Here is a 133752-nt window from a genome sequence, read left to right on the forward strand (position 1 = left end):
TTCACGCAGATAGACATCTTGCCACTGTAGAGATGAAGATGGTTCTTCACAGCCACAAATAGCAGAATGTGAGATGATTGGCAGGATTCCAGGGTTCCTACACACTTTCCGTTTTAAAACTCCATATATTTCCAGGCAGATCCTGTGTTCTATGTTCTTGACTGGATGTAATTTTGGAGGTATTTGATCAAAAATGCTGACAGTGGCTGGGTCATAAGAGCATCTCTCTATCTGAACATTATTCTTCACATCAACAAAAGCTGGGGACTCAAAGTGGCTCGACAACAACATAAAGGCTAGAATTATGTGTATATTGGACCAGAACCACAACATTTCCATACTTTTCCAGACATTCTTTCAAATTCACGTTTTTTAACTACTTTTCCAGACCTGCGTATGAACCCTGAATTTAGCATAAAATAACTTGATTCTCTAAACATAATCAAAATGATGGTTGTTACCTGCAAGCAGCTCATACAAAAACTTATCAACTGCAGCCAAAATGTGCAACGGTGATGATCGGTGTGATTTGCCTGCCTGGTTACAGCAGGCGATCAGCATCAACTACAAATCAGAAACAAACAACACGGTTTTCTTCAACATTAAATAATTTATTTGTGGCTTCTGTACAGAAACAGCAGAATGTTTCACATTAAGATATAGAGAGGTGAGGAGGGGAGGAGGAAGGAGCGCAGCGAGGCGAGGAATGTGTTCGTTCAGATCTTCCCCGCAAAGTTCCCAGACTCGATCTGCTCATCCCATTTCTGCACCTGTAGGAGAGAGAGAGAGAGAGAGAGAAAGAGAGAGATAAGAGAGAGACAAAGTGAATGAGTGAGAGGATGAGAGCAAGCAAGACAAAGGACAAAATGAAATCAGGCAGATGGCAGCTTAGTGCTGTGAAAAAATATATTTTCTCTTGTTTTTCCCAGCGCCTGTCTTTTTAAGAGATTGGCAACGCCCCTTGTATCAAGTTTGTCTAAGTGGCGTTGGTGGTGGAAGAGAGCGAATTTGAAAGAATGGTCGAATAGTTCCCAGCTAATTTCAAATAGTATTTTTTTTGCTAGAAACACCCATCCCCACAATATATCAGTAAAAGTCTCTTCAGATTGGGACGCAGTGTTTCTCTGTGGGTCCCCTGGTGTGGAGAGGCAGTGGAGATACCCAGCTGATGGGGCAGAGGCTCTTGTAGACCCTCTGGTACCACTGACAGGGGGACGTGTCCTGGTCTTTGGCTGACAGGGCCGTGTTACATCTGTGGGAGTCTGAACACAGAGAGGAGAGGAGCTGTGAGTGACAACATGAACACAGAGAGTAGATGAACTGAGTGACAACTTTAAAATAACAGATAGATAACATGCATGTTTGTTCATCAAATGCCCCGTCACTGACATACACTCCACAATTCCAAACCGGCACCTTGCCTTAGGAAAAACATTACGTTATCAACCAATGTAAAACATGTCCGTACACAAAACACTAACACATTTGAAGCTGAAGAATTATTCCTAGTAATGCTGAGTCCCAAACTCCTCTTTCAAAATGTATATTTGGCATTTTGGAATTAAACGGGTGTTAACATTTGATTTTCTTGAATAGCTAATTCAGCAATAGTTTGGTTGTGCAGCCTGTCATAGAACTGCCCTCTAAAATTTTAGAGCATATATGACAGGGCGTGTAGTTCCACTGTGCCAGTAAAAAACTCTCGTAACGGACAAGCCCGTCTTTTATTGTCACACGAACACCACAATACATGCATGCGGCCACAACACACTCATGCTGACGGTGGCCGGTGAAAAGTGTCCTCTGCATTTAACCCATCCAGGCATGTCCTTTCCTCCGATGGGCAGGCCAGGAGCAGTGGTCGCTTTCTCGTACAGCGCCCGGGGACCAACTTCGGATGTTGTCGTCACTGGTCGGATGACGATGACGATCTGATCTTCTGCATGTTTTTAGTGGGGGGGTTATATACGGAGGAACCCCCTGGGGGGTACGGGGAGAACATGCAAACTCCACATAGAGAGAAAGACCCTTACGACGAGATAACCCACCTGGGCAGTAGGCACTGTAGGCACAGTACGTAGGCACAGTGCGTGCAACTAGCAGGAGTACTATATTATTTTATTACCTTTTATTTTATTTATTGATTTTTTACAGTGGGATAATGTCCATGTAAAAAATGTCCATGTAAGATGGAGGCCAAGACTAGTTTCCCTGCCCCGGACACTAAATGATCTGATCTTTGTTGTTATTGTGGAGGAGCAGGTTTACAGCTACTGTCACTGTGAGACTGAGCAGGATGCAGGAAGCAACAGCCATCAGTCAGTTTAAAGAGGGTTGGACAAACTGCTGCTCCATCAGAGTGACAGATGGCAGCAGAGCAGCTGACATGTGATGTTGGCTCTCAGATAAATAACAAAGAAGTGGAGCAGAGCCACGAGCAGCTGCAGGGAAGAGTTATGGAAGACACTCGGGTCAGAATGAAGACCTGACATTAAAATATAAGTATAGAAAGTGGATCTGGCAAAAGGCCCAGACTGTGAACGGCGCATCATCACTCCAACATAAACCGTCTGGATTGGTCAGTTCACTCGGCTGCTTCACCAAACGCCTGCCAGGGAATGTGGTTACTCTTTTAGCAGTTCTTCTGATTCAAAAAATCCAAGACTTTTTCAACACCATTCATTTCACAACTAGATTTGAATAATGTTTGTCAGCGTTCAATATGATTTGTGATTATTGCTCAGTCATTTTTAGCAACACAATATCACACTATAGATATATTTGTTAATCTTATAACAAAAATATACACAGTCGTCTGTATAAAATATATACAGATGACAGAGGTGAAAACCTGTACAGCGGTTATATGTATATTGGGACTAGATGTCATTTTTTTAAAATACTTTTCAAACATTTTTGTGCAATTTCCAAACTTTCTAAGACCTGCAAATCTTTCCAGATCTGTATGGGAACCTAGGTAGTCTAACCAAGCCTGAATCTAGATACAAAAATAACTATGTAAAACTTTGTAAGGCTCATCGTTTGCATGCTGTAAAACCCTGTGTCTTTTTTCTTTGCTAGACCTGTGACACTGTCACCATTTAAAGTAAACCAGGTGAAGCACGTGTTTCTGTCTCTCACCCAGGTAGTTCTGGAAGCAGTTGCGTGTCTGGTTGGTGTTGGGGAAGCGGGCGTCGAACGGAGCCGTCCGGTAGTTATTGATCTTCTCCTCCATCACGTCAGACATCTTCAGATCCTGGTGGGCTGGAAAGGAAATGCACATCACAATACAATAAAGATGTGCTTGAATTGGAATAAACAAAATAAGAGAATATACAATATAATAGAATGAGAATCAGAGTTTTCCATGCATCTTTTTTCACTGGTCACTATCTCTTTACAGGCCAACATCAACTTGCTTATTCACTGCCAGCTGGGTTTATATGGAGACACTGCCACTTAGAGGACTAAATACATGTTGCTCAGTGTGGCTGATGCAGTGAGGACATGCACTCTTTATTAGGAGTTGTGATGGATTTAGATGGTCATAAAGCAACACTTTTCAGATAGAAAGTCATGTTATAGACCGGGGGGGGGGGGGTTTCCAACCTACTGTCAGTGCTAACAGTTACCGGTAAATCTGTTCATAAATGCTAGCCATCACTAATACTACTCCCATATCCAAATGTTGGAGTGTTTAACTGCGGTGGCATTATAATGGCTTGAACACATACGGACCAAATGTCTCAAACAGGCTAGGTAGCCAATATACAGTATTTTGTGACAGAGACTGAGAGACAGCTTACCTTTGAAACAGAAACACCGCTATAGTCTCAACCTCACCTCAGCCGACCTCTCACCTTGCCCTTTGAAGGGCTGTGTGCATGCAAAGCATGATAGGAAACACGAGTTAGAAAGATAATTACTGCCACCTGCTGGAGGGACGAGGAGGTGCAACTACACACTGAACTGTGTAGCCTACAACTCCTCATTTTTCGTCTCACTACCTTTATTGAAAATTCCGTCAAATAAGCAAACCGTGCAGACATGTGCCCAGCATAGTGGTGAACAAAGAAAAAAAAAATCATAATGAATAAATAAATAATAAATAATAAATAAATAAAAGACTGGGGTCCCACCCATAGACAGGGTCACGATCCTCCCCCATTATATCACTTAAAGGACTTTTACTGGACATTTTACATGGACATTATCCCACGGATAGTATCCTACCCCCCCTAGGTCAAGGGCTCACTCTAGAGCGAGTTGGGAAGTATCTGTATCACCCAGGGGAGGGTAGTAGCACCTGACTTAGGTTTAGGCATTGGGTAGGTGGTCTTTAGGTTTAGGCACTGTGGGTGTGGTTAGGGTCAGTTTAGTGTGTCTCCAGGGGAGACCACCAACCCCTTGGCAGTACTACTGTATTACTCGCCCTGGATGACGAGCCAGAGGGCATGCTTGACCTTTGCCTGAACCCACAGCTATGGAGTGCTTTTTAACGGTCCGCCCGTGCTTCGTTCCATAAAACGCTCCAGGCTTCGTGGAGTGTTAAGGAGGTCACCAGAGACGCTTGCTAAAGTGGGGCGCTGAGACGAGTTCGGAGTGAGAACGGGCTGTTGATTACGGATTGCGGAGTCATCAATTACACAAAAGGCATATCATTTCATGTAAAGACGTCTATTGACCATAAATTACAATAGGAAGTGTACACATTGTGGTAATGGTTGTGTAACCCTGGTTAAATTCACAGACATAATTGCAGCTGCTCCCTAAACTGATCTCAGATCTTTTTGTAATCAATTCAGCCCAGTGAAAATCAATGGGGCACAGCTAAGCCAATCTGCAGCATTAGAACAGCAGGGCAGGCCTCATCATGAACATGTTTTATGGCAGCTTCAATTAAACATAGAACAGATTCAACCTTGTCAGTTTACATCAAAGCATACTGTGCAAAGAAGCTGTGCATTTCAATGCATGTAATAACTAAGCCCTTTATTGTTGTTATTAACCTGTGGTTTATGGTGACCATCTGCACTGGCTTGATATTAGTTTCTGTTATGAATCCTAAAAGATGTATTGAACATTGTTTTCTGCCTTTTTATGTAATGTGATGTAAAGTAATGACTAATGAGTAACATAACGTAAAGTAATGACTAATGAGTAACATAACGTAACGTAACGACAGTAACGTAACGTAACGTAACGTAACGTAACGTAACGTAACGTAACGTTTACTCAAAGCAATGGACTATTAGGAATTGCCCTCAGTCACATTTCAAACTGACAGCAGACCAGCTGACAGAACAAATCATTAATTTCCTGATTCCTCTCTCTCTCTCTCTCTCTCTCTCTCTCTCTCTCTCTCTCTCTCTCTCGCTCTCTCTACCCCCAGGGTTCATCATTTCCTTGTTCAGTGTGGCGCAGATTATTTTCCCTCTCCCATCTCTCTCTTGCAGATTATTCTCTCCAGCTAAAGGTATTGTAACAGCAGTTTACTGACAATTTTATTCTACTGACTCTTTAATGAGATTGTTAGCACTTAGCCTATCATTATCTTATTTTTAGCTGTTAAAGTTTTGTATGTGTGAAAACCCCAGATTCAAAACAACTTGACACTCTTTTCCAATATGTTAGTTTTAGTGGTGTTGATGTTCAAATCGTCTAAAAGTAGAAATAGTTAGTAATTAGTTAATTGTGTTGCTTTCTGGCTGCAGATTTGAGGGGAAAACTGTAACAATTTCCTTCAGGAGCATAGAGGCCTACAACTAGGATGCTTTTGACAATTTATGATCAAAAACACAAGTTCAACATTAAAGATGCTTCATCAACAATAATTAATAATTAATGTAATATATTTAGTTACTTAACCAGGTTTCACTGGCTTCCTGTTTTCAGCTAGGATGCTTTCTCACTGGCGCCCCGGTACCATTCCCGAGCACACTTGTCCCCGCGCAACAGGGAACCATGACAGGCTCCACTTGAAAAGGTGGTCTGGGGAACGCTTTAAAGTGCCCGGGCACAGAACACTTGCGAGTGTGAAAGCCAACCGTTCCGAACCTCATAGACAACACACGGAGCAAGGATACACTGCAGGCATAGTTGATGATGCAAGTGCACTCTGTTCCATTTCTGCTGACCAGCGGGGGAGAGGGGAGGGGGGCAATCGTTCCTTTTTGCGAGTAGAAGTAACATGTAATCTCAGTCTAAATTTCAAAAATCGGCCTATTTAGATCATAGATTAGAAATATAGGGCCCTATACCTCCCCCCTGGCCTTAGGCGCTAAACTGGCGTTAAACGCAAAAAAAAAACACGGTTTGCGCCTGACTCGGGAAGCTAGCATCATGTTTTTAGAGGCATCTATTATTTGTGTGTAAATGTTATATTATTACTCTGTTGTTAAAATGTATGAGCACACTTGTTTAGGACTCGAAATAAAAGTTTAGGACTTGGACTTGACTCGGGACTTGCCTGTCATGACTTGGGACTTGACTTGGGACTTGAGTGCAAAGACTTGAGACTGACTTGTGACTTGCAAAACAATGACTTGTTCCCACCTCTGCTGTCTTCTCAGTAGCCCATTTTACACAGCCTGTGAAAGCCGCGATCGTTGTGGGATTATTACGCCTCGCCTTTCTGTGCAAAAGTCAGAGGGACGGAATGGCGAGTCATTTTCTTATCCCTTTCGTTCTGGCAATGGAGTTAGTGTCAGCGCCGAATCGTCTGTTTAAAAGGGTACGACGCAGGAAGACGGGAATCTCAGCTCAGTCATTAAAAAAATTACACGAGGACTGAGGGAAAACCACCTCCAGATCTACTATCAGAAATAAGTTAACCAAAGCGTATCTGCAGTCTGTCTCTCCTATTATGCGTTCCCTTATGAAAAACTACTAACGTTAGTTAGTACTATTCACACTTTGCTCCTACTGTAGCCTATAGGCCTAACCCAACTCTGTGGTGAGTAGGCATGCACATCATAAAACATCAACAACTCACCCCAGAGCCGTGGTGTGTGGCAAAATATAGTCCCTTTAACTTTTGGAAGCATTTGTGGTCAACAAAGTTGAGTGGAAGCGTCTTGCGCAGTCATCGCCATTATGCATTATCTTGTGTGGCCTCACAACACGTGACTGGTTTGTTTACATCCGGGCATTATAGGAGGGGGGCTACAGTCTACACGCCTCATTTCAATCCGGGAGGGGTGGATGCTATCTAAAAGCACACTACAGCACGGAAATATAGCGGGGCTGCTTGGTTCGGTCTAAAAGTGCAGATGTGGCCTAATGGTGGATCTTCTTTAAACCTCTTTACACCAATATTGCGGGATTTCTGTGTAAAAAGGGTCTCTTCTTCTCTCTCTCCAGATGAAGGCAGAAAGTCTCTTGTGACTTGATCCTGTGAATTCACCAGGAAAACAACATCCAAGGTAATGGTAAATACATGGGTTTACTGATTGTTTGTTGTTGTTAGTATTCAGACTCTAAAGGCAGAGACAGAGGCTAGATGTCAAGTTCACAAGTTTGCACTTTATTTGAATGGAGTTTGGTCCAGCAGGCCGAAGGAAAGCTGAGGACCGACAGGCGGAGATCCAGGCAGGTATAGGCGGAGAACAGACAGACGGAGATCCAGGCAGGCACAGACAGGGGACAGACAGACAGCATGTGCAGGTTGGAGCAGGCGGCAGGAGTCCGGGCAGGAGGAGCCTGAACAGGAGACAGAGGTCAGGCTTTGTATTCCACAAGGAAAAAAGGTTTAGGCTAGGCAGGCGCATTAGCTGGCGATAAACTGACATGCTGTGAGTTTACATTATGGTGCTATCTTGGACTCTGGGCCATATGAAGAGCAGATAATTGGTGATGTGATGAGTGGCAGCTGTGGTAGCTGGGGCCCAGCCCAGCTCCCACACACCTGGCTCCAATCCTATAATCAAAAACACAAAGGGAGGGGGAAGAGACACTAGGAGGCAGAGGATGGAGCAGATGGGCAAATATATTTGCCTTATAACATCTAGGGACAAACATTGCAAACTAGCTTAGGCTATAAATGTCAGGATATATAACAAAGACTGTTTCCTGTGAATGCTCTATGTTTATGTATCTGTCCCTATAGAAATAAACTTTTCAATCAATCAATCAATGTTGAGGGCCTGACAGTTGTCTGGCAACGTCTGAATGAACTGCTGTGTTTATATCTGTTCTGTTGTTACCTTAAATAAAGGGAAACAAATACACGATTAGATGAATACACTAGCTGGCATCATGTTTTATTACTGTATTGTTGACTTTTGCAAGACGAGCTGCTAAAGTCTTTCAAATCATGAACCTGCTATTTGCAGATGGTGTTCATAGTGTCATAATATCCAACATTTGTTCTCTTAGTGGCCATAAAGAACATTGTTTTATTTGTGACTTTTAGTGGAAGCCTGATAAACTCTAGTTAGGTTGTAATCTCAGTTCTCTGCATTGGTGAAATATGCAGGACGTGTCAGAACTAGTCTGTAACCTCAGATACATGTTGTGTTTCTGTTGATACACTGTGAACAAAACACATCAGAATTACATCACCTGATCTGTCATTTCTCTGCCTCGGGCCTATGTGCTCAGACCTGATTTCTGTGACCAGGTTAGACCGGTTTGCTGTCAGAAAATAGATTTTGTGAAGTTATGAGGACATGGCCGCACCCTCATATCAAATGTTTACACCAAGAACTGACAAAGGAGAATAAGCAGCGTCTTCTCTGTCTCTCTCTCTACAACTGAAGGGAGGTCTCTGTGAGTTGATCTGGATGCTTTGAATTCACCAGGCAAACATCTTCCAAGGTAAATAAAAAAAAAAAAATCTGAGGAAAAACAAACAGAAAAACAGAAAACAAAACAAAAACCTGGTGTATTCCAAGTCTCCACAAAGCCTGAGATGCCAAGATGAGTTGAAAATACATCATTTACCCTGTTTTTAGCTGAACTCTTCACTGTAGCCATGTGCGCAAAGAAGGAGACTGCTAAAGTGACGATTTCAGCTAGAAACAGTGTGTAGCATAAATGACGTCTTTTCAAGTCGACTTGGCATCTCAGGGTTTGTGGAGACTTGGATTATGCCAGGTGAGCACTGTGGAAGCTTTTTTGGGGGGGAGGGGGTAGGCTAGCCAGTACCATTGACTACCATTCATTGTGCTGAGTTAACTAGCTGTAGTTGTTCTTCTACTACACACACAAAGGAAAGAAATGCATCTATCTTCTCATCTTACTATCGGCATGATGGCAAATAGGTGAACTCCCAAAATGTTGGTTTGTTCCTTTAAGACATTTTAAAGCCAGAGCAGAAAGGTCAGTGTATATTAGTCATTTCACAGTGAGGAGTGATCCCTCCCCACAGCAGAAGTGATCTATACTGTAAGAAAAGCTTGTAGTCATGACTGAGTCCAGCTAACAGCATGTTGGTGTGTTTGTGTCAAGGTGTTGGCTCCACTATGAGTCAGTGTGAGGAGAGAGAGGAGGAGCTCTCTCTGTCTGGAGAACATGACAGCCGGACCAAAGCTAAGAGGTAAGATGATGATCTCTACCTGTCCATGTTCTCCATGTCACAGCTCAGTAGCATTATTGTCCATAATGACACAGTTATCTTCACTGTGTTCTAATGTTTCTATCAGGATCCAGCAGCAGAGAGCAGACTCCCCTGTACCCAGCTGTGTGTCCATGAAGAGTGACTGGTCTATGGGTCCACCTCTTAACTTCAAAGATGGACCGCCCGCTGCTGAGCCAAGGTAAGAGTTTAAAACTGATGAGTTTGATGTTATCTAGCTGTCCTGAAAATAAGTAAGAAGACCAGTAAGAAATCCAGTCTATGAATCCACCAATTTATATTAAAAGACAACCTTCTTCTAAAGTCAACATAATAATGTTACTATATACTGTTAAAAGTAACAAAGCATTTTAATGAGCAAATTCTACCTGAAGATGCCCAAGATATTAACAATAATACATTACATTGTTCTTGTTTTTATTCATAATTTTTTTGTATGTTTTGCAGCAACAGCAGAGAACGTTACTCATTAAATCTCCTCACAGATTTTCTATCTGGTTCCTGAATTTGAACTGGTGACATTCTGGTCCAAATGCAGATTTTCTTGAAGTTCAAACTGCTCTTCCTTTGTCAATCCTATAACTATCAGGATCCAGCAGCAGAGAGCAGACTCCCCTGTACCCAGCTGTTTGTCTATGAAGAGTGACCAGTCTATGGGTCTACCTCTTAACTTCAAAGATGGACAGCCCTCTGCTGAGCCAAGGTAAGATTTTAAAACAGATGAGCATGAGTAAAAGTTCAAGTGGGATCCTTGTCGAGGTATAAAAAAAGACAGGAAGTCATGAGATATAGAATTGGTCCGATACTTTATATTCTGTTGATTTAGTTTCCTTTTTATTTAATAATTAATTAATAATGAATCCACATACAAAAACATTTCAGCAAAATACCCAAAAGCAGATTGCCAACATTGTCTCCCCCCTTACTCATCAGAAGTATTTGCATGCATAACACATTTGTTGAGACAAAATGTGATGAGCAACAACAAGAAATCAATCCACAAGCTATTAATGCTAGGCTGTGAAAAATGCTACCTTATCTGTAAAGGGGAGACTTGCAAAACTTTTACCTACATTTCGAGCATTATTTAGCCCCCTTCCCGACAGGCTAGCATATTCTGCTTGGTACCAATGGATGTCTTAGGTCTTCTAATTTCTTCTGATAACAGGATCTCCACTGTAGATTTAGAAATGACCCTGCTACAGCCATTTGATTGCCCACGAAAATCGGGAGTGTTGGCAGACCAATCTGCAGTACCTCCAAGACAGATTGTCGTTCCCTCAGCCACTTTTTAACAGAGGATTTAAAGCCTTTAAAAGTACTGCAGCCTTTAAAGTCGAGGTGAACCCGTTCGTCACGTGCATCCGAGTCCGTTTCAGACAGAAAAAAAATTGAGAGGCGGACCATATACTGTGTCGATGATTTGATTTGACAATTCTGTCGACTGGCTTTGGCATTGGCCAATTCTGGCGTGTTCCACCCCCAAATTGGGTGGGATTCAGCGTGTTGTCGTGATACGCGAGTGGGATCCGCGGAGTACCAGGCAGCCACCGGCTTCGTGCGGAGCGAGCGGACAATCAGTGTGCGAACTACGGGGGAGCTGGGGGGGCGTTGGCTCCCCTAAAAAAAAAAAGAGACCCCCTGAAAACATGACTTGTGAAACTTTGGGGGGTCTCTAAAATATTGACTATATATATATTTTCCCTTTGTATTTTCGATGTTTTTCCTGTACCTTATCATGGATTCTGCATAAAATTACGCGATTTTGATATGATTCCGAGTGTGCTTAATCACTGTCGAATTCACAGTAAGGATATACCAAAATGCATGTTATTCTCGCCCTCACCACATCGAGCGTGGCGGCGCTGCCAGCACTGTAGGTGCAAATCAAACGTCACTCACGCAGGCAGGTGGAGTCAGGCAAATGAGATGAGGAAATCAAAACAATTAATTGCGCGGCACTAACTTGAATTCGCAACTTAAGCATGTCAAAAAGAAAACAAGGGAGCCTTACAAGCTTTGGGTTCACTAAGAAGAACAAAAATGAGGAACTGCAACAACAACAACAACAACCAGTTCCTCCAAATGTGGATAAAGAAGTTAGCGATTTTACACCACCGTCGGCTGATGTTGTGGGGACTGTGAGCAGCAGCACGGGGACGACAACTCGAGACAAGCCGCCGACCAGAGATGGGCGGTATTTTAAATACATGTATTTAAAATACGTATTTCAAATACATTTGTGTATTTTGTAATTTGTATTTGGCTGGACCGACACAAATAAGATGTAATTTGTATCAAGATAGTTTCAGACCTTGTATTTTGTGTATTTTAAATACATAAAATACTTTTTTCTTCAATTTTATCTTATTTTATTCTCAAATTGACACATTATTACCATTGACACAGGTTTAAACTGTGGAGATTTTTTTTTTTTTTACATGTTACTTCTACTCTACCTCTGATTGGCTTAGCCTCAGAACAAACTCAATCACAAATCAGAGGCAGAGTAGGATGGGTCTTGAGTCAGACTTCACATCACTTCTTCGTCTAGTATGAAGCCTTGTATTGGTGGAAATTCCAACAGAGATAAATTACTAATATAAATTGATGATTAGATATTGCATGCACTGGCCTATCTTCAAAATAAACGGTTTACAGCATATTCAAACCAGTGTATCATATTAGAAAGACACAACTACTTATCTTCTTAATTAAAATTGGCGCAGTGGGTGGCAGTGTTTGTGGCGGCAGTGTGGGTCATGATTGTGATGTCATCAGTGATGTCACTCGATCAATTGTGATGTCATCAGTGATGTCACTCGAGCCACTGATTGCTCAACTGTGATGTCACTCAGGCAGTTGTGATGTCATCAGTGATGTAATTCGAGCAACTCTGATGTAGTATGAGCCGATGGCGCACATTTGCACGATGGCACCAAGGTGGGTGGGCGGGGTCTGTCTGTCTGTCAGTCATGATTTTGGGAGCCCGTGGAGCCGGCGATTTCCATAACTGCAGCCATGGCACCAGGGGCGGTTCTGGGCCTTTTTTGGGTGGGCTTTAGCCCACCCAAAAATAGTCTCAGCCCACCCAAAAAAATAGAGGCATTTTTTTTTTTTTTTTTTTCCCTCTCCAAATCCATGGTGGTCACATTAGTAGCAGTTTCTGACTACACTCAATGCGCTGTGTGCGTGTTCCCCCCCCCCCCCCCTCTATGTTCTTAGGGTGGGCTGAGACAAAAATTTAGGGGGGTTCAGCCCACCCGAAAAGTTTCTAGAACTGCAGCTGCGCAGGCGCTCCCTTCTCCATCTATCTGCCTAATCCCACATCACTTCACACAGGTCACACACACAGTACAGCAGCGAAGTGGTCCTCCACAGTCCACACAATCGTTCTCCCCACTCATGATCAATGAAACTGTGAGGTGAGCATTGAGCAGTCAGAGTCGTTAGTAGTTACTTAATTAGCGCATATTGATATGCAAATTAGCACGTAACGTTGTTTCGTAGGCTAAACAAAAGAACTTGTCGCTGTGCCTGCCAGACAAACAGGTGGACTGGAGGAAGGTAGGTAGGCTACCATGGCACCAGCCAGCCATGTCATGCTAGCTCGCAGTAAAGCGGGTGTAAATGGATGCAATGTTTTTTGAGAAACATGGGCATAAGTGACAAACATATTTTCAAACGGGTCCCTTGTTATCTGAATGAAATTAAGCCCTTCAGAATCGAAACTCCTGCTTTAGTGCTTACAGTATATTATTATCTTGTCGGAATATTATTCCAACCAATAAGTTAGGAAGTTCCCTTTTGATTTAATTTTACTTTTGTTTTGCCTACAAAGCAAAATGTTACTTTACTTGAAACTCCCCTGAAGTGATTTTGGTATTATTTATGCAAGCATAATTCTACCATATAGTAACCTTTATACAGAATATATATAGTATATATAGGGAAACAATTATTTTTTCATCGCTGTAAAACCACAGAACGGTAAAGAAGATATTGATGTGTGTAGTTCTTCATAGATCTAGTCTCTTCATTTTGATCTCAAAGTGCGCCAGTTTGATCCATTTTTACTTGAAACTGTACAAAATTTTCTTCCGGGGGGGCATGCCCCCGGACCCCCCTAGGGGTTCAGTGGTCCATGACCTTTGGGGGGGCTGAGCCCACCCAAAGCTCTGATGCTATAACCGCCCCTGCATGGCACATCATCTCCAGGGATACTGTTATGTCAGATATCTAGGGCTAACATGGTCAAAGTTCCAAAGCTTGAGGTTAACATGTAGAAATGCTGCCTGTAAGTCAAAAGCCCTCACAGAAGGTGATTAACAGCTGAAGTGAGGGAGAAATTAGCTGTGCTGAAAAACAGCTAAAACTGCAATGAAAGAACTGTAATGTGTTGAGGGTAGACAAAGGAGAATACTGTCACAGAGGACTAAGAGATGATTTACCATCTAAGGAAATCAGAAAATGTCACATTTGAGAAGCTGGAATCAGAAAATTAGGTCATTTCCCTCATAGAAATGGCTCAAAATGATGAATAGATGATCAAAATAGGCAATTAATGTAATATTTGGCAATGAATTGATGGATTGACTAATTGTTGCAGCTCTTTATCAGATTTTATAAAATGTATTTTTATGTATTTTCAAAATACGAAATACGTATTTGTATCTCAAATACATTTTTCAGACCAGTATTTTGTATTTGTATTGTGATACATTTTTTGAGCAAGTATTTGTAATTTGTATCAAAATACTTTATGATGTATTTTCGCCCATCTCTGCCGCCGACACAGACAGGAGAAGAAGCCGCAGGTGAAGGTGACACTGCCGGTGCAGCAGGTGGTGATGATGCCGCTGCTGATCCGGCCAGGCCAACACAAGACAACCCGCCGCAAGCGCCGACGACACAGACGGGAGAAGCAGCAGGTGTTGATGCTGCTGAACCAGGACCTGACCCAACCGCCGGCGCCGGCTGCCCCTCTTTCGGCCCGCCTAACTGGACGAGTCAGCAGTGGAGAGAGTGGAAGTCCCGCTGCCCATGGCTGGACGTTAAAGAGGGAGGAGGCTTGGGATGTACGGTATGCAGAGACGCAAAACCCTTCTTATTTCTGAAAGTGCAAGTGACATGACTGGCATCCATTTATTGCAAGAGTGGATTAACGGGGATGTCACTAGCAATGCACAGAACAAATTGCACAAAAAAATCTACAAGCATCGGGATAGCCTAGTACATAAATGGGCCGTGGAAATCTCAATAATCAAACAAAAGGAGATTCTCACAAACAATGTAATTGAGATCCATTCTAAGTATACAGAAGAAACTGCAACTGCATTCAAATCTGCCTACATGGTAGCCAAGGAAAGGCTGTCTTTTAAGAAGCTCCCTCCTGCAACTTCAACAACTCAATGGTGTAAAAGCACATAAATCAGATAAATCGTGTGCTGCAATTATATGCCATATTGCAAAGCAAATGAGGAAATAGAGATCATACTGTGATTTTGCTTTTTAGAGCTGCATGCGGTGTGGAGGTTTGATGTGGTTTGGTCATTAGTACTGCTTATGATACTGTAGCCTGTATCGGATGTGCTGACTGAATCAGACTGTGAAGAGAGGCAGTCCTCTCTGAAAAAGCGCAGCAGCTGTCCGCACCGAGGCGCGCACGCGTCCGGTTGCACCACCCCCCCCCCCGACAACGTGAATAAGTGGGCTCCCCCGAAAGTCACGGTATAGTTCGCAAACTGCGGACAATGGGTGCTGCCCGCCCGCCTGCAATCTCCGAGAGACGACCCCTGACGAGGCTGTCAGGCTCGGAGGCGCGCGCCATTATCGTTATAAATGTAAATAATATTCCTGGAATGCGTGTTTTAACGAGCCAGTTACATTTCTTTGCATTCTTAGACATTACCGTTTGATTTAGTTTGCATAATTGCTCAAGTTAGTAGTTAGTTTATGGGCTAGAAACTCTGCCAGATGACAGGCACTAGGTGCCATTTTCCCCTTCATTTGGAAGAGAAAATTATCCTGAAATGAAGATTTGATTGACAGCTGCATGTCGTGAAATGATTGGTTGAAATGGGGTAGAAATTTGATAGTACTAGGTGACGTCAGCAAACTGTAAATTACTGTTATCAATGAAATCTTGAAAAATGAACTTTTGATGTGAAAAAGTGTGAAAAACTAAAGAAATTAGATTTTTCTGATTTGTTCGCATACATTATTAAATAGGTGCACTGCATACCCAGGTATTTGAACTAAAAGAAAAGAAAAGTTATTTTTGGGTTCAGCTCGACTTTAACACTTTGAGTGCCACGGCCCTTGGGCAAAAGGTTGCTGTACTGTGCCACATAGGCCGCAATGCATTTTAATATAGCCATATCATTTTTTGTGTTCCTCTTATATGGACAACCAATAGCCTCAATGAAACTTTGAACCCTTCTGTTTCATTTAAAAAAAAACTGTGTTTATAAACCGTTCCATTTTGGAAATACACCCCTCTGAAAAGAGTGTTTTCGACCGAAAAGAGCATGCTGAAATTAGTTTCTGAGATAATCACATCTTTATGTTAGAAAGGCGACAGAATGAATTCTGCTTTGAGTTGAACAAAATGCTATAGCTGAAATGAAAGGTTAGAATGTCTAGTTTACCTGCGGGAAAAAGTATGTCAAAAGAAACTACACATTGAAAGCTTTCATTTGATGTGTAACATAATAACAATATTCAAAACACAACATGTCCTGCACTGTTTTATCACCCCTTGTTTTATCATTCAAGCACATCATTGACTCTGAAGCTAATATTTTCTGATATAATGACACCTCAAAAATAATTTCCTTCAATAAAAGAGTGAAAACAAAGGAATTTTGTTTGGCCAAATAATATGTTTTAGCTGCACCAGCAGCGCTGGCCCCTGCGTGCGCAGACCCTACACCTTCTTGCTGGTCTTGATTTACTGCTGGTGGGCATCAGATAGCCTATTCTAGCTTGTTTGCTCTCTATGCATCGAGCCTGCTGCCTGGGTGTGTGTGTACTGTCAATGGTTGTATGCTGTAGTGCTCTGCGTGCCCAGTGTTGCCAGATGGCAAATGTTGAATTATCGTACCAGAGGGTCAAAATTATCGTTTTTGGAGTGAAATTATCGTACGCCCCCTCCCCAGCGCGGGGGACTGCGGCTGATCACAGGCTACTTTTTGGACTTGGCATGATCTTTCAACACTGTGATCTCAGCCTGCGTTGCAACAACAACAAAACACCCTGCACGTATTGGCTGCAAATATGTTGTTTGAAGAGATGATTGTATAAACAGATAGAGTGATAGACGTAGGATTCGTCTAAGTGTCACAAAATGATGAAATTATCGTACATTTGGGGGATTTGGGGATTATTGATCGTACATCGTACAGAGGTCGAAATTATCGTACAAATACGATAATTATCGTACGTCTGGCAACGCTGTGCGTGCCCCACCCCCCTCCTCCTCCTCCTCCGTGGTGGGAGGAGTCGAGTGTCTCTGCTGCGGTTTGCTCTGAGTTTGATCTGCACTGAAAAGTCCGCTGCCTGCATCCCCCCGCTTTTTTACAGCGTGTCCTCGGCTCCCAGCTGAGAATAATGTAACTTTTCAGAAAGACGCTGGTGTCGCCGTGTCGGCAACTAAATCATATGGATGGACTATCGCAGCCGACACGGATGGGGCTCAATTGTGGCAGCAGATGACTGCTTTTCACAGGCACAGCTAACGTTATGCTTCAAGCATATCGATGCGATTTCCGCGTTTCCTCATGACTTCTTCTCTCTTTTCTCCTGGCCTTTGTCTAATCGGGAGGGCACTGTCGCCACCTAAGGGTTCTGTAAAATAGGTTAGACACATTCAATAGCTCCCATATTGTAAGAGGCGATGTAAGAGGCTTAGATCGACATCCCCCCGTCAAAATATGAATTTGGAGTTATTGACGCCATTTGGCGTCGCTGGCAGCCTACGGTAAATTTCTCTTGACGCCATATGGCGTCGCTGGCACTCAATGTGTTAATAACAGCTGGCATAGATTCAAGATTCAAGATTCAAGATTGTTATTGTCACTCCGTAGTACAAGCATCACGTGTGAAATTCTTGTGCTGTAGACTCCGTTACAACATAGTGCAAAAAAAAGAAAAAAAAAAAAGAAACAAGAGGCAACAAGCAATAAAGCAGTAGACCCGCCACAGACAGTGGCGTATTCACTGCACATATGTGCAAATGGCATGAACATACTTTAAACATAATTAAACATAATAACATTCTGTTAGGTGCAAGTAGCATATACCTAATTAAACATACTGTTGAACATTAGTCATACATGATGGTAGCAGCTGCAGTGCGGTACAGTACGGCTACTACACTATTTGTATATGTTAAGGAGTCTCGTGGCCTGCGAGAAGAAACTGTCCCTCAAGCGATTTGTGCGTGCTCTTGGGACCCTGTATCTCCTCCCTGAGGGTAGCAGGGAGAACAGACTGTTGTGGGGGTGGTTTGTGTCTTTGATGATCTTCAGGGACCTCCTGAGGCACCGCTGGTTGTACAGATCTTGCAGTTCTGGCAGCTCATATCCTGTTACGTGCTGGGCCGCGCGCCTCACCCTTCTTAGCGCCCTGCGGTCCATGGTGGTGCAGTTCCCGTACCAGGTGGTGAAGCGCCTGAGTCCGCCTGAATCCTGAGCCTGAGTCTGTGTAGTCGCTGTTGGGCCTTTTTGACAACAGTGGCGGTGTGGTTGGCCCATGTCAGGTCCTGGTGGATATTGACTCCCAGGTACTTGAAGCTGTCCACCCTCTCCACCACTGTGCCGTTGATGGTGATTGCGGGGTGTGTGCCCCCCCCCCCTTCTGTAGTCTACAATGATCTCCTTTGTCTTGGAGACGTTCAGAAAGAGGTGGTTGTCCTGGCACCATTGTTCCAGGGTCTCCACCTCCTTTCTGTAGGCCGTCTCGTCGCTCCTGGAGATCAGCCCCACGACCGCTGTGTCGTCTGCAAACTTCACGATGGTGTTCGAAGTTTGAGTCGCCACGCAGTCGTGGGTGTAGAGGTCATACCAGAAGGGGCTGGAGACGCACCCCTGTGGCGCTCCTATATGCTGATGGTCAGTGGGGAGGAGGTGAGGTTGCCCACTCTCACCACCCGGCGGCGGTCTGTTAGGAAGTCCAGGATCCAGTCACACATTGCTGTGCTTAGTCCCAGATCCTTGAGTTTGCTTACCAGCCTGGAGGGTACTATGGTGTTGAATGCTGAGCTGTAGTCCACAAACAGCATTCTCACATAGGTGTCCTTCCCCTCCAGGTGGGAGAGGGCGGTGTGGAGCACGTGTGCTACTGCATCCGCTGTGCTCCTGTTGGGGCGGTATGCGAATTGTAGCGGGTCATGGTCCGGGGGGAGTGTGGGGCGGATCTGTGATATAACCAGCTTTTTGAAGCAATTGCTGGCTATGGGCGTGAGGGCTATTGGGCGCCAGTCGTTGAGGCTGGTCACTTTCTGCTGTTTGGGAATGGGGATGATTGTTGCTGTTTTGAAGCAGGAGGGAACTTGCCGGAGGAGGAGGGACTGGTTAAAAATGTCTGTGAATACGCCTGCCAGCTGGTGTGCGCAGGCCTTGAGGACACGCCCAGGGATGCCGTCCGGGCCGGCCTGGGGGGGTGAGCGCTCTGGCAGAGGGGTCGAACCTAGCGTAGAACGCGTTGAGTTCGTCCGGCAGGGTGGGTGACGTGCTGGGGTTCTGCTGTTTCACCCCTTTGAAGTCTGTGGCAGCATGGAGTCCACTCCACAGGTGTCTGGGGTTGTTAGCGTCCAGTTTAGACTCCAGCTGCTTTCCATAATCTCTCCGTGCTTTTTTTATTGTGGTTCGGAAGGCATATTGTGCCTGCTTGTATTGTTCTGGTGAACCAGAATTGAAGGCGGTGGTCCGGGCGTGAAGGGCAGCCCGGACATCACTGTTGACCCAGGACTTCTGATTTGGCATTATTTCGATTATTTTTGTTGGGACTACGTCCTCGGTGCATTTTTTTATGAAGCATGACACCGTCTCTGCATATTCGCCCAGGTCTCCTGCAGCCTTGAACTCCTCCCATACTACTTGGCCAAAGCAATCCCTCAGGATGTCGTCTGATTGGTCTGGCCAGCAGTGGGCGGTACGGAATGCTGGGGGCTGTTTTTTGAGTTTTTGTTGATACCTGGGTATGAGCAGGATGGAGGCGTGGTCCGATTTGCCGAAGGGGGGGGGGGGGGGGGGGGGGGGGGTGTGTGGCCTTGTAACAATGGCGGATGTTTGTGTAACATTGATCCAGTGTGTTTTTGCCTCGAGTGTGGAAGTGGATGTGCTGGTGAAGCGTGGGCATTCTCCTTCTCAGGTTTGCCCTGTTAAAGTCTCCAGCCACTACCAGAGCCATTTCTGGCTGTTTCGCCTCTTGTGCGCTAATCGCACATTGCAGCTCCTTTAGTGCGTTGGTGATATTTGCCTGAGGTGGTATGTACACAGCAATGAGGGCGACTGACGTGAATTCCCTCGGGCTGTAGTGCGGTACGCACTGCAGCATGACATACTCCAGGTCTGCTGAGCAGTACTTCCCAATGTTAGTGATGTTCACACACCAGTTTTGATTTATCATTAGACAAACGCCTCCTCCTTTTGTCTTACCGGATCGTTCTGCATCCCTGTCTCCCCTGTGGACGCTGAAACCGGGTATTGTGATGGCATGGTCCGCTGTATCAGGTGTGAGCCAGGTTTCAGTCAGACACAGAACGTTACAGCGCGCTATGTCTTTTTGGAATAGTGCCCGTGCTCTCAGCTCGCACATTTTATTCTCTAGCATAGTGTTCCACAGCCCTGCTGCCTTGACTGAGGAAGCTGGCACCTCAATGGTGGAACGAGCTGCACCTTCGGTCAGGAAAGCTGAATCACTGCCGATCTTTCGGAAAAGACTAAAGACACACCTTTTCAGGCTCCATCTGGGCCCTTCTTGATCTAACTTCTTTCTCTATCTTTCTAAAAAACAACAAAAAAAACAACCCTAAACTAAACTTGTACCACAATAGACTGTGTTGCATAGTTGATTGCTCTATTGCTGACAAAAATGTGTTATTGTAAGTCGCTTTGGATAAAAGCGTCTGCCAAATGACGTAATGTAATGTAATGTAATGAAGCTGTCTGGCCAGAATTTGTGGATCAGAATTGGACACAACACGACCATGATGTACAAACCAATTTTCCTAACGGACAAATAAAATACTTCATTCATTCATTCAACACTCCCCTCTAGTGGAGGCTCTTGTAGTTCTACTACCAGTATCATTTGCCACAAAGTGATTAAATGGAGGTGGACCAAGGCTGTGAAAGATTCTATACAATAAACAGACATTAGCCATGAACAGAAAGTTTTCAAAAGACTTCTTGATAATGCTGCAATGGTGCAATCACATATTTTCTAACAAAGTAAAAACAGGGACCTATGCATTTCAGCTCAGCAGAGCCTTCATCAGGGTAGAGGCCCAACACATGAATGCATGTATATAGACGGTTTTCACCAGAGCGCAACCCCACAGCACTTCCTTTTTCTCAGCATTCGGCAAACTGCAGAGATATTCACTTGACATCGTTACTTTTGTTTTCGCCGCTCAGCTGTATAGACGGTTTTCACGGAATGGTCAGTCCTGCACTTGAATGTTTTTTTTTCTTTTATGTCCATAGCAAACACTGCAACAGGAAGTGAGCGGGGGTTCAATTTAGAATGTTTTTGTTGTCAACTTAAAACCGTCTATAGTGACATCACTCAGCATCAGCAATCAGTGATTAGACCTCCCAGACACACCTGTGTCTCACAGAGAACCTGCATCAACAATCATTGTGAACAATAATGCATACATACATAATGGATGTTATACAAAGTAAAGAAGATCCATAATAAAGTTTAAAAACAAAAATTAGGTACCCAAAAAAAGAGAAAGAGAGAGACACAGAATGCAGTAAATGCACTGCAAGTGGGACCAGTGCTGAAAGCAATACCCACAGACTAGAGGTAGTAGGAGGAATCGCAATCCCAACCTGACAGGGAGAACTATATACAATCAACAATTATACAGCCTACAAGGGTGAGGCAATAGAGGCCCTTACAAGGAGCCACAAATTGAAAAGTCGTCTAACCAGCCCAACACGCAGCGCTTCCTCATCCCCTCTTTAAAACAATGAGTAAACTTTGATGTTATCTAGTTGTTCTGAACATAAGTAAGAAGACCAGTAAGAAATCCAGTCTATGAAACCACCAATTTAATCCACCAATTTATTTTAAAATATACCCTTCTTCTGAAACAACGTCAACATAATGTGACTATAATGTTAAAAGTAACAGCATTTTAATGAACGAATTCCATCTGAAGATGACCAAGATTTTAACAATAATACATAACATTGTTCTTGTTTTTATTCATCATTTTTCGTATGTTTTGCAGCAACAGCAGAGAATGTTACTCATTAACTCTCCACACAGATCTGGTTCCTGAATTTGAACCAGTGACCTTCTGGTCCAAATGCAGATTTTCTTGAAGTTCAAACTGCTCTTCCTTTGTCAATCCTATTTCTATCAGGATCCAGCAGCAGAGGGCAGACTCCCCTGTACCCAGCTGTGTGTCTATGAAGAGTGACCAGTCTATGGGTCACCCTTTTACCTTCAAAGATGGACAGCCCTCTGCTGAGCCAAGGTAAGAACTTAAAACGTTGAGTTTGTTGTTATCCAGCTCTCCTGAGAAGACAGGAAGTCATGAGATATAGAATTGGTCCGATACTTTATATTCTGTTGATTTAGTTTCCTTTTTATTTAATAATTAATTAATAATTAATCCACATACAAAAACATTTCAGCAAAATACCCAAAAGCAGATTGCCAACATTTTATCCCCCCTTACTCATCAGAAGTATTTGCATGCATAACACATTTGTTGAGACAAAATGTGATGAGCAACAACAAGAAATCAATCCACAAGCTATTAATGCTAAGCTGTGAAAAATGCTACCTTATCTGTAAAGGGGAGACTTGCAAAACTTTTACCTACATTTCGAGCATTATTTACCCCCCTTCCCGACAGGCTAGCATATTATGCTTGGTATTATGCTTGGCCTTAGGTCTTCTAGTTTCTTCTGATAACAGGATCTCCACAGTAGCTTTAGAAATGACCCTGCTACAGGCAGCCATGTAGAGTGTTGGCAGACCACTTGCGGTCCACCTGCAGTACCTCCACGGCCCACCTGCAGTACCTCCACGGCCCACCTGCAGTACCTCCATGGCCCACCTGCAGTACCTCCACGACAGACTGACGTTCCCTCAGCCACTTTTTAACAGAGGATTTAAAGCCTTTAAAACTTAAATAACTCATTGGTTTTGGATTTATTTAGCTTCAAGACTGCATTTTTGTTCGTGTGACCCTCAACACAGGCTTTGATCATCCCGGGACACTTACCGATAACCCACTCATATTCTGATTTATTTCAAGAAAAACATTTCAGCTAGTCGAAATTCTAATTGGCTGGTAACTTTAAAATCTAGCAGCCATATTGGCAGGTGGTCAAAAAAGTTAATTTCAAGCCCTGAGAGCAGGTGGTGACATAGGAGTGAGTGAGAAAAGGATCAAATATTGGTGGTTAAGACTGAATAATGACATCACAACTGTTAATTTAAAATGAGTTATTCCTCTAAACCTGGCTTCAAATGCACCAAATCTTTTGCGCTGGCGCCGTTCGGCCCTCAGCAAAACCTGGTAGCGAGGACATTTTTTGTGGCCCTCTCTATCATCAAAGTTACCCATCCATGGGTTACGGCATGACAATATTTGTTCGGCCCCCGGCAACAATCTGGGTTTCTCATGTGGCCCCCCATGAAAAATAATTGCCCACCCCTGATATACAGTGTCGATGATTTGATTTGACAATTCTGTCGACTGGCTTTGGCATCGGCCAATCCTGGCGTGTTCCACCCCATAATTGGGTGGGATTCAGTGTGTTGTCGTGCTACGCGAGTGGGATCCGCGGAGTACCAGGCAGCCACCGGCTTCGTGCGGAGCGAGCGGACAATGGGTGCTGCCCGCCCGCCTGCAATCTCCGAGAGACGACCCCTGACAGCCAGGGAGGTTGTCAGGCTCGGAGGCGCGCGCCATTATCGTTATAAATGTAAATAATATTCCTGGAATGCTTGTTTTAATGAGCCAGTTACATTTCTTTGCATTCTTAGACATTACCGTTTGATTTAGTTTGCATAATTGCTCAAGTTAGTAGTTAGTTTATGGGCTAGAAACTCATTTGGGCTAGGCACCATTTTCCCCTTCATTTGAAAGAGAAAATTATCCTAAAATGAAGATTTGATTGACAGCTGCATGTCATGAAATGATTGGTTGAAATGGGGTAGAAATTTGATAGTACTAGGTGACGTCAGCAAACTGTAAATTACTGTTATCAATGAAATCTTGAAAAATGAACTTTTGATGTGGAAAAGTGTGAAAAACTAAAGAAATTAGATTTTTGTGATTTGTTCGCATACATTATTAAATAGGTGCACTGCATACCCAGATATTTGAACTAAAAGAAAATAAAAGTTATTTTTGGGTTCAGCTCGACTTTAATGACAGCTGGCATAGTGTTCCACAGCCCTGCTCCTTGACTGAGGAAGCTGTCTGGCCAGAATTTGTGGATCAGAATTGGACACAACACGACCATGATGTACAAACCAATTTTCCTAACGGACAAATAAAATACTTCATTCATTCATTCAACACTCCCCTCTAGTGGAGGCTGTTGTAGTTCTACTACCAGTATCATTTGCCACAAAGTGATTAAATGGCGGTGGACCAAGGCTGTGAAAGATTCTATACAATAAATTAGCCATGAACAGAAAGTTTTCAAAATACTTATTGATAATGCTGCAATGGTGCAATCACATATTTTCTAACTCTAGAGATGTATACCTTGACAAAAATCAATATAAGCATTATTCCCAACCATTCATGGCTCATGGTCTAATATGTAGATAGATTTTTTTTTTGCAAGATTTTGAGCGTAAATTATATATATTTTTCATACTTTTTTCGGTTCACTATACCAAACCTGTTAAAATTGTGAAACCAAACCCTCTCAATCAATTTCTCATGCCAAAATCATACAGAAAAGTGCTGTCATTTGTTTTATGATGTATAGTTCAAAAGTTATGACACTTATCCATTTTCATCAGACATCGCAATATGCCCATAAAGATGGCTGCCAAACAGACCCATGGGACACTCTTTCAATGGGGTAACAACAAAATGTGTTTATTAGACACCTTGAGGAGTACAAAAATCTAGTTTAGAAAAGTATATCTTTCGGGTGCATGGGGACCCCCGTTCCTACTAGACTATGGTAGGTGTTAGGTTTTACTTCGTTTCGAACTCAAGCTCTCACTAGTGCCTAGTTCGCTGCGTACGCAGCATTATGGAAGACTGTCATTTTTGCTCCAAAAATTACTTTACATTAAAACCTGACCACGCCCCTTTAGGTGACGTGGTGCCGCCCTGGGGCTGACTGGGCCAACCCACCTCGCCCCCGTGACTACGTCACGGCCAGTCAGCCCAGGGTCCGCCACTCTTCGCTTCTTCCAGCCAGTGTGAGGACGTCGTTTTCTTAAGCTCCGCGGTTAGCTCTAAAGTTAGCGCTCTTCATAGCTTGGACAAATAGACTCGCTCCGGTTGATTTGCCCACCTCGAGAGGTTCGCGTGGACGAGATAAATCAGGATTCGGGGACCCATTCCTGTGCTCTTCACCAGCGGCGCCGGATCAAGCCATCCAAAGCTAAGGGTGTCTTCTTAAAGTTAACTGTTGTTTAGCTGCCGCCGTGCAGCTCATGTGAACGTTCCCCGGCTGGGGTAACGTTGCTAGGCTTGAGCGCTGACTCAGGTCTGCACTCATAACTTTTAGCTAGGTTGCACACGTGCAGAATAGCTTGTACCGTTAGCACTAGAACAACAGGCTAATTAGCACAGTTGTCACAGTTAGCTAGCTTGCATCTGTGCGGTTGCTTCTGTTTGCTAGGTACTTTAGGCGCCAGCTACTAGCGTTAGAGCGCGCACGTTTCTCCGGCTGGAGTAACGTTAGATAGATAGCTAGCTAGTTGTCTCGTGCAGCTAGCAGCTAGCTTGTAGCACTCCAGCATCTTCACCGTTGCAAGCGACTGTAGACAGTCAGCTTACACGGTTAACTCCCGCTAATTCTGGTACAGTCGGCGGGGCTTGTTGGCGCGTTAGCTTGCTTACTCGCACAATGAACCGGGCGGCTGACATGAGACAGAGGGAGACAGCCAAGAGCTGTGTTAGCTGTGAGGCTACATTGGCGATCCAGGACCGCCACAGCGAGTGTGTGTTTTGCCTCGGGCACAACCATGCTAGCGACGCCCTGTTGAAATCAGATTTCTGCCGGGCATGCGAAGGCTTTACCCTGGCCGTTTTACGGGAGAGAGCTATGCTCTTTATCCAGGTGGGCCCGCGGCTTAGCCATGCACCTCCCGAGGGAGGCGCGTGCGGTGGGTCTGACCGCTCGGAGGAAGAGGAGTTACCTGACGAGCAGGGCTCCCCGGTCCTACCCGAACGGCAGATTTTGAACTGGGGGGACGAGCCCATCGACCCTGTGATACAACAGGGGGGGGTTTTCCCCTACGACCCCATCATTCCCCCCCAGGACGCCCCCCAAGAGGAGTTGTCTGGCGGGGAGGAATGGGACCGCGCTACCGCGGTCACCTCTCTGTTAGGGACCCGTTCGGAGGCTAGCCTCAACGAGCCCTATCAGAAGCAGTTTCTGGGGGTAATGTCTAGGGCTGCAGCTAAGCTTGGCATCGCTCGGGCCGAACCACCTCCGCCCCTCGAATCAGTGCTGCGGGGTTGCTATTACCAGCCACTCCAGGCACCACAGGCACCCCGCCCGAAGCCCCGGCTGCCGGTCTGTATAGACGTGGTTCGCGCGGTGCAGTCAGGATGGGAAAGGCCTCAGGAGGCCAAGCCGCTCTGCGCGGGCATGGCTCCGTGGTCGGCCTTAGAGGGGGCGGATAAACTCGCGTTAACCGCGATGCCTCCTCTCGAGGATATGGTGGCCAGACACCTGGCCCCTAACTCCGCGAGGCCTGCTTTGCCCTCTAAAGCGTGCCAACTTACAGCCAAGTTGGCCGAAAAGGCGTACTTGGCGGCGGGGCAGTCCGCCGCCATGACCAACAACCTGGCCATTCTGCAGGGCTACCAGGCGGTGCTCCTGCGGGACATGCAAGGTGACCCTGCCCCCGAGCTGTTTACAGAGCTCAGGATGGCCACGGATTACGCCATGCGTATGGTAGACTGCCTGGCGCAGAACAGTGGGAAGGTCATGGCCTTCTCCGTTCTCACCCACCGCCACCTGTGGCTAAATCTTACCCAGCTCCCTGAGCAGGATAAGAGGAGGCTGCTGGGGGCTCAGATCTCCCCGGGGGGCCTGTTCGGCTCCTCCGTGGAAGACTTGGCCCAGCGGTTGGAGACGCGTCAGAGGGACTCGGCGGCGGTCAGCACCTTCATGCCCAAGCGGGCGAAGGGGGAGGACCGCGGTTCCAAGTCCAAGCGCGCGCGCAGAGTCGTCCTCCGGGGCCTCCGCCGCCGCGGACCGCCCCGCGTCAGCGGTTACGAGTCTCACCGGCTAGGGCGCCCCCAGTGGATGCGCCCCACCCAGCCGCGGTGGGCCCATCATTCGTCCCACGGCAGGCCAGGGTACGCGGCCCCCGCCCCCCAAAACGAGGAGGTGCGCTTGGAGCGGGTAACCAGTCCCGTACTTAGTCACCTCCCTGGGGAAGAGGGGGGGGCTATGAGCCCACCGTCGTTGGAGCTCAGCGCTCAACTTCGGTCTGGGACTCAGCAGGGGCCTACCCAACCCAGCTCGCCGGGGCTTGGCTTCAGGGCCAGCCTTCGGCTTGTAGCTTTAGGGACAAGCCCACCGTCCTCGGTGCCCAGCGCCCGAGTCCGGTCGGGAGCTCTCCCTGGATCGCTTATCCGCCGTCAGGAGGCCCCCGGGACAAGCCCACCATCGATGGTGCCATGGGCCCATCGTTGGTCGGGAGCTCTCCTGGGGACCGCGCGAGCGGACGAGTCCGCATCCGGCGGTCAAAAGAGAGGCTTGCCTCCTTAATCCCCCCAGCCGGTGAAAGCCGCACAGCTGGGGGGTTTCGCCGGTTCAACACGCTCACAGGGCACTCAGCATCAGCAATCAGTGATTAGACCTCCCAGACACACCTGTGTCTCACAGAGAACCTGCATCAACAATCATTGTGAACAATAATGCATACATACATAATGGATGTTATACAAAGTAAAGAAGATCCATAATAAAGTTTAAAAACAAAAATTGGGTACCCAAAAAAAGAGAAAGAGAGAGACACAGAATGCAGTAAATGCACTGCAAGTGGGACCAGTGCTGAAAGCAATACCCACAGACTAGAGGTAGTAGGAGGAATCGCAATCCCAACCTGACAGGGAGAACTATATACAATCAACAATTATACAGCCTACAAGGGTGAGGCAATAGAGGCCCTCACAAGGAGCCACAAATTGAAAAGTCGTCTAACCAGCCCAACACGCAACGCTTCCTCATCCCCTCTTTAAAACAATGAGTAAACTTTGATGTTATCTAGTTGTTCTGAACATAAGTAAGAAGACCAGTAAGAAATCCAGTCTATGAAACCACCAATTTAATCCACCAATTTATTTTAAAATATACCCTTCTTCTGAAACAACGTCAACATAATGTGACTATAATGTTAAAAGTAACAGCATTTTAATGAACGAATTCCATCTGAAGATGACCAAGATTTTAACAATAATACATAACATTGTTCTTGTTTTTATTCATCATTTTTCGTATGTTTTGCAGCAACAGCAGAGAATGTTACTCATTAACTCTCCACACAGATTTTCTATCTGGTTCCTGAATTTGAACCAGTGACCTTCTGGTCCAAATGCAGATTTTCTTGAAGTTCAAACTGCTCTTCCTTTGTCAATCCTATTCCTATCAGGATCCAGCAGCAGAGGGCAGACTCCCCTGTACCCAGCTGTGTGTCTATGAAGAGTGACCAGTCTATGGGTCACCCTTTTACCTTCAAAGATGGACAGCCCTCTGCTGAGCCAAGGTAAGAACTTAAAACGTTGAGTTTGTTGTTATCCAGCTCTCCTGAGAAGACAGGAAGTCATGAGATATAGAATTGGTCCGATACTTTATATTCTGTTGATTTAGTTTCCTTTTTATTTAATAATTAATTAATAATTAATCCACATACAAAAACATTTCAGCAAAATACCCAAAAGCAGATTGCCAACATTTTATCCCCCCTTACTCATCAGAAGTATTTGCATGCATAACACATTTGTTGAGACAAAATGTGATGAGCAACAACAAGAAATCAATCCACAAGCTATTAATGCTAAGCTGTGAAAAATGCTACCTTATCTGTAAAGGGGAGACTTGCAAAACTTTTACCTACATTTCGAGCATTATTTACCCCCCTTCCCGACAGGCTAGCATATTATGCTTGGTATTATGCTTGGCCTTAGGTCTTCTAGTTTCTTCTGATAACAGGATCTCCACAGTAGCTTTAGAAATGACCCTGCTACAGGCAGCCATGTAGAGTGTTGGCAGACCACTTGCGGTCCACCTGCAGTACCTCCACGGCCCACCTGCAGTACCTCCACGGCCCACCTGCAGTACCTCCATGGCCCACCTGCAGTACCTCCACGACAGACTGACGTTCCCTCAGCCACTTTTTAACAGAGGATTTAAAGCCTTTAAAACTTAAATAACTCATTGGTTTTGGATTTATTTAGCTTCAAGACTGCATTTTTGTTCGTGTGACCCTCAACACAGGCTTTGATCATCCCGGGACACTTACCGATAACCCACTCATATTCTGATTTATTTCAAGAAAAACATTTCAGCTAGTCGAAATTCTAATTGGCTGGTAACTTTAAAATCTAGCAGCCATATTGGCAGGTGGTCAAAAAAGTTAATTTCAAGCCCTGAGAGCAGGTGGTGACATAGGAGTGAGTGAGAAAAGGATCAAATATTGGTGGTTAAGACTGAATAATGACATCACAACTGTTAATTTAAAATGAGTTATTCCTCTAAACCTGGCTTCAAATGCACCAAATCTTTTGCGCTGGCGCCGTTCGGCCCTCAGCAAAACCTGGTAGCGAGGACATTTTTTGTGGCCCTCTCTATCATCAAAGTTACCCATCCATGGGTTACGGCATGACAATATTTGTTCGGCCCCCGGCAACAATCTGGGTTTCTCATGTGGCCCCCCATGAAAAATAATTGCCCATCCCTGATATACAGTGTCGATGATTTGATTTGACAATTCTGTCGACTGGCTTTGGCATCGGCCAATCCTGGCGTGTTCCACCCCAAAATTGGGTGGGATTCAGTGTGTTGTCGTGCTACGCGAGTGGGATCCGCGGAGTACCAGGCAGCCACCGGCTTCGTGCGGAGCGAGCGGACAATGGGTGCTGCCCGCCCGCCTGCAATCTCCGAGAGACGACCCCTGACAGCCAGGGAGGTTGTCAGGCTCGGAGGCGCGCGCCATTATCGTTATAAATGTAAATAATATTCCTGGAATGCTTGTTTTAACAAGCCAGTTACATTTCTTTGCATTCTTAGACATTACCGTTTGATTTAGTTTGCATAATTGCTCAAGTTAGTAGTTAGTTTATGGGCTAGAAACTCATTTGGGCTAGGCACCATTTTCCCCTTCATTTGAAAGAGAAAATTATCCTAAAATGAAGATTTGATTGACAGCTGCATGTCATGAAATGATTGGTTGAAATGGGGTAGAAATTTGATAGTACTAGGTGATGTCAGCAAACTGTAAATTACTGTTATCAATGAAATCTTGAAAAATGAACTTTTGATGTGGAAAAGTGTGAAAAACTAAAGAAATTAGATTTTTGTGATTTGTTCGCATACATTATTGAATAGGTGCACTGCATACCCAGATATTTGAACTAAAAGAAAAGAAAAGTTATTTTTGGGTTCAGCTCGACTTTAATGACAGCTAGTGTTCCACAGCCCTGCTCCTTGACTGAGGAAGCTGTCTGGCCAGAATTTGTGGATCAGAATTGGACACAACACGACCATGATGTACAAACCAATTTTCCTAACGGACAAATAAAATACTTCATTCATTCATTCAACACTCCCCTCTAGTGGAGGCTGTTGTAGTTCTACTACCAGTATCATTTGCCACAAAGTGATTAAATGGCGGTGGACCAAGGCTGTGAAAGATTCTATACAATAAATTAGCCATGAACAGAAAGTTTTCAAAATACTTATTGATAATGCTGCAATGGTGCAATCACATATTTTCTAACTCTAGAGATGTATACCTTGACAAAAATCAATATAAGCATTATTCCCAACCATTCTGGCTCATGGTCTAATATGTAGATAGATTTTTTTTTGCAAGATTTTGAGCGTAAATTATATATATTTTTCATACTTTTTTCGGTTCACTATACCAAACCTGTTAAAATTGTGAAACCAAACCCTCTCAATCAATTTCTCATGCCAAAATCATACAGAAAAGTGCTGTCATTTGTTTTATGATGTATAGTTCAAAAGTTATGACACTTATCCATTTTCATCAGACATCGCAATATGCCCATAAAGATGGCTGCCAAACAGACCCATGGGACACTCTTTCAATGGGGTAACAACAAAATGTGTTTATTAGACACCTTGAGGAGTACAAAAATCTAGTTTAGAAAAGTATATCTTTCGGGTGCATGGGGACCCCCGTTCCTACTAGACTATGGTAGGTGTTAGGTTTTACTTCGTTTCGAACTCAAGCTCTCACTAGTGCCTAGTTCGCTGCGTACGCAGCATTATGGAAGACTGTCATTTTTTCTCCAAAAATTACTTTACATTAAAACCTGACCACGCCCCTTTAGGTGACGTGGTGCCGCCCTGGGGCTGACTGGGCCAACCCACCTCGCCCCCGTGACTACGTAACGGCCAGTCAGCCCAGGGTCCGCCACTCTTCGCTTCTTCCAGCCAGTGTGAGGACGTCGTTTTCTTAAGCTCCGCGGTTAGCTCTAAAGTTAGCGCTCTTCATAGCTTGGACAAATAGACTCGCTCCGGTTGATTTGCCCACCTCGAGAGGTTCGCGTGGACGAGATAAATCAGGATTCGGGGACCCGTTCCTGTGCTCTTCACCAGCGGCGCCGGATCAAGCCATCCAAAGCTAAGGGTGTCTTCTTAAAGTTAACTGTTGTTTAGCTGCCGCCGTGCAGCTCATGTGAACGTTCCCCGGCTGGGGTAACGTTGCTAGGCTTGAGCGCTGACTCAGGTCTGCACTCATAACTTTTAGCTAGGTTGCACACGTGCAGAATAGCTTGTACCGTTAGCACTAGAACAACAGGCTAATTAGCACAGTTGTCACAGTTAGCTAGCTTGCATCCATGCGGTTGCTTCTGTTTGCTAGGTACTTTAGGCGCCAGCTACTAGCGTTAGAGCGCGCACGTTTCTCCGGCTGGAGTAACGTTAGATAGATAGCTAGCTAGTTGTCTCGTGCAGCTAGCAGCTAGCTTGTAGCACTCCAGCATCTTCACCGTTGCAAGCGACTGTAGACAGTCAGCTTACACGGTTAACTCCCGCTAATTCTGGTACAGTCGGCGGGGCTTGTTGGCGGGTTAGCTTGCTTACTCGCACAATGAACCGGGCGGCTGACATGAGACAGAGGGAGACAGCCAAGAGCTGTGTTAGCTGTGAGGCTACATTGGCGATCCAGGACCGCCACAGCGAGTGTGTGTTTTGCCTCGGGCACAACCATGCTAGCGACGCCCTGTTGAAATCAGATTTCTGCCGGGCATGCGAAGGCTTTACCCTGGCCGTTTTACGGGAGAGAGCGATGCTCTTTATCCAGGTGGGCCCGCGGCTTAGCCATGCACCTCCCGAGGGAGGCGCGTGCGGTGGGTCTGACCGCTCGGAGGAAGAGGAGTTACCTGACGAGCAGGGCTCCCCGGTCCTACCCGAACGGCAGATTTTGAACTGGGGGGACGAGCCCATCGACCCTGTGATACAACAGGGGGGGTTTTTCCCCTACGACCCCATCATTCCCCCCCAGGACGCCCCCCAAGAGGAGTTGTCTGGCGGGGAGGAATGGGACCGCGCTACCGCGGTCACCTCTCTGTTAGGGACCCGTTCGGGGGCTAGCCTCAACGAGCCCTATCAGAAGCAGTTTCTGGGGGTAATGTCTAGGGCTGCAGCTAAGCTTGGCATCGCTCGGGCCGAACCACCTCCGCCCCTCGAATCAGTGCTGCGGGGTTGCTATTACCAGCCACTCCAGGCACCACAGGCACCCCGCCCGAAGCCCCGGCTGCCGGTCTGTATAGACGTGGTTCGCGCGGTGCAGTCAGGATGGGAAAGGCCTCAGGAGGCCAAGCCGCTCTGCGCGGGCATGGCTCCGTGGTCGGCCTTAGAGGGGGCGGATAAACTCGCGTTAACCGCGATGCCTCCTCTCGAGGATATGGTGGCCAGACACCTGGCCCCTAACTCCGCGAGGCCTGCTTTGCCCTCTAAAGCGTGCCAACTTACAGCCAAGTTGGCCGAAAAGGCGTACTTGGCGGCGGGGCAGTCCGCCGCCATGACCAACAACCTGGCCATTCTGCAGGGCTACCAGGCGGTGCTCCTGCGGGACATGCAAGGTGACCCTGCCCCCGAGCTGTTTACAGAGCTCAGGATGGCCACGGATTAGGCCATCAGAATCAGAATCAGAATCAGAATCAGAATCAGAATCAGAAAGACTTTAATGATCCCCGGGGGGAAATTGGGACAAGTTACAGTAGCTCGCTCACAGAACACACATAGCATAAATAAAATAAAAATAAAAATAAAAATAAAATAAACCGTAGTAATGCAATATTAAGCAGTAAGCAGAAAAACACAACATAGCATAGAATAACTAGTAATGCGATAGAAGCAAAAGCACAAATAAGTAGAATGTCTAAGTAGCGAAATACCAATACGTAGAGTAAGTATATACATTCCGTGTCAATTAACAATATTGCCTGTGACATATTGCACATATTGCACGTGATTTATATTAAGTCGGCTTGCCCTATACGTTACACGTGGCTCAGCCAGGCACAGTTAACCTATCGGCTGGCTCAGTCTCAGGGAGACTGAGCGTCTCCGAGGTGCTCTTTTAAGAGAGGCATTAAATAGACCAATGGCCACAGGCAGGAATGATTTCCTGTGCCTCTCCGTCTTGCATCTAGGTGGAATCAGTCTTTCACTGAACGTGCTCCTGTGTTTGACTAGCACGTCATGGAGTGGATGCGAGTCATTGTTCATGATGGAGCGTAGCCTGGACAACGTTCTCTTCTCTGACACCGCAGTCAGAGAGCCCAGATCCAGCCCCACAATGTCCCTGGCCTTACGGATCAGTTTGTTGAGTCTGTTGGCATCTGCTGCCTTCAGCCTGCTGCCCCAGCACACAATAGCATACAGGAAGGCACTAGCCACTACCGACTCGTAGAACATCCTCAGCATGGTCCGGCAGACGTTGAAGGACCTCAGCCGTCTCAGGAAGTAGAGACGGCTTTGCCCCTTCTTGTAAAGTGCATCAGAGTTCTTAGCCCAGTCTAGTTTATTGTCAATGTACACTCCAAGGTACTTGTAATCCTCAACTATGTCAACACTGACCCCGTGGATTGAGACAGGGGTCACCGGAGCCTTGACCCTCCTCAGGTCCACCACCAGCTCCTTTGTCTTTGACACGTTGAGCTGCAGGTGGTTCAGCTCACACCAAGTGACAAAGTTGGCCACCACATCCCGATACTCATCATCGTCACCATCTTTGATACATCCCACTATTGCAGAGTCATCAGAGAACTTCTGAAGGTGGCAAGACTCCGTCTGGTAGGTGAAGTCCGTGGTGTAGATGGTGAAGAAGAAGGGAGAGAAGACCGTCCCCTGTGGTGCACCCGTATTGCTGACCACTCTGTCTGACACACAGTTCTTCAGGCGCACATACTGTGGTCTGCCCGACAGGTAGTCCACAATCCAGGCCACCAGGGGGGCATCCACTCGCATCGCTGTCAGCTTCTCACCCAGTAGAGCCGGCCTGATGGTGTTGAAAGCACTGGAGAAGTCAAAGAACATGACTCTCACAGTGCTGGCCGGGTTGTCAAGGTGGGCGTAGGCGCGGTTGGTAAGGTAGATGACCGCATCCTCTACTCCCAGTCGGGGCTGGTAGGCGAACTGGAGGGGGTCAAGGGAAGGTTTGACCATAGGCCTGAGGTGCTCCAGGACGAGTTTCTCCAGGGTCTTCATGATGTGGGACGTCAAAGCTACCGGCCTGTAGTCATTGGAGCCACTGGGTCTTGGCTTTTTCGGTACCGGAACTATACAGGACATTTTCCACATCACGGGGACCTTTTGGAGACTCAGGCTCTTGTTGAAGATCAGCTGTAGTACATCACACAGCTGGGGGGCACAGGCTTTGAGCACCATGGGACTGACGCCATCCGGGCCGGCTGCTTTCCTTGTGTGTAGTCTCAACAGCTGATTCTTCACCTGGTCAGCTGTGATGGTCAACGTGGGTGGGGGGGGGGTGGCATCATCAGCTCTGAGGCCCATCGGGGGGGGGAGGGGGGGGGGGGTGTGACCTCGTCACTGGGAGACGGGGTATGGCCTGGAGGATGAGGGGGGGGGGGGAGGTGGGCCATTAGCCGGGGCCAGAGGGAGAGAGGGGGGGGGGGGAGCAGTGTGGCGGGGGCTGCTGTTTGTATACTGCAGTCAGGGGAGTCAGGGGAGGGGGCCCCCGGGCCAGCCGCATCAAATCTATTGAAAAATAGATTCAATTCGTTGGCCCGCTCAACGCCCCCCTCCACCCCCCCACCCCCCGCTTGGTTAAATCCAGTAATAGCTTTCACACCCCTCCACACTTCCCTCATGCTGTTTTGCTGGAGCTTTGCTTCAAGCTTCGACCTGTAGCATTCTTTAGCCACTTTAATGCTCGCTTTCAGCTCCCCCTGGATGGCTCGGATCCTATCTCTGTCCCCCGACCTAAACGCTCTTTTCTTGGCGTTCAGAATGGCCTTGATGTCTTTAGTAATCCAAGGCTTATTATTCGGGAAACATTTTATTTCCTTTGTGGGTATGTTGCAATCCACACAAAAGTTAATGTAGTCCGTAATGCACTCAGTGATCCCGTCGATATTTTCACCATGTGGGTCACAGAGTGCCTGCCAGTCAGTTATCTCAAAACAGGCTCTGAGAGCCTCCGTTCCTTCCTCAGACCATACCCTCACTGTCTTAGAGGTCACAGGCAGTGTTTTCACCCTCGGGGTATATCTGGATCTGAGGGAGACTAGATTGTGGTCAGAGCGGCCAAGCGGGGGGAGGGGTGACGAGGAGTAAGCATCCTTCACGTTTGCATACATCAAGTCTATTGTTCTGTCGCCCCTGGTGCTACAGCTCACATACTGTCTGAAGTTAGGCGGTGTCTTTGTCATTGTCACGTGATTAAAATCCCCTGAAATCAGTATCACTGCGCTCGGATGCTTGGTCTGTAAACCAGCAATGGCGTTGTGGATATTGTCACACGCTGCTGTCGGATTAGCTGAAGGGGGGATATATATTGCCACAACAATTACATGAGAATGTTCCCGTGGCAGATAATATGGCCGTAGACCTACAGCTAACAGCTCAGTGTCTGGTGAGCACAAGCGTTCTTTAATGCAGATATGAGCCGGGTTACACCATCTGTTATTTACTAGAATGGCCAGCCCACCTCCTTTCTTCTTACCGCACAGGGTGCTGTCCCGATCTGCTCGTATCGTTTGGAATCAGTCAATTGATGCATTAAAGTCCGGGATATCTTTGTTTAGCCAGGATTCCGTGAAGCACATTAAGCTGCACTCCCGAAATTCTCTCTGTGTCCTCGCCAGACCTGTTAGTTCCTCCATCTTATTCGCTAACGATCTTACGTTGCCCATAATCATAGAGGGGAGAGTTGGCTTGAATCTCCTACGTTCCTTTCTTGCCTCGTTTTTTCTCTGCCTCGTTCTTCTGCCCCTTCCCCTCCTTCCACACCGTGCGTTTCTTGTTAATTCCTCTGGGATCAGCGGCACCGATGCCACCTCGCCGGCCGGCGAGCTTAGCGCCATCAGCTGTTCCCTGCTGTAAACAATAGCCCCATGTGTAGGCTCCAGCTGATGTCCCCGTGCGAAACATTCCGCGAGCAGTAAACAGGTCAAAAATACGGTAAAAATTCCTCTGAACCACATGGTTACTGACGGATACACTATTTACACAATATATACACACTTTAAGTGTTAGAAAAAGAGCGATCTTAATAATATAAATACAAAGAGCACGAAACGAGCGAGCTAACTGCAACAAGCGACCTTCCTGGTCGACGCCTGCGCACTGAAACCCATGCGTATGGTAGACTGCCTGGCGCAGAACAGTGGGAAGGTCATGGCCTTCTCCGTTCTCACCCACCGCCACCTGTGGCTAAATCTTACCCAGCTCCCTGAGCAGGATAAGAGGAGGCTGCTGGGGGCTCAGATCTCCCCGGGGGGCCTGTTCGGCTCCTCCGTGGAAGACTTGGCCCAGCGGTTGGAGACGCGTCAGAGGGACTCGGCGGCGGTCAGCACCTTCATGCCCAAGCGGGCGAAGGGGGAGGACCGCCGGTTCCAAGTCCAAGCGCGCGCGCAGAGTCGCCGCGGACCGCCCCGCGTCAGCGGTTACGAGTCTCACCGGCTAGGGCGCCCCCAGTGGATGCGCCCCACCCAGCCGCGGTGGGCCCATCATTCGTCCCACGGCAGGCCAGGGTACGCGGCCCCCGCCCCCCAAAACGAGGAGGTGCGCGGGGAGCGGGTAACCAGTCCCGTACTTAGTCACCTCCCTGGGGAAGGGGGGGGGGGGGCTATGAGCCCACCGTCGTTGGAGCTCAGCGCTCAACTTCGGTCTGGGACTCAGCAGGGGCCTACCCAACCCAGCTCGCCGGGGCTTGGCTTCAGGGCCAGCCTTCGGCTTGTAGCTTTAGGGACAAGCCCACCGTCCTCGGTGGCCAGCGCCCGAGTCGGGTCGGGAGCTCTCCCTGGATCGCTTATCCGCCGTCAGGAGGCCCCCGGGACAAGCCCACCATCGATGGTGCCATGGGCCCATCGTTGGTCGGGAGCTCTCCTGGGGACCGCGCGAGCGGACGAGTCCGCATCCGGCGGTCAAAAGAGAGGCTTGCCTCCTTACTCCCCCCAGCCGGTGAAAGCTGCACGGCTGGGGGGTTTCGCCGGTTCAACACGCTCACAGGGCACGTCAGTAGGCGGAGCCCGCGTAAGAAACCGGCAGGGGGGCTTAGCCTCGTTTGTCCCGCCCCCCCCTTTTTCTTCCCCAACCAAAGCACCGGGTCCCCCGGTGCCCAACAATATACTAAACAGACCATCGTTGCCCGACAGGCTCGAGGCCTGGGAGCGTCTGTGTTCCCCGTCCCCGTGGCTGCGGCGCACCCTTCGGAAGGGTTACGCCATGCAATTTGCCAGGGCCCCACCCAGGTTCGACGGGACCCACGATACGGTCGTGGAGGGGGAGTCCATAGACATACTCCACAAGGAGGTCATTTCGCTCCTCGCCAAGGGGGCGATCCGCTCGGTCCCCAAGGCAGAGGTGCGCTCGGGTTTCTACCACAGGTACTTCGTCGTGCCCAAAAAGGACGGCTCCATGCGTCCAATTCTGGACCTCCGGCGCCTCAACAAGACGCTGAGGAAGTTCCCGTTCCGAATGCTCTCTTTTCCCCACCTCTTCAACGCGTTGAGACAGGGGGATTTCTTTACTTCCGTGGACCTGAAAGATGCGTTCTTCCATGTCCACGTGGTCAAGAGACACAGGAAATACCTGAGGTTCTCCTTCCTGGGGAAGGCTTACGAGTTCTGTGTCTTGCCTTTCGGCATGTCATTGAGCCCGCGAACCTTCACGGCTTGCGTGGAGACGGCCTTGGCCCCCCTCCGCGCGAGAGGGGTTCGCATCTTCCTTTACCTCGACGACGCTCTTATTGTGGCCGGCTTGAGGATCGATGCCATGAAACATACCAAGGTGGTGACCGATCACCTACAAACCTTAGGGTTTCTGGTGAACTGGAAAAAGAGCTGCCTCGCCCCAGAACAGACGGCGATCTTCCTGGGGCTCGAGTTGAACTCCCGGGCTATGCGAGCCCGCCTTTCGCGGGAGCGACAGGCGCGCACGGTGCGGACAGCGAGGACATTAAGTCGATGCTCCTCGGTGTCAGTGCTTCATTGCACAGTCATGTTGGGCCTGATGGCCTCGGCACTGCATGTGCTCCCCCTGGGGAGGCTACACATGCGTCCGTTCCAGATCTGGTTCCTTGCGTTGCGCTTGGATCCAGCCAGGGACCGTCATCGCAGGGTGCCTATGTCAGGTCAGGCCCGCATGTGCTGATTCGCTCGGACAATATGGCGGCGATCGCCCACCTGAACAAACAGGGCGGTGTGCGGTCGAAGACTTTGAACCGGTTAGCGGCGGAGATTCACCTGTGGGCGTATCCCCATCTCCTGTCAGTGTCGGCGGTCTATCTGCCGGGACGGCTGAATTACGGCGCCGACCTGCTGTCTCGAGGCTACCCCCGTCACACGGAGTGGTGCCTCCACCCTCAGGTGGTGGAACAGATTTGGGCCAGGTTCGGTCGTGCCCGCGTCGATCTCTTCGCATCGCGGCGCGCGACGCACTGCCCATTGTGGTTCTCGATCCAGGAGGAACAGCCCCCCGTTCGGACACGACGCGTTGGCGAACGCGTGGCCACGGGAGGGGCTCTATGCGTTTCCACCGATCCCCCTGATCCGTCAGGTGCTGGACAGGGTGAGGGAACAGCGTCTCCGGCTCGTTCTAGTGGCCCCGTTCTGGCCCAGGCAGACGTGGTTTGCGGACCTGGTCTCCCTGGCGCAGGGCCCGCCGTGGGCATTGCCGGTGCGGGCCGATCTCCTGTCCCAGGCGGAGGGGGAGGTGTTCCACCCCTCCCCAGGCAGGTGGAAGCTAGCAGTCTGGCTCCTGAACGGGACCAGTTGCTAGCACAGGGCTTGCCTGACAATGTGGTGCGCACTATTCAGAGTGCTAGGGCCGCTTCGACCCGCACTCAGTATGCGTACAAATGGCGGGTTTTTTCGCGATGGTGCACAAGTAAGGGTGTGGATCCAGTGAACTGCAGCGTGCGTCCAGTTCTTTGTTTCCTTCAAAGCTTGCTTGACGCGGGGCAGTCCCCGCAGTCGCTTAAGGTGTACGTAGCCGTGATTTCGGCTTGCCACATGGGGATTGAAGGGACCCCCGTGGGGGTGTGCCCTTTGGTCTCGCGCTTCATGAAGGGGGCGTGTAAACTGCGCCCGCCGTTGCGGTGCGTTTTTCCCAAATGGGACCTGGTTACGGTGCTGGACGGGCTAACGGGTCATCCGTTTGAGCCCTTGGACTCCGCCGATTTAAAGGTTCTGTCCTTAAAGACCGCGCTGCTGCTGGCCTTATCGTCAGGGAAGAGAGTCGGTGACCTGATTGCCCTCTCGGTACAGCAGGCCTGTATGGTTTTTGGGGACGATGGGCGCAGGGTTACGTTGCGACCTAACCCGGCGTACCAGCCCAAGAATATTAATGCCAGCTATAGGTCTATGGTAATAGACTTATCGGCATTCTGTCCCCCGCCATTCAGTTTGGGTGAGGAGAGACGTTTGCACATGCTGTGCCCCGTACGGGCGCTCTCGGCCTATGTGGCCAGGACGCGTTCATTACGCATTACAGATCAGCTGTTGGTTTGCTTTGGGCAAAGGGCCCAGGGCGGACCCCTTTCCAAGGATCGCTTATCACACTGGATAGTGGAGGCGATCGCGTTGGCATACTCTGCCGTGGGCAAGGTTCCCCCGGAGGGTATCAAGGCGCATTCTACGCGAGGTGTTGCAACATCCTCTGCGTTGTTGCGTGGTGTGTCGGTGGAGGACATGTGTGCCGCGGCCTCATGGTCCTCTCATCACACTTTTGTCAGGTACTACAGTCTCGACGTGTCCGCTTCGCAGTTCGCGCACGCGGTGCTGTCGGTGGCAAGAAAGTAGTATCGTTGCCACTCTAATATGTCAGACGGTTAGGCATAAACGTTGCCATATGGCCGTGGTTCACCGGTGCCTTTCGGGTCGCCCTGTGGGGTGCTCCCGGCAGCAAGGTCGGTTGAATGGAGGCACTAGTGAGAGCTTGAGTTCGAAACGAAGTAAAACATTAGGGTTGTGCTACAACCCAGGTTTTACGAGTGAGAACGAGAGCTCTCACTACCCAGCCTTGCTGCGTCGATGCGTCTCTGGGTGCGTCGGATCTCAGCTGGCTGGAAGAAATGAGTGGCGGACCCTGGGCTGACTGGCCGTGACGTAGTCACGGGGGCGAGGTGGGTTGGCCCAGTCAGCCCCAGGGGGGCACCACGTCACCTAAAGGGGCGTGGTCAGGTTTTAATGTAAAGTAATTTTTGGAGCAAAAATTACAGTCTTCCATAATGCTGCGTACGCAGCGAACTAGGCACTAGTGAGAGCTCTCGTTCTCACTCGTAAAACCTGGGTTGTAGCACAACCCTAATGTTTTTATGCCTCCGCCGGCGATAGCCAGGCCCAGGGCCGATTCCAGAACAAGATGACTAGGGATGCATCCTAGATAGGAAGGGGTGCACATGCACGGGCCGACCCGGGTGGCCGGCCGAAGGTGCTTTTACACCCCTGTAAAACCGGGCCGGGCCAGGCCGGAGGCATTATGGATTCGGGTTGTCCATCCGTCCGTCCGCCCGTCCGATGTTCGAGGAACAGGATATCTAAGGAACGCCTTGCCGGAATTTCATCAAATTTGTGTCAAACGTCAACTTGGACTCAAGGATGAACTGATTACATTTTGGTGATCAAAGGTCAAGGTCACTGTGACCTCTCAAACGCCATTTTACTTTACTTTACTTTACTTTATTGTTTAGTTGGAGAGGACAGTGCACATTAATAAAACAGTTTACACATATAGAATCATCCATACATGTCAACAGTAAATGTGCCGGGATTAGCCGAAGCTAGTTTTCACCCGCAGTCCTCGGGACATAAAGAACTAAAAACTACAAGGTAACTACAGGAATAAAAACAATACGGGAATAAAAAGCAATACGGGAATAGAAGCAATATAATAAAATAAAAATGCACAAGGGATAACAATACATACACAGGATAAAAACAATACACACAAACAAGATAAAAACAATACAGTTAAAGTGCACGGAGACAAGATCAGTACAATAAAGTGCTGATACAGTACAATAAAGTGCAAAATCAAGGAAATTATGAGAGGGCTATTGGTTATTGGTTATGGGTGCAGTGTTGGTTAGTTTTGAGCCATTCCTTAAGTTTAGCTTTGAAGGTGGGGTATGTGGGGCATTCCCTTACTGCGGCCGGGAGACCGTTCCATACCCTACCGCCCACGGGTCATATTCTTCCGTCCGACCTCTCAATAGTTTGACCACTCATGAGTTAGACTACCCAAAGATCCGCCCTATTATTTTAATCTCATAAATCCGACCTCCGAAAAATCTGACCGCAGTAAATTAGACAGTTGCGTGGGACTCCAGAGAGAGAGAGAGAGAGAGAGACTCTCTCTCTCTCTCTCTCTCTCTCTCTCTCACACACACACACACACACACACACACACACACACACACACACACACACACCCTCCATCTCTCTCTCGTTCCGAAGCAAATGCACAGCGGGTCGTGCACGCCATGCACAATTACGGCGTTTTCACAGTTCATACGGTTATTTCGGTGCCTCGTAAGACCAGACACAAAAATGATAGTTTGTTTTGTTTTCCAGAAATTCCAACTTGTTTGGTTCGGTTTCAAACCAGCCAAAAAGCACCGACCAAAGTTGCCAAGTGCCAACGCTCAGATTGGCAGGAGACTTGACTGTGCCGCTGCGCTCCATCTATCTGCCTCCCACATCACTTCACACAGGTCACACACACAGTACAGCAACGAAGTGGTCCTCCACAGTCCACACAATCGTTCTCCCCAGTCCCCACTCATGATCAATGAAACTGTGAGGTGAACATTGAGCAGTCAGAGTCATTAGTAGTGTAATGTATAATGTTAGGAATATTGATGTGTGTAGTTAAGGAACAGACAGACAGCGTGGCGTGTCGTTAGCTTGTCTCAGTTTACTTAATCTTCTTCTACGTTGTTGTTACAGGTCACTTCACAAGTAGGTAACTTAACAGCGCCCCTCAGGCTAAACATAAGTACAACATCACATCTCCTTTCTTTTAAGCAGAACATCAGGATACAGTATACCATTGGATATAACCAACCAATTAAATTGCAGGTCCTCTATTATCTTTAAATTTGCTTTGTTCTGAAATTAGCTTCTTTCAATTAACTTTTTTTTTTTTTTTTTTTTTTACTTAAACATTTATGCAATGCTGCTTTCAACTCAGAATAAACATTAACCAAGAGAATGCTACCTGTAATGTAACAACGCTAACTCAACTTGACATTTCCACACTTTGTGTCATCTACAGCAAATAACGTTTCGGGGGTTTAATCTGTCTACCAAAGCGTGATGTCTTTAGTGGAACTGCTGTAGTCACTAGAGGTGTTACAGTTTCTTTCACAGGGGATGGAACAGGTGTTGGCATCCCTCCGGTGTCTGCTGGTTCCCAACTAGATGCCGTGACATTTTCCTGTTCCTGCTCTATACTGTCCGGTTCTGGAAAACTGTCCTCTCTGCTCTTCAGCAGGTGTCGCCGGTTCCTCCGAAATGTACTGCCTTCAGGTGTTTGGACCACAAAAGACCGTGGCTGAACATGGCTATGTTTCACAACAGCTGGCTGCCATGTTTTGCCAACTCTCTAACAGTCTCTCCTTCCTGTAGCGTAGGCAGGTCTCTCGCACCGCGATCAAAGTAGTGTTTCTGTTTCGACTGTCTTGTCTTCATGCGCTCCTGCACTTTCTTGTAGAGCTGAGGCTTTAACAGTAGTGTAGTCACTGGCAGTTTTGTTTTCAGTCGTCGACCCATCAACAGTTGGGCAGGCGACAGTTTCACTCCATCCAAAGGTGCATTTCTGTACTCAAGAAGAGCAAGATATGGGTCTCCTCGGCTCTCTCGTGCTTTCTTGAGCAGGTTTTTTATCGTTTGGATCGCTCTTTCGCTTTGGCCGTTTGATTGTGGGAATCCTGGGCTTGATGTAGTGTGCTTAAATTCCCACTCTTCTGCAAACTGTCTGAATTCTTCACTCACAAACTGCGGTCCATTGTCCGACATGACTTCATCTGGAATTCCATGTCTGGCAAACATGGATTTAAGAGCTATTATGACATGCTTGCTTGTTGTCTGGGGGAGTTTGGCAATTTCCGGATACTTTGAGTAGTAATCTACACAGAGTAGATATTCACTTTGATCAAAATGGAAAATATCCACACCCAGTTTTGCCCATGATCTGTCTGGAATGTCATGGCACAGAAGTGGCTCTTTCACATTGCTCTTTTTGAAAGTGTTACAGACAGCACACTTCAACACCATGTCCTCAATTTGTTTAGACATGCCGGGCCGAAACAACACATCTCTTGGTCTCTCTTTGCATTTGACGATCCCAAGATGGGCTTCATGGATTTTCTTAAGCATTTCTGCTCTCAGTGTTTGAGGGACAACGAGTCTGGAGTTCTTAAACACAAGTCCTTCTGAGCAGCTGAGTTCATCTCTGAATGTCCAGTATTTCTTTATTTCAGCTGGAACTTGGTTAACGTGGTCTGGCCACCCCGACTGAACCGCTTTTATCACCAACTGCAGTTCATCATCCTCTGCTGTCGCAGTTTTGAACTGACTCAGTTTCTCTTCTGAGATTGGAAGGTGTTCTGATAGAAGATTAACTTCTATTTCCTCCTCTAGTAGTCCTTCAGCCTGTTCATGTAGATACGCTCTGCTGAGTGCGTCTGCTATGTGCAAGTCTTTTCCAGGTTTGTAGGCTACTTGCAAATCAAAAGACTGCAGTCTCATCAGCATCCGCTGCAGTCTGGGAGGTGCTTTTTGTAGTCCCTTTTTGAACACTGACTCCAGTGGTTTATGGTCACTCTCGACCTGTACCCGTTTTCCATACAGATACTGTTTGAACTTTTCACATCCATACACAATGGCTAGGAGCTCTTTTTCTATCTGCGCATATCTTTTCTGTGTGTCAGTAAGAGACCTTGAGCCATATGCCACTGGTTGTCCTTCCTGCATTATCACAGCTCCCAGTCCTTCAGAGCTTGCATCTACTGACAGCGTGACTTCCTTGTTTACATCATAGAATTTTAGCACTGGGGTGTCGCTTACCAGTTTCTTCAACTGTTCAAAGCTGTGTTGTTGCTGTGCATCCCAATGCCATGCAACATCCCCTTCCAAAAGCACTCTCAGCGGCGCACTTACATCAGACAGGTTCGGGATGAACTTTGAGAGGTACTGCAACATGCCTAAGAATCTCAGCAGTGCAGCTTTGTCATCTGGTTGTGGCATGTTCACTATTGCTCTGATTTTTTCTTTGTCTGGCTTGAGGCCCTCTGCACTCAGAATGTGTCCAATATATTTGATCTCAGTCAATCCAATTTTGCATTTATCTTTGTTGAGCTTGAGATTGATACATCTTATTCTGTCAAGTAGCTGCCTCAGCCTTTTGTCATGTTGTTCCTTGTCTGCGCCCCACACCAGTATGTCATCCATGACGTTCACGACTCCTTCCAGGTCCTCCAGTCTCTGAGCAATGGACTTCTGAAAGACCTCTGGAGCTGACGAGATGCCAAACGGAAGCTGTTTGAACCGGTACCTACCGAATGGTGTGTTAAAGGTACATAACTTTGAACTGTCCTCATCTAGCTGGATTTGCCAGAACCCATGGTTTGCGTCCAAAACCGAAAAGAACTTTGCATTTGGCATCTCTGCCACAACCTCCTCTACTGTCAGTAGGGGGTAGTGTTCTCTCTTTATGGAGTTGTTGAGATCCTTGGGGTCAATGCAGAGTCTTATCTTTTTGTTTGGCTTTCTGACAGTGACCATGCTGTTAACCCAGTCAGTTGGTTCCGTTTGTTTTTCAACCACACCGAGTTTCTCCATCCTATCCAGTTCACTTTTTATGTCGTCTTTCAGTGCTAGAGGTACCTTTCTGGGTGGGTGTATGACTGGCGCTATTTCTGGATTAACCTGAATGTGATGCTGTCCAGGTACACACCCCAACCCCGTGAACACGTCTTTGTATTCCCTCAGGATGTCTGTTTCCACTTCCTTGTCCACCTTATAGAGTCTTTTTATTAGTCCCATCTGTGTGCTGGAATCTCCTCCTAAGATAGCTGGGAAGTCGGGTTCTATTATCTGGAATTCCAACTCATGCACTTCAGTTTTGTACTCACACTTCAGCTTTGCCTTGCCCAGTGGCACCACCTTGTGGTGGGAATATGCCACCAACTTGGTGCTGGACTCTAATAATGGCACATCCTTTCCAGCCACTTGTTGAAAGGTTGTTATAGGCAACACGTTGCAGTCTGCGCCCGTGTCTAATCTGAATGTGAGCTTTTGGCCATTCACTTTAATTACTTCAGTCCACTTTTTCTGTTTTGTCTCTGTGCGAGTCATTTTTTTCTTTCCTCGCTTCTTTGACTCAAGAGCTCCAATGAACATTTCACTTTCTTCTTGTTCAATGTCATTAACACTCCTCTCCTTTTTCCAATAGCTTTCATTTGGCTTATTCGCTCTGCACATGCGACCAAAGTGATTTTTTCTTGAACACACTTTACATTTTTGGCCATAGGCAGGACATTTGCGAGGCTCATGCTTGTATCCGCATTTATTGCATTCAATCTTATCATTGACACTGCTGTCCTTGGCCCTTTTCGTTAGCTTCATTTTACTTAGCTTGTTCACCGTCACTTCACTCTCTTCATGTAAAGCTTTCAGGTGGCTTTGTGTAGCTTCATTAGCTCTGCAGATATCAACAGCTTTACTCAATGACAAGTCGGCTTCTCTGAGCAGCCTGGCTCTCACCTGATCATTTGTGACTCCACACATGATGCGGTCTCTTATCAGCGACTCTGTGAGCTGCCCAAACTCGCAGTCCTTTGCTTTATTTTTCAGGTCAGTCACGTATGCGTCGATTGACTCACTCTTCGCTTGGACCCGTGTGAAAAAAATGTGCCTCAGGTACGTTATGTTCCTCCTTGGTTCACAGTACTGCCGAAACTTATCCTTCAGTATGTCCAAGTCATCCACATCATCATCAAAATCCATGGTATTAAATACCTTTATAGCTTCGTCTCCAGCTACATGTAGAAAGGTTGCGCATTTCACCTTCTCCGTTTTCTCCGAGATGCCGCTAGCCACCAGGTACAACTCAAACTTCTGGATCCACGAACGCCAGTTTTCTGCCAAGTTTCCCTCCAGGCACAAACTGTTCGGCGGGTTTAGTTGCTCCATAGTTTAATTCTGACACCATGTAATGTATAATGTTAGGAATATTGATGTGTGTAGTTAAGGATCAGACAGACAGCGTGGCGTGTCGTTAGCTTGTCTCAGTTTACTTAATCTTCTTCTACGTTGTTGTTACAGGTCACTTCACAAGTAGGTAACTTAACAGCGCCCCTCAGGCTAAACATAAGTACAACATCACAAGTAGTTACTTAATTAGCGCATATTGATATGCAAATTAGCGCATAACGTTGTTTCGTAGGCTAAACAAAATAACTTGTCGCTGTGCCTGCCAGACAAACAGGTGGACTGGAGGAAGGTAGGTAGGCTACCAGCCAGCCATGTCATGCCCAGAGCGCACAGAGAAATGCACAGACTGCTTTTGTTGGAAGTGCTGTATATAGGCGGATTTACGCGAGGTTGAACTACTGGGTATGAAATCCGACAGTCGGAATAATGGCGTTAAAATAGTCGGATTAATGGAGGGTCGACATTATGAGACTACAATGATAAAACTCGCCGTAGAGACATCAATGGTCGGATTAGCGGGTGGTCGGAGTTATGTGTAGTCTGACCTATGGGGTGTCGTACTAACGCGTGGACCCCACCGCCCACGATGGACAAAACGTTTTTCCCAAATGCAGTGCATCTGTGGCCCAACTCACAGTCTCCTCTTTGACATGCCCTGGTGGTCATGCCCTCCACGGACCTCCGCTTAAAAAACTCTCCCAGAGGGGGTGGGGCAAGTCCGTGGAGACACTTAAAAACAAAGCAGGCCTGTCTGAAGGGTTTAAAATGGTCAAAATCAAAGAAATTATGCTTCTTTAAAATGCTACAGATATGAGCGGAGATGGGTTTTTTGTCGAAGATCTTTAGGGCTTTCTTAAAGAGAGATTCAATCGGCTCAAGAGCTGTTTTACAAGCCAAAGACCAGCTCGTTAGGCAGTAGTCGATGTGGGAAAAGATCATAGAGTGTAAGAACATCAAGGCAGCATCGTCAGTCAGGAAATTTCTGATTTGTCTGAAGTTCGCCAGATTGTATTTAACTGAGTTGGTCACTTTCTTAATGTGTTTCTGAAAGGTGAGGGTTGAGTCCAGGGTGACTCCGAGATATTTTAACTCGTTTACTAGAGCGAGTTCCTCATCTTTCAGTAACACACCTGAGTGAGTGACAGTTTTGTTATTTCTTTTTGCGAACATCATATGCACATATGAACAACATTTTCACGCTCGTTAACGCAATATCTCAGGAACACCTTGATGGAATTTCTTCAAATTTGCCTCAAATGTCCAATTGGCCTCAAGGATTAACTGATTAGATTTTTGTGGTCAACGTGACTGTGACCTCATGAACGCCATTTTCAAGCTTTCAAGTAATGCCAAATCTCAGTAACACCTTGACGGAATTTCTTCACATTGTGCTCAAACGTCAAAGTCTGAACAGACATGGATGTCGACTGCTCACTTGTTGGCGGAGGCATATAACCGCGGTGCGGTCGTTCTGGTTTATCCAGTACCTTCAATGCTTGTTTAAATAGTTTGTGGAGTGGCTGCATGGCTGTTTTATTAGGCTGGCAATTTGTGGCACAGTAAAATAAATGAAATAAAATCAAAGAATACTATACAATTTCGCTGCATCTCTACTCAGCTGATTTTGAATTCACATCAAATAAGGCACGTCAATTAATGTCCCAAATGCACACAAAGTGTTAATTGACGCGCCTCATTTTATGCCCGTCAATTTCTGCTCAAATACCAATAGCACAGAACCATGTTTTATTTTGGGGGAAAGGTCAATAATTTATATGTAGGCAGGAACAATGACTGATGAATAAAAAGTTGTTATACCATAGTTTTGAGTCCCTGTCAGTCGAGGCTGTAATCGTCCTAACTGTCTGTCATGCAGAGTGTTCAAGTTCAAGTTCAAGTTCAAGTTTATTCATATTTCCCAGAAGGGCACTTTGGGTTGCAGCAGAGCAAAAACAAAACAGTCATAAAATCACACAAGACTCAAAATAAAAACATGAAAACAAAGTGCAGACACAAATAGACCGTAAAACCATAAAAACCATAAAAAGACCATAAAACCATAAAAACAAAATGGAGACACAATAGACCACGACGTAGTGCAAAGTAGCAGTTCAGTTCAAAAGTGCCAGTGTAGTTTAAAGTGCATTAGAGGCCATGGCACTTATCGGAGTGGAGGGGGAAAAAGCAGCACTGCTTTTCATAACAACTGTGGGGGTGTCATTTTTATATAACTCGGCCGTTTGGAGTAAAATAGATGATAGAAAAGGGGGTGATTGACAGATCGCCTGTCCAGTGATCGCGCAGCTTGCTGATCATGGACCAATAGCAGGCGGAGCTGCGGCTCTGGGAAACTCCCATCTCACGTGAGGTGCGGAAGGACTCAACCCATCACTCTGCTGATGAAAAATCATGATGGTGACAGCCAACATTTGAACTCCGCCAAGGAGAAGAAATATAATGAGATACCTACATCCATAGTATTTATGTCTATGAGTTTGACGCGCGTCAGAACGCTCTTGGTGCGCGTCCGGCCGTTTAAAACAACGGGTGGACGCGAGCGTCAGATGCTCCCAGTGCGTTTGGGGCATGACACTGGTGTGCATTTGGGGCATAGGAATCTTGCACGCATTCCTAGGATGGAGACTCTGGACTGACACACAGAAAGATAGACACCACCTACCCACCTAGGCACCATCATGAAACTGTGGGCCATTGGCAGTGGTGGCCCAATGGTTAGAGAAGCGAGCTTGTGACCGGAAGGTCGTCGGTTCAATCCCCGGGACTGGCAGGGTAAATCTGGGTGGAGAAAGTGAAAAGGCAGCGCTTGCCCCTCCCTCATTACCACCACTGAGGTGCCCTTGAGCAAGGCCCTTATCCCCAACCGCTCCAGTGGAGCTGATCAGTGGCCAGCAGATCAGACTGTGGTTGTACTGTAGCCTGGGTAAACCCAGCCCCCACGTGACCTGCTCTCAGACCTGCTCTCAGTCACTAGGGTCTGGCGAACGAGCCATTCAAACCGGTTTCTGCCGTCGGGGAGGGGCGGGTGTACCTCCCTTGATAGACCACTCCATCAGCCAACCAGGTTAGCACACAGAGCACATGCGCAGTGCAACAGATGGCGTCATCACTCTGCGACCTTTGTTGTTACCACAGGAGCTAACACTTTTCATTTCAGTACTGCTAGTAACAACCAATTTGCCCATGCAGCCCCTCCGCCCGAAATGTAAACAGACTCAGAGCTGGCCTACGGATCGATGTGTGATTTCCAGGTAAGAATATGTTATTCACAGGTATATGCCACACTATATATTATCTCAGAAACTAGCGTAATTGTGTTTGGTAAGAAAGACATTCGATAAATGACTGACTTTTCCTCATCTGCTGTAGTGGGTTAGCGAGGTAACGTTAGCTAGATTACGGGAGCATTTAACGATCTAATGAATTCTAGAAAAACATGTCAGAAGCTAGCTAACGTTAGCCACGTGTAACATACAGTAACTACTACGTTTTATATTATTAGAGCTTCCAAGAAGAGAGAACATCGCCTCTGCCAATGACTCCTGTGACGGTGGTCAGGGAATGATCGAGGAACAGGACAACTGTCTACACGGACCCAAACCTCGATCCCTGCTGCAGATGGCTTATATTTGTGGCTGTGAAGAACAGTCATCATCTATACAGTGATATGATCTAGTTATCAGGGACACGCTGTCTTATCTGCATAAACCATATTGAATAGTACCAGACAAAACCTTCAAAACAAATCAAGCTCTGGAATTTTTTCAATTGGAGATGTGTAGGGACCCTGACTATGGATCACCTGGACATATCATTAAATTTTATAAAACTGCAATTGTGCAACAATTAGATTTTATGTACAGTACTTGTTAGTATAGTTTAATGTTTGGTTTTACCTGTAATAAATGGGGACATTTATATCTGTGCCTTTTATTTACCATCACAGCATAAATGACAATGCATAACCCCTCCTAATGTGATGTCAGAAAATCTAAGTAATTATGCATGACATTACATTTCAGGACATGTGGTATAGAATCTTTTTTTATTCCAAAATAACAAAACAGATGTGGGACACTCTTAAAGAACAATCAATGAACTGTTATAGTGTAACCTTTACGCTTTGCGCTTTTGAAAACCAGGCCTATTCAGTGCGCTGGTTGTGCGGAGCACTCCTCTGGCTCTCCTCTGTCACCCTTCTCTGTGTCACTCCCTCTCTCTCCTCAGTCTGACAGGCACAATACGACTCTCTCTCTCTCTGACTCCCTCGCTCAGACAGACACAACACACGGCCCATAGGAAAAATAAGTTGTAAGTTCACTGCCTGGCTTGTCCCAGCATGCATTGTGCTACTCCATTTCGCTACTAAATAGCAACCAAATGAGCCGAAATAGATATGAAGGTAGATCTCAATTTTGTGTAATGGTAACACAACCTGCAATTGTAGAACATTTCAATATTGGACCAAATAAAACATTGAAATGAAAACACCACCCTATGTGAAACATATATGTAATCCTGGACCTATATATATCCCTCGTCGATTTAACGTGATTTAGATAAGTGACAGCGTAACGCGCTTCTACTGTCATGTCCTACTGTGATGTCCGCTCCAATAAATTGGCTCTACTTCACATTTTAGTTTTACAATAAAAACACATTTATGCAATGACTTTACATAATGTAGGCTATATTTATGTGCATCATCCTACCTGCAGCAGGAGAGAGAAAACGATATCTTTCTGGACAAACTTTCACCAATCTAATTAATCTCATCATATAGGGATAGGCTATATTTTTCTAGCTGATGCATTTAGAACATTCTTTTCACTTTGATCTTTCGATCATCTCAAAAACTAAAGCAGATAGCAGCCTTCGGCCCGTCACCTAAAACTACGAACCGAAGATTGGAGCAGAGGACATGACAGAGAAACTTAACCGACCAACAGTCTGCTTCAATCAATGAATGCTTTATATTTATTGAAATTAAATATGGTGATATCTGGTGGTCTGAAATTACTCTCTCTAGCTACAGTAGGGTAACTGGCTCCTATTGTGTCTTATTATTGTAACATTTGAATCAGCATTTCATAACTTTATAATAGCCTAACATTACTGTATAGCCTGGATGACGTTAGCTAATGCTACCCAGCCTTACATTGGCATATGCTGCATTTAGCTTGTGGTATTATGTAGGCTACAGTAATATTGTATAGCTGGCTAGACAGACGAGTTTATCTGGAATCAGTGTGACAAGATCCCTGCTGCTAGCTTGTCTGCCTTTCTGTGTCAGAGTATCTAGCTACAGTATCTTAACAGACTGCATTACATGCTACACCATGCAAATATATTTCAATATAATTCAAACAATTAGCCCACCGTACCACTGGACTGTACAGTATTGCTGTGAAAAAGTTACATTTGATTGTGTCAAGTGTTACATTGTGGAAGTGCGGGAGAAAGACTCAAAACCAAAGTTGTATCCGACTGGATTTATTTTCTCACACTTCAACTGCGATCATACAGGTAAAAGTGGGCTGCTAAACATGTTGCTTTGTAGGCTACTCCCCAAACCATCGTGCCACCTACCTGAACCCCCCGCCCCTGTTAAAGGGGCCCCTACCATCAGGTGAATGTCTTTCCCCATTGTCTCTGCTGTGGTACCCCACACACGCCCCCCCAGAATTCACCCAAACCCCACTCCTAATAACGGCGCGGAGGCCGGATCAGCCGACCGTAACGGCTCTGCTTCACAGGCACACTGTCAGAGTCCTGAACAGCAGACCCTCGGGACCGAGGGGTGGCGGGGGACCTGCAGGTCCAGGGGAAAAGAGTCAGCAGGGGGCAGCACAGCAAGGGGAAGGGGGACCACAAGCTTGTTGGGAGGTCGCCCACGCCGTGGGGGAAGCGCCACCTCCACCGACTTGCCCAAATCTAAATGGGCGGGCTTCAGGCAGTCCACAGAAACGTGCTCCTTCCTCCCCCCTATGTCCAGCACAAAATACTTGGTCCCTGCTTCCAGAACGCGAAAGGGGCCGTCATAGGGGGGCTGCAGCGGCGACCGGTGCGCGTCATGCCGCACGAAGACATAACCCGCCGAGATCAGATCCGGCGGCATGTGCACCTCCGGCACGTCGTGTCTCGAAGTGGGGACAGGGGCAAAATCCTTGGCCACGTCCAGGAGCGCCGCCCGCTGACGAGCGGCCGACCAGGGAGCGTCGACCCCTGGAATGAACTCTCCCGGCACTCGCAATGGCTGGCCATACACCAACTCAGCAGATGAAGACTGCAGGTCCTCTTTGGGGGCCGTCCGCAGGCCCAGCATGACCCACGGAAGCCTGTCCACCCAGCCACCATCCACGAGGCTAGCCTGGAGAGCGGCTTTCATAGAATGGTGAAACCTCTTGCACAGTCCATTCGCCGGCGGATGGTAGGCTGTGGTGTGGTGAAGCTTCGTGCCCAGCCCCTCTGCCATAGCACCCCAGAGCTCCGACGTGAACTGTGGACCACGGTCCGAAGTGAGGTCAGCCGGCGCGCCGAACCTGGCGACCCACGACCCGATGAAGGCCCTAGCCACCTCTGCAGTTGTGGTCGACGACAACGGCACCGCCTCCGGCCACCGGGTGGTCCTGTCCACCATCGTGAGGAGGTGAGTGAGGAGGTGAGTGAACTCCCGCATCGTTGGCCTGATCCGCGGCCATGCCGGCGTAGTCGAGCCCCAGGTGCACAGCGCCCGCCATCACCCGGGAGAGGCAGTCTGCCACAAAGTTGTGCTTTCCCGCCACGTGCTGGATGTCTGTAGTGTACTCTGAGATCTCAGCCAGTTGACGCTGCTGGCGTCCGGTCCTGGGTGGCTCCGCCTTGGACATAGCGGACTTATGATCCACGTACGCAGTGAACCGACGCCCCTCCAGCAGGAACCTGAAGTGCCGGACCGCCAGGAACAAACCCAGGAGTTCACGATCGAAAGTGCTATACTTCCTCTCATTGTCCCGTAACTTCTGCTAAAGAAAGCCAACGGCTGCCAGGCACCACTCACCCACTGCTCATAAACCGCCCCCACCGCGTAGTCCGATGCGTCGGTGGTGAGGGCGACTGGGGCCGTAAGCGACGGGTGTGCCAGCAAGGCAGCGTCGGCCAGCACGTCCTTAGCGTCCTGGAACGCTTTGTCCCACTCCGAAGACCAGTCCACCGCGGCCTTGGGGTCGCGACCCCGCAGTGTGTCGTACAGGGACCGCATGTGATGTGCCGCCCGAGGGATGAACCTGTTGTAAAAATTCACCATCCCCAAGAACTCCTGCAGTGCTTTCACAGTCCGGGGGCGTGGGAACGTGGCCACGGCGTCCACCTTGGCGGGCAGAGGAACAGAGTCCTCCGCGGTGACTCTGTGTCCCAGGAAGTCGATGACCGCCACGCCGAACCGACACTTTATGATGAGCCCGTGCTCCCCGAGCCGCACAAACAACTGTCGAAGGTGGGCCATGTGCTGCTCCGGCGACGCACTAGCCACCAGGATATCGTCCAAGTACACGAACAAAAACGGCATGCTCCGCAACACAGAGTCCATCAGCCGTTGAAAAGTCTGCGCTGCCCCCTTGAGGCCAAAGGGCATACGCAGAAACTCGAACAGTCCGAATGGAGTTATTACCGCTGTCTTAGGCACATCCTGCGGGCGCACCGGGACCTGATGATAGCCCCGCACTAGATCCACCTTAGAAAAAATTGTTGCCCCCGCCAAGTGGGCCGAGAAGTCTTGTATGTGCGGGACTGGATAGCGGTCAGGCGTCGTGGCGTTGTTGAGGCGGTGGTAGTCCCCGCACGGGCGCCACCCGCCATTGGCCTTCGTCACCATATGCAGCGGGGAAGCCCACGGGCTGTCGGAGCGACGAACGATCCCCAGGCGCTCCATAGCTGCAAACTCCTCCCTGGCGATGGCGAGCTTGGCTGGATCCAGGCGGCGCGCGCGCGCGTAGACCGGGGGGCCAGTGCTGGTGATGTAATGTTCGACTCCATGCTTAGCCACCACCGCTGAGAAAGTGGGGGTGGTGAGAACTGGGAACTCACTGAAGAGGTGCTGGTACTCGTCACCGGTGGCGAGCACATTGGACAGCCCGATCGTCCCCACGTCGCCCCGTGAACACAGGTAGGAACAGAATGAAGTGGCCTCAATCAGGCGGCAGTTCTTAACGTCCACTAATAATCTGAATGCACACAGAAACTCCGCACCGAGCAGGGGTAGCGACACCCTTGCCCTGACAAAATCCCAGCCAAAACGGCGACCGGCAAAACACACCTACCTTGTGCGAAAAGTACGTATGGGCGTGCCATTTGCAGCGACCAGGGCGGGGCCTGCCACCCCAGCCATGTCCTCCATTGCAGACGCGGGCAAAATACTATGCTGAGCGCCAGAGTCCACCAGCAATCGCCTGCCTGAAACAGTGTCTCTGATAAACAGCAGCTTGCCAGCCTCACCAACGCTCATCGCTGCTGCTGAACGCTGGCTCTCCCGTTTCCCTGGGTGCCAAACTTGCAGGGCGGTCGGCACTGCTTTGCCTTAGCTCCAAACCTCCTGTGGAAATAACACAGCCTGTCGTCCTCCCTGCGGTGGCCGCCTGCTGCCGCCACTGCGTACGCCGCGTCCTCCGGTGGCACCGTCCAGACTGGCGCGGGATGCAGCGCGTGCACGTGCAGCTGACGAGTGGCGAGGAAAATCCTGTCCGCCTCGGCCGCCAATGCACGGTAGTCCCTGGAGGCAGAAAGCGGGGACCCTGCCAGGACAGCACGCACAGAGCTTTGCAGCTGCCGCAGGAATATATGCGTGAGCAGGAAAGCCAGATCCGACGAGCCCAGCGTGGCCAAAATCTTATCCATTAACTCAGACAGCTTGCTGTCGCCAAGTCCATTCAGAGACAGAATCCGCTCCGCCTTCTCCACCTCTGACAGTTCAAATGTTCTCAACAGCAAAGCCTTAATGGCCTCGGACTTGCCAATGGGAGGGGGGTCGTCAAGCAGCTCCAACACTCGGCCGGTTACCGAATTGTCCAACGCGGCCACCACGTAATACTACCTTGTGGTGTCGTCTACAATCCGCTTGAGTCCAAACTGCGCCTCAATGTGGCGAAACCACGAGCGCGGACTGGCATGCCAGAACGGTGGAAGTTTCACGGAGCCCGTGCCAACATTAGCGGCCAACCCGGCACTGCTGCCCGGGCTGTCGGAGACGTCCTCATCGCCGCTTACGTCAGGCCCAGGGCTGAATCCCTTCCTGGGCTTATTTTTCTTCGGCATCGTTCAATCAATAACGTTGCTCAATCGGAGCACCGTCCAGGGTCACCAATGTGGAAGTGCGGGAGAAAGACTCAAAACCAAAGTTGTATCCGACTGGATTTATTTTCTCACACTTCAACTGCGATCATACAGGTAAAAGTGGGCTGCTAACATGTTGCTTTGTAGGCTACTCCCCAAACCATCGTGCCACCTACCTGAACCCCCCGCCCCTGTTAAAGGGGCCCCTACCATCAGGTGAATGTCTTTCCCCATTGTCTCTGCTGTGGTACGCCACAACATGTTATATTTTTAACTGAGCTTTGCGGAATTACCTCAACACAATTGTGTTGTGTATCAGCTTTAAATATCCAATATATACAGCATTAAACAAACGACCAGCAGCATTCAAATGTGCAAAAACGTTATATTTATTGAAATGTGGTGATCTCATGTCACATTACATAACGTTATGCCCAAATGGTCTACTGCCCAGAAGCCTCACTTTACATGTTTGGTAGGGAATTATTTTTATTATTTTAAACGAGCGTTTATCTTCCATAATGCATTAAATCATAATCACAATGCTATGAAGACATTAGCTGATCACCACAGAGCTGCACAGACAAGTTTATCAGATAATTTTGCCGTAAAATGTCCAGGTGATCAGCTCTGAAGCCCCGGCTTGTATGGTCCGCTAAAATCCGATTTCGATATAGGTGTTATTTTGATCAACAGACCTCATAACGGGGATCTATACTATTACGTGTGCTAAATAAACAAGCACAGGTCTAGCATCACATTATTAAGGATCCTTATGTGGAAACATTTTGAGAACCACTGTTTTGAAGTACTATTACTATAGCTGTTTTCATTCTCACATGACAATACAACAGAATAGAGTATCAAACAAAAACATTTTTATTCGGTTCCATTCAAAAAAGTACAATTTGAGTATGAACAGTACAACAGTACAGTATGGAAACAATATGAAGTTCTGTTGGCTGCCATTAACCTCACAAATCAATCATTGCAACCGGACTGGTCATTTGGCTGAAGCCGCTGCAGCTGTTACACGTCATTGACAAAGACGCACTCTCTGATTGGCCGATCACGGCAGGACTGATGTTGGCAGTCACGCCGTCACTCATTGGCTGCGATTCTTGAGGGTCTGCGCCTCGTCCCAGAAACCGGTTTGAATGGCTCGTTCGCCAGACCCTAGTGACTGAGAGCAGGTCTGAGAGCAGGTAACGTGGGGGGTGGGGTTTACCCAGGCTAGTTGTACTGGTCAGCTTCCAGGTATGAATGTGTGTGTGAATGTGAACAGGGCACTCCTGAAAAAGAGAGCATTGCTCTCAGTGAGACTCCCCCTGTATAAATAAAGGTAAAAAGAAAAGAAAAATGGCTCTACTTGTTCTTCTGTGGTGTTTTATGGCATTGGCATCCTTTATGTTGCATCCGTAAGTCACTCTGACGATCGCGCGAGCAAGGGGGGGCAGCACGGGATCCGGAACTGGGGGTAATTCAAAACAATGAGCGCGGATGTGAATTTTGTCAATAATCATTCCATTTTAACTGACATTTTTGTTTTGTTTTTGTTACAAACAGCATAACCAGTAACCCAGAAGTTGCATTGCTGCAGTTGCATTTTTCATCATCATTATCATCATCATCATCATCATCATCATCATCGTCATCATCATTATTATTATTATTATGCATTTGGTTCTTCACACTTTTATGTAAATATTAGGGCTGTGAAACTTCACTGGCCTCATGATTCAATTTGATTCTGATTAACCTGTCAACGATTCGATTCGATTCGATTCCACGATGCATCACGATGCATCTCGATACAGCTCAAATTATTACAGCTCCAAGTATCACATCCTCAATTCTCTATATTATTACTGCACATTGCTACTTTTTCATCAATTAATACAAACATATCATACAAAAATATCAACTCTTTTCTTTTACTTAGAATGTGCTTGAACCTCCTGAGTCCCCTGGGGTTCCTGCGAGGACATCACATGTTGACTTTTCTATACTATAATACTTATTTCTGCTGAACTCAGACCTCTTGTCCTCACGTGGGGACACCTAAGCTACAATTTTGTCGTAGTAGAAGAAGAAAAATCTACGTCCTGTCAATACAAGATGGCTAGCAAATCAACCAAATCCTTCTACCAGCACTCCCGAGACAAATGTGGCCAAGGTAATAAACCTGATCAAATTGTATGGATGAAACTTGTTGGTTTATGCTTAGGACCCTTTGAAGTTTGTAAAGACATGCAGGTTTGAATTTCTTTGCATTATTAACAATGTACAGTGTTGCTAAAGTTGAAGCACTTGTACGAGGACAGTGAATCTTTCCTAAATTGAAGCACTTGTGCGAGGACAGTGGGTTAACAAAGACAGTCTCACATACAATTGTAAAATAGCAACGTTTTGGACCAACGTTGCTATGTTACAATTTCGGCTCCAAAATTGTAAAATGGTAACGTTCTGAGATTTTAGGTTTAGAGTTAGGGGAGGGGGAGGGGTTAGAAACAGGAAAATCTCCAGAAACCACGCCCACCCATGTATAAACCAACCCGATCTCCCAAAAAATTGTAAAATAGCAACGTTTGTGGACCAACGTTGCTATTTTACAATTTCGGCTCAGAAATTGTAAAATGGTAACGTATGTGTCTACAGCGGTGGGCGTGGTTTGGGCGTGGTTTACGGAGATTTTCTGTTTCTAACCCCTCCCCCTACCCTAACCCTAACCCTAAGATCTCAGAACGTTACCATTTTACAATTTTCTAGCCGAAATTGTAACATAGCAACGTTGCTCCAAAACGTTGCTATTATACAATTTTCTGTGAGACTGTGTTGGTATAAACGTACGTTAGTATTTTACCATTTCGGAGCCGAAATTGTAACATAGCAACATTGGTCAAAAAACTTTGCTATTTTACAATTTTTTTGGAGATGGTGAAGATGTAATGAGAAAACATTATTTGGGGAGATAAGGGAAGACACTATACTAGTTTACAAGAGTCTAAATAGTTATTGGGTGTGGTATACAATATAAATAGGAACGTACAAAAAGGTGTGGACCAAAGCAACTCAGCAGGCAACTATAATAACAAAGCGAAAAAATTAGCTGCTTAGAGTTTAAAGATAAATAAATTTAATAAGAAGTAATTTGTACCTGCGTACTTCACAGTTAACAAACAGTGTACATCTTCACATAGTTGATACGGGCATCAACACAAAACTTTCGTCAGGCTGTATGGAAGGGCATCGGCCGCCGCACCTGTATAAATAGAGAACATAGCCTACGTGGCACAGGTAACGTGGAGTGACATGGAGGGGGCAGAGCCCTGACGTCAGAGGAAAAGGTATGCTCTACTAGGATAGACAGAACTAGCAGAGGTCCATAAATGATGATGTATTACAAAAATAGGCTACAAGTCACATCAATAATGCTGTAGGAAAATACAGGTAGCCTACTGTCATGTTGATGTTAATGCAAAGCATATCAGCAAAATAGACGCAAGGATATGATGCAAGAATCGCACAGAGCAATACATATAATTAACTCATTGAGTGCCAGCCACATTTGGAGAACGGACGCTCCCAGTGCCAGAGTTTCAGAGCGTTTTCAGTGATTTCTCGAGGCCCACAGAATATTGTGTGATATTACTATGTAAACACCGAACAGGCACAAAGAACGATGAGACTTTCTTCTATCATCTGCAAAAAAAAGTTTATTGATATCATTTTCCGTTCTTTAGTTATCAGCCGGAGAAGATAGGTTGATTTCAGCAAAAACACACGTTTCAATTTAGAATCTGAGATATTCAGCCTTTTGTGAAAGGAAGCATTTCAAGCACATCATTGACTCTGAAGCTAATATTTTCTGATGTAATGACACCTCAAAAATAATTTCCTTCAATAAAACAGTGAGAACAAAGGAATTTTGTTTGGCCAAATAATATTTTTTAGCTGCAACCAGCAGCGCTGGCCCCTGCGTGCGCAGACCCTACACCTTCTTGCTGGTCTTGATTTACTGCTGGTGGGCATCCGATATTCTAGCTTGTTTGCCTGTCTCTGTGCATCGAGCCTGCTGTCTGGGTCTGTGTTTACTGTCAATGGTTGTATGCTGTAGTGCCCTGCGTGCCCCACCCCCCTCCTCCTCCTCCGTGGGAGTGTCTGGTGGCTCTGCTGCGTTTGCTGTGCGTTTGCTCTGCACTGAAAAGTGCGCTGCACCCCGCTTTTTCACAGCCTGTCGCCGGCTCCCAGCTGAGAATAATGTAACTTTTCAGAAAGACGCTGGTGTCGGCAACTAAATCATATGGAGGGGCTATCGCAGCGGAGACGGAGGGGCTCAATTGTGGCAGCAGATTGACTGATGTTCACAGGCACAGCTAACGTTATGCTTCATGCATATCGATGCATACCGATGCCGTTTCCGTTTCCATAACGACTTCTTCTCTCTTTTTTCCTCGCCTTTCTCTAATCTGGAGAGCACTGTCGCCACCTAATGGGTCCCTAAAATAGCTTTTACACATTCAACATCCACCATACTTTCACAGGAGATGGATCTGGCTTTGATCCACGTCCCACCGTCAAAAAACGCAATTGACGAACATACTCGTCCTTGGCACTCTACGTTACTAAACGAATTGACGAACATACTCGTCCTTGGCAATGAGTTAATAAATGTGACAGTAGACATTCCAGTAATGCAGACTTCATGATCTAACTGAATAAAGCATGCAAGGTCCAGCTCCTCATTGAGACCATTAGGAGCGGAGGTATCCAGCCTGTGGATCCAGTGCGCTTCACGCTGGAGAAGCGTCCTGTCTGGGTCGCCACAGAAAGATTGCACCAGTGACCTTATGCGAGGACATCGTTTTTTTACTATTTTCTACTTACTTTTGAACTCTCATGGGTCTGGCGTTGAGACTACTGCTAAAGTGACTTACTTGGGGCCCTATCGTCGTACAGGCGCTATCGCTTGCGCACTGGTTTGCACGCCTCTTATGCTATCTTCCCTGCGTCTTATGCTATCGTCTTCCTCCTGCAAGTGTCATTTTGCACTTTGGCCACGATACCATCCATTTTTGCGCCGGGATCTGAGCACAGACACAGGTGTGCGTGGCCCATGCCAAACCAGGCGTGTCCCCTCTTCAGCATGCTGCAAATTCTTTGCGTGCATGCAATTTTAAGAGCACATTAAAGCAGCTGTTAAACAGCTCTTAGCCAGACATACCCCGCTGCGCTTGAGCGCACCATTATTCCCCGTGCAGCACAGTGCAGTGAGGGGAATTCCTTTTGGATACGTCATTACGCACAATGTCCCATTAAAATACAAACGCCAAGACATCAAATTCTGCTGCTAAAATTGGGTAACAGCAGATTATTCAGTGAAGCAATCAACTATTATTCACTGAAAAACTTTGATCACCTGTAAAGAGCCACAAACATGCTGCCTACTTGCATTATTGTTAATCAAATGTCCGTTTCCCCATTGCAAACACCTTTACATTTTCTAGTCAACAAAATAACCTGAATTGCATCAAATCACAGATTTTTTTATGATGCAATGGTTGTTGTGAGATCTCCAAATTACGCATGGAGAGAATTACAGCATGCATCCCGCAAGGGAATGTGAGACGGGGATCTGATTGGTTTGATTGATGTAATGCCCAGGCATTGCCAGGCCACACCTGTGAATAATTCTGGTGGTTAAGACCACCTAAATCCCATTTGCGCCCGGCGCAAGTGCTAAATTACCGCATTTGCCACGATAGGGCCCTTTGTCTGTCTGTGGGCGAGATGTGTGTGGCAAGATGTGTGTGCAGCGAGATTTGGGGGGGGACTGGCTCGAGTGTGTGTGGCGAGATAACATACACAGTGTCAGAGAGAGTTGGAGATCCAACGCAGGACCTATGCTCCTGTAGGCTCTCCCTCTACAACATCTGCAAAATCCGTCCCTTTCTCACGAGGGAAGCGACACAACTCCTGGTCCAATCTCTGGTATCATCTTCCGCCTGGACTACTGCAACGTGCTCCTGGCCGGCCTACCTGCCGCTGACATCCGACCACTTCAGCTCATTCAGAACGCTGCAGCCCGTCTGGTATTCAACCAACCCAAATTCTCTCATGTCACTCCCCTCTTCCGGGACCTTCTCCGCATCTCGGCACACATCAAATTCAAGACAGTGGTACTGGCCTACAGGGCAGTACACCAGACAGCTCCTCTGTACCTGCTATATGGTCAGGTTCCAAACCTCTCACCACTCCCTCCGCTCCTCCACCAGTGCAGGACGCCTCGCCCCTCCTTCGCTACGGGGGCTCAAAAGTCGCTCATCCCGATTGTGACTCTTTTCGTCCCTGGCACCGCAATGGTGGAATGAGCTCCCTCCTATGGTCAGGACGGCCGCTTCACTGCCAATCTTTTGGCAAAAACTTTAAACACACCTTTTCAGGCTCCATCTGGGCCCTTCTTGAACTAACATCTCTCTATCTCTCTCTCTCTCTATTTTTTTTTTTTTACAAAACTAACTAAACTAAACTTTACCACTATTCCTTCGGAAGCTGTAGCTGTCATAGACTGTGTTGTAGAGATGCGCGGATGAGCTTTTATGCCATCCTAATCCGCGTGTATGCATGAACCAACCACCCGCCATAAATCCGCGTAGATTATTTCATACTATTTATAGATCCGCGCCCGCCATGCACCCGACATTTAACAACGCTATAAAAGCAGCAAACTTACGGTTTCTGCTGCCGTTGGTGTGATCGCTGCAGTCCAGGACTCCAAATAAACTTCCATGCTGTATTATGTCCAGTCCACCACTTGCCCTCATGTAGCTTACTCGGCTAACGCTATAGCTTTAAGTTTAGTTTACTGGATTGCCTCATTGTATGGGAAAATACTAACGCTGTGGCTCGCGCATCACTAATGTGTTGCATAGTTGATTGCTCTATTGCTGACAAAAATGTGTTATTGTAAGTCGCTTTGGATAAAAGCGCCAAATGACATAATGTAATATAATGTAATGTAATGGATGGATCTTTGCAACGAGTTTTGAAGTGCGTGTTTTAACATTCCGACCCAGTGATCCTTTGTATCGACATTAAAGGAAGATATATTCACAAAGTTTGGTCACTTTTGCTATTTTGCGACTATTTTAACATAGACGGCATGAGCGGCTCGAAAACGCATGCATGCGGGCGCTCTCACGCACGCACACTGCCAGAGAGAGGGGAGAGGGGCGTGGAGGTGAAGGGTGGGACCTGCTGCAAACCTTGGACTTGCTGCACTTTTATTCACACATACTGTAGCTGCATCTAGACTCATTTTTTTAAACCAGTTAAACCGGTCACTGTTCCTGAAATGGAACTGTACACCTGTGAAGTCAGGCCCATCCAAGAGATGTCACAAGAGGATAACGCCCATTTAGAATTCCACCTCTTTCTCCACATTTCCTTTTCCACCATATGACCTGGGGGTCTCTTTTTGGGGTATATCCTTAAAGGAAGGCTTTCCCGTGGGGAATATGAAGATGTATTAAATCTCACGCCCCTAAGGAGTTTGAATCCGTTGAAATTTTTGAAATTGGTTGTTCACAGCCTGAGCTATCAACCAAAATCCACTCTGTGTGTGTGTGGGGGGTGGGGGGGGGGGCTGGTGGAGGGGAGGGGCGGGTGCGGGGACCCGAAATCCTACACTTCCCACAATGCACTGTGGCCTTCAAGTCCACGCCCACCCCTCAGGCATTTGGCTGATATCAAACTCCAGTAGGTGGCGGTAATGCACATATATGCTTGCCAACCGCCATAAGAGTCAAAGAAGAAGAAGAAGAAGGCTTCGACATAAAAATATTAGTAGAACAAGAATAAAAAAAAAACGGTATTATAATTTAACACATTCACTGCCAGCCGTTTTTCAATACTGTAGTTAGCTTCTGCCAAGGTTTTTTTTTGAGGATTCTGGCTCATCTTTCAAGAGCTGAGGATTCTTTTCTGTTAGGATTTTGCGAACACACAATATCTCAAAAGAACTAATAGAATGTGTGCTTTCTCTGTCTAAAAGAGTTAGTTTGTAGAGTTAGTAGTTATGTAAGCATTAGCAGTTGAACAGAGGTGTAGTGCTATCTAGAGAAGTGGGGGAACACACCTATATGGGGAGCACCTGCACACGCACAGGTCCCAACAAAGCCCCCCCCCCCCCCCCCCCCCCGCACACACGCTAACGTTCACGCAGCCTATTCATTAATTAATCGTTCGGGGCGGGCAATCGCTTATATCAACGAATTAAACGAGCAAACTCACGGATTCCTCAAGTGCTGCAAACCACTGTCACTGACACACGACTAACTTGTGTCCTCTATAAACACTGCAGAAGCCCGTGACATTTGCAGCTCTGAAACTAAAATACGTATATGGGCACAGCAGAGCAGAGTCAGTTATCAACACAAACAGCTAAACCATCTCTCAACCAGCGATCACACAAGTTGCACAAGGCAACTGGCATCTGGCGATGCAAATTGCAATGGGGTGATTAACGCTAACTTTTGATTCAACCGCGTTGAAAAGAAACACGCTTTTAACATTGTTTCTTCATGCTTATAAACGTACCTTTTTAGCAGCTGGTCCGAAAAATGAAAGGATGTTTGGCTGCCTTTTTCATCTTTACTTGTTATAGTGAGGTACTGGTGGAAAATATATATTTTGATGCTGAAAAAGCCAGTATGTTTCAGTATAGCTTTTATTAAACTGAGGTTTCCCCCGCGCTGTAGCTAGTTAAGGTGGAATGTTTCCTTTTCCTTCAAGCCACGAGTTGATGCTGTGTGAATCATTCAGCCCACCTTAAATATAGTTAAGGTGGAATGTTTCTTTCTTTCTTCAAGCCGCGAGTTGATGCTGTGTGAATAATTCAGCCCACCTTAAATATAGGATGAATGACAACGTTGTCAAGTTTCACTCGTTTTATTGGCTCGACATGCACACACACACTGACACACACAAAACACCCCTTGGAGAAGTATGGGAACGCCGTTCCCACGCGTTACACCGGGACTACACCACTGCAGTTGAATACAGCATGGTTTCAGCGTCTGAAAATTTATTCAGAGATAACTGGCTTTTTGTGAAATTCGATAGAACAGTCACTTTAACCATTCATTTTTGGCATCAGTAAGACGTCAGACATCTAAACAATAGTTTTGAACAGTAATTTCCTCCATAACAGCAGGAAACACCCCTCTCTTTCAAACTCCTCCCTCCGTGTGTGTCTTCTTGGCTGCAGCGGCCGTGTCACAAGCTCGTTTCTGCTGCTGCGGAACCTCGTGTCACCAGTCTCACTGCTTTGCTGCTGCTGTGCCTGTCTGCTGGCGGGGCCGCTCTTTGAGGAAGTCTGGATGGGCTCGCTCGCTTTGGTTGAGAGCTTTGATGAAGCTTTTGCGATTCTGGTCTTATTTATGCTGCGTGTTTCAAAGTGTGTTCCACCCGTAATCTATTATGCAAATTTGCAATCCCTCACCGCCAGCAATCAGCGCGAAAGCGAAAGCGTTTTCGCCAATCCATTTTCATGAGAATGGCTTCGAGGAAGCACACTGCTTTTTGCTTGCCTTCCTCTAGTCAGGAGAGCACTGTCGCCACTTAGTGGGTCGGTGGAATGGGTTGTACACGTTGGGTGGCTCCAATAATTTTATAGGAGACCTGGGGGGCGTTGATCCACGTCCCACCGTCAAATTTTTTTTTTTTTTTTTTAAGACGAGATATCTCGTCTTTGGCAGTCAACGGTTGGATTCTGTAAGCCGAGATATCTCGTCATTGGCAGTCAACGTGTTAAACGGTAGTATATATGTCGGGAGATGTCTTCATAAATTTTTTTTCATGCATTTTAAGGCATTTTCCTAGGAGTTACGCGCATCTGATGTTGTAACTATTTCATGTAAAAAAATCAAAAATCAAAATCAATGCTCAGCGTTGATTTCGTAACTTCAACGCACCTTCTACTAGATGTAAAATTCGACGAGCTTTCCAATGCCGCCAGTCCCGTGTCTGGAGGTGCTTCCGTTCCCGAGATATGGTTCTTTGCAAGGAGCTATGGGGAGCTAACAATAGCTAGCCTAGTCTATGCGGTGAAAAAAGATGGCTGTCTTTTGTTTTGGTACAAGAGTTGTGAAGGGGCGTGGAGGACCTCTAGAGGCGGGACCATGGCGGCACAGCCCCACAACACTTGTAGTTCATAGGTGCTCGACTTCCGCAAGGCGGACTTGGCCCATCTGACGTAAAACGCGCCGGCTGGGCAAAAAAAGTATGTGAGAGATGGTTGATAGCTCATGGCTGTGAACAACCAATTTCAAAAATGTCAACGGATTCGAAAACCTTAGGGGCGTGAGATTTTATATATATTCATATTCCCTACGGGAAAGCCGTCCTTTAACGAGCCCAATTCGGTAGCGATATCAAAACGTGACAATATGTATCATTGAGATGAAATCTCATATCACGAGAAAAATAAGCTGAACATGGTGGCACTGATCTGCATCTGATTGCATGCTCGCTCTCCTTTTCATTGCTTTGTTTGAACAGACAAGGGACGTTACAGACACGGAGGACGAAAATGGTGAAATTAATCAAATTAGCGTGCGGGATGCCCCCTCAACTTACAAATCGATCGCAAAAAAACATTGTTAAAATATCGTATCGTATCGTTATCATGAACCCAATATCGTGTATCGTATCGTGAACTGAGTGTATCGTGACACCCCTCAAATTCGGTGTGTGCGTATCTGGAGACCTACTGTAATAGTTAATTGTTTTCTCCACAGAGTCCACCAGGAGAAGTCAGAGGTTCCCAGTGGTCAGTCTGTCCAGGAGCTTCAAACAGACCTGGACTCCATATTTGTGGTATGTAGATCTACAACAACACACTTTTACTTTACATTTTACTGCAGCTACAAATGAAAGACAAAACAACCACTCTGGTCTTAACAGTCTTCAAGCTGCACTCTTTAGACCAGTGGGCTTTCAGTCTATGCCAGATGGAACTGATATTTTTCACGTTGTTTTTTTGGTAATTTACTTTTTGTTTTCTTTTGAATTACACCAACACGTTCTCACTCCGAACTCATCTCAGAGCCAGACTTTGTCAAGCACCTTTAACTCATTGAGTGCCATGGACGTCTTTCGACGTCCAATTAAATAGTGACGTAGAGTGCCAAGGACGTCTTTCGACGTCCAATGCGTTTTTTGACGGTGGGACGTGCATCAAAGCCAGATCTATCTCCTGTGAAAGTATGGTGGCTGTTGAATGTGTAAAAGCTATTTTAGGGACCCATTAGGTGGCGACAGTGCTCTCCAGATTAGAGAACGGCCAGGAGAAAAGAGAGAAGAAGTCTTGAGGAAACGGAAATCGCATCGATATGCATGAAGCGTGCATAACGTTAGCTGTGCCTGTGAACAGCAGTCATCTGCTGCCACAATTGAGCCCCATCCGTGTGCGCTGCGATAGCCCATCCATATGATTTAGTTGCCGACACGGCAACACCAGCGTCTTTCTGAAAAGTTACATTATTCTCAGCTGGCGACACGCTGTAAAAAAGCGGGGGGATGCAGGCAGCGGACTTTTCAGTGCAGATCAAACTCAGAGCAAACCGCAGCAGAGACACTCCTCCCACCATGGAGGGGGAGGAGGAGGGGGGTGGGGCACGCAGGGCACTACAGCGGCACAGCATACAACCATTGACAGTACACACACACCCAGGCAGCAGGCTCGATGCATAGAGAGCAAACAAGCTAGAATAGGCTATATCTGATGCCCACCAGCAGTAAATCAAGACCAGCAAGAAGGTGTAGGGTCTGCGCACGCAGGGGCCAGCGCTGCTGGTTGCAGCTAAAACATATTATTTGGCCAAACAAAATTCCTTTGTTTTCACTCTTTTATTGAAGGAAATTATTTTTGAGGTGTCATTATATCAGAAAATATTAGCTTCAGAGTCAATGATGTGCTTGAAATGTTTAATTTCACAAAAGGCTGATTATCTCAGCTTCTAGAAAAAAATTGCTGTTTTTCGTTAAATCAAGCTATCTTCTCCGGCTCATAACTAAAGAACGGAAAATGGGATCAATAAACTTTTTTTTGCAGATGATAGAAGAGAGTCTCCTCGTTCTTTGTGCGTGTTCGGTGTTTACATCGAGAAATAACTGAAAACGCTCTGAAAACTCTGGCACTGGGAGCGTCCGTTCTCCAAAAGTGGCTGGCACTCAATGAGTTAACAACGTCCTTAATGCTTTGGGAAGTCTATCTCATTTTATGGAACACGCTCAGCGGAGCGCTCCACAACTGTGGATTCAGACAAAGGTCAAGCCCTCACTCATCCTCCAGCACGATTTGGGGAATACGGTATCACACAGGGGACGATAGTACCACCCATGGGGGTGGGGTAGTTTTAGGCATTGATGAGGTGGAAGTCAGATATTTTAGGCTTTCTTGAAAAGGTGGGATTTGAGTTGGTTTTTAAAAGAAGTGAGCGTGTCAGAGTTTCAGATGTTGGGGGGCAGGGAATTCCAGAGGTTTGGGGCAGCGATGGCAAGGTGCGGTACTTGGTCTTGGTCATGGGGGTGAGAAGGTTGGCATCGGCAGATTTGAGGTGGCGAGTGGGGGAGTGGTGATGGAGGAGATCTATCAGGTATGAGGGGGTGAGATTATTGAGAGCTTTGTAAGTGATGAGGATTTTGAAATGGATTTGGTGCTGTATTGGAAGCTAGAGAAGGTGTTGGAGGATGGGGGTGATGTGTTCTCTGGAGCGGGAGTGGGTGAGCAAACAGGCAGCTAAGTTTTGAACATATTTCAGTTTTTGGAGGACAGTGGAAGGGAGGCCATAAGGAATGCTGTTGCAGTAGTCTAATCTGGAGGTGATGAAGGCATGGATGAGTTGTGCAATGTTATGGAGGTGGAAGAAGGACGTTTTGGTGATGTTATTGATGTGTGACTTGAAGGACAGGGTGGGATCCATGATAATGCCAAGGTTATGGACCAGGGGGGAGGGTGTGGCTGTCTGTCCATCGATGCAGAGTGAGAAGTTCTGGGAGGAGGGATTTGGGGCTGATGATGATGATTTCCGATTTATTGCAGTTGAGTTTGAGGAAGTTGTTGTTCATCCAGGTTTTTATTTCAGTTAGGCAGTCTGTGACCGTGGAGAGAATAGCAGGAGTGATGGTTTTGGTAAAGCTGGGTGTCATCGGCGTAGCAGTGGAATTGTAGTCCATGGTGGCGAATGATGTGACCTATGGGGAGCATAGAGGATGAAGAGGAGGGGACCAAGCACAGAGCCTTGAGGGACTCCATGTGAAACGGGGTGGTATGGCATTGGTCTGTTGGTGGGAGAGGTGCAGGGTCCGGGTCGGGGGTGATGGCAGAGGATTTGGCTAGCTGGTTGTGGATGTTTTAAATTTTGGAGTGGAAGAATCTTTCCGGGGGTGAATGAGGGTGAGATATTGTCCAGAGGTTTGAGGAGCTTGTTTATGGTAGAAAACAGGGTGCGGGGGTTGGAGGATCCAGAGTGTATGATGCCGGAGTAGAAGGTGGAGCAGGCTTTGTTGAGTGCAGACTTGAACTGGTGAATGTGCTCTTTGTAGGCCAGGGCCTGTACGGTGAGTCCGGTTTTCTTATATAAGCGTTCTAGCTGTCTCAGTTTTTGTCTTTTTAGTTTATGTAGTTTGGGGGAGAGTGAGTGAATGTGACAGTTTTTGTTTTTATGGGGGCAAGCTGGTTGAGGGAGGTGTGTGGTTGTAGAGGTTGACAAGGTCCATGGGAGCTGGGTTAACAGGGAGGGTGAAGTCAGATATGGTGTTGGATATACAGGTGGAGAGGGAGATAGGACAGATGGACTCGAGATTGCAGAAGGTTATTGCTGGCCTGAACAAGACGTTCGCTCAGTCAAGTAATGCTAATGTTATTTAGAGGAGAAAGACAGCTGTTAGCTAGCTACTTAGTGATGTTATCTAGCTTGGTAAACCAGTCGGTCACGTGAACTCACATTTAATTTCGTTCTCCACTTCCATCTGGCCCCAAGCTTTCACATGCTGTCTGCAGTGCACGGAAGCGTTCTCCTTCAGCCAATCAGCGTTTGATCCAGTCAAACCTAAATAGGGATGGCTATCATTTGGATTTTATCGATTCCGGTATCGGTACTGGTTATCGATATTCTTATCGATACTAATCTCCATAATTTGGTGCAAAAAAATAAAGACATGACATGTAAAGATGCAAATCGATTCAACAGTTATTTTGTTATTACTTATTACAAGTAAAATTCCTGAGGCGGCCTATTTCACCGCTGTTAATATGATGATTTATTTTATTTATTAAACCTATGTGGCAGAAATATGCAATTATTATTTTTTAATTGGAGCCCTTTGAACAGAGAAAACAGCTGTAGTTTTCCCCATGTAACTCTTAAGGGGGAATCACAACACCCAGAATGCATTGCGCACGTCAAATGAGACTCTACACTCAAAGTTGCCTGCAATACATCCCTTTACTGGGGCACATTTTCATTTACAAAATGTTTTCTTCACTGAGTCTGGATAAATCACATCCGTTTTCAAAGGATTATGAAACAAACCAACGCGATGGAGTGATGTTTTTACGTGGAGTTTGTGGACCAACTTTATCTGAACGGATGGCTCAGTCTGGATGTAGCATTAGCTGCAAGCTAACTTAACGTTACAGGTAAAGTGAACACCGTCGCTGTTTGTTGCTCTTCAGAGTTGGCAAAGTAAAGTCCACATAATATTCTGTGACTGTCAGAAAATGGGTCATTCAGCAAAGCACCGTGACATTTGTGCAACACGTCCTGATAAATATATATATTATATATATTTAGATATATAATATATATATAATATATATATATATACCGTACTTCTTCCAATAAGCGCCTGTACTCTAATTGCCGCCGGGTCTTCCCTTTACCGCCGGGTCCAAATTGATTTAGCATAATAAGCGCCTGACTCATTTTCCCGCCGGGGCGTTTTTTAGAATAAATAAGTTTTTTTGTACTGTATGTTTGTGTGTTGACTAAATTCAGTCACTTACGGTAATGACGTTGTTTTGGAGGAAGTCAGACAGTTTTATATTTTATTTATACATGCTGTAACCGACATGTAGGCAACGTGCTGGAGATGCTGTCTAACCGAGAGCGGTGGGCAACTTAGGCTAACGTAGCATAATGCTACAGTTGTGCCTTGTAAAAGTGCATTTCTCTCAGCGAAACAGCGATCATAAATGCAGTATGGATTATACCCATTATACTGGACATGTATTGGAAACTTGGCGTCTACCTACCAGTATTTGGTAAGTCTACTTGTTTTGTCTAGTGCTGCAGTGCTGTTTGTTTGGTTGGCATTAGCTTGGTAGCTACGTTAGCGTGCCTTCTATGTTGCTTTGCTGGGAGTATCTGGCAAGCGAGACTAATAACGTTGCTATGACTTCTTTCCAATGAAACGCAAACAACTGAATGTGTGAGCGGTAGGCTAATGCTACTTGTTTAAATGGTATGGCTGTTTGGCAGAGGGAGAAGAGGAGAGCATACTGAACTGATACCGTAAGGTAGTTGGATGATGATGATGAAGATGAAGGCTATCAGTTGTTTTCGTTCATCCCAGTCCGTTGTACAAGGCATGTTCAAAACTGCTTGTACCTAGCCTCTTGTGCATACATGGGCAAACTACGGCCCGCGGGCCGGATGCGGCCCGTGGGCGCCACCTGTGTGGCCCGCGATGGAATTGCAAAAAAAAAAAAAAAAAAAAAAAAATTTACACAGTGCACCTGAACGCAACATGCAAGATACCCGCTGAATAGGTGTCCAAATGTTCATGTCATTCTGGCCAATACTCCACTTCTGTTATAGCATTTCAGTCTGGAATATGGAATATCTTTCAATAATCTTTATGACTAAAAGGCTACATTGAATTAGAAATTTAAATAATTAACTCATTGGTTTTGGATTTATTTTGCTTCAAGACTGCATTTTTCTTTGTGTGACCCTCAACACAGGCTTTGATCATCCCGGGCCACTTACTGATACTTATGCTTAAATTAACCCACTCATATTCTGATTTATTTCAAGAAAAACATTTTGGCTAGTGGAAATTCTAATTGGCTGGTAACTTTAAAATCTAGCAGCCATATTGGCAGGTGGTCAAAAAAGTTACTTTCAAGCCCTGAGAGCAGGTGGTGACATAGGAGTGAGTGAGAAAAGGATGAAATATTGGTGGTTAAGACTGAATAATGACATCACAACTGTTAAATTAAAAAGGGTTATTCCTCTAAACGTGGCTTCAAATGCACCAAATTCTTCACGCTGGCGCCGTTCGGCCCTCAGCAAAACCTGGTAGCGAGGACATTTTTTGTGGCCCTCTCTATCATCAAAGTTACCCATCCATGGGTTACGGCATAACAATATTTGTTCGGCCCCCGGCAACAATCTGGGTTTCTCATGTGGCCCCCCATGAAAAATAATTGCCCACCCCTGCTCTTGTGTGTACTAAGTACTATCTCACTGGTTTAAATAAGAAATTTGATACTTTCCATTTTTGCTGAGCAGGCATTTCTGTTCAAAAAATAATAATCGCCTGGCTCAATTATGCCAAAATGAAAATAACCGCCTGACTCTAATTACCGCCTGTCTTCCTTTTACCGCCCAGGTCCAAATTGATTTAGCATAATAAGTGCCCGGGCTCTTATTGGCAGAATTACAGTATTATATATATTATATATGTATTATATATATATATTATATATATATATATTATATATTATATATGTTATATATATCCTGATATAAATCACAAAAGGAGGTGATTTCTTTGGATTTCCATAAAGAAAAGGGAGAGTCTAAAGAAGCGGGAAATAAATGGTTAGAGGTTATAGGACCTAAAGTTGAGGCAGAAGAGAAATTGAAATGACATCGGAATTGATACCATATTTTAAGAGAGGACAACTGGGTTTTTTGTACAGTATAATGAGAGAGAGAAATTGGATAGGAGGAGCATAAAAGGGCAGAAAGACATAGATAAAAAGCGCATGATTTGGCCTCAATTGAGCACCAGGGCGTGTTAGGTGATTGGAAACAAAATGATAAATTAGCTGCCCAATAGTAGTATAAGAAGTTTGGAAGTGCAAGGCCACCAGCCAATTTGCATTCCTGTAGAACAGATCTACTAATTATTGGATGTTTACCAGACCAGATAAAAGTAGAAATCAACTTATTTAAACAATAGACCCTTTTACTGTTTGTAAACAGCAAGACGTATCTCGTGGGCGTAGCCAAATTCGTCGCAGAAAGTTACAACTTTACAACTAAATATGAAAGATCCCGACGCCTCCTCCACATATTTTAAAGCTTCGCCAGCAACAGACAGGTTACCTTACACAAATAAGCGAACTCTTTCAATGGTGTGAGGTTTCTTGACTTGTAGGCTACTCACTGTCAGGATGGGTCTAAGAGCCAATGCATCGCCAAAGTTGCAGTGCCGCACATCGTCATAGTGGGAATGTCCAGCATCTATACGCATACGGCACAAGACGTCTTTTTCCTGTATTCTGGGGATCTCCCTCGTTTCGGCTTGAGTTCCGCCGAGTTGTGCATACCGCGATCCGCGCGCAACTACCCCTGTGACGTCGCTGTGAAAGGGTCGATGGAATTGATTGGAATAGGTATACATAAACTTTGGTAAAATGGTCATTTTGATACTGTTCTGGGTTGTCAGAGGCAAACTGTTCCATCTCTGAAAGTCAGATTTGGTTTGAGACATTAGGGGGGTGAAATTAGCACATAGAAGCGCAGAAAAAGACCGAGTGATGTTTACCCCAAGATATTTGTACCAGACCTGTAACCAAGGGCGGGCTTTGAGGGGCCGGGCCCGCCCACTGAATCAGCTGTGCCCGCCCTGATGAAAAGCTGTTATTTATTTATTCTTTCCATGAGACATTGTACTGTTGTACTGTTGTACTGTCTCTTTAAATCTCTGTTATGACGGAATGACCTGACCAATCCCAACTAAGGAAGGCAACGTATTAGCCAATCACAGGCATAGTAGGAAATGACGAAATAGGGATGAATTGAAGATGGTTATCAGAAGATAAACATAACACCGGCAGAGCAGCACATGGCGTAGCATCGTCATCGAGCAGCGGAGCAGCAACGAGCAGCGTCACTCTGGAGCTAAAAACGTGAGCAGCACTGATGTAAATAACAATACCACTGAAGCTAGCAATGCTATGCTATACTGGGGCATTTTAGGTACACCGCCAAGTGATCTTGGCACAGAGAAGCCCACCAGAGTGATCCTCAAGATCTTTACATGCATTTTTCTCTGGTTAGATAGATACTGTAGTTAGATAGATGGATAGATACTGTAGATAGATAGATAGATAGATAGATAGATAGATAGATAGATAAAGTACATAGATAGATACAGTAGATAGACAGCTAGATAGATACAGTAGATATAGATACAGTAGATGGATAGATAGATATATAGAGTAGATACTGTATATACAGTAGATAGATAGATACATTAGATAGATAGATAGAGTAGATAGACACAGTAGATATATAGATACAGTAGATAGATGGATAGAGTAAATGGATACAGTAGATAGATGGATAGATAGAGTAAATGGATACAGTAGATAGATAGATAGATAGATATAGATAGATAGAGTAGATACTGTATATACAGTAGATAGATAGATACATTAGATAGATAGAGTAGATAGATACAGTAGATATATAGATACAGTAGATAGACCACAGAGATGTCTTTTAGGCAATTTATTGGAGATATCAGGCAGAAATATCAGGCAGAAGCAACATACAGAGTAGCTAGCAGATAGATAGCTTGCAGAGACAGAGAACCTTGTGTATCAGGTGCAGAGGGAGAACAGGACCTCGTGTATCATGTGCAGAGAGAGAACAGGACCTCGTGCATCATGTGCAGAGAGAGAACAGGACCTAATTAAATATGATAGAACAACACTTTTATACCTGCCACATTCAAGGTATGACATAATTGGTGATGTCACAACGTCCCGGGAGGTATGACATCATCGATGACCTCACAAAGTCACGTCTGCCATCACACAGTCTGGAGACAGCCTAGACCGTCTGACATCACTGATCACCTCACAGGGGAAACTCTGACATCACAGATGACCTCACAAGGTGAACTCTGACATCATCATCGATGATGTCACGGTGGTGACATCATCATTGCATCGTGGGCTCCTTGGTTCGTGGGCGTCAATTGCCCCAAGAACAGGCCTGATGGTGGGCCATTACGGAGCATTTTCTACATATATAGATAGATACAGTAGATAGATAGATACAGTAGATTGATACAGATACATAGATACAGTAGATAGATATATACAGTAGATAGATAGATACAGTAGATAGATAGATAGTGTATGTGGCAAAGATTGGCTTGTTATTTTTCTCATACTTTTCCTATCTATTGAAATTTAGAATATTAAAAGTAAGCAAATTATTATTAATAAGTATGTATTTTCCTTAAATGTAACTTCAAGTTACATATTGTATGTTTAGAATAGGCTTTTTCATTTATTCTGACAATCGTGTAATGTCACTTTAACAGAATTGCAACTGCACCCAGCTAAGTTGTTGTTCAGTTCAGTTGAGGCAGAGACTAGCTGTAGAGACACACGGTTTTTATACCATGTCTTTTTGACTAGTTTGAAATTATCCGGCAAAAGAAAGAACAGTGGATGTAACCTAGCTGTGACACTTGGATGTGGAATAAAAGTTGTTTGTGTTTTTTCCAACCTTACAACAGACTTTGGAGTGGGATCATTAAAAACTATCAGCTTGAACACGTGTATGCCGTGACTAGCAGCTAAGTGGGATTGTTGCTGTTACAGATAGATACAGTACATACAGTAGATAGATACAATAGATAGATAGATAGATACAGTAGATATATAGATACAGTATACAGTAGATAGATACAGTAGATAGATAGATAGATAGATATATAGATAGATACAGTAGATAGATACATAGAGTAGATATATACAGTAGATAGATACATAGATACAGTAGATATATATATATATATATATATATATATATATATATATATATATATATATATATATATACAGTAGATAGATATACAGTACATACAGTAGATATAGATAGATACAATAGATAGATAGAGTAGATAGAGTAGATAGAGTAGATAGATAGATAGAGTAGATAGGTAGATACAGTAGATATATACAGTAGATACAGTAGATAGATACAGTAGATAGATACAGTAGATACATAGATACAGTAGATAGATAGATACAGTAGATATATAGATACAGTAGATAGATAGATACAGTAGATAGATCCATAGATGGATAGATAGATACAGTAGATAGATAGACCTTTAACCAGCCCTTTATTGGCACAACTTACAAAGCATATCCACTTAGGGATCAGCAATGAGACATGTCAAAGAGTAAAAAGTGTAAAAAAAAACAAAGTCACGCCTACATAAAATATACCCCCCCTGCCTCCACAGTTCTTCCACATGACATTACATCATCAAAACACGGAACGGCAAAGCAGCATCATGAATACATGCATACATCAACACTTAAAAACAACAGCAATACCTTTGTATCACCATTAACCTTCCCTCAGAAAGACAAAACCAGAGAATCATGGACCACACTGCACAGCACATTACCCAATCCACAATTTAACACAAACTCATCCAAATTGGAGACCATTTTGTAATATGCAAACTCAATTTTTAAACGAGCTGCTACAAGTCTCCTGGCCAGGAGGTCGGGATCGACAGTCCCCGTTCCTTTTATTGGATTCCTTCTTGTGACCCAGACACTCATCTTAGCCTGACCCAACAGAAAGTTAAGGAGGCTAACCTTTCTGCGTTGTGGAGCACTATACTTGGGGCCAAAAATAAAGCTAGTTTCACATAGCACCTCTCCAAACCCAGTAAACCACTGCTGTACAGAAGAAAACAGCTGAGCATCTCAGCCAAAGGTGCTCTAATGTCTCCTCATCCTGACAGAAAGGACAGCTACTCCCAACCCCTGGATCAATACGTGCCACGTGTCTGTTAGTAGCCACGGCCCCATGCACAATTCTCCATTGGAGATCCGCTGTGCGTTTCTGGGAGGCTTGTACAGAGTGTGTGTGGCCCGCGATGGAATTGCATTTTTTTCTTTTACAATGCACCTGAACGCAACATGCAAGATACCCGCTGAATAAGTTTCCAAATGTTCATGTCATTCTGGCCAATAATCCACTTCTGTTATATGTTATATCGTCTGTCCAGAAAAAAAAAGTCACTTAAGCAACATCAGCCTTTCAGCCAACACAGTGGCAGAGCGGATTACTGAGCTGTCAAGTGACATTTATGATCAGTTCTAATTCTAGCTGGAGTTCCAAGGGACAGTTGAAAATTAACACTGCCTAATTTAGTAATGTGCATTGTCCCTAAATAAAGAAAACAAAGTCCCTAAAATAAACAAATAAATTGTTAATGTAAAAAATAATTGTCCCTCAAATAAATGAATAAATTGTTAATGTTGAGAATTCGAACGGTTGCATTTTTCTCTTTTTTTTTTAAATACATGAAGTGGCCCCCTTGTGACAAGACTGGACACTCAGCGGCCCCCAGGTAATTTGAGTTTGAGACCCCTGGTCTAGGAGATGAGCCAGCTGCACACACCCCTGACCACCTCGACTCTGGCAGACCGGCTAAAGAGTTCCTGTTCAAAACCTTGACACTGACGATGTAAAGTTCCTTTTTAGACAGATCAGAAAAGTTCTGCAGCTCAGGTATTCGAAAAGACAGCAGAGCACCAATCTCCTCCTCCAGCTCCTCCTCTCCTGCAGCAGAAACAGGGAGCTGAGGAAAGTCCAGTCGTCCCTCAGCCTGTCCTACAGCCGTCTCTCTCCCCAAGGCCTCTCTGAACATGCCTGGGAGTGAGCCCCAGACCTCATCCAGCAGCCTCTGCAGAACACGGATTGACTTGAAACCAGTCTCTTCACTTAGTGTAGTGGCAGTCTTCCACTGACCCCCCACTCTTAGGTTAGCCAGTTTAGTGAGTCCAGTTCTTATGAAGACTCTCTGCACACTGGCGGAGCTCAAAACCCTAGACTGCACACAGGGGTTATAGAACAACGGTTCTTCCCCAACGTGAGCATACATAGCTGAGAGTTGCAGTGATGGGCAAGCTACTTGGAAAATGTAGTAAGCTAAGCTATCAGTTACTCTCAATTAAATATAGCTAAACTACATTGAAGCTATCCCCAGAGAAATGTAGCTAAGCTACGAGCAACATGGCAAAAGCAGCTTGCTACATCAAAGCTACTTTTTTCTCACATTGAATTAACTTCATGTAGAACAACTTTCAACCAAACAAATAGGCAGGTAAAAGAAAATATCATTTTGATTGTTTATTATATTATAAAACACACTGAAACTCTCACTGGCACAATATTCAAAAACAGACAATAAAACCTGAAAGTCTTCTTCATCACTGCCAGTGGCTCCCTCTGGCTCTGCCATCTTTCAAAGTTCGTTGCTGATGTGACTTCGCCAGCACATGACATATTTTGCCCTACCCTTAACCAATCGTCAGTCTTCATTGCCTAAACCCAACCCAGTCAGAGGCAGAGTAGTGCCGGGTCTTGCTGCAAGAGAGGCAAGGATGCTAAAAAGCAAGGATGAAACAACAACACTGTCTTGTTGTCTGTCATAATGGAACTGGAAGTGCTTTATTGGCTACACAGGCACACTTGACATTATGCAATGTCTCCTCCTGTTTAATCCAAACCGCAGCAGAAATCTCCACTGCGTGCTTTGCTCATGGATTTTCTCTGGCGAGTAGCTTGTAGCTTTTGTGGGAAGCTACAAGCTACTTGGGTCTATAAATAGCTTAGCTACTGAAAAAGCTACTTGGTTCAAAAGTAGTGAAGCTACCACCAAGCTACTGAGAAATGTAGTTAAGCTATGTAGCTTAACTACTTGTAGCAAGCTACTGCCCAACACTGGAGAGTTGTCTCTTAGCCTTAGACTGTACTCCATGCACGTAGAACAGACTGATAGAACAGAGTAGTATCCGACCAGTCCATGCCCTCCACCTTGAGGAGAAAAAGGTGCCTGTCATAATCCATCTTCCTCACTTTGCGTAGTAGTAGACATGCCATGTCGGTCCACACCTGCTCCTTGTGGTAGAGCAGACGCTGCACCATTTGCAGACGGAACCCTGCAATACGGCTACGAAGGTCCCTGGCCTCCCTCTGCCACAGATAGGTACAGGACAGCGGGTCTAGTCCAATGGTACCCAGACCAGAAAAATAGACCATTCTCTTCTGTAACTCCTTCACCAAGTCAACCGGAGGCTCTAGAACAGTAAACCGGTGCCAGAGCATAGAAGCAGTCAGGTTGTTCACCACCAAGACCCTCCCCCTATATGACAACTGGGGCAGGACCCAAGTCCAGCGAGACAACCGAGCACCTACTTTCTCCACTAATCCCTCCCAGTTCTTGTCCTGGAAAAGGCTGCTTCCCAAGAACACCCCCAAACACTTAAAGCCCTCCCTACTCCAACTCAGGCCTATGGGTAGTATTGGTAGTTGTTGATTTGTCCACTGCCCTAGAGCAAACCCCTCACATTTGGCCCAATTAACCTTGGCAGAAGATGCCTTTTCATATAATGCCAGGTTCTGTATGAGTACCTGGACATCCTCCTGACCTCTAATGAAGACTGTTACATCATCAGCATATGCTGACAAGCCCAAAGAGCCCCGATCTATATTTGTCAGGAAGGACAGCCCTGTCAACCCCCTCCTGAGCTTAACTCATTGAGTGCTAGCCACTTTTGGAGAACGGCTTTTTCCAGCTGTTTTCGGGACCTTTCTGTAATCTGGAGAGGACTGTCGCCACCTAATGAGTCCGTAAAATAGGTTATAGACCTCCAATAGCTACAATATTTGTACTGGCTCCCAGTGCCAGAGTTTTCAGAGCGTTTTCAGTGATTTCTCGAGGCACACAGAATATTGTGTGATATTACTATGTAAACACCGAACACGCACAAAGAACGAGCTGGCTCTATTGTATCATCAGCAAAAAAAAGTGTATTGATACCATTTTCCGTTCTTTAGTTATGAGCCGGAGAAGATAGGTCATTTTGAGCAAATACAGGCGTTTCAAATTATTAGCTGAGATATTCCGCCTTTTGTGAAATGAAGCATTTCAGCACATTCACGGACTCTGAAGATAATATTTTCTGATGTAGTGACGTGGTGTAGTTGTGTGATGCCCTGCGTGCCCCACCCCCCTCTCCCCCCTCCCCCCCTCAACTGCAAACTCCTCCCTCCCCACACTAACACACAGCCACTCTATTTTCGGAGCGCTCCGTGCCTCCGTTTTTGTTCCCAGCGCACACGGAAATGCCAAACGAGACTGCAGGGAAAGGTTTCGCCCTTCGGCGTCGGGTGCTGCCTTTCTGGCGGCTAATCGTGTGGATAAACTATGCAGACAGACAGACAGAGGCAGAGGGGCTCAGTTGTGTGCGCGGATTGACTTCTGTTCGCAGCCAACGTCAGCTCCCGACAGAGCAATCTATATGGCTCTGGCTGCAGCATGCATCGGTTTCTCTTTGATCACGGCTTTTTCCAGCTGTTTTCGGGACCTTTCTGTAATCTGGAGAGCACTGTCGCCACCTAATGAGTCCGTAAAATAGGTTATAGACCTCCAATAGCTACAATATTTGTACAGGAGATGCAGAAGGCTTTGATCGACGTCCCACCGTCAAAAAACGCATTGGACGTCGAAAGACGTCCTTGGCACTCTACGTCACTATTTAATTGGACGTCGAAAGACGTCCTTGGCACTCAATGAAAGGCTCTATGGCCAGGGTGTAGAACAGCCCTGAAAGAGGGCAACCTTGCCTGATCCCCCTATGCACTTTGACGGGACGGCTAAGGCCGCCGCCTACCTTTAGCATAACAGAGGCTCCAGAATACAACAACTTAATCCATGAAATAAAATTTTTGCCAATACCAAAAGCTTTGAGGGTTCCAAACAAATACCTGTGATCCACTCTATCAAAAGCTTTTTCTTGGTCGATGGATAAAATACCCACATCCAATTCCTGCAGTTTCGACAAATCAATAATATCACAAATTAAAAATAAATTGTCCATTATTGTACGACCAGGCACACAGTATGTTTGGCTACAGTGCACAATACTGTCCACGCACTGTTTGAGTCTGTTTGAGAGACATTTGGCCATGATCTTATAGTCCAAGCAAAGCAATGAGACAGGCCACCAGTTCTTTAGACCAAGGTTCTCTTTTTTTGGCAGCAGCGTCAGCACTGCCCTCGTGCAACTCAAAGGCAAAGTTCCTCGATTCAAACACAGATTAAAAACTTCATGCATATCTGCTCCCAGTAGACCCCAGAAGCACCGATAGAACTCGGCAGGAAGTCCATCAATTCCAGGAGCACGACCGCAAGTCAGCTGCTGAACCGCCTCTGACATTTCATCAAAGGAGATGCTGGAGTCCAGTGAAGCTGTCTCTGCTTCACTCAGTTTAGGAAGTCCTTCCAACATCTCCTCAACACAGTCCGAGTCACAGTTCACATCACTGTACAGTTCAGCATAAAAATCCATCGCTAGCTTCCGCATTTCTGCTGGATTGTTTGTAACTGCTCCAGGAAGCTTCAGGTGCATCATCAAGTTCTGTTCCCTTACTTTGCGTTCCAGCTTAAAAAAGAATGATGTTGGGGCATCCATGTCCTTCAAGGTGGCTATAAGACCTTTAATCAGCGCACCCTTTGCTGGAGAAACCAACCCAAAGCCTTCCTCTTGTCAGCTAAATTGTCACCACTACTCCCATCATTCCCACATATAATTTCATTCTCTATTACAGCAATTTATTTTTCCAGATTTTCTTGTCTTGTACTAGCCTAACATTGAAGCACCAAAACGAGCTGCGTGGGGGACCCGTTAATAGGAAAAAATCTACTGTCACTAAATGATGGTCTGAGAAGCCAACAGGTGTTATTGCAGCCCTACTTAACCTGTTACCTGTGTGGACCAGTTCCAGTCTCCACCTAAAACTAACAGGGAACTACTGTCAAACTGTTTGAGGGTGTCATCTAATTTCTTAAAAAGCCTACAACGGTCCGCCCCTGTATTAGGCGTATACATTAATAAATATAAAAGACGTATCTCTAATCGTTGCCTGTACTACTTGAAATTTCCCTTTCTCTACCTCACACACATATACATTAGTTATGTTAATACACTGGGAGAACACAATTTCCACCACAGCACTAAGGTTACTACCATGACTAAGAAAGAGCTGCCCATCCCAACTCATTCCCCAGTCCACCTCATTATCTGGAGTACTATGTGTCTCCTGTAAGAGAACTTTTGAGCAGAACTAAGAATGTCTTAGTTCTGCTCAGCTCATTCAGCAAAGCCCTCCTGTCCCTGTCTCTTCCTCCATTGATATTTAAAGTGCCTACTCTCAGGACAGCCATCAAGAGGAAAAGGAGAAGACAGAAAGTGGAGACAGTGATAGCTTTCCAGCAAGAAAAAGATACCTTTAGTGCTCCCCCCATTTTTATTATCATGGTTTTGTAAACTTTTTACCCCTTAAAACTGATGTTATAATTGGAATAGAAATGACAGGGTTTGACACATAAAGTAAAAGGTAATCTGCATACAAAGATATAAGATGTTCTATTCCCTCACGGTGAATATCTTGAAATAAGGGGGCATAGCGTAGAGCGATCGAAAGAGGTTCAATTGCAAGAGCAAACAGGAAAAATTATAAAACATTTAGTTAAAGCCCCATTCAGTAAGTTTTCCAAGTTTTGCTATTGGAGAAAATGCGCCCTCTGGGTGCAATAGTATCGATAACGATATCGCCGTTCAAAGTCAACAAAACACAGCGCCAGAAAGCTCTATGTACATGTTGTGACATCGGGTACTCACCACGTGATGAAATAATAATCCATAGTTCCGTGAAACATCATTTTCGTAGCAAATCCGAATCGAGTTACTTCCTTGTTTTCATGAAGACAGCGCTTCCGCTGTACAGTCTGACACGGGACGTGGCAGTCAACTTGCTTAGTCCCAGGGCTGGCCAATGGAGGGCGGTGTGGGATAAATAAAGTCGAGAGTCTCCCTATTACAAGTCAATCTCCCCATGTCCTCTGACTAAAAAGCTCTTATATTACAGTAAAAAATTTCAAAAATCTTACTGATTCGGGCTTTAAGTGGTTTTCACCAGAGACGATATGCTACATTAATAACTCTATACATAACAGCCTTCTTTGCATTTTTGTCCATAACTTTTTAACCGTAGCTTCTACAATCAAAACTCTTTTTTCTCTGCTTTTACTTCGTTTCGAACTTCGGATTCTCACACTATGCCAAGCTGCTTCCCAGCCGCGCACCTACTGGATAATGTCTATTTTCTCAAAATTGACCCCTATAAACCATCCATTGTGCCTGAATGGCACCATGGCTTTGGCTATGGCACGGCCACCCGCTCCGCCCCCGTGAGCGCCACGTCACGTCCGTGCCATGAGCCAAGACCGTCACTCTTGCTTTATCCAGCAATCTGCTCAGACGTCCTTCTCTTGACCCATTGCTAGCAAACTTAGCTAGTAGCGGATATCCGTCCCCTTGAGTTCCACAAACCACAAGGGGGCGGCGGACGAGCGCTGCGGGAGGTTTTTCATCGACCCGGTTCTCTTCACCAGGAACGGAAGAGTATTTATCTCATTGGTTTAACTGCTGGCCCCGGCAGTCTCTCTTGCTAACCAGCCTCATGGCTCAGTTGTAGCTAGTTGAGTTACGCTAACCTTAGCTAGCTTTATTGCTAAATTCCCCGGGTGGGGATTGTGTTGTTAGCTGCTAGGTAACTTAGCGAGCTTGCCTGCTGTCACCTAGCTTCCCCTGTCAGGGTAGAATTGTTATGCTAGCCTCATTGTAACTGTTGCTGTGCACCGTTAGCTGTGGTTAGCTAGCTATTCGCTAGGTTGCTAACTGTTGCTTAGCCGCCTCGTTGGTGGCTTTTCTTCTTTCTTCGTCCCTGTGCTAGTCAGGCTGTGTCTTCGGACCCGCCTTGCCCAGCTATGGACAAGAACATGCCCTTCCATCAGTGTGGTTGGTGCCGTGCTGAGATGGCTTCAGTTCTGTCTGGGGCCGGAGCACGCCGAGCGCGCTTTGGCGGACCCACACTTCTGTCAGCGCGCCGCCATCAGGCCGCTGCCATCCATGGGGAGATGCGTCCTAGTGGCATGCCCACTGCAGGCCGAGCCTTCGCTCATGTTGCCTCCCAGGGCTTGCTGCAGTCTCGCCCACCAATGTGAGGCGACTCCCCGGTGCCAGACGAGGGTGACACAGGCATTACATATATGATCGTGGGAACCTCGTCGTACAGGTCCAGTTGAGTGACGAGGAGGCCCAGGAGGACATGTGGGAGTCGGAGCCCACTCTGGCCGAAGCGGCTGAGGAGGAGGCCCACACCTCTGCTGATGAGCCCTTCCAGAGGCAGTTCAGAGAGGTGCTGGCCAGGGCCGTGGAGAAGTTGGGCATCGCCTGAGCTTTTTCCAGCCCCATCGTCACATGCCCCTGTGCCGGGGGTTTGCCGCGTGGTCTGTGTTGGACGGTGAGCCCGAACTGGGCTATGCAACCATGCCACCGCTGGAGGATACGGTAGCGGCCCACCTATCCCCGTCCTCCACCAGGCCTCAGCTCCCCTCCATGGCCTGCCAGATGACTGCCAAGCTGGCCGGAAAGTCGTATCTGGCATCCAGCCAGGTGGCAGCGATGGCCAACAACCTGGCCATCATCCAGGGCTATCAGGCAGCCCTCCTAGCAAACCTGCAGGGCACCGCCACTTCGGAGACCTATACGGAGCTACGTATGGTCACAAACTATGCCCTGCGTATAATGGAATGCGTGGCGCTGTACGCCGGGAAGGTCATGGCCTTCTCGGTCATCACCCACCGCCACTAAACCTCACTCAGTTCAACTTGGCCTCTTCGGGCCGTCGGTAGAGAACATGGCCCAGCAGTTGGAGAGACAGCGGCAAGACTCGGCGGCCGTGAGATCCCTCATGCCACGTAGGCAGTGGTCTCCACCCTCCTGGCCAAGTGGGCGATATGCCTGGTACCAGAGGCGGAGAAGCGTGCGGGGTATTTTGCCGTTCCCAAGAAGGACGGATCTATGCGGCCCATGGACCTTCAGCTTCTGAACAAGATGCTGAATCAATCAATCAATATCCTTTATTTAACCAGGTAAAAAACTCATTGAGATTAAAACTGCTTTTCCAAGAGCGACCTGGCCAAAACGGCAGCATAAAGACAGTTTCATCAATACACACAAACACAAAATAAACAGATAAAATACAGTCAGTCACACACTCAGGAAACAATAGTTAGGTTACACTGCAGGGCAATCACAAGAGCCAAGAGAACTAATTTCTCTGTCTCTTAAAATTGACCTGAAATCCCCCAGAGGGTAACACTTTATAATAACGTTCAGTCATAAGTCATTTATAAGCCTTTAGTTAATGATGAACTAACCATTTACAAAACATGAATATACATTTGTAGATGATTAATACATGTTATGTTAACATATACAAATGTGTTGTAAGTCATCTATAAACCTTTAGTAAATGAAATGTTCCTCACCTGTTATAAATGATGTGTAAATAATTTACAATTCATTTACAAGGCGTTCTGCATCCCTGGCCTAATCTAAAGTGTAAACCATTCATCACACATAAATGTGTTACATACATAGCTCTGTTTGTCAAAATTGAAGCCAATGTGGAAGTGTCCTCTTTGCCTGCAGGGGGCGACCCATTTGTTTGTGGACTTCTGTTTTGAAGCCTCAAGTATGGCTTCAGTAAACATTTTCCTAATGTGTTTATGGTCTCAATCGCTAGTTTCAGACTATCTTGTAGTTGCAGACTATGTTTTGGGGCGTGATTGACAGGTCGCTTGTCCACTGATCACACAGATCGCCAATCACGGACCAATAGCAGGCCGTGCTACACAGACCAATGTATCGCCCCCTGCAGGCCATTCGAAAGAATGCAGGTTTAACACGTTCACTGCCGTGGACGAGATATCTCGTCAAGCAGAAACCAACGGTTGACTGCCAATGACGAGATATCTCGTCCAAATTTTTTTTTTTTTTTTTTTGACGGTGGGACGTGCATCTAACCCTTTTACATCTCCTATATAAATATGGGAGCCACCGAACGTGTACAACCCATTCCACCGACCCACTAAGTGGCGACAGTGCTCTCCAGAGTAGAAAAAGCCGAGCCAAAACTGCAGGGGAAAGCGCGAGGAAACCATTCTCATACTGTAAAATGGATTGGCGAAAACGCTTTCGCTTTCGCGCTGACGCACAACGGTGGGGGGTTCCAAAAATAGACTGGGTGCACACTTTGAAACACGCAGCATAAATAAGCCCAGAATCGCAAAAGCTTCATCAAAGCTCTCAACCGAAACCCCAAGAAACGAGCGAGCCCATCCAGACTCGCCCGAGGAGGGGCAGCCAGGCAGCAGACAGGCAGCAGAAACTCGCTTGTGACAGACCCGCTGCAGAGCCAAGGAGGGCGGAGGAGAACGCCCACGGAGGGAGGAGTTTAAGGAGAGGGGGGTTTCCTGCTGTTATGGAGGAAATTACTGTTCAAAACTATTGTTTAGATGTCTGACGTCTTACTGATGCGAAAAATAAATGGTTAAAGTGACTGTTCTATCGAATTTCACAAAAAGCCATTTATCTCAGCTTAAATTTTCAGACGCTGAAACCATGCTGTATTCAACTGCTAATGTCTACATAACTACTAACTCTACAAACTAACTCTTTTAGAGAGAGAAAGCACACATTCTATTAGTTCCTTTGAGATATTTTGTATTCACAAAATCCTAGCAGAAAATAATCCTCGGCTATTGAAAGATGAGCCAGAATCCTCAAAAAAACCACTTGGCAGAAGCTACCTACAGTATTGAAAAAACGGCTGGCAGTGAATGTGTTAAGTGCATTTCCGCATTGGCTTCAATTTTGACAGAGCTACCCCCTTGTATGTAACACATTTATGTGTGATGAATGGTTTACACTTTAGATTAGGGGATGCAGAAAGCCTTGTAAATGAATTGAAAATGATTTACACATCATTTATAACAGGTGAGGAAGACTTGTGAAGGTGAAGAAGAATTTACTAAAAGTTATCGATGACTTACAACGCATTTGTGATATATTAACATAGCATTTATTAACACGTTAACTGCCAGCGACGTATGCATACGTCAAAAAAAATCCAGCGCTTGACTGCCAGCGACGTATGGATACGTCAAAAAAATCGTTTTTTTTTTTTTGACGGTGGGGCGTTGATCAATCCCTTTTACGTCTCCTGTACAATTATTGGAGGTATTGAATGTGTATAATCTATTTTACCGACCCACTAAGTGTTGACAGTGCTCCCCCAGACGAGCGAAATCAAAGAAAAAGGGAGCAAGGAAATGGCGAGGCGATTTTACAGTATTACATTCTCATGAAAATGGTTGGGGGAAAACGCTCTCGTTTTCGCACTGATTGCTGGCGATGCGGGATTGCAAATTTACATAATACATTACAGGTGGAACACACTTTGAAACACGCAGCATAAATATGACCAGAATCGCAAAAGCTTCTCTCAACCAAAACTCCCAAGAAGCGAGCGAGTACATGCCGACTTCCTCAAACAGCAGCCTGCAGACAGGCACAGGAGAGCAGCAAAAGCACTGAGACTGTGACGGCCGCGGCAGCCAAGAAGAGGGAGGAGTTGAGGAGTTGAAGCAACTCTGCCTCTCGCTCTCTCCCTCTCTCTCTCTCTCTCTCTCTCGCTCTCTCTCTCTCCCTCCCTCCCTCTCTCTCTCTCTCTCTCTCTCTCTCTCTCCCTCTCCCCCTCTCACTAGGATTAAACCTAGTGCGTCTCCCTCCCGAGAGGGAGGGAGAGAGAGAGAGAGGGAGGGAGAGCGAGAGGGAGGGAGAGAGAGAGAGAGAGAGAGAGAGAGAGAGGGAGGGAGAGCGAGGGGAAGGGAGAGAGAGAGAGAGAGAGAGAGAGCGAGAGGGGGAGGGAGAGAGAGAGAGAGAGAGAGCCAAAAATGAATGGTTAAAGTGACAGCTCTATCGAATTTCACAAAAAGCCGTTTATCTCTGAATATTTTTTCTCATGCTAAAACCATGCTGTATTCAACTGATAATGCTTACATAACTACTAACTCTACAAACTAACTCTTTTAGACAGAGAAAGTACACATTCTATTAGTACTTTTGAGATATTGTATGTTCACAAACTCCAAGCAGAAAATAATCCTCGGCGCTTGTAAAATGAGCCACAATCCTCAAAAAACGGCTTGGCAGAAGCTACCTACAGTAAGAAAAAAACGGCTGGCAGTCAATGTGTTAATCATCTACAAATGTATATTCATGTTTTGTAAATGATTAGTTCATCATTAACTAAAGGCTTATAAATGACTTACGACTGAACGTTATTATAAAGTGTTACCAGCCTTTTTACTGAGGGAGCTGCCCTTCCGCATGCTTACCCTGCCCCGCCTCTTCAATGCCTTGCCTGTCCTTCAGCCCACGGACATTCACCGCCTGTGCTGGCTCCCCTCTGTGCGAAGGAGATACACGTCGACGACGCACTCATAGTGGCGGACTCGAGGGACCTCGCCATCGCGCACACCAGGGTGGTGACAGACCACCTACAGACCCTGGGGTTTTACTTCGTTTTGAACTTCGGAATCTCACACTATGCCAAGCTGCACCCTGCAGCGCACCTACTGGAAAGTGTCTATTTTCTCAAAATTGACCCCTTTAAAACCATCCATTGCGCCTGAAGGCATCATGGCATCTGGCCTATGGCGCGGCAACCCACTGCGCCCTGTGACCACCACGTCACATCCACGCCATATTGCCATATCTACTCTTTTCCAGCAACCTACTGAAACGTGTGTCTTCTCTTGACCCTTGCTAGCTAACGGTTAACTCTTAGCCAGTAGTGGATACCCATCCCCTTGTGTTCCAACAACTGTAACGGGAGCGGCGGACGAGGACTGTGGGTCATTCTCACCGACGCCTCGCTATGGGGTTGGGGTGCGATGTGCGATGGCCTCTCGGCAAATGGCCGGTGGGAAACCCAGGAGCTTCATCACATAAACATGCTAGAGCTGGAAGCTGTTCGCCTGGCTCTACGCCACGTCCGGCATCAGATACGTGGTTACCACATCCTGATTCGCTCGGACAACATGGCCATGATCGCCTACTTGAACAAGCAGGGAGGTGTACGGTCGAGAGCCTTGAACCAAGTGGCAGCGGAGATACACCTTGACCGCACTCCCGCCTGCTCTCCTTGTCAGCGGCACACGTACCCGGCCGGCTGAACTTCTGAGCGGACTTGTTGTCACGGGGCAATTTTGGATTCCACTGACAGACAGACACCCCCGGCAGACAGAGTGGCGGTTACTCCCCCAAGTGGTGGAACAGATTTGACCTCATCCTGCTGTCGGAAGGGCAGCCATGGCCGCTGCCATGCTGGGAGGACCTCCTGTCGCAAGCAAAGGGCGAAATACTCCAACCCGCCCCTTCCAGATGGAAGCTGACAGCCTGATCCCTGTACGGGAGTGCCTGTTAGCTCAGGGTTTGCCCATGAGTGTGGTGCACACCATACAGAGCACTAGGGCTATGTCCACGTGCTCTTAGTACGCTTAGTGGCGAGTTTTCTCGCACTGGTGCACGGAACGGTGCAGAATGTGGTGTTCAGCCCATCCTCTGTTTCCTGCAGAGCCTGTATGATGCGGGCCAGTCCCCTCAGTCCCTCAAGGTCTATGTGGCTGCCATATCGGCCTGTCACATGGAGATCGAAGGGAAATCATTGGGGAGCCTCCTGCTGGTCTCCCGGTTTATGAAGGGGGTGCGCAGGCTGTGACCACGGGTGCGGAATGTCCCTAATTGGGACTTGTCACAGTGTTGGATGGTCTCTCGGCTCCCCTGTTCGAGCCCTTGGAAACTGTGGACCTGAAGTTCCTGTCCTTGAAGACTGCGCTGCTGTTAGCCTTGTCCTCAGGCAAGAGGGTTGGCGACTTGATTGCCCTGTCGGTCGAGCAGTCTTGCTTGATATTTGCTGATGACGAGCGGAGGGTTACGCTTCGGCCCAACCCCGCGTACCAGCCTAAAAATACCAACGCTAGCTTCAGGTCTATGGTTGTAGACCTGACGGCTTTTATAGAGCAGCTTTTATAGGCGTACATTTTGAGAAAATGGAGATTATCCAGTAGGTGCACTGCTGGGAAGCAGCTTGGCATAGTGTGAGAATCTTCGTTCTCACTCATAAAACCTGGGTTGTAGGACAACCCCAACATTTCATTGACTCCCCCCACTTTTACTCATTACACCTCACCCTAAACCTAACCTAACCTCTAAATCAAAACATTTTTGGCTGAGGACCAATGTGCCTATTTTACAATTTTCTAAGAGACTGTGTTGGCTTTTCTGCCGCAGAGATAGCCTAGCCTTGGGCTTGGAGTGTTACCCTGATCTCAGTTAGCTTCTGGTTGAACTTGTGTTTCAGTGTTGCCAGCTCTTCCTTCAAGTCTTTCCTTAACTCCTTAAGGTCAGAAATAGCCAAGTGCATTTCTTTTTTTTAAGGCACGGAGGTCTTTAGAGATAGACAGCATTTCGGAGATCACCTCCTCTCTGGGGTTGGTAATGTCTTCTCCGCTTGCTAGTATGCCATTTTCCTCGTCGGGGGAATCCATTTGGTAGTTTTTTGACCAAATGTGGTTAGTGGTTCAGTTACCCACTTTTCTGACCTTTTTTCTGATGCCCAAAGTAATTTCTCTCCCATCTAAGTGTGTGAGTTAAAAGTTTTCAAGTAGGGGGTTGTTTTTAATACTGATTGAGAAATGATGCATCCACCTCAAGCATGGTTTCACCAGAAGTCCATTATTCACGATTAAAATACAAACATTTAATTCAGATTTTATTCTGTTCCAGCTGCTTGAGGAGAACATCGTCACTTTTGCGAAGAAGGAACTGAAGAGATTCCAGAGGGTTCTGAGTCCAGATTACCCAGAATGCTTAGAGAGTCAGATGGAGGATGAGAAGGAGGTGGACGGTGAGGAGGAAGAGCACAGGAGAAGCAGCACAGAGGCTTTTCTAAACATCACACTGCTCTTCCTGAGGAGAATGAAGCAGGAGGAGCTGGCTGACTCTCTGGACAGCAGTAAGAGGCTTTAACAGCTTTAAGATGATGGAGAGGGGAAGTGGTGGGAAAACATTTTCTTAACCTGGGTGCATAATGCTGAACACAGTATTATTGCAGGGTGTCCTGGGCTTTTTGGGTGCTGTGTGAAATATTATGCAATTTCACATTATTTTGGACCATACTTATTATGTGTCTACAAACATTAGGAAAAGCCACAGCTTTTTTAAATGTAAAACTTGGTAAATTGATTTTACAGCTTGGGTGCTGTGCCTAATCCTTATAATGGTAGAGAAAAACCATGTGTTGGCAAAAGCATGCGGTAACTGAGAAATGTTTAGACTCATATTTACAGCAACATCCACTGATCGATGTAATTTGTTCTTTCAGAAACTCTTGCTTCAGTGTGCCAAAATAATCACAAATCCAGTCTGAAGGAGAAGTTTCAGTGTCTGTTTGAGGGGATTGCTAAAGCAGGAAACCCAACACTTCTGAATCAGATCTACACAGAACATTACCTCACAGAGGGAGGGAGTGGAGAGGTCAATGATGAACATGAGGTCAGACAGATTCAAGCAGCATGCAGGAGATCAGCAAGACCAGAAGCATCAATCAAAAGTGAAGACATCTTTAAACCCTTACCTGGAAGAGATGGACCAACCAGAACATTGTTGACAAAAGGAGTGGCTGGCATTGGGAAAACAGTCTTAACACAGAAGTTCACTCTGGATTGGGCGGAAAATAAAGCAAACCAGGATATACAGTTCACATTTCCATTCACTTTCCGAGAGCTGAATCTGCTGAAAGAGAAAAGGCTCAGCTTGGTGGAACTTCTTCATCACTTCTTTCCTGAGACGAAAAAGGCAGGAATCTGCAGGTTTGACAAGTTCCAGGTTGTGTTAATCTTTGATGGTCTGGATGAGTGTCGACTTCCTCTCGACTTCCAAAACAACGAGATCCTGACTGATGTTACAAAGTCAACCTCAGTGGACGTGCTGCTGACTAACCTAATCAGGGGGAAACTACTTCCCGCTGCTCACATCTGGATGACCACACGACCTGCAGCAGCCAATCAGATCCCTCCTGAGTGTGTTGATGTGGTGACAGAGGTAAAAGGCTTCACTGACCCACAGAAAGAGGAGTACTTCAGGAAGAGATTCACAGATGAGGACCAGGCCAGCAGAATCATCTCCCACATCAAGACTTCACGAAGCCTCCACATCATGTGCCACATCCCAATCTTCTGCTGGATCTCTGCTACAGTTCTGGAGCATGTGTTGAAAACTGGAGAGATAAGATACCTGCCAACGACCCTGACTGAGATGTACATCCACTTCTTACTGGTTGAGTCCAAACAGGGCAACATCAAGTATCATGGGAGAGCTGAGACAGATCCACTCTGGAGTACGGAGAACAGGAAGATGATTCTCTCTCTGGGAAAACTGGCTTTTGAGCAGCTGGAGAAAGGCAACCTGATCTTCTATGAAGCCGACCTGACAGAGTGCGGCATTGATATCAGAGCAGCCTCAGTGTACTCAGGGGTGTTCACACAAATCTTTAAAGAGGAGCGTGGGCTGAATGAGGACACCGTGTTCTGCTTTGTCCATCTGACCATTCAGGAGTTTCTGGCTGCAGTTTATGTCTTTCTGTCATTCATCAACACTGATGCCAATCTACTGTCAGAAACTCAATCAACATCCTCGTGGTCAACACTATCAAGAGACAAATCTAAACTAACATGGTTCTACCGCAGTGCTGTTGACAAGGCCTTACAGAGTCCAAATGGACACCTGGACTTGTGCCTTCGCTTCCTCCTGGGTCTTTCTCTGCAGAACAATCAGAATCTCCTACGAGACTTGCTGACACAGACAGGAAGTGGCTCACAGACCAATCAGGAAACAGTCCAGTACATCCACGAAAAGATCAGGGAGAATCCCTCTCCAGAGAGAAGCATCAATCTGTTCCACTGTCTGAATGAGCTGAAAGACCGTTCTTTAGTGGAAGAGATCCAACAGTCCCTGAGATCAGGACATCTTTCCACAGATGAACTCTCCCCTGCTGAGTGGTCGGCTCTGGTCTTCATCTTACTGTCATCAGCTGAAGACTTCGATGTGTTTGACCTGAAGAAATACTCTGCTTCAGAGGAGGCTCTTCTGAAGCTGCTACCAGTGGTCAAAGCCTCAAAAAAATCTGTGTGGGTGCATGCATTCAATATATTAAATGTAGTACTGATACAGTTTGTGCTCGTTTAACGCCATGCACAATGCAAATTGGGGGCGGACACAAGCGCATGCCTGTGATAATTGTCCAGGGCATAGCCTGCCACATGCCAAAGCAGGTGTTTCAGCGCTAAAATGTGAGGATGGCAATTACTTTGCGCTAAGAGCTTTGAAAAGGACCTTTTACCCGCAAATACCTCGCTGCACTGGGAGCGCACCGTAATCTCTGTGCAGCGCAGCGCAGTGCAAAGTAGAATTCCTTTTGGATATGTCATTACGCACAGCCTTCCACACCAATACATCAAATTATGCTGCTGAAATTGGGTATTAGCAGATAATTCAGTGAGGCAATCAACTATAACTCACTGAGAAACTTTTATCACATCGCAAAGAGGGAAATGAATTGAGAAAACTTGTTGGACAATGGATAGGCTATTTACCTTCATTACACGGAGGGTCGTTGGCATCACATACAATCTGTCAATAAGCTCTCTCTGTCCTCGCACGAGTGACTACACTCTATTATGCAAGGAGAGAATTACAGCATATTGCATGCCTCGCGCAAACAGCCTGCCATCTTCCCTGCCTTAAGGCACACGCAAACAGGTACGCAAGCGCTAATAGGGGATAGCGCCTGTCGGAAGATAGGGCCTTTGTTTTTTTGTCTAAATTGTTGTTCATCACTAATTCTTCCTCAGGCTGAGTGACTGTAAGCTGTCAGAGAGAAGCTGTGAAGCTCTGGCCTCAGTTCTCAGCTCCCAGTCCTCTGATCTGAGAGAGCTGGACCTGAGTAACAATGACCTGCAGGATTCAGGAGTGAAGCTGCTCTCTGTGGGACTGGGGAGTACAGACTGTAGACTGGAAACTCTCAGGTGAAATAAGGTTATGATGCAAATTGTTGTTAATCTCTTGCAGTAATTTCCTATTGAAAATACTGTACTCTAAAGCCTCTACTGCAGCAATTCTGTGACATACTGGTATTGCTTTTTCAAATACATCAGAGTTGTCACACTTTTTCATGTCAAGGACTCCTAAACTGACACAAATTAGACCATGGAACCCCAATTGATAAGATTTTCTTCCTGAGGTCCTCCATATGATAAAATGTTTGCTTTTAGATTTTTATTGCAGAAAGTGTATGAAACCCATGACCAACATATTCATACATTCTGTCACTGTGTTACTTATGGATAGAATTATCATCAAATATTATCAAATAAATCATTCCCCTCTTTGCTGGGCACCCCCTGGAACCCCCTCAAAGACACCTGGTCAAGTCAAGTCAAGTTTATTTGTATAGCGCTAATTCACAAGCATGTCTCAGTGGACTTCACAGAGAATATGTCTAGCTAAATCTAGGTGACACAACAATGACAATTACAGTAGTAATAATAACATGATTGAGGGGGAGGAGAGAGCAGGGAAAGGGATGACGTGGGGAGGGAACAGGAGACTGTGGGGGAGGAGAGAGCAGGGAAAGGGAGGAGGTGTGGAGGGAGCAGGGGAGGAAGAGTGGGGGGATGTGGGGGTGGAGGGGGCAGCACAAGGGAGGAGGTGGGAGCAGGGGAGGCAGAGGGGGTGTGGGGAAGTAGAGAGTAGGGAAAGGGAGGAGGTTGGGAACAGGAAATGTGGGGGAGGAGAGAGCAGGGAAAGGGAGGAGGTGGGGGGGGCAGGGGAAGAGGGAAGAGGGGGGCAGAACAGATAGCATACTGTACGATACAGTCATCATGTTAGTATCGCCATAGAATGGAGGCTATGGTACAGCTGTTCAAAACCACCAAAAATATTTTGTGCATTTGTGCTTCGGGTACTAACCACGAGATGAGTAGATAAGTGAGGAGTAAATCCCCGACACCAAGTTACTTACTTGTTTGCCTGTACACAGTGCATGCACTGTATGCCGCGCATGCCTGGCAGCCATGTTTATAAAGTAATTCCGGCTATCTATTTACCTTAAAACATATAATTTCTCTGCATTTTGGATTCATATTTCATCGCGTGGTGAGTACTCGAAGCACAACATGTATTTTGCCGCTGCTAGATGTGTGGTTTTGGTGATTTTGAACAGCTGTACCATAGCCTCCATTCTATGGCGATACTAACTAACTTGACGACTGTAGCTCACTGTATACTGCACGGAGAGTGACAGTAAAGGCAGTGTGTATCTTGTTTATGTATGGGGGATATGAATTAATGAAACTCCTGAAAAGGTGGCGTATCCCTTTAACTGTTTTGCCAATTGTGTGTTGAAGATTAATTGGTGTGTTTAGAAAAAGTATTATACGTATTGGAAAATGCTGGCTAGCAATCATACAAAACTGTAATGTGTGTGTGTGTGTGTGTGTGTGTGCGTGTGTTTGTTTGTGTGTGTGCAGGCTGTCATATTGTATGGTCACAGAGGAAGGCTGTGCTTTTCTGGCCTCAGCTCTGAGCTCCAACCCCTCCCATCTGAGAGAGCTGGACCTGAGCTACAATCATCCAGGAGCATCAGGAGAGAAGCTGCTCTCTGCTGGACTGGAGGGTCCACATTGGAGACTGGACTCCCTCAGGTATGGAGAGATAACATCTGCTAGAAGGCTGAGAGTCACACACATTTTCTCTGTCACACTGAGAAGCTGACGGAGATGAGTCATGAAAACCCTCCATAGGGAAGGTTATGTTTCTGTCATCAAATGGAATAGTCTGGCCTGACTTTGTTTCCCGCACAGTGTGGACCATGGTGGAATCCAGAGGTTGAAACCAACTCCGAGGAAGTGTAAGTGTTTATTTAATTTCATTCAGGAAAACAAAGTCAACTGCTTACATGGAAAGTCCCTCTACACAGCAACAGCAATTTGTGACATCTATCCATTCAAGTCCTACTATGAACGAAGATAATGGCTGATATATATGCCATATACTGTATGTGCCATCATGAAACTGTTAAGACATTAAAGGTGCTTTCTCACTGACGCCCCGGTACCGTTCCCAAGCACACTTGTCCACAAATTGACCCCAGTTTCTGAACGTTTGATGAGTGTGAACGTTGCATTCAGTTCCGTTCCTCGCCCTGGCGCGCATGGGGAACCGTGACAGGATCCACTTAAAAAGGTGGTCTGGGGAGCGCTTTGGCGTGCCCAGGCACAGAACACTTGCTAGTGTGAAAGCCAACCATTCCGAACCACATAGACAACAAACCGCCGAGGATACACTCCAGGCATAGTTGATGAAGCAAGTGAACTCTGTTCTGTTTCCGAGCGTGGAAGAAATGTTGTAATGTGAAAGCTGACCAGCGGAGGAGAGGGGAGCGGAGGGGCAATCGTTCCCGGGTGTGGAACGGAAAGGAAGGAAAGCAATCGTTCCCAGTGAGAAAGTAACCTAAAGGTCAAAGTTTAGCGGCGCAGAGAACAGTCAGGACAAAGGAGCTTAATTTGGCCGCCACTCATGACGTTTATTGCACACACACACCACCTCCACCCAGAGGGGAATCATCTGGGCCTTCTAGGTATTCACTGAAGGCCCAAAAAGAAATTGAAAAGAAAATAATTTTTCCCCTAATAAATTATTTGTATTTGTTATTTTATTAGTTTTTATTCACTGAAATAACAGTAATAATTTCTGTGTTGTTTTCTGTTACTTGAGAAGTTGCAAAAAGTAAAGTGTTGTAGTGGAATAGTGACCTCGTGCGGTAGTAGTGGTCACTCGCACTTTATTATTCTTGTGTTCATAATTGAATGCTTCTTTTCTGGGGTGGTAAATCCAAAATTTATGGGGATGCAACATATCTTTATGAGATGTGATTATTTTGATTAATGGTGTGGTCATATTTTATACTGTGTAACGTTGGAGTGCATATTTTGTTTACGTTTGATGGTACGTCAGGTATTCTCAGTTGCGCATCCGTCGACCGGCTGATTCCTCATATGCCATAACGTTTCGTTCTGATTGGTATGCGGAGCTGGTAAGATAAACTATATGTTATAAATAATAATATTACCTGTGTGTTGGTGCCACTAACGTTTCGGGTATGTGTCTTATACACTTGATGGCATAACCATGTCGCTAATTTGTTGTTGTCTGTGTATCAGTGTGTATAAGTACCCCGTACTTACACTATAGGTACAGTGTGGTACCCCGTAATTAGCCTATCAGTACATAATTGGTCCCCTGCTTTAGAATACAGCCCGCGACCCCGTAGTTACCCTGTAAGTACAGTGTGGTACCCCGTAATTAAGCTATAAGTACAGAATTGGTCCCCTGCTTCTGAATACAGCCCGCGACCCCGTAGTTACCCTGTAAGTACAGTGTGGTACCCCGTAGTTATACTATAACTACAGATCTTGTTACCCTCTAGTTAAAGTCTAAATTCACTCCTTGTACCCCGTAGTTCTATAACTACACTCCTTCTACCCCGTAGTTATACTATAAGTACAGATCTTGTTACCCTCTAGTTAAAGTCTAAATTCACTCCTTGTACCCCATAGTTATACTATAACTACACTCCTTGTACCCCGTAGTTATACTATAACTACATATCTTGTTACCCTCTAGTTAAAGTTTAAATTCTCTCCTTGTACCCGGTAGTTATACTATAACTACAGTCCTTAAACCCCGTAGTTATACTATAACTACACTCCTTAAACCCCGTAGTTATACTATAAGTACAGATCTTGTTACCCTCTAGTTAAAGTCTAAATTCACTCCTTGTACCCCGTAGTTCTATAACTACACTCCTTCTACCCCGTAGTTATACTATAAGTACAGATCTTGTTACCCTCTAGTTAAAGTCTAAATTCACTCCTTGTACCCCATAGTTATACTATAACTACACTCCTTGTACCCCGTAGTTATACTATAACTACATATCTTGTTACCCTCTAGTTAAAGTTTAAATTCTCTCCTTGTACCCCGTAGTTATACTATAACTACAGTCCTTAAACCCCGTAGTTATACTATAACTACACTCCTTATACCCCATAGTTATACTATAACTACACTCCTTGTACCCCGTAGTTATACTATAACTACACTCCTTAAACCCTGTAGTTATACTATAACTACACTCCTTAAACCCCGTAGTTATACTATAACTACACTCCTTAAACCCCGTAGTTATACTGTAACTACACTCCTTAAACCCCGTAGTTATACTATAACTACACTCCTTGTACCCCGTAGTTATACTATAACTACACTCCTTAAACCCTGTAGTTATACTATAACTGCGGGGCGGCTTTAGCTCAGGAGGTAGAGCGGGTCGGCCAATGACGCAAGGGTTGGCGGTTCGATCCCCGCTCCCTCCCAGGTGCTGTCGTTGTGTCCTTGGGCAAGACACCTAACCCTCCTTGCTCCCGATGGTGTGTAGGCACCCTGCGTGGTAGCCTGCCGCCATTGGTGTATGAATGGGTGAATGTAGACTATCTACTGATTGTAAAGCGCTTTGGATAAAAGCGCTATATAAATGCAGGCCATTTACCATTTAACATAACTACACTCCTTAAACCCCGTAGTTATACTATAACTACACTCCTTGTACCCCGTAGCTATCCTATAACTACACTCCTTGTACCCCGTATAACTACATATCTTGTTACCCTCTAGTTAAAGTTTAAATTCACTCCTTGTACCCCATAGTTATGCTATAACTACACTCCTTGTACCCCGTAGTTATACTATAAGTACAGATCTTGTTACCCTCTCGTTAAAGTCTAAATTCACTCCTTGTGCCCCGTAGTTATACTATAACTACACTCCTTGTACCCCATAGTTATACTATAACTACATGCTTATTTGCGGGCTGTATTCTAAAGCGTTACCATAATGTCCCTAAATTGTTATGATATTGGACTCACTTTGTTTCAGCAAATATTGGGTTAAATATTTGGACCAGCCTCCACCAGCAAATGGTATTTGATTGACAGCAAGCCAGCAGACCCTGGGGATGACAATTTTGATGACAGGTGTTTTAACCAATCACAATTCCATTGAGTTGTGGCCTTAGCCAATCACAATTAGTTGAGTTGTGGGTGGGATCTTTCCAGGCATTCGCGAATACAAGCCAACCAGGAGACGAGACAAACGACAAGGAGGGAGGAGTTTATTATGATGTGGTTGTGATGAGGAAATGGACGCGCAGCGATAGTTTTCAAAGGATTTAATCTGGAGCTGTCAAGCTGCAAAAAGCTATATTTTCGCCATTTCCAGGCTAACCTGGAGGGCTTGCTTGTTGCTTTTCGGGAGGATGGGTTTTGTCATCAAGTGAACGTCATTGTCATTTTTTGTATTGCTGGTGGCGCTGGGGCAGCTGATGTCGGTGGGCAGGGGGAGTTTTGGACCCGCCCGCGGGTTTTTGAGTTTGTTGTGCTTTTAAATTCGGAGTCTTTCTGTGTATTGAGCTAATTGTTAAAACTGTGGTTGTGTTACTGACAGACTATAATGATACAGTGACCTAAATAACCTGGCTGTGGAAGACAACTCATAATAGTCCGCCCTCAACAATGCATAAAGACGCACGCAGTGCGCACAGAGACCTCAGACTTGCACGTATAGGCTATATATATATAGTGTGTATGTGTGTGTGTGTAGGGGGGGTTACGGCATAGAAGGCCCGGTTCTGATAGGCACGGTTCGCCACTGCCTCCACCAAGTAACTTCCTCATATACACACCCTCCATACCACCAAATGTGACAGTTCCTGGCGTTTCGACCCACAAATAGGCAGAGGTCATTTTTCCGTTTTTTACAGATTCTGAAACTGCAGACTGTAAGCTTTCAAATGATGTGTCACACATTGTAATCTGAAAACATTTGAAGGACATATGCTTATTTGATTGTTCACACCCCTAAAAGCAACAAGCTGAGAAATCCGGCCTCAAAGTTGGAGAGGTTTTTGACACCTGAGGCAGCCAGGTAATGGGGGAGTGAACAATAGCTGCTCATTTACATTAACCACTCCCCATCCACTCCAGCTGATCACTGTCACTCCACTGACACACTGGGAGACAGTCCAAGACAGTCCAAGACAATGATAGAATGTAGGACTGTTTTGGTGATGGGTTTCATACACTTTCTGTAATAAAACATCTGAAAGCAAAAATCTTTTCAAATGAAAACACAATAAGATGAACAGTGCACACTTTATTAACATCTCCTTTTGCCTGACGCGGCTGGATCTGCGAGCGTTTCGTTGCAAAGAAGGTGTTAAGAATGCCCCAGACCCTTCTTACAAAACCTTCTTAAAGATCGTCTTAGGCTATGTGCTTTACTCTGTTGTTCGGAATCAGAATTGAGTATACACTCGCTGAACCAGTATGAATCAGGGTTTTTCAAGGTAGGGGTGGGAGGGAATGGGGGGGGGGAAGGAGGGAAGGGGCATCTGCTGTCAAAAAAAAAGAAAATCTGAAGGAGATAATTAATGTTGATTAATTATTAGTTATACTCTAACTACACTCCTTAAACCCCGTTGTTATACTCTAACTACACTCCTTAAACCCCGTTGTTATACCCTAACTACACTCCTTAAACCCTGTTGTTATACTCTAACTACACTCCTTAAACCCCGTTGTTATACTCTACCTACACTCCTTAAACCCCGTTGTTATACTCTAACTACACTCCTTAAACCCCCTTGTTATACTATAACTACACTCCTTAAACCAAGTCAGGTCAAGTCAAGTCAAGTTTATTTATATAGCCCTAATTCACAAGCATGTCTCAGAGGGCTCCACAGAAAGTATGTCTAGCTGATTCTAGCTGACACAACAGTAACAAGAATATACAGAATAAAGATAACATTTGAACAATTGATAATATAGAAAATATAGAAATGAAGAGAGAGCAGAGGAGAGAGCAGGAGAAGGGGGAAGAGCAGGGGGAATGTGAGAGAGTGATGGGGTGGGGAGGGAATGGGAGATGTTGGAGGGTATAGGAGGTGGGGAAGGAGCAAGAGGAGAGAGCAGGAGAGGGAGGAGGTGGGGATAGAATGAGAAATATAGACGCACATCTTGCAAACGGACATATGTCAATTTCTAAGCAACCAAACTATGCCTAATTTAATTGGCTGCAAGCCTTTAGTAGTGAGTCATTTTGCCAAATAAGCACATGTTCACATATAGAGCTTATGGGTGCCTTGCTTTAGGGAAGAGTGTGTGCCATGCTTTGAATAGTGGCGAAATACTAAGAGCATGGGTGCCATGCTTTAAATAGTGGCGGAATATTGCGATGCTATGCCATGCTTTAAATAGTGGCGGAATATTGGAGGGGATAGAGTGGGTGCCATGCTTTGGAGTAAAATGTGTACTATGCTTTAGAGTAGTGGGGGAAGGGGGGAAGAGGAAGAACACCGGGAAGAGGAGAAAGCAGGAGAGTGGAGGAGGGAGGGAGAGCGGGGGGATGTGAGGGAGGAGAGGGGGGAGGTGGGGAGAAAAAAGGAAATGTGGAGGAGGAGAGAACAGAGGAGGGGAGATGAGGGTGCAGGGGAGGGAGAGCCAGGGTAGAGGTAGGGTCTAGGGTTGGGGGAGGGGAGGGAGTAGGATACGGGCCCGGATTAGGGCGAGGGTGGGGAGAAATGGGAAATGTGGAGGAGGAGAGAACAGAGAAGGAGAGGTGGGAGGGTGCAGGGGAGGGAGAGCAGGGGGAATGTGAGAGGGAGGAGAGGACAGAGAGGAGGAGAGAACAGAGAAGGAGAGGTGGGAGGGTGCAGGGGAAGGAGAGCAGGGGGAATGTGAGAGAGGGGAGAGGACAGAGAGGAGGAGAGAACAGAGAAGGAGAGGTGGGAGGGTACAGGGGAGGCAGAGCAGGGGGGATGTGAGAGAGGGGAGAGGACAGAGAGGAGGAGAGAACAGAGAAGGAGAGGTGGGAGGGTGCAGGGGAAGGAGAGCAGGGGGAATGTGAGAGAGGGGAGAGGACAGAGAGGAGGAGAGAACAGAGAAGGAGAGGTGGGAGGGTACAGGGGAGGCAGAGCAGAGGGAATGTGAGAGGGAGGAGGTGAGGAGGAAATGGGAAATGTGGAGGAGGAGGGAACAGAGAAGGAGAGATGGGAGGGTGCAGGGGAGGGAGAGCCAGGGTAGAGGTAGGGTCTAGGGTTGGGGGAGGGGAGGGGGTAGGATACGGGCCCGGATTAGGGCGAGGGTGGGGAGAAAATGGGAAATGTGGAGGAGAGAACAGAGAAGGAGAGGTGGGAGGGTGCAGGGGAAGGAGAGCAGGGGGAATGTGAGAGAGGGGAGAGGACAGAGAGGAGGAGAGAACAGAGAAGGAGAGGTGGGAGGGTGCAGGGGAAGGAGAGTAGGGGGAATGTAAGAGAGGGGAGAGGACAGAGAGGAGGAGAGAACAGAGAAGGAGAGGTGGGAGGGTGCAGGGGAAGGAGAGCAGGGGGAATGTGAGAGGGAGGAGGTGGGGAGAAAATGGGAAATGTGGAGGAGGAGGGAACAGAGAAGGAGAGGTGGGAGGGTGCAGGGGAGGGAGAGCCAGGGTAGAGGTAGGGTCTAGGGTTGGGGGAGGGAGTAGGATACGGGCCCGGATTAGGGCGAGGGTGGGGAGAAAATGGGAAATGTGGAGGAGGAGAGAACAGAGAAGGAGAGGTGGGAGGGTGCAGGGGAAGGAGAGCAGGGGGAATGTGAGAGAGGGGAGAGGACAGAGAGGAGGAGAGAGGCAGAGAAGGAGAGGTGGGAGGGTGCAGGGGAAGGAGAGCAGGGGGAATGTGAGAGAGGGGAGAGGACAGAGAGGAGGAGAGAACAGAGAAGGAGAGGTGGGAGGGTGCAGGGGAAGGAGAGCAGGGAGATGTGAGAGAGGGGAGAGCAGGAAGTGGCAGGGATTCAGGAAAATAGGGGAGAAGAGGAGAAGGAGCAGAGGGGGGGAGAAGGAGGAGAGAGCAGGAGAAGGGAGGGCGGGGCGGTGGGATGTGGGGGAGGAAAGAGCCTGGAAAGAGAGGAGGTGGGGGGGGGAGTGGGAAATGTGGGAGAGGGGAGAACAGGAAGGGGGAAGAAGGGAAGAAGCGGGGGAAGGGGGAAAGAGAAAGAGAGGGGGGGGAGAAGATCAGACAACTGACTACTCTAAGCATTAACCAGAGCTAACTGGGACATAGTATCTAGCTAATCTACAGCCTAATCTGGCCTATCCTACTCTGCTCTAGTCTGATCTTTGCCTGAACACTATAACAGGTCAGCCTTAGGCTGTAGCTAATCTATCGCCTACCTAAGCTGTTCTAAACCAACCGGCAGCCCTCGACCAGTGATGAAGAGCACCGATGCCCCCTGCCCCGGCCCCCGCCCACATAAGGCGTGGGAGGGAAGGCCAGGCCGGGACACAGCGGCATCCCCTCACCCCCAGTGAACGCAAGAAAACCTTTCCACCATATGGTGGCAATCCACACATGGATCGCCACATGGATTGCCTCAGTGACTTGGCTGAGGAGGAACCTTGTGAGGTCGTTGTGCTATAGGGGCCCATTGCTGCGGCCCGGGCGGACCCAGCCCCCATGCGACCCGCCCCCCCAGCCCCCAGCCACCAGCATATGGCCCAATCCCACCGCAGCTAGTAGCGCGGTCCCGCTCCGCTCGACTCGACTTTTGGTCTCATCCCACCGGTATAAACCGGCCCAGCTCGCTTTGATTTGGGGCTGAGTCGTGCTACTTTTAGTACCTGCCTCGTCGGGGTTCTATTCTGCGAACCCGGGTTCATACGGTGACGTGAAAACATTGTAGACGACTGATTGGTCAGGCAGAATCGTGTTTACTCTCTATCCTACTGACTGTCAATGCAGCGCTGCATACCAGTTTACTTACCTACTCTTCTCTTCTATTATGCTCTTCCATCAGTCTTTTGTTTTGCTGCCTTCGCCTCTGGTGAAATAAAATCGGCGCGGTGGTTTCAATTGTCCAAAAGTCCGCTGCTCTGAAGCGCTTGTGTAGTTAGTGCTGCGTCGGCTCCGCTAGGCCGCAGGCGCTTGGTGAAGCCGCGGTTTTGCCTGGTGAGAGGCCGCGGGGGTAGAGGCTTCACTCTAGCGCAAACCCCGTCCCTCGTGCCCGTCCCTCGTGCAGCGCTTGTGAGTTTTGACTAACAACAAAGTGATATCCATTCTCCTGGTCGATTGTCACTTTTGCCCATGTACACTGTAACACTGTACACTGCTGTGATGCTATGAGCTGGCTGCTCAGGCCAGGATCAAGGACTGTGGTCATGCCAGCACTGCTCTCTCTCTCTCTCTCTCTCTCTCTCTCACTCACACACACACACACACACACACACACACTGTAGGTCATTTAGAGGCACCAGTATTTCATAGACAGTTTAAAAGTTCTGTGTATGGATTTAATTGTAACGTTATGTTATAGCATATTTCGGGACATGGGTGGAGGGCAGATATGCGGTCGCTTGGACGACCAGGTGTGGGCGGGGGCAGATGAAAGGCGGTCGAAGCAGAACGTCCATCGGGTTGAAGCAAGTAGAGCCGAGTGGTGACGGGCTGTGCAGGGCTGTAAAATGTGGTGGAATTGAGCCAATAGTGACTGAGAACAGGTCTGAGAGCAGGCCACGCGGGGGACAGGCCCACCCAGGCCACAGCAACGGACCCCCATCCGGGGACTCCCCTCCGAGACAGGCCGAGAGATGCCGGGCTAAACCATGCACAGAGTTTCCGATAATGAAACTCTGTGAATGGTTTATTATGGAAATAAAATTTACAAGAGAACAGAAAATTGAAAATGTAAAAAGGAGTCCAACAGAAGGGATATAAAAATGTAGTTTTTAAATTATCCTAAGATCAGGGAAGGGAGTTGAAAATCTAAAAAGTAGAGTCCAAAAAGAAATAGAAAATGTAGTCTTTAAGTGTTCGTAGGTTTAGAGAATACTAGTTAATTAGCTAGGTGAAAAAAGGGGTAACAAGATAGGGAGTTCCATGAGGATGATCTGAGGAATCCATGAGTCCGCGTTGGTGACATGGATTAAGAGGAGGGGAGGGGAGGATAGGAGTCAGAGGTGATGATTAAGAGGAGGGGAGGATAGGAGTTGGAGGTGATGATGAGGCCGGGGGGGGGGGGGGGGGGAGCGCTGGGGGGGGGCGGTGACCAGGATGATGAGGATAGGGGTCGGTGATGGTGATGAGCCCGGGGTGTCAGACAATAGAAGGAGTAGTGGGTAGATGGCCTAGAGTGACGACAGGTGGCTAGGGCGATGGCGGCCGGACCTAGGGCTGCAGCGGCGGGGTGTACGTCAGGCCAATGGAGGACACCTGAGGGGGAGAGAGAGAAGAGAGCGGGGGAATCTGCGCAGAGGTGGAACTAACTCTATAGACAACAATAAAATTAGGTCAAATCAAAATTTATTAGGATTATTTAGGATGACTAATACTATACTGCTAATTCAGGTCTAGGTAGTCTAGGTCTAAGTTTAGACTGATACTGCTGGCTTGTGATAGCCCGCTCAGCAGTTCAGGACTAAGTTTATTCACCAGCTATTAGATTTTCTATCTGAGCTACTGGATCGGCTGATGCCATATTATTAAATTAGGTCAAGTCTAAGTTTATACTGATACTGCTGGCTTGAGATAGCCCGCTCAGCAGTTCAGGACTAAGTTTATTCACCAGCTATTTGATTTTATATCCGAGCTACTGGATCGGCTGATGCCATATTATTAAATTAGGTCAAGTCTAAGTTTATACTGATACTGCTGGCTTGTGATAGCCCGCTCAGCAGTTCAGGACTAAGTTTATTCACCAGCTATTTGATTTTATATCTGAGCTACTGGATCGGCTGATGCCATATTATTCAATATGGCATCATTGTTATACTATTATACTCTAACTAGACTCCTTACACCCTGTTGTTATACTCTAACTACACTCCTTAAACCCCGTTGTTATACTATAACTACACTCCTTAAACCCCGTTGTTATACTCTAACTACACTCCTTAAACCCTGTTATACTCTAACTACACTCCTTAAACCCTGTTGTTATACTCTAACTACACTCCTTAAACCCCGTTGTTATACTATAACTACACCCCTTAAACCCCGTTCTAACTACACTCCTTAAACCCCGTTGTTATACTCTAACTACACTCCTTAAACCCTGTTGTTATACTATAACTACACTCCTTAAACCCCGTTGTTATACTATAACTACACTCCTTAAACCCCGTTGTTATACTCTAACTATACTCCTTAAACCCTGTTGTTATACTCTAACTACACTCCTTAAACGCTGTTGTTATACTCTAACTACACTCCTTAAACCCCGTTGTTATACTATAACTACACTCCTTAAACCCCGTTGTTATACTCTAACTACACTCCTTAAACCCCGTTGTTATACTCTAACTACACTCCTTAAACCCCGTTGTTATACTCTAACTACACTCCTAAACCCCGTTGTTATACTCTAACTACACTCCTTAAACCCCGTTGTTATACCATAACTACACTCCTTAAACCCCGTTGTTATACTCTAACTACACTCCGTAAACCCCATTGTTATACTCTAACTACACTCCTTAAACCCTGTTGTTATACTATAACTACACTCCTTAAACCCCCGTAGTTACCCTGTAAGTACAGTGTGGTACCCCGTAATTAGCCTATAAGTACAAACATTTGTCCCCTGCTTCATAATACAGCCCGCGACCCCATAGTTAGACTATAAGTACAGATTTTGTTACCCTCTAGTTAAAGTATTTTTTCACTCCTTAAACCCCGTAGTTAGACTATAACTACACTGCTTAAAACCTGTTGTTATACTATAACCACACTCCTTAAACCCCGTAGTTATACTCTAACTACACTCCTTAAACCCCGTTATTATACTATAACTACACTCCTTAAACCCCGTAGTTAGACTATAACTACATTCCTTAAACCCCGTAGTTAGACTATAACTACACTCCTTAAAACCTGTTGTTATACTATAACTACACTCCTTAAACCCCGTAGTTAGACTATAACTACACTCCTTAAACCCCGTTGTTATACCATAACTACACTTCTTAAACCCTGTTGTTATACCATAACTACACTCCTTAAACCCCGTTGTTATACTATAACTACACTCCTTAAACCCCGTAGTTAGACTATAAGTACAGATCTTGTTACCCTCTAGTTAAAGTATTAATTCACTCCTTAAACCCCGTAGTTAGACTATAACTACAGCCCTAAACCCCGTTGTTATACTATAACTACATGCTTATTTGCGAGCTGTATTCTAAAGCGTTACCCAATAGCCTTGGTCTGATCACACAAGACAAAATACATGTTATCTTCCTTCAGGAATGCTCTGCATGATGGAGAGCATAGTCCATAAAATACATCTTAGAAGAGCCATTAATCATTTATGGAACAGAGTCGATAATGATCAATAATCAATTAATAAGCGATCAATCAATAATTTACTATCACATTCCCCCACCCCCCAACCCCCCGAGTGGGAAGTGCAGCATGAACGAAAATATGTCGAGGCGGAGGTTCCGTGTTGAAACATATGACGGTCCGAGTTGTCATGAATGTGGTATAATACCTTGTCTTGTCTGCCATAATGTTGCTTACCACAAACTGGGCTTCTGCCTGCAAGAAACCACGCTGCAGCCGAAGACTCCGGCAGCTTGAGCGACACCGCATTAATAGACATGATCACCCACACAATGTTATTCCACAGCATTTCCGTAACCAACGAAAACAGTCAGGGTCACCACTTTAGAGGCGCTGAGAACAGGCAGGACAACAGAGCTTGATTTGGCTGCCACTCGTACCTTTATTGCACACACACAGCAACCACCAGCAGATAACTTCCTCATATATATACACCACCCTCCATACCACCTCCCACAACCCACAGTGTTAAAGGGCACTGTCCACACTGTCCATCATGGTGAATTCACACATTCCATAAATCAACAAATAATAAACCGCTCTATTAGAATAAAAAGAGTTTATGTATTGTGTCTTGTTCTCTCCATCAGATGTCTGTGAACTCTCAATGGACCCAAACACAGCACACAGACACCTCCTCCTGTCTGAAGACAACAGAAAGGTGACACGGGTGAGAGAGGAGCAGCCATATCCTGATCACCCAGAGAGATTTGACTGCTGGCAACAGCTGCTGTGTATAAACGATCTGACTGGTCGCTGTTACTGGGAGGTCGAGAGGAAAGGAGCGGTTGATATAGGAGTGACTTACAGAGGAATCAGTAACAGAGGAAGGGGTGCTGGCAGCAGGCTTGGAGGGAATGACAAGTCCTGGAGTCTGAGCTTCTCTGATGGTCATTACACTGCCTGGCACAATGACACATCAGTATCCACAGGAATCTCCTCCTCTGCCTCTGACAGAGTAGCAGTGTATCTGGACTGGCCTGCTGGCTCTCTGTCCTTCTACAGAGTTTCTGCTGACACACTGATCGACATCCACACCTTCCACTCCACCTTCAATGAACCACTCTACCCTGGGTTTTGGTTAAGGTCTGATTGGTCTGGGCCATGGTCCGGTTCCTCAGTGTCTCTGTGTCAGATAGACAGGGATGCAAACTCATGTATGGTGAAAAAATAGATTGATGCTCTGCGGGGGCGCCGCCGCGGAGGGGGGGCTTGCCGCGCCGCACCGCAGAGCAGGCGGCACACTGCACCATCGCAACAGTTATTTCATGATTTCTCTATAAAACTTGCCCAGTGACAAGAACAACGAAAGCAATTGACACATTGATGTGCTGAATGAGTGAATATTCAACAAACAGCAGCATTATTAATATGATCTATAAAGGAGAACTGTGGAACCCCAGGGGTCGCCTGGTAAAAAACAATATGGTAGCTCAGCTCAGTGGGCATGGTTTTATTACAATTTACTCCTAAACTGTGCCCATGGATTAGTAAACCATGTGCACAGATTTGTAATATATACTGGTAACATCAAAGAGGGACTTTTAGGTCTATATGAGCCAGAACCATTACACACAGCTTGGCTACATACTGTGAACTCTAATAATCATTAGGCACCTGGGCATATGTGTGAACTATAACCATTGATTAATCACAAAATCACATCACTAGGTTTAATTTATGATCCAATGTGTTTTGGTGACAATATGAATTAACCTGTTACTCCCTATACATCATGCTTGTAGATAATGCATTACATGTTGCAGCTCTGTGGGCCTCTAGTGTCGCTGTCTGATGTTATCAAAAAGTGTCTGCCAAAAAATGGTTGCTGTCAAATAAATTGCAGCTTTTTAAACTTGTAAAAAGGAGGATTATAACCGTTATAATCCATCCTCAGAGCAGGCAGAAAACACAGTTAACACGTTCACTGCCGTCGACGAGTTAACTCGTCAAAAAAAACAACAACGGTTGACTGCCGTCGACGAGTTAACTCATCAAAAAAAAAAAAAATTGATGGTGGGACGTGGATCAAACCCTTTTACATCTCCTATAAAAATATGGGAGCTATTGAATGTGTATAACCTATTTTACCGACCCACTAAGTGGCGACAGTGCTCTCCAGACTAGAGAAAGCTGAGCAAAAACAGCAGGAAAAAGCGTGAGGAATCCATTCTTATGAAAATGGTTTGGCGAAAACGCTTTTGCGCTGGCGCTGGGAGCTGGCGCACAACGGTGGGGGATTCCAAAAATAGACTCTGGGTGCAACACACTTTGAAACACACAGCAGAAAGCCCAGAATCGCACGCAGCTTCATCCCAGCTCACAACAAACGAACGAGCCCGATCCAGACTCGCCCGACGAGCGGCCGCCAGCAGCCAGGCAGCACAGACAGGCAGCAGAGACTCGCCTGTGACACACGCTGCAAAGCCACCAGAGACACACCCACGGAGGGAGGAGTTTGAAGGAGAGGGGGGTGGGGGTGCTGTTATGGAGGAAATTACTGTTCAGAACTATATTGTTTAGATGTCTGATGTCTCACTGATGCCAAAAATAAATGGTTAAAGTGACTGTTCTGCCTGTTCTATCGAATTTCACAAAAATGCATTTTTCTCAGCTTTCCTTCTCAGACGCTGAAACCATGCTGTATTCAACTGCTAATGCCTACATAACAGAACATGATAAAAACTAACTATTTTAGACAGAGAAAGCACACATTCTATTAGTTCTTTTGAGATATTTTGTGTTCACAAAGTCCTAGCAGAAAATAATCCTCGGCTCTTGAAAGATGAGCCAGAATCCTCAAAAAAATCCTTGGCAGAAGCTACCTACTGTATTGAAAAAACTGTTGGCAGTGAATGTGTTAAAAGGCTAATTTCGAAATATTTTATTTGTTTTATATAAAAACCCATCTGTAAATAATGTTTATAGTCTAGTTTCCAAATCCAGGCCTAAACAAGGATATTAGACATACCCAAAACATAAAGATATCGGAAACAATACTTTCCTCTAATCATTAATTGATTATTAATTGATTGGATTTATATAGTGCCTTTCAAGACACTCAAAGCTTTTCACATTTATTTTATTTATTTTTATTTAACCTTTATTTATCCAGGTTAGCCTCATTGAGATTCTTTTTCAAGGACCTGGCCAAGAAAAGCAGCATACAATTACACAAGTTGCAGACACCACAACAAACATCTCATAACATTACAACACTACATGGTACACACCATGGCCGTAACTAGCTATGAGGACGGGGAGGTCCGGACCTCCCCTAATATTTCAGAGATTTTTTTTTTTTTTTTTTAGCCTTTATTTAACCAGGTTTGTCCCATTGAGATCAAAGATCTCTTTTACAAGAGAGACCTGGCCAAGAAACAGCAGCAACACAAAGTTACAACAAACAAACACATAAACACATACAATTGAAAAACATTAAAATGATCAAATAAAACATTTGCATACAGACAGCCTGTTCTCAAGAGATTTTACCATAGCCTTAAAACCATTTAAGGTTACTAAGCTATTAAGTTTAAGCTCAGACTGCAGACTGTTCCATGCGGTGGGTGCAGAGAACCTAAAAGCTTTCTTCCCCAATTCAGTTCGGACTTTGGGAACAGAAAATTGTAGAGTGTCCTGAGAACGAAGATTGTAAAAAAATAAAACAATCTGCATGGAAAAGCATGAAAAACACGGGATCGCTTTTATTTTGAAATGAAAGGCAGGTCAGGCAGGAAGTCATCTGACGCCGCGTCCGCGGTAACTTGATTCCGAGAGAGCAGCAGCATGGTGGTGAGTGATGACTGTCTGTCTGCCTGGTGAGATAATTGAAGGTGAGCGAGCTGCGAGACAGTGAGCGAGTGAACGACAGACAGTGAGTGACACTGACAGATTTTTTAGCAACAACCAAGAAAGTAAGTGTCTAGTCTGTCTCTTAAGTAATGTTACCTGTGTGACACGTTGGGATGCTACTGGCTAATCATGCATGATGCCAATTGCCAAGCTCCCGAAGTCAGGTATGCAGGTGGCTATATGCATGGTTTCAGTTTCATGACCCAATAAGTAACAAAAAGAGGTGGTGTAAAGTTAAAAACAACATAATATATTTTATTTTATTTTTCAATCGTTCCTATCAGGAATAAATAAATGTCCCTCTGTATGTTTTTTTTTATTATCGATGATGACTTTGTGTGTTGTGTACGGCTTGGGTTGTGTACCTGTGTTTGTAGGTGTCATTTTGATATGAATTTGGCTAAAACAGTTTGTGTTTGTTAGTTACAATTATGTTGACAGGAGAGCTGAGCAGGTGGTGACATGAAAGAGAATATACTGAATAATGACATCACAACAGTATAATCTTAATGTTGATTTAAAATGATATATTACTCTAAATATGGCTAAAAAAGGGGGAAAAAAAACTCTAATTTTTTAGAGGGTAAAAGAATCCGCCTCCCCTTGCTGGACCTCCCCTATTTCGGAACCCTGGTTATGGCCCTGGTACACACACATTCAGTGATTCATAAAAGCAAGTTAAGCTATGAAGAAAAAAAACAGTTGCAACGTTCACCGTCCTCCCTACCTTTAACCATCGTTTTAAAAACATTTAATGAGACCAGCTCCTGCAATTTCAGGTCCTTCTGGAGCTCATTCCATGCCATCGGTGCTGAGAACTGAAACGCCTTTTTACCATACTCTGTACGAGGCCTTTTCACATTCAATGAAAAAAGGTTTTGTGAGCGTAAAGAGTACGGGAAGGAGGGGGAGGGAACTCAACTCATTCAACACCAATGTGTAGCACCCACCTGGGTGATGCACGGCAGCCAGTTTGCGCCAGAACGCTCACCACACATCAGCTGTCATGGTGGAGAGTTGAGGACTGAATGTGCCAATTAAGTAATGAGGGATGATTAGGTGGCCATGATTGAAGGAAGGCCTGTTTGGGAATTTAGCCAAGGCACCGGGGTTACACTTTAATGACCACAGAGAGTTTTAAACTCGGTTTAACGTCTCATCCGAAGGACGGTGCTCACTCATAGAAGAGAGTCCCTGGGCCCTATCATCACACTGGCCTAGCGCCAGGCGCAGCCTATATTAGTGGGCGTGGACCGGCGCAGTGCCTATTTTCGTGTCGGCGCTACACACGGCCTTAAGCATTATAACCACGCCTTTTAAGCGGAGAATTATTCACACCGTGCTCATTGGAGAAGTGCAGTAAACGAATCACAATGTCCCTTTCATGTTCCATTCCACGGAGCGATCCAATCCGGTCAGAAAAGCCCGACCAAAGCGATCTGAGCGCCCCCTCCCTCTTTCATCCCTGTATGTCTCCATATATATTATTCCATATTATTATGCTTCTCAAACCAATCTCACTGCAGTTTAAATACAGCAAGTATACAAATACGCTACACTATAGCAAGATCAAAGTGAAAAGAATGTTCTAAAGGCATCGGCTAGAAAAATATAGCCTAGATTAGATTGGTGAACGTTTGGGCAGAATGATATCGTTTTCTCTCGCTACCTTTTCTTCTCCCCCACTGCACAGGTAGGATGATGCAACAGCTTCTGAATGACAGGGGCTCAAAACTACAGTATAACAACTTTTTTTTCATCGGTCATTGTGCCTGTCTGACGCACGAGAGAGAGAGAGAGGGGGAGAGAGTGTGAGATCGGCAGAGGAGAGCTGCGCGTAATTACGCACAGTAATATCCGCGGTGCACTGAATAAGGCCTGGTTTTGAAAAGCGCTAAATTAACGCCAGGGGGGGAGATAACGTTAGGCCCGTATTTAAGGCCGAAACGCCCATTCTGGCCTATTCTGGCACAGCGCCACACCTCTTCGGGGTAAAGCGCATTTCGGGGCCTAAATACATGATGCTATCTTCCCGAGTCAGGCGCAAAGCACGTATTTTTGCGTTTAACGCCAGTTTAGCGCCTAAGGCCAAGGCCCAAAGCCCCGAGATTATTCATCAGATCAGATTATTCATCAGACCATTTGGACCAGAGGGGAAGAGCACCTCCTACTGGTCCTCCAACACCACTTCCAGCACCAGTCTCCAAGGAGTATAGGCCAGACCTGCTTAGCTTCCCAAGGAAAGCCAGTAATGTAATGCAGGAGCCACTGTAACCTAAATCTATTAGGTTAATGCCTGATTACGCTACAACTGTAAACAACAACATGCTTTTGCTGTTACCATGGACACAATGTGTGCACGTTATGATTGCAACCAGATAACGTTACCTGTAACGTTAGGATGTAACGTTATACAGTATAACCGGCGCGATAACTTGTTTTGGCAGATGCTGGGAGTGCACTGTGCAGCAGACGCTGTGTCTCAGTCAGCCAGAGAGCCTAGCTCACGTGGAAAGACAACTTCCTCTCTGCAGGTTGTTTTACAGTGCAGAGCAAACCAGGAAGTTGAAATCGAAAAAATGATTTTTTTGACATATATCATCTAACATGTTACTAACCAGAATTATGTAACTTGATGCAACAACAAAAAATCTTATAAGGGTCTAATAATTTTTGTAAACATACTCACTTTATGGTGAAATTTACCATAGGGTGACAACTCAACCGTTTGGTAGAGCATGTTTAAAATTGACTATTTTCTATGTAATAAAAACTTCTGATCATGCATTGTTGTTAATATGTTACATGTAGTGTTATTATGCTGAAATAATTTCATACGTTTTTTTTTAACTATCTAACAACCATGCTGACATTTGTTGGTATACTATCATATTATTAGCATTATAACAGTGCATGACTTTTATTTTTTTATATTATTTATATTTTTTCTGTTTATGTGTTTTACAAATAATAGATGGAGGCTAAATCATTATGGTTCAAGCAGTGGTGGAAATGGGGGGAGGGGGTGCCTGGGAACGGAGTTGACAGAGGAAAGGAAAGGGATTGGCGAGAATGAAAGGGGAATTGGCATTCCTCCTCAGGTTCCCCTTGCAATCTTGCAATGCAGTGGAGAGCAGAGCAGTGGAGAGGGGGCAGCATGAAAGGAGCAGAGAATAGTAGAACATGTATTTGGCAGGTGAATAAGCATCGTCAATATCAACGTGCAATCATTTCTGTCATGAATAAAATCAAGGGGAAATAATCAGTAGAGCTCAGATTTTTACGTATACTGTAATGTTATGAGTAAAATCAATAAAAAACAGTCAAGCTTTCAGAAATGGTGGGTGGCGGGCCACGCCGCATCCAGGACCCCATCCTGCTTCGGGTTCCCAGAGTAAAACCTGGCCATTTCCACTACTGGGTTGAAGGCCACAGAATTTTCTGGCCCTTGTACCAGAAGATCCTCAAGACTCTGACGCTGATCTGAGTGATGTTGATGACATAATCGGAGAGCCTGATTATCTGCCCACACAAGCACAACCGCGCTGGAAGTGGGGAGCTGCCGGGGCTGCAGCCCCCTCTGGTGGCGGCCTCAGCCCCTGCACCTTCCTGACGCAGCCCCCCCCCCACCAGCCCCCCCCCCCCGCCAGCCCTGCATTTTCATTTGGCGAAACTTCAGTGACTGTGCCACAGGCATCTATCTCTCTCTCTCACTCCCCTCATTTCCCCGTGGGTGCTCGGCTCTGGGCTAGGCTGTGGCTGGGCGGGGTCGAGTCATTTTACATTGATATGATAGCAAATTCCACCCGCCCGAGGCCCGCCGGTGGCCCCGGGTTACAAAACGAGTTGATCAAAACATAGCCGTTAATCTGATTGGCTGCATGAGTCAGTTCACTCTATGTGACCCTGCTGACGTAGTGAGTAAACACACTTGTGCATTGAGCGGTATCTCAGAGAGAGAGTGACAAACTGACACATAGTATCTCAACACAACTAGCCAAAACAAAATGAGGAGATTTTTGATCACAAAACCTAGTGCGTTTTCCACCACCACCAGTGCAACCGTGACGAGTACGACTTCCAGTTCCAGGTGAGGTGTAGTAGTGCATGTTAATGTTGGTTAAAACCTTTGATCTCTCAATCAATGTGTCTGTGTGGGTCGCTGATGCTGACGCTGTTCATGTTCTATGGTGCTGAGATGAGTGTGTGGTTTACTTTACAGCATGCTTCGGTCGCTTGTTCCTATTCTGTCGAACTGAAGTGGTGTGTGAAGTGTGTGTGTGTGTGTGTGTGTGTAGGTCGCTGTTAAATCTCCTATCGTGCGTTTGCATCACTACAGCTTTATCGCTTTATCGGGGGATGGGTTGGGCGACGGGCATGCGCAAGCATGGGCACCCACTGGCACAGACATAATGTGCAATACAAGTGCCAACTTCATGCAGCATGCTCGTACAAGGCCGCGCCGCGCAGCGCACTTTGTGCGTGCACGCACCTTGCAAAGTGCTCGGTGCAAGTCCGGGTATATGCGTCAGCCCCCCTTGTGGGAGATGGCTTCCCGCGCGCCTGCACAAGCATGTTTTTTGTTTTCAAGAAGTGTTTTGGGGATATTTCCTTTGAATCTATAGATGAGGGGGTGAAGCACCTGTCCTGGGGTCAGATACCCAGACATATGGCTAAAGGGGTGGGGGGAGGCAGGCCTGGGGCCAGACACAAATGATGGGAAACAGCTTGGGAAAATGGGAAAATGATGAAAATGGGAAAAAGATGGGAAACAGCTTTCAGAAAGCGTGTGCGATGGTTATGGTTATGTAACGTACTATCGCTAGTAAGGGTGGAAACACGAGCAATGCATCTAAACACGTATAGCGAAAGTTCATCAAATGCAAACAGAGAAATGCACAGTTTTCCACAAGCTACTCGAATTTCATCTGTCAACTTTACAGATTCAAATCTGTAAAGTTGCCAAGTAGACACAGTTCGGGTTCTAACGGAAAAGAGACCCCATAATACAGGACATGGTGTCACACAAGTCATTCCAAAAGTGCTGTAGTTTCACACATAACCAAGTGACATGTAAAAATGTACCTTCTGTTGTGCCACATCTGAAGCACGTGTTTCAGATGTGGCACCACAGAAATGTACATTTCTGAGAGTGCACTATTGTACTTATGTAACTTCTGAGGAGTATAATAAAGCTGATGGAGAAAATTATAATTAATAAGTCTGAGCACAGATCTTCCCACAGAGCCTGATTTATGGTTGTGTTTAAGCATGACTCCCACCTTTCTTTTGATTTATGTATGTTTAACTTCCCAGCATGCATTTTTAGGTTGAAAAGACGTTTAAAAAACGTTTAGGGTCAACGTTGAAAAAACGCGCAAGAAAGGTTCAAGAGTGAACGTTTTTTCACAGACTATTTGCAGACGTTGATTAAACGTTCACATTTAGACCATATTTCACCAGGATCTTAAATAAAAAATTCAGCACCACACCACATTCTCCCACATTCAAGCCACAGCGCTCTACGGACTGAGCTATACATTTACTTATAATATGTAGGGAGCCTGGCACATATATAGTCTATCTCGCACACAACTTGTAGACTACACGATTGTATGATACCACAGGCTCAATGATCGGGAGGACAGGTTATTTTATGTGATGTGTACGAGACTATTATATTATGTAACAGACTAAAATTATGTTGTGTGTGTGTGTGTGTGTGTGTGTGTGTGTGTGTGTGTGTGTGTGCGTCTATAGTCTGTATGTCTGTACGGCTTCAGAGGTTAACTTAATTTAACACCAGCAACTCAGGGGGTACACAGAGCCTCGTATACAGTCTGTTACAATAACATAGCGTGCCCAGAGCACCTCGTTCCGCACTTGGTGCAGACCGGTGCAGAGTTGCTTTGGTCTAGTAGTAGTCAGTCACAGCTAGTAGCTAGTGACTAAGTACTTGCGCATGCGCATTGCTGCAGGAACTAAGTTCATTATTTTATAGTATTGCGCTAAACTATTAACCATAGTTGTGTCCTGGAAACTTTTTGCTGGCACCACATTGCCTATATAGTCCCATATGTATGATCCCAGCGAGCATTTTTAGGTTGAAAAGACGTTTAAAAAACGTTTAGGGTAAACGTTGAAAAAACCTGCAAGAAAGGTTCAAGAGTGAAAGTTTTTTCACCGACTATTTGCAGATGTTGATTAAACGTTTAAGTTTAGACCATATTTCACCAAGATCTTAAATTAAAAATTCAGCACCACTCATGGGATTTGAACTACATTCTCCCACTTTCAAACCTAATGAGCTATATGTTTTCTTCTATTAAATGGGGGGCCGGGCACATATATACTCTATCTCGCACACAACTTGTAGACTACCCGATTGTAGGCTCAACGATCGGGAGGACAGGTTATTTTATGTGATGTGTACAAGACTATAATATTATGTAACAGACTAAAATTATGTTGTGTGTGTGTGTGTGTGTGTGTGTGTGTGTGCATCTATTGTCTGTAGGCTGTAGGCTTCAGAGGTTAACTTCATTTAACACGAGAAACTCAGGGGGTACCCACCTCGTATACAGTCTGTTACAATAACATAGCGTGCCCAGACCACCTCGTTCCGCACTTGGTGCAGACAGGTGCAGACTTGCTTTGGTCTAGTCAGTCACAGCTAGCGACTAAGTAGGCTACTTGTGCATGCGCGTTGCTGCACAAACTAAATTCATTATTTTATAGTATTGCGCTAAACTATTAACCATATGTGTCCTGAAAGCTTTTTGCTGGCACCACAGCACTATAGTCCCATATTTATGATATTTCATGTGACATAAAATGCGTTGAAATGTAGTTTTCGGGTAGACCAGATTTCAACTCTCAGTTACACAATAAATTGGACAAATGCCAATTCACACACTATCAATATTGTCTCTATTTCAAGCTACAACAAACGTTTTAACAATATGATTAACCAAATTGTGTTTTTTGACACGTTGACGTTGTAACCGCATTTTAGCCGGTTGAAAAGAGGGTGAAATTAGGTCTTAGACGTTGAAACCCAATATCACCCAGATTTCAACTGAAAATCAACGTTGAAAAAACGTTTCGTGCTCGCTGGGATAATTCATGTGACATAAAATGCGTTGAAATGTAGTGTTCGTGTAGACCAGATTTCAACTCTCAGTTACACAATAAATTGGACAAATGCCAATTCACACACTATCAATATGGTCTCTATTTAAATCTACAGTACAACAAACAGAGTTGGGGGTAACGCGTTACTGTAATCACATTACTTTTGTCGGTAACGAGTTCGCAGAGCTTTTCTGTACGGAGGTGCAAAGTCTACGTTGAAACGTAGACAATCGCGGCCTCTCATTGGCTCAGATGTCTACGTTCATGTACAACGTAGACAATCTCGGCCTCTCATTGGCTCAGATGTCTACGTTCATGTAGACATCTGAGCAAATCCGAGAGCCATATAACGTAGACTCTCCTCTCATTGGTTCTGGCCTGCTCCCCCCCAGTCGCCCCACCCACCCTCAACAAAGAAACTGTTTTTCAGAGCCGCCATTTTTCTGCCGTCGAAAGTCACAGTCTGTTGGATTGTGTTGGATTGTCTTATTTCGCCTTATTCAGAGAATTTCTCCGCGCTAAGAGGTAAGAGCTGGATTTTATATCTAAGTATGCGATAAAAGCGAGTCTTGTTGAGAGGAAAAACGTAACGTAACGTTATTTGCAGGGCGAAACTCTGTTCGCCAAACTCTATTAAAATACATGCCGTTTTCGCCGAGCCTCAAAAGGGCGAGGACAGCCCGGGTTTTATGTTGTAATAGTTATTGTATGTGTATTAAATGTATGCCGAATTGATTGGTGTTGCCGTGCCATCCATTTCATATGCTTAAAATAACCCAACTATGCCGCTGCTGCGTTAAGGCCGCCGCTGGGCTGTGTGGAGAATTTAACGTTAACCGACTGTATCGTGTTGACTTGCAGATAACGTTACCTGTTATAGTAAACATGAATTACATATTTCTAGCTGTGCTGTCTGTAACTGCCTAATGCTCGTTGCTGCGTGTGTAGCTTTGAAAGTGACATGTGTCATGTTGTCATGCATAGCTTGCATGCATAGCTTACTCTCAAACCTAGGAAAATTGGCATAAATGCATCTAGCTGGCCTGTGTACAGCATTGCATTGCAGAATGTAAAATTGATAACACTTGTTGCTGCGTGTGCAGCTTTGAAACTGACATGTCATTTTGACATGCAGATAACATGGCTTACTGTCAAACCTAGGAAAATTGGCATAAATGCATCTAGCTGGCCTGTGTACAGCATTGCATTGCAGAATGTAAAATTGATAACACTTGTTGCTGCGTGTGCAGCTTTGAAACTGACATGTCATTTTGACATGCAGATAACATGGCTTACTGTCAAACCTAGGAAAATTGGCATAAATGCATCTAGCTGGCCTGTGTACAGCATTGCATTGCAGAAAGTAAAATTGATAACACTGTAAGCTTTGAATTGAATGAATATGCTTATCTTTGCTCTAATCTCTTTGGTAGTATATTTAGTTTTATTTGATCAGTCATGCCGTGAAGACTAACTAATAGTCCTTCTCAAACTACTTTCTACAGGATGCTACCTTAGTCAATCAAAATGTCTTAGCTGTCATTGATTGTGTTGCATAGTTCTACTGTTGACAAAATGTGATATTGTAAGTCGCTTTGGACAGAAGCGTCTGCTAAATGTCATAATGTTAATGTAAATGTAATGTAACTAGCTCAAAATCTGTGCTGTCATTTTGCAGAATGGATTACTGTGTCAGTGAGGGCTGGTGGGTTTTGGTCCACACAGCCAGGAGACCTACGCCGGGCTCTATGAGTCCACCAGCCCTGGGCTCCCAGGGTAAGTGTTGTAATGGATTAATTAATTGCAGTGATTGTGTGTGTGATGCTGTGTGAATCAATGCTCTGATGTTTTGTGCTCATAGCTATGTGAGCTGGGTGAGGAGAGAGCGTGTGTGTGCGCCAGGGTCAGCCATGCACATGCTCCAGTGCTACGTGCACGGCCGGGACCAGGAGAAGAGGGCGCCCGCCCCCCCCCCCCCCCCCCCGGAAAGCCCGGGCCCCTCCACCCTCCAGTAAGCGTCCTGTTCTTTACATGGTAACCTTTCATGACCTGGGTTACACACAACCAACAGCTTGTGAGGGGTTCTCCTGTAATTCTGTTTCTTCTTCTCTGTGTGTGTGTGTGTGTGTGTGTGTGTGTGTGTGTGTGTGTGTGTGTGTGTGTGAGAGAGTGTGAGAGAGAACAAGCTAAAAAGTTATATTGGACTATTAACACATTGAGTGCCACAGCGCTTCAGTAAAATTGTCTGCAGCCTGTGCCAGATTCACTTCCATTCAGTTGAAAACAGCTATAGAATTTTTTCTATTAGGGCTATATTGATAGGGCTGGACTTTAATGAAACATTGAACACTCCTGCTTCTTCCAAAGAAGAAATTTTGTTTCTAGACAGTTCCATTATGAAATGACAGCCTTTGAAAAAAGTGCACTTTCAAGGGTTTTCTGTCGTTTTTTTTTACTTTCCAAGATATAGTCACTTTTATGAATACCTTTTGCACTCTAATTTCGAGCACATTCACTGACTCTGGCTGGTGTTTTCTGATGTGGTGGCGTGGTGTGGTTTCTGTGCAGCCTGCGTGCCCCCCCCCCCCCTCTCCACCTCTGAGCTGCGGGCTCCTCCCCACACGCACAGAGTTTGTTTTCTGAGACTCCGTTTTTGCCCCGGACGAATCCCAGCGCGCATCAAGGAAATGCCAAACGCGACTGAACGAAAAGGCTTGGCCGTTAGGCTTCGGATGCTGGCTTTCTGGCAGGGAATCGTGTGGAGATAGATAGAAGCATAAGAGCTCAGTTGTGAGTGCGGATGCAGCCGAGCCCACTCTCCGCTGTAGACAGAGCAATATATACGGCTCTGGCTGAAGCATGCATCGGTTTCCTCTTTGATCACGTCTTTCCCTGCTGTCTCCTGTACAAAGTAAATGATCTGAGGTGGGTGGCGCAGCTTCCGTGTCGATGTTTAAGGTGGCACCGTGTGATCCCTTGAAGGGATTCATGCTCACTGGCTGGGTACGACCTTAAACAGCAGAATTATGGAATAATATGAATTATGATTTTAGGACGTACACAGACGTCCTTGGCACTGAACGTTACTTTTTTTTAGGACGTGCACAGACGTCCTTGGCACTCAATGTGTTAAGATTATCCTCTATCTGGATTAGACTGCAATTATCTTTAATACTCAACCAAACCTCTTTTCAAAGAGCTTTATCTGCCATTTAAATGGATCCAAAGTCAGATTATATTCCAATCTATATGTCAATCAAATGTAGGTCACTTTAAACAATATACCGTACAAACACTAGATTTAATGGGTCGCCTGTAGCCTGAAAAACCGTCACTGGTGTTGGACTCCTGGTTCCGGGACGCGGTTCAATTCCGTGCAGTGACCACTTCTGACGGCTTGCCGGCGACTCAAATTCATTTTTGCATTTCAAATTGCATCGATTTTTAAACGGTTCAATAGGGAAACATTTAGGCCACATTACCTAGCCCTTCACACACAAACAAACCAATGAATGAGGATAGGCGAAAGACAGCATAAAACAGCACTGAGCTCTTTCCATCTATGATGACTAACTGTTCAAAATAGTGTTTCCACTAGTTAAGTGAGTACAATATAGTACTGTACAATATTTACAGGGAGTGCATTTAGAAATTCAAGGTGCTTCAGAATTGACTGTGTGAACACTAATCAACTCTGCTGTTGCACATCAAATCAAAACAAACTCAACCTCAGCCCGTTGCAAAATAAAGAAATTAAATCACTTTCACTGAGCCATGTCTAATTTCAAGAACTTTGCAGGCCCAATTTGCTCAAATTCAAGGACCAAACATGATTGAGAGATGGATGACAGGCTGGTTCCCTCGTGGACCGCATGGATTCCAGGCACAATATTGCTTACAACCATATAAGCATCTTATGCGGCTGGTTGTAAGATTGAATGTTGACAATACATGTTTGTTTTTCTGTGTTTTCCCATTTGTGTGTCTGTCTGGAATAATAATAATCATCATATGTATATCTAATATACATTTAGCGATAAATGGACCTTTACCCTTTAAATCAGGGTAAAGGTCACAGGCTAGATTGGTTTGTTTTGATGATGTCAGGATGTTCCTGGTCTGTCACACCTGGGGGAAGGCATATGCAAAACAGTGTTAGGGTCAGTGACATCACAGGTGTTTTTTTTTATCAACATAGACATTTTAGCCAATGCCGTGCAAGATCAATTGCACTTCTATACAGTCCATCCCCTAGTGTAAGGCACTACTGTACCTAAGTGCAGTAATCACATTACAGTTACTAATCAAACGCTTACCTCGTTACATGCTTGAGAAAAGATCTCCGTTTTAATAGCAGATCCTGTGTCCCATCAGACAGGTCATTTAACTGCATAGCAGATTCAATCATGGTGCCAATATTTCAACTTTGTATTAGCATGCAGAACAGCACTATTAGTCGACACATAGCTTATCAGATAACTAACATCATGCATATCGAACAATAAATCATTTTAACCTCCAAAACACATTGACAAACAAACAATTGACACAAAAACACAGTACCCCCAGGGCATGCTGGGAACTCCGCCCACTTTCCTCTTCCACGGGTTAAATTTCCCAGAAGGCTTTGCATAACTTTTTACACTCTGTTTTACAATTAAATCAGGCTAAAGACTGTTAGATATAAATAATATGTATTTTAACACAACATGCAATTCTGGAATATCTGAATATTGGACAAAATTAAATTAAATTAAATGTAAACCTAAACCATAAGAGAAACCCACATGCAGCGATGGGGTCTGTAAATACCCCTTGTAAATACAACGTGTTCTAGGGAAGTGGGCGCAGTGCGGTATGTTCCGTAATAGTCTGCCAGCAATCTGCCAAAAAGCGCCGTCTTCTACAACAAGTTTTTGTTGCGCGGAAGGACAAGAATGTGACACTGCAAACGTTCCCCTGGACAGAAGCAGCTAGCTACGGTAGCCTACGACATAAACCTCTCAAAGCATCTGCAGTGGAAACATGCTAACACAAAGCTGGTTGCAGACCCAAGCTGAGTCGGGATCATGTCTATGTTCCCCGGGTTCTATGTTCCCCAGGTTCTATATTCCCCGTTTTTCACTAACCCTAAACCTAACCTCCCCCAGACCCTAACCCAAAACCTAACCTCTCCCACCCCCCACGCCTAAACCTAACCTCCCCCAGACCCTAACCCAAAACCTAACCTCTCCCAGGGAACATAGCGTGGAACATAGGACCCTATTTGGGAAAAGCGGGGAACATAGGACCCGGGGAACATAGAACCCGGGGGAACATAGGGATGACCCCGCTGAGTCGCCTGCCTCGACCCAAAGCAAGCAGCAAAAGCTTTCTTTTCACCAGGTAACATCAAAATCAGAGATGGACAGGCTTGTTGCCTCCTCGTACATGGTAGAGGAAATGTTGCCAGTTTCAACAATGAAATCGCCATTTTTCAGAAACATATTGAGCAAAATACAGATGGCAGGGAATGTACAGCCACCATCAGACAGGAAAAGTTTTGCAACCTACCTTATTACGATAGAGATTTGTGCTAATATATGGGCATATATGTAAGGATTAATGTTGTATTGTTAACTGGCAAATTACGTGACAATGCATCTCAGGCGATGTTACGGAGTAACGCAAAAGTAATGTAACGAGTAGTGTAACGAATTACTTTCTCCAGGGAGTAATCAAGTAAAGTAAGGCATTACTTTTTTTGAAAGTAATGTGTAATGTGTAATATATTACTTTTTTGAGTAACGGACCCCAACTCTGACAACAAATGTTTTAACAATATGATTAACCAAATTGTGTTTTTTGACACGTTGACGTTGTAACCACATTTAAGCCGGTTGAAAAGAGGGTGAAATTAGGTCTTAGACTTCAAACTCAATATCACCCAGATTTAAACTAAAAATCAACGTTGAAAAAACATTTAGTGCTCGCTGGGTTAGGGCACTTTTCCATTAACACTCTACACTCTACTTATAAATTTGTATGAAACTTGGTTATCATGAAGTAGTTGTTCAACACTGAATAGTTCCGGCAAAGACATTTGATCACCAAGCGTATTCCTAAGAAAATCCCTTAATTGAAGATATACAAAAAATGCTTATTGTCAAGGTTGTATTTCAATCATGAGAGGTCAGTTGGTAGGATTTAACAAGCTTTATTTAGCAATCGGCATGCATGGCAAATACTTTGGCGCATGACTCCATTAGCCAGTGGCGCTGCTCTTGAGGCAAGAGGAGGGCATCTGCATAGGCTAGGAGATCCCCCCCCCCCCCCATCCCGTGGGGGATCAGGAGTCACGACTCGTTGGTGGCGGACTGGGGAGGTGGGTGGGGCAAAACGTCAGGCGTCTCGGAGGGCAAATACGCTCCGTGGCTGATCCGGAACAGGGTATCGTTGTTTAAGCTGTCATCACTGTCCATGGACTGCTCTGGCTCGGGATCTGACATGCCAGGAGTGGGGTGGGGAGCGTTGAGAGATCCGCGGGGATTATCCACGGGTAAAGAGGACTTGGGGGTGCTGATTCGGTCTGCAGATGTGGTGCAAAACAGCCGCAAAACAACGCTTAGGAGGACGGCTTCAGGGGAGATGGACTGCCGTGAAGCTAGCTGCTGCTATGATCGGCCAGAGAGAGAGAGGTGACGTAGAACCCTTGCTATATATATGAGAATTAACTGACGTCATATCTGACGTCATTACAGACGTCATACTAAGACTTTGACTGACCACGTCATACTAGAACTTGACTGACGTCAGGGGGTGATCGGATTAGATTATGCACGAATGGCCTACTGCTTGAAATTTGGTCTAAGACCTCACTTCAATCATGAGAGGCCAGTTGGTAGGATTTAACAAGCTTTATTTAGCAATCGGCATGCATGGCAAATACTTTGGCGCATGACTCCATTAGCCAGTGGCGCTGCTCTTGAGGCAACAGGAGGGCATCTGCATAGGCTAGGAGATCCCCCAAAAGGAAGATCTGATTACCGGAGGTTAATTGAGATCTGCGGGCACCGGTAGTTGATTGTACTTTTCTGGCCTTCGACCTTTTAGCGACTTACAGCTATTTGCGGCTGGTGCTCCCAACTCGGTCGGGCCTTCAATCTTGGTACATTAGTAGTTGATTGAACTTTTCTGGCCTTCGACCTTTTTAGCGACTTACAGCTACTTGCGGCTGGCGCTTCCCAACTCGGTCGGGCCTTCGATCTTGATCCCCCAAAAGGAAGATCCGATTACCGGAGGTTAATTGAGATCTGCGGGCACCGATAGTTTGACTGTACTTTTCTGGCCTTCGACCTTTAGCGACTTACAGCTATTTGTGGCTGGCGCTTCCCAACTCGGTCGGGCCTACGATCTTGGTACATTAACATTTAACTTGGCGCTTCCCAGCTTGGCCTACTTGGCACCTCACGATTTAACTTGGCGCTTCCCGGCTTGGCCTACTTGGCCGCCTTGGCACCTCCCGCTTTAACTTGGCGCTTCCCGGCTTGGCCTACTTGGCCGCCTTGGCGCCTCGCCTTTACCTAACTTGGCGCTTCCCAGCTTGGCCTACTTGGCAGCCTTGGCACCTCACCATTTAGCTTGGCCTCCTTGGCCCCCGACTTGGCGCGCGCCGCTCAACTTGGCCTTCTGACTGACCCTGACTCTCTCTCTTGGCTCTCTCTCTTTCCTCTCTTCCCCCCCGGGGAAATGAACCGGGAGATTTACTGCGCCTTACTGGGCGCCGTGCTTTTCGGGGAGCCACCACCAACGAGACATTTTTTGGCACGGAAGTCCGGGACACTGTTCGTTGCCATGCTTGCCGATGAAGGGAGGAGGGTTCTTTGGGCCACCGGTATGGCCGCCCGCACCGGGCGGATGTAGCTGGAGAATGCTGATGAAGACCGGCGGCCCATTCGCTGGAGGGAGGCGGAGGGCACTCCTTGCACGGCGGCTGAGGTGGCCGCCCGATCCCGAAGGAGTGGCTGGAGTAGTTCTTCATCGGGAGGTTGCCATTCTGGAGCGTCCGCTTGAGGTGCAGGATGAACCAGGATCTTGACGTGTGGTGACGAGGTGCGATGAGGAACAGGGGAGCCGGGGCCAGTCTGAGGCCTGAGCCTGATGTAGCGAGCCATGGCGAGTAGATTGTTTCCAGGAGTTAGGATGACTTAGGGGTTGGTGACTTAGTGACTTAGGGGTAGGTGACTTAGTGACTTAGGGGATGACTTAGGGGTTGGTGACTTAGTGACTTAGGGGATGACTTAGGGGTTGGTGACTTAGTGGCTTAGGGGATGACTTAGGGGTTGGTGACTTAGTGGCTTAGGGGATGACTTAGGGGTTGGTGACTTAGTGGCTTAGGGGATGACTTAGGGGTTGGTGAATGGTGACTTAGTGGCTTAGGGGATGACTTAGGGGTTGGTGACTTGGTGGCTTAGGGGATGACTTAGGGGTTGGTGACTTAGTGGCTTAGGGGTTCCCAACTTGGCCTCGGTGACTTAGTGACTTCCCGACTTGGCGCTGGACATGGATGACTTAGGGTTGGTGACTTAGTGGCTTAGGGGATGACTTAGGGGTTGGTGACTTAATGGCTTAGGGGATGACATAGGGGTTGGTGACTTGGTGGCTTAGGGGATGACTTAGGGGTTGGTGACTTAGTGGCTTAGGGGTTCCCAGCTTGGCCTCGGTGACTTAGTGACTTCCCGACTTGGCGCTGGACTTGGATGACTTAGGGGTTGGTGACTTAGTGACTTAGGGGTCCCTGACTTGGCCTGGGTGACTTAATGACTTGACTTGGCGCTGGACTTGGAATACTTAGTGGTTTGTCTGGTGAACCGAATTGTGCGATGAGGAGTCCGGAATCCGAATCCGGATCCGGATCTTCCCCCGGTGACTTAGTGACTTAGGGGTTCCCGACTTGGCCTGGGTGACTTAGTGACTTGACTTGGCGCTGGACTTGGGTGGTTTGTATGGTGAACCGAATTGAACGATGAGGAGTCCAGAATCCGAATCCGGAGCAGTCATCACATGATGAGATTGATGAGCTGAAAATAAATATGACACATGGACAGGATCGCTAGGTGGAGAGGCAGACATGATTCACCCGATGCGAAATTCTTATAATAATAGCTTCAACACTTTTCAGCCCTTTCAAGGACAAATTATTTCAAGATTACATGCCAATAATTCATGGGAATGCAAGCATTATTAGTAGCTATTTGCATGAAAAAGATACGGTGACGGCCGGTGATGATGTCATCAGATAGCGACCATCTTTTCCCCCAACAAACACCTGTTTGCTACGGACTGCTCATAGCCCTGCTGGCGCAGCTGAGGCCAGACCATGGGGAAGTCTGGGCAGATTCACGGTGATTGACAGGACCCGGCCTGCAGCACTGATGCAGGAGTGCCATATCATCTCGGACGCTCTGGGCAGACCAAGAGATCCATGGGGCAAACTGTTCATTCTGGCGCAACCCTAGAGCTGAAATGAAATGCTTAATGCATGAGATATAAAGAAACTGGTTAACAACCAAATAAAATAGTTTCACCCCCTTGCAAATGCACCATATACTGCTAGTTGCAACTCGCAGTGATATGTTATGGTTGGTTATATGGTTTTATAACGGTGGGTTTCGCAGCCTCTTGTTACATGACTAGCATGTCACTGTATTAACTGTTTTAGCTTTGGTATTATTTATGGTCAACAGGAACGCCAAAGGCATTTTACCTTGAAATTCGTTAACAGGAAGTGGTGAGTTAGGACTGGGTAGCTTGACGCGGAAAAAACGTGAAATAAGACAGCCAGCGTGAATGTAAACGAAGACGCTGTTACTGTCAGAGTGGTGATAAACAACACGGCCTCAATGCAAACGTTTCAAGCTTTGCTGCCGTCGACGAGTTGACTCGTCAAGCAGAAACCAACGGTTGACTGCCGTGGACGAGTCAACTCGTCAAAAAAAAATAAAAAAATAATTGACGGTGGGACGTAGATCAAAGCCCCCTACGTCTCCTATAAAAATATGGGAGCCACCGAACGTGTACAACCCATTCCACCGACCCACTAAGTGGCGACAGTGCTCTCCAGACTAGAGAAAGCCGAGCAAAAACAGCAGAAAAAAGCGTGAGGAAAACGCAGCGAAAACGCTTTCGCTTTCGCGCTGGACCTGGCGCACAACGTGGGGGATTCCTAAAATACACTCTGGGTGCAACACACGCAGCAGAAAGCTCAAAAGCCCCGAATCGCACGCAGCTTCATCCCAGCTCACATCCCAGCTCGCAACCGAAACCCCAGAAACGCCATCTAGGCGGCAGAGCCTCGCCTGTCATACACTCTGCCTGCAGAGCGCCAGAGACACACCCACGGAGGGGAGGAGTTTGCAGGAGAGGGGGGGGGGGGGGGTGCTGTTATATTGGACTAAACTATTACGGTAGTTTAGTCTCTCTCTCTCTCTCTCTCTCTTTCTTTCTCTCTCTCTCTCTCTCTCTCTTTCTCTCTCTCTTTCCCTCTGTCCTTCGCTCAGCTCTGCAGTGCGCAGACACACACACACACACACACACACACACACACACACACACACACACACACACAAACACAATACAGTATACACACTTGCCCAAGGGCACCCATAATCACAGGCACGTGAGGTGGTGATTTTAAAAATCCATTTTCTCAGCTTTTCCTTTTCAGACTCTGAAACCATGCTGTATTCAACTGTGTCAAGAATAGGCCCCAGATGAGGCAACATCAGCCTATTTGTGTTACGGCCTCAGCTCATGAGTCATCCACTGAGCGGAGCCAATCTGTCCGTTGCGCCATAGGCTTCAGCAGAATGGACATTGCAGCCAAAAAGCAGAAGTATGGAACTCACAAATATAAGGTCTTAGCCATGTGTAATGATTGGTTATAATTAACAAACTAAGCAATGCATAAGGATTTATAATTGACATGAATAATAATCTCTATCTGTCATAAATCATATCATATCATGTATCATCTAAATCATACGTTTAATCTTTGAGTATTAAATGTATCAGGGTAATCAAGAAATGTGTTGATGGAATATGTATTACAAGTGATTCAATGGAGAGTGGATGATTAAGGCAAAGTATTCTGAAGTATTGGGTTAAAGGTCAAGCCGTGTTACCTAGTAATGGAATATAGGTCACGAGGGATTAAATGATTGAGAGATGTGTTGATTGATTGTGACGACAGTCGATCAGTACATGTTACAATCAATGAGCCATTATTACAATCAGTGGTGATAATGATTATTATTAATGATAAGCTGTTGTTGATAATTGAGCCAGTATTAATTGTCAATTATCGAGAGATGTATTGACTAGGTGTGATTGACATGAGTATTGAAACCAAGGTATTAAAAGGTTAAAGATGTTAGTGCTATGTTAAATGTTCATTAATCAGAGTGAATAGAAATCATTTAGTCTTGTGATCTTGTGATGACTATTACACAAGAGACACCAGTCATGTGACTTCTGAGCAAATACGGGAATTCGTGTCAACCGAATACGGGAATTTCCATCAATTGCGAAATTAAGACAGCGCGATAACCGTATATGGACAGAAGCGAGGTTGAGCGATGTTGAATGGCCAGCATTTGAACAGGCCTCTCTGTACAGGGGTCACACAAACATTATAAAAGTAATTGGCTCAAATATATCGGGGCCAGTCTGCAACGAAGAGGATCCCACACAGAAGAGGATCTTACTCTGGACCCAACTAAGGGCTAGACTTGTGAGCCGCACATCGGGGGGGGTGCGCAAGGATCTACCTCAGTGACCCACGGGCAGAGCTACCAAAGAGGCTGGACACTTCCCCACACTGAGATAGTGTATTGGACTTTGCCTGCACCTTCTAGGCTCACCACCACAGCGAGAAGAGGAGACTGAGCCTTATATCGAGAGGACGCACAGGATTGGATTTAAAGTGATGTTTGTGGATCGCACAGGATGGATTTAAAGTGATGTTTGTGGATTAATAGTTGCTTGAGAGGAGGAGGCAGAAGTGGGCTCAGCGGCCCTAGGAATGACCATGCACCGAGGCTCTGTGGCACTTCCCCATTCGACACTGGACACGGCCGTTCAGTGAGTCACAGGCTGGAGGAGAAAGGGCCCACTGGCTCATGCTGAAACTCAGTAGGCCACATCAATCAATCCTCTTTTTATCCATCACCACTCCAAAAGGACGCGGCACCTCCGTGCTCAGCCATACCGCTCAACGTTGACGGTGAAGAGGAAGTTTCTTGACGAAGAAACAACTTCAGTCTATCCCCACCATAGCAAATTGGATAAGTACACCCCAATTAGTGAAGAAGCTCATTAGCAACCATAATATGTAATTGTATTATCATGAAATTGTATTATTAATCAATGCTAATGCTGCACCTTGCTAAACTCTATAAATAAAACAAATCAATTGGATTTAAAGTATAGAAGTGGACAATGAATTATGTGTTATTTCCCTTGATGGTAATCATGTGGCTAAAAGGTGCGTGTGACATACTAATGGTTGCTGGTTAAAATAGCAGTGCCCCTACGACTTTACCTAGTCGTTAAATATTACCTAGTCGGTAACAAGTGCAAGATTCAGAGGAACAAGCTGCCATAATAACGGACTCGACTGTACTAGTTATGCCCGGCTCCAGGCTATTCAGCCGAGGCCGCTAGTCAGTGGTAGCGGGGTAAGGAGTCTGGAACACCATCCGGCAGTTAGAACTAGGCGAATTGTTCCCACCTAACAGCTTAATCAAAGAGCAGAAGCTAGTTGGGGTTATACACAACTGAGCTGCACTTTCTAACCCTTATAACGGAGAGCTGTTTCTACCAGTATTAAGATCGGTCACAACTATACTGAGGATATTGGCAGAGAATCAAGACAGACTGCTAATGCCTACATAACAGAACATGATAAAAACTAACTCTTTTAGACAGAGAAAGCACGCATTCTATTAGTTCTTTTGAGATATTTTGTGTTCACAAAGTCCTAGCAGAAAGGCTAGGACTAGGCTCTTGAAAGATGAGCCAGAATCCTCAAAAAAACCCTTGGCAGAAGCTACCTACTGATTGGATAAACTGTTGGCAGTGAATGTGTTAAGAAAAATGATGATGATCTGTCAACATCCCCTGGGCCATCTGACTTCGGTCTTAAGGTTATGATTAGCTAACACTCAAACTGATGCCCAGACATGCTCCATGAGCCAAGTTTTTTTTTTTTTTTTTTTTTTTAATAACCCATTGCGTGATTTTTGACCGGCGTATCACATGATCTCAACAACATGCTGACAGAATTATGGATGAAATATACAATGTGCGGTGATAACGTCACCGTCATCAGGCAGCGACGTGACATCTTTTACTCACGCAACCTCCCGTTTATTTACGGTTAAAGTAATAGCAGAGGGATCCGCGCCTGCCGTGCAACTGACCACAAGCGACGTGGAATGGAACGGCCTGTGATGCCTGCTTGGAGAAGAAGCCTGGGTGCGGACCGATATTTATATGTACAGTCAATGGTGCGGACGCAGCTGGACGCCTGAACACCCGGGACAGGATCGGCTGCTGAGCTGTGGCGCGGCCCGTCGCAGTGGCGCGCCCCGTGCCTTCTCATCGTGGCTACGTTGGCGGCCTGTGGCACGGCCGCTTCGCCGGTGTCGTCAGGCGTCTCGGAGGGCAAATACGCTCCGTGGCTGATCCGGAACAGGGTATCGTTGTTTAAGCTGTCATCACTGTCCATGGACTGCTCTGGCTCGGGATCTGACATGCCAGGAGTGGGGTGGGGAGCGTTGAGAGATCCGCGGGGATTATCCACGGGTAAAGAGGACTTGGGGGTGCTGATTCGGTCTGCAGATGTGGTGCAAAACAGCCGCAAAACAACGCTTCGGAGGACGGCTTCAGGGGAGATGGACTGCCGTGAAGCTAGCTGCTGCTATGATCGGCCAGAGAGAGAGAGGTGACATAGAACCCTTGCTATATATATGAGAATTAACTGACGTCATATCTGACGTCATTACAGACGTCATACTAAGACTTTGACTGACCACGTCATACTAGAACTTGACTGACGTCAGGGGGTGATCGGATTAGATTATGCACGAATGGCCTTCTGCTTGAAATTTGGTCTAAGACCTCACATGTTTCAACTCCTCGAATGACATAAGAGTCCCCTCAATATAACAGTTTAATGGGTTATTCCCTTTTCATGCCAGCACTTAAATAGTTTGCTATCATAAATCATAGGAAGGATTGTGTACAACTGATTCTTCCCAGTAACGATAGTCAAGTCAAGTCAAGTCAAGTTTATTTATATAGCACATTTCATACATAAAGCAATTCAAAGTGCTTCACAAGACATTATAGACATTAGAGAATAAAAGAAGATAAAAAGACAATTA

At 46.0% G+C, this 133752-nt stretch overlaps 2 protein-coding genes across 2 annotated transcripts; one reads left to right on the top strand and one right to left on the bottom strand.

The window, feature by feature from the left end:
* Positions 1-716: 716 nt before the first annotated feature.
* On the bottom strand, positions 717-3247 carry LOC310784768 (cytochrome c oxidase subunit 6B1-like; the record flags this gene model as incomplete). The annotated part of the gene is made up of 3 exons (XM_083645815.1): positions 717-770; positions 1162-1262; positions 3142-3247. 3 exons carry the CDS (start codon positions 3245-3247, stop codon positions 717-719), a joined length of 261 nt encoding a protein of 86 aa, XP_083501941.1.
* A 25394-nt stretch (positions 3248-28641) lies between these two features.
* LOC310784758 (NLR family CARD domain-containing protein 3-like) lies at positions 28642-109644 on the top strand. Its single transcript, XM_083645798.1, has 8 exons — positions 28642-28750; positions 67265-67343; positions 91576-91804; positions 92174-93977; positions 94701-94874; positions 96378-96551; positions 96711-96757; positions 108928-109644. Exons 1-8 carry the CDS (start codon positions 28683-28685, stop codon positions 109509-109511), a joined length of 3159 nt encoding a protein of 1052 aa, XP_083501924.1. The 5' UTR covers positions 28642-28682; the 3' UTR covers positions 109512-109644.
* Positions 109645-133752: the final 24108 nt, after the last annotated feature.

The sequence above is a fragment of the Poromitra crassiceps genome (assembly GCF_964638095.1).
Source record: "Poromitra crassiceps genome assembly, chromosome: 11".
NCBI classification, from domain to species: domain Eukaryota; kingdom Metazoa; phylum Chordata; class Actinopteri; order Beryciformes; family Melamphaidae; genus Poromitra; species Poromitra crassiceps.

Coding starts and splice junctions, on each gene's coding strand:
- LOC310784758 (XM_083645798.1), top strand. CDS start 28,683: ATGAAGAGTGACCAGTCTATGGGTCACCCTTTTACCTTCAAAGATGGA. Junction 28,751..67,264: donor CAGCCCTCTGCTGAGCCAAG/GTAAGAACTTAA, acceptor TTTTCTCCACAG/AGTCCACCAGGAGAAGTCAG. Junction 67,344..91,575: donor ACCTGGACTCCATATTTGTG/GTATGTAGATCT, acceptor ATTCTGTTCCAG/CTGCTTGAGGAGAACATCGT.